This window comes from Glycine soja, chromosome 13 (assembly GCF_004193775.1).
Source record: "Glycine soja cultivar W05 chromosome 13, ASM419377v2, whole genome shotgun sequence".
Lineage (NCBI taxonomy): Eukaryota > Viridiplantae > Streptophyta > Magnoliopsida > Fabales > Fabaceae > Glycine > Glycine soja.
In genome coordinates this window covers 16,052,488-16,196,666 of record NC_041014.1, presented here as the reverse complement: position 1 = coordinate 16,196,666, position 144,179 = coordinate 16,052,488, and the positions used below count along the sequence as shown (strand labels likewise).

The window sequence follows — 144,179 nt, the reverse complement described above, 5'->3', positions numbered from 1 at the left end:
CGGTGTATAACAACATCGATTTCTCCCAAAATCGATGTTATTTTTGCAGTTTTTACTTTTATTTGTATATTTCTTACTATATAACATCAATTTTCGTAAAAAATCGATGTATAATGAATTTCAACATCAATTTTTATAACTGACAGTAATGTTGATACTTTTAACGTCAGTGAATTCAATATTGATTTAAAATTGATGTTGAATGTCCAAAATAACTGATGTTAAATGTTAATTTTGTAGTAATAAAATAACACAATTTATGCATTTCAATAATTTTTTTAATTTCTTAAATAATGTCCAAAAAATAGTGATTAGCATTTGACTTTCAAATTTAGTAGAGACTCCTTAATTGCTAAGTGCCAAGCCATAATGGGCATGGTTAGCAATTTTATGCCATGTGATTTAAGCATGTCATCAATTACCGTGTACAATTCGTTTGGAATTATTACAAATAACATCAACAATAATCTTAGTAAAAGTGAAAACAAATATAATATTTTCTCAATCAAACCAAATGAAATCTAACGTAGACAAATTTTTGTTAGAATTGTTTTTAAAGGATTGATTATAAATGACAATCAAATTAAGATTCAAGGAGCACCTACAAAAATTACTTGCAATATCCATCAAATAAGTCCTAGTCTAGACATAAGTAATGACTTATAAATTTTTTAAATTGTAACTGCAGACACGTGATTACTAATTTACTATACTACCTAACTTCACACTCATATGGATCTCTGCTATTTCTTTCTCAGCTATTCTGGTGTTGTCTCTTGAAAATCACATAGTTTTAAATTGAATCATAAAATTAAATATTAACACAAACTAAGTGGACAACACTGGACAGCTGAAAAAATGACAACAGAGAAACCAATTTCCAGTCATACTTATATACCATAAATAAAAGTATATAATTAAATCTTTATTATGTTTTATTGTTAGAATTCCAAAAAAACCTTTCAACTTTTATAATTGAGTTTGAAGTCATAATTTTAATTAATATTTTGCTGTCATTAATTTTTTAATTTCGTTTTAATATTCAAATAATATTTTTATTAATTTGTAAAAAAGACACATTAATATATTACATTTAATGAAACCGTGGATATAATAGGTTCAAATATTCTTATAAGCTAATCAAAAGTAACTTATAAAACTTATATGATTGATATAATAGTATAAGATTTTGCTATATTTACACATGAGAGAATTTATAGTTGATTTTTCCGTGTAAAAATAAAAACTTATATGTTTCTATAAGATTACTCTAACATCATACTATCACTTCAAGGTCAACTAGTTGTACTTACTCGAATACTCTGTTTCCAAGCAGGTTAAATCGGAACTCCCTCTCAATCAAGAGTGTATGGCCTAGCCTATTGGATTAATTATTTTTAAGGCTAATATTTTTAGAAGTACCGAAACTGATGACAGGTCACTTGTTCATAATTTGTCACGGGATATGAGGAATATAAGACTGAAAAGTTTGGCATATAAAAGGGAATGTTACAATCCAAGAATTAGTAAAAAAATGACAAAAAAATTGTCTTATAAGGTCCCTCAGAAGAATTAGGCAGAGAATTTTTCATACCGAAAGCAACATTAAGAATATTATGTAGTTCATAAAAAAACAATTCAAAATAGAATTAATTTATCTGTTAGAAAAAAATAATTACGTTAGAAGCTTGCCTTGTCATTTTGTGCTTGTCTTTGATTTGTTGAAGATAAAAGGAAATGTTGTGAGCATCATCAGCAATGAAAATGAAATAATGACACACATTCACAATATAAAAAATACTCCTTAAAGCTTCTAATTCTGCGGTCTCTTCTTCTGATCCTTATTTTTTGGTCATTCATTCACATAACAAAGTATATTAGGGGTTTTACTTTTTCTTGACTTAGAGACATCTTCCTTGCCAAGAACCTTAAATAGCTTATAAACACAACCTCTTTCTAAACACCAAAGTCATCGTGATTTTCATCCAAATTCACAACACACTTTCTCATTATAGAAAATCCTAAAAGGGCGGCAGAAGCTTTGGGAACAGAAACCTTCTCGGGAGGCACATAACATGGCCTTGAACTAAGCAAATTTGCCCACACTGTGAGTTAGCATTTAGCAATACTTGAAACTTCTTACTAAGTGCTTTTAACTTCTACTTTGTCATTATTCATAATTGAGAACAGCACATTAATAACGATGGGTTTTGTTTTGTTTTTCAAAACTTGAAAACTACAAACAACATGCTTGATGCTTGTGTTTCCATGTATGCAAATATGATAGTACTAACCATGAGTATTATAATAATATCTTATAGTAATAAATTGCCACTTGCTAGGCTGAAGCTTCTTACAGATACTAGAACAACATAACAATTGCTGACATCTTGAGAAGCTTCTCTAAATATTTGGATTTGGTTCTTCTCGGACAAAGAAATTCAGAGAGGGAGAGAGAGAACATGGAGAGGAATGAGATGGAAAGGATTGATGATGTGATGCCAGGATTTCGTTTTCACCCCACTGATGAAGAGCTTGTTGATTTTTATCTCAAGAGAAAAATTCAGCAGAAGTCTCTTCCTATTGAACTCATTAAGCAAGTGGATATTTACAAATATGATCCATGGGATCTTCCAAGTAAGAACTCTTATTACTCACACTCATTGTTTCTTAGCTTTCTCTTCTTTTGTTGTTTTGCTTTATGCCACATAGACAAATGTTACTTACAGGATCAGACTAATTTGCAACCAAGTCTTCCTATTTCACTTTAGTTTTGGTACTCATTTTTTAAATGTGGTAGATTTTGTCCTGGATTAAGTCAAAATAAAGTATAGGATTAAGGACAAAATTCATCATATTTAAAAAATACAAGAACCAAAACCACCATTTTTAAAATAAAGGGACTAAAATTAATATTAACCAAATCTTAAGGGACCTAAAATATATTTTATCCTTTTCTTTTTCTAGAGTGAGTATCAAAGGTTCAAAACTTCACAAATCTTTTCCAAGTTTAACTTGGTTTCAATTTTGTTTTTATGCACACGAAGAGCTGGCAGGTACTGGGGAGAAAGAGTGGTATTTCTACTGTCCAAGGGACAGAAAATACAGGAACAGTGCACGTCCAAATAGAGTCACAAGAGCTGGGTTTTGGAAGGCCACTGGAACTGACAGGCCTATATATTCCTCTGAAGGAAAGTGCATTGGTCTGAAAAAGTCTCTTGTGTTCTATAGAGGCAGAGCTGCCAAGGGGATGAAAACTGACTGGATGATGCATGAGTTTAGGCTTCCATGCATCTCAGACTCATCCCCTCCCAAAAAACTCTCAGACAGAAGCCTCCCTCCAAATGTATGTATTGCACCAAGTCCTTGTACATGTATTTATTTGATCCATAGGAATCAAACTGAGGTACCAGAGTGTTTATAATAATCCAAGTACATTGCTCAACCAATTGAGCTAGACTTCTTGGTTCCTTATACATATATACATACATACATATGTCCATGAACATAGGACATTTCAAGTGGCAATATGAAAGATTTAGAGGGACTAATCTTGACCATTCCATATTACATGCATGGTAAAAATTGAATACAAGTTAAGAGTAAATAGTCTATACAATAATGTAAAATTTGTCAAAAGTTTTTTCTGCATCATCCAATCATAAACTATTATATTATGTATGATGTTTGTTGACTTCTATATTAAGTACATAAAAATCCATATTAATGATGATTTCTGATAGGTGAAAAGCAAAAATATTTTTACACTAATAATATATAGAAATTAAATTAGGAAGTTAAACTAATTTTTACTATCCGTGTAAAAATGAACTATTGAGATTTATTGTTTTTATCCTTCAGACTCTCCCACTCACCTAATTGTACATAGAAAGAGTGAGAATGTGAGAAGGGTTGATTGACAAACACATAGATAGATAAACATATAGACAGAGACAGATAGATAGATTATGGATTTTTATCCTTCAATTGTGATTATTCATATAGTGCTTTGTGGGTTTTCAGGATTCATGGGCAATTTGTAGGATATTCAAGAAAACCAACTCCCTCTCCCTGGCACAGAAAGCCTTATCTCTCCCTTTGATCTCTCAGTTACCTGGAGGCATAGTATCTGACATGTTCACACAAGGTTTAAAATGCCATAACATAGGATCACCAGCCATTCAATTTTGTGGTGACAAGCAAGATGAGTTACACCAAGTCTCCAACAATGCCATCAACAACAACTTCTCAGCCTCTGATATTCCCACTTACAAGCTCATAAACAACAGCACAGTTTCAAAGCCATCACCACAAAGTCCTGTTTCAGATGGAGACCTTGCTGACAACTTCATATTCTACTCATCATGGCCCACCAAGTGCTGCACACTTGATCCCACTTCCATGCTTTCTCCCAACCCTGACTATATAGAATTTGAAGACCCAAACCAACAACACTATAGTGGCTTCTCAATCAATCTACCTCAAGATATGAAACAAAACATGAGCACAGAAACAGGAACAAAAGAACAAGATCATCAGTGGGAAACAACAATTGGGATGAGAACCACTGGATATCCCTTCAGTTTGAGTCCTCCTTATGATGCTTGGAAGGCTTCTTCTGTGGCATGGGAGTCACGTCCTTGCCCTAGTGATATGTCCACTACCTATTCCACCAACAAATGCTACACTTAATTAACCAAATTAGGGGCATTCATGGTGTGATCAAGTACTGGAAAAAGAAGGCATTGGCTTGTTAGTAGTTACCATTTTTACAATTTTAGTATATTTACTTGTAAATGTACAAGTGCTATCACTTTTTCCTTGTTCATATTTATATGTACGTGAATGTAACTACCAGTACCACCTAGAAACATAGAAAAGAGCCACAGATTTTGTGAACCATGTGCTGGGAAAATAGATCTTCTCATGTTAGTTTCTCAGGAGTCATGTGAAGAAAAAAAAATATAGACACAAAGATTTCAAGGTCTTACGAAAATTTGTGGGATCAGTGTCTATGTGTCTGTCTTTTTTCATTCACGTCATTTTTGTCATTTGAAAAACTCTCTTGGAATGATTCGTTTTTGGTGGGGGGGGGGAGACACTTTGTAGTTTCGAGGCTATACGTCTCATGTATTTCATACATTCACCTAGTTGTACATATAGTTTCATATCTCCGTGTATGGTTTTAATTTTATTTTAATCTTTTGGTTTAATGGTTTATTTATCTATATCCTTGTTCAGATATTAGAATCTAACATACACAGGTAAATTTAGACTATACAATTATATATAAGTGATGAAAATTTAATATAATGTGATCACTTACAAAATATGACTTAAAAAAAAAAAACTCACAATTTAGTTATTTTAATCTTAACCACTTATGAGAAGATCTAATGGTCAATTATATTCCTCTCACTTTCACATAAAAAAAATTCTGTCCATCACATATGCTCCCTTATATACTATTATACCATTAATTAAGCATCTAACATGTTTCAATATTAGGTAGAAAATTTGATATAAAAAAAACCAAGTAATCAGAAAGTATCTAAAAATTGGAAAGAGGTTCTTGGAATCTTAATTCTTCGTTATTTAGAGTATAGCGGAAAAGGCTAAAAGTTAAAACATAGCACAAATAGATTTCTGTCAAGAGAATATAGACTTTAATTTTGGCTTATGTACAAAAGACTTTGATGATTAAAAAATATAAATAAAATTTAGATTTAACTGTTTTGGATAAGAAATACTATCGGCACATGAATTCACATGATGAGAGGATATATAGTGGAGGAAGGTGGCGTGCACGAATGAATTTGATAAGTCAATGGGGACATTTTTTGTTCACTTTCCCCGGAGGGTGCCAATAATAAGGAAATTCAGATATGATCTTATGCATCAGGGGACGTGAAAAAAAACACGGATTAAGCAGATATAACGTCATTAACGTCTATTGAAAATTGGCTTAAATATAAATTTGTCCATGTTTTTGGTCTTGTAAGTTACCATTTTTACATTTTTAGTCCACGTAAGTTTTTTATTTATTTTAGTCTTCATAATTTATATTTTTTTTAATTTTGAATCCTATAAAATATTCTATTTATTTTTAGTTTATGTAAATTTTTATTTTTCTTATTTTTGTTCCTGTAAACACGAATTTATGGGAATTACAAATGAATAAATTAAAATCTTAAAAAAACTAAAATTAAAAAAAGTAAACTTATACGGTCTAAAAATAAACAAAACATTTTATAAGAACCAAAATTCAAAAAAAAAAAAAAACTTAGGGGGTGTATTGGATTGAGATTTTGAGAGAATATTTTGACAAAAACAATCTTGAAGATTTTAAAAGATTATGTGGGATTGTATTGATTTTGTGGGATTTTAAAAGATTTTTTTTAAAAGACTTTTTACAATCAGGATTCTTAACCCAAGATTTTAATGGATTTCTAACACAGATTTTTAAGATTTCAAAGTACTTTATGGATTTTTAAGATTTTGAAAGATTAATACATTTTAAACAAAAAAATAACGGAAGTTACAAAAGTGAATGAAAAAGATGATAAATAAATTATAATGTTTGAATAAAGAAAATAAAAACGATAGAAATTTTAAACCTTTTAATAACAAAGTCATTATTGCCTAAAAAAATAATAACAAAGTGATTCTCACTTCATGTTCGCCTAATTATTAGCATTTCTCCACATATCTGAACCTATATTAGTCCTCCATATATTAGCATCTTCTCGTGGGTTCATGATCATTGTCTTCGTAATTTGGTAACACTGAAAATGAAGATGAAGACTCGTCAGTAGGTTCCACTGGATAATTAGAAAAAAATTAACTTAAAAAAACTAAAATTAAAAAAATAAAATTATGAAGACAAATAATAAAAAAAATCTTAACTTACCGAAACCAAAAACATATTTAAAAAAAATATATGGATAATTAGATAACCTTAGGTACAATGAAGAAATCAAATTTACATAATTCTTTGGGTAAAAAAGAGTGTGTGTGTTGAGTTGATTTTTTTTTTTTTGAAAGATTTGTTTTAATTGTGTGACAAAGAGTCATTAAGGTGTTGGACCTTGAAACGATATTGAATTTTAAGAAAACAGCGGAGAGAATCACTTAAAATATTGGACCCTGAAGCAATCTCGAATAATGTGCAAATTTTGTGAAAAAAATAGAAGAATTTGGTGATTATTTGTTTGTGGAGAAAAGGGAGAATCTTTTTTGTAAAGTTAAGCAAGTTAGAGACAGCAAGTCGTAGACGCAGCATAGAATGCACAAAATGTAAAAAAAGATTTCAGGTTTGCGGTAAACTTTGCAAAGCCAAGCAAGTCGGAGACCAAACATGACATTCACTAAATTTACTCACACATTTATTGAAACGCCACCAAGCAAGTCGGAAACCCAACATGGAGTGCATGAACTATGAAAAAGATTTCGGGTTTGCGGTAAACTTTGAGACATCAAGCAAGTCAGAGACCCAACATGACATTCGTTAAATTTCCCACATGTTTATTAAAACACCACCAAACAAGTCGGAGACCCAGCATGGAGTGCACAAAATGTAAGCGTGTACTAAAGAGTACTAACATAGAATTTCAAAATGATTGACGTAGCTTTTAGTAATCCATAGACAAGACACGCACAAATAAATCAAATGAGAATAAAAAAGGATAGAATAGAAGCGAGGAATACACTTAGTAATTAAGGGTGCAAGATTAAAACATGGGAAAATAAATAAGTGACGAAATATTTATAATACACTATGAACTAACCAAACAATGATAAATAAAAAAAAGATTTATAGAGTCAAACTAGAAAAAAGGTGGTATGAATAACAATTTTGACTTCATTTGGGCTATGCCCAAAAGGCGTAAGGGTGTGCATGTAAATGGAGGTGTGTCTAGTAGTATTTATTTTATGTAAAATTATTTTTTTTGAAAAAAAAATGAGTCAAGCCCAAAATGAAAGAAAAACTATACATGTGAAAAAGGTTGTGTTAATAGCAATTTTTATTTTTTTTTAATTTTTTTTTGTTTTATTATTTTTTGCCTTTTATTATAAGAAAAAAAAAAGATGGACAACAAATATTTACAAAAAAAAAATAAAAATTCTAAGAGTCTGACCAGCGGCCAGGGATTCATCGACGAGTTGAAACGAATCAAGTAAGAGACCAAAAGAAAGAGAACAAGGGAGAGAAAGAAGAGAAAAAGAAAAGAGAAGGAAATAAGGAGATGGGATGAAAGGAATAAAGGAGTACTAGGTGGTTCCTCCATCTTTTCTGACTGTAGTGTCAAACGACGTTATGCAGTGGACTTCTTTCGCCTCCTCATGATTTGTGCCTCTCCTCCTTTATTTTCTGCTTGTTCTCTTTGTTTTTGTCTAATTCTTTTCTTCTATGTGATTGTGTGTGTTTGTGATGCCTAGACCTTCTCCTTTTATCGTGTTCTTTCTCTTTTCGTCCTTTATAATCCTTCCCCTTTTATTATTATTTTTTCCTATTTTATTTTTATTCTTCCTTTCCTTTTTTCCCTTAATTTCTTTCTTTCCTTTTTTTTTCTTTTCCTGATCTTTCTGTCATTTTTCCCTTATTTTCTTTCTTTCGTTTTTTTATTTTTTGTTTTTCCATTTTCTTTTCTTTTCCTTTTTTTCTTTTTTTTCTTTTTCAATTTCTTTCTTTCCTTTTTTTCTTTTTTTTCTTTTTTTTTTGTTTTGTCTTCTTTCTTACCTTTTTTTCCTTTTTCTTCTTTGTTCTGTCTTTCCCTTTTTTCTTTTTTTGTTCTTTCTTTCCTTTTTTATTTTCTTCCTTTTTTCTTTTTTTTTTAAATATTATTTTTGTTTTTTTGTTTTTATCTTTTTTTTTCATTTTTATATTTTTTTTGTATTTTTGTGTTTTTTTATTTTTTTTGTTTTTCGAAACTTGTCTGAACAGAATTAGAGTCTTACACTCAAGTATGTACAAGGCCTGACATTGTTTTTGCATTTGGAATGTTGGGAAGATATCAGAGTAATCCAGATATTGACTATTAGAGAGTTGCAAAAAAAGTGATGAGGTACCTTCAAGGAACCAAAGATTACATGCATATGTATAGACAGATGGACAATCTAGATGTGATTGGTTATTTAGACTCAAATTTTGTTGGTTATGTTGATTCTCGCAAATCAACATCTGGGTACATTTTCTTGATGACTGGTGGAACTATTTCATTAAGGAGTGTTAAGTAAACTTTGACTGCTACTTCTATCATGGAAGTTGAGTTTGTCTCTTGTTTTGAGGCTACATTACATGGTCTATGACTTAAGAGTTTCGTTTCTGGGCTGAAGATAGTTGATACTATTTGAAGGCCTTTGAGAATTTTCGGCGATAAATAAGTTGTTGTCTTTATGGCTAAGAATAACAAAAGTGGAAGTCAAAGTAAGCACATCAACATTAAATACTTAGCCATTAAAGAAAGAGTAAAAGATAAGAAAGTGTTCATTGAGCGTATAAACATTGAGTTGATGATGGTTGATCCTTTGACTAAGGGCATGCCACCGTTTAAGTTCAAGGATCATGTAGAGAGAATGAAACTTGGTTTCACTTTATGATTGTATATATACAGGTTAGAGTTGAAACTCTTATATTGTGATATTTTCTCATATTCAGTTGCATATTAATTTATTTGAGAAAAAATTATGTTTTTGGATCAAGAATAAACATTGGATTTATTTATTAAGTTTTATTACCACATTGAGTATACTACTTGAGAAATTGAACATGTCGTAATACATGGATGATATTACTCATTATAAGAGGAACTATTGCTATGATTCGCATGTTCATTTCTTAAGGAAATTGTACATTGACTTATTTTAGTCAATGAGTCAAGACGTTTGGACCAAGTGAGAGAATGTAATAAGTTCTTATTATTAAAAGTTGTGATTAACTTCTTATTAGTGGTCTATATGTTTTTGGACTTGGAAGATCATCTTTGGTTGAAGTGTCCCAACAATTTTGGAGTTGAAAGGTCAAATATTAAATGACATCAATGGTTGATAATAGCTTCTATTTGCATTCTTGATGGTAGAATATCTATAATTAGCACATGTGTTTGGTCCCTGAGCTCATATCTTCATTTTCGTCTGATACACCATCTACAAAGAGAGTGTGAGATCTTGAAAGAACCAAAACAAAACAGCTCTTTCATGACAATGATAGGGGGTATATTCTGATTCTGTTTTTCGCATTTATTAATGACTTGTGTTTCGTTTTGTTGTTTGTAATATCACATGTTTGTTATTTTAGTCTTACATTAGATATCATAATACACATTAATAAGTGGTTTCAAGTTTAAAATTTGGATATATATAAACTCAAAAAGAAAGTTGTGTTAATCATAATAATTCTATCAAATTTAAACATGATTGTCTGTGAAGAATATTTTTGGACGGGAAAAAATAAACTTCTAACTTTGTGCTATATAATATTAAGTTTCATCCGACATAATTTTAGGTCTAAATTGATTTTTGGGTTAAGGACTTTTAAAAGTAAATAATAATATTTTATTATATGGAGATGTAACATTATTTACATTTCTTTCTTAATTGATAATTTTCATTTAGCTGTTGTTGATCCAATTTAGGAAAATATCCCAAACCATAGAATAGAAGTTGGTTACCATATTAGTGTTTGGCATGTCTTATACCATGTTTATTATTACTCAAAAATCAGTTATCCAATTATCATCATGTTGGATGCGTGTCCCAAGCGAAATGTCACACATCCAGCATGACTAACTTCTCGGTTTGGTCATGAAGGTTGTTACTTTGAGCCGAATATGATAAGGTTGGATGCTCAACTTTTACATCCCAAGTTACATGCATATCTCGATTCACATGATGTGGAGATTCCATTTCCAAGATAATCAAGTTAATCTATTTAATCTTTATTAGGGGGAACTAGCATTTAGATCAAATTGGATTAAAGTTTAACAAAAATTTACCAAAAATCTTCATTAGTTTTTATAAGTAAGCTTAAGGGAACTTCAACATTACCTAGGAGTTTAATGTTTTACAAATATTCATTATAAGAGTAGCTAATTTACTTAATTTTCTGCTGAGAATTTTTATCATGAGAAAAAGAAGTCCATTGTGAACATGGTAAAAGTCAAGTTATAATAATCCAAGTACAACGCTATCACAAATGGTAGTTAAGAACCCAATTGTCAAGATTAAATTGCCATATTTTACTTTGAACTTAAAATTGTTTATGACCAATGACGATATTTACTACGTATACCTTGAAAGTAGTATATTTGTCATCACCTTAATTCCACCCTCAGTATGTCTCATTCAAGTTTCAATTTGATCAGATTATCATATATAAAACTGCTTCTCAAAAAAATTATATATAAAACCAAATCATATATATCTTGTCCGGCCATGATAATAAGACGAAGCTAGCTCAACTTGAAACCTTGCTCCATGACTGGGTCCTGGCTTCACATAATAATGCTCCAATGGGAAAAAACATCACCGGTGACTTCAAAGCCTATTATACAAATTAACCCACCGCAACGATAATTTGACAAAGTTGGAATATTCTATCTAATAAAACCTTTCACTATAGCACAATCGTTGATTAGAAAATTAACTAATAAAAATTGTGATAAAATTAAATATATATATATATATATATATATAATAAAATATAAAATTAATCATAATTTTAATTTATATTTTTTTAATTAATAATGATTATACTAATAGAGATTGAGTCTATCAGAAAGATTAGTTTTTACAACATAACAAATCAATGTTTGAATTTTTGCTGAAAGGAGTATTTATATTCAGTGTTCAATCGTATTTCAAACATAATTATGTTCGCAGTTATTATTGTAGTTTATCCACTAAAATGTATTTTCTCCACATTAGAGGAACAAAATTCAAACAAATTACTTGTGTTTAGATATGTCTATAACTCTATATCATAGTGTGTACTGTATCTTACGGGTCAACCTTTTTCTCACCTTTTAGCTATATATTTTCCCTCATCATTATCTCGAGTTTATACAACAATTTGACGATTGAAGCTTCTTCATATTATTTTTTGTATTTTGGGTACAAAATTTCCATTTCTTTTGTTTTCTGGTTTTCGTGTGCTCTTGGGGGAAACTATTACACCAATTTAAAACCAAACACCACCATGAATCTCCACCAAATTTGATGGAAATCAGAAGTATCTTTCTTAGTAGGGTTTATCTAAATCACATTTTAAAGTCAAATTGCTTAAAGGCACATCACAATTCACAAGTCACTGGCTGAAAACAGTCGTAACTACTTTTGGCCTTTCAAGTCCAACATATGGAGCAAAAGGTGGCAAAAGTCCTGCATAAGTCATTCTAACAAAGGGGAAAAGAAAACTAATCTGATGACCCATATACCCCATTTGTAGAAGGCAAAAGACTATAAAATATTCATTATTCACCTGAAATGGGCAAACTAAAGACATGGGCAAATTTTTATTCGTTACGATAAGTATAACAATTTTTACTTTAGTGAGTACATGGGTCAACAATCAATGTAAGCATGAGAGCCTTGCAAATTCTTATGCAATTTTTTCATTCTTTTCAATATAACAATTTTTTTTTTCAATATAATGACACCTTAACTAATACATGGTTGGTTTACTTTTATATGTTATTTGAATCTGAAATTTTTAGGTGTACTATATTACTTTACATATATTATATGCAAGATAAAATAGTCTTGGGCTAATATTTTTACGGGCTTAGTCTAGTGATGCGAAGTGGGTTATAGATCGAAATCAAGCTAAAACTTGCTGCACCTACAAAAATTACTTCCCGCACTCCATTACATTTTGGAAAGCCCAATCTGGAATGTATTATTACATTTTGGAAAGAAGCAACTATTGGAGGTGCAGAAAGCATATGGAAATCAGGAGCCCTATGAAGGTTGTCAAAATAATTGGGCAGCCTAATTAGCCCAGGCAATTTATCCATTTAACTAAAAAAGGTAGTTGCTAAGTGTATCTTCCTAATGTATTTATTTTCTCTCTCTAAATTGTCCATTTTAGGGGGGGAACTCGTTCAACCTGCCATCCTTTTTTTTCCTTCTAAAACTACATTTAACACTTGCTTTTTTTATATCATCTCTTAAGTATTTTCTTCATTTAGTAGTTTATAACATTTTTTTTAATTATATTTGATTATAAATTTAGAAAAATTAAATCAAACAAAATAATTATTTTTTTAAAAAAGTAGGTTGACGTGCATCCAATCCAACTCGTAGCTTGTCACAAGTTAGGTTAGGTTGGGATTTCAATCCAATACAGAAATGGGTTTCAAACCAGTTTGATCCTTTTTCAGAGAGCTGAGGGTGGATTGGATTGACTTGTTTGGCACCCTAATTAGGAATGAAGGCTTAGGATCTACACCCTTTTTCTTTTAGTTTTATTTGTATATTTAATTCAAATATTTGGATTAGATTTTGCATTCAATTTGAATATTTACGTGGGCAAAATGCACACGTGCGCATGTATGCATATACAAACATACATGTAATATGCTAAATGTGTTTTATATTAAATGTTTATTTAAGTTTGATGAATTTTAAAGGATTTTTGGCATAACCTATTTGCTGCATTCGGAATCATACTAGTAATTGTTCCCAATGTAGTGTAATTTTGTGCAGAATGATAAATCAGGAAAATTGTTAAAAAGTAGAAGATCTGTTAGTAATTCTAACATATAAAACGCTAAAAAAATACCTTAATTATCAATTATGAAAACTAAAAGAAAATCTTAAAAGTTTTAACAAAAGTTGCCTCTAAATATTCAGAGGTAAAATTTTATTGTTTATAACAGTCCTACAATGGATAAAACAATAATTCCACTCATTTCAAACAAAATTATATAAAGAAATATTTTGATCTCTAAAAAAATGATTGTAGCTAAGAAAGGACTATCCTTTCCTCCTTTCATAACTATTCACCGATAACTCTTCAGAAAATTATGCTATTCTATTCTATTATAGCAATAAGAAAATACTTTTTTTTTAAATGATGTAATGCAAATTAATTTTTAGGGTATTTGTGTGTAACTGTTATATATGTTCATTTATTTTAATGATTTGTAAACGCTCACAACCGCTAAGATGTGAATATTTTAACCACTACAAAAGACCTTTTTCATTGACTTATACTAAGGGCTAATTTTAATTTAAAACAAAATGTCACTCCTCAAGCAACAAAATCACGTTTTCATTCCTCAAACATGAGTTTTATAAACTAAAGCTGTTTTTTTCTCCTTCTTTCAAACAAATTTCTTCTCTTGTCTTATATTATGATTATGTTCGATAAGACATTTTAGTTAGCTTTTATTTTTTTTACTAATTGAAAAACTTGTTTAATTGTTCGGTAAATAACTTTTTTAGTAACTCTTAACGTTTTTCGAAACGCTATTTGAAGTAGCATTTTAAAATGCTGATTTTTAGTTTCTAGTTTTTTATATTTTCTTTCAATTTTATCCTCAATAAATTTATCTAATTTTCTTATTACTTTTTTAAATAAATTATGTTTTAATAATTTTCTATCATTTTAGACTTTTAGCGTTACTTTTACCAAACACTTATAATTTAATAAATTATCTTTTAATCTTCTAAGAGGTTTTAATTAAATTGTTAATTAGTTTTGTCGAACATAAACTATATTTTTTTGGGTGTTTTCTCTATTTCAAAATATTTGTTACTTTAAAAAAATATTTTTGCTAATTATACTCTCATTTATTAGTACCCACTTAAATACATAAATCAATTTACAACAACATTATATTTTTTAATAAAAACATTTTTTTATCGTAATATCTTATATATGTAACTAATATTTATTTTAAAAAAAAATCTACGTTACCTTTCAAAGAACATAATGAGATGTAAAGAATAACATAGAAGGCAGACAAGTTCCAACACCCTTAATGGCCAGAGTGAGCTGAGGGTGACAAAGCAGGAGGAAAAGAGGACAACAAAGACTTGAAATATACCCAATTCTGGCCTCTAATTACTACCAATTAATTGGTTCTCGTTGTTGGGGTGGCACAAGAACATTGTGAGAAATCCTCATATCCAATCCTTGCCAATTGCCATAGGTCTTCCCATTGCACATGGCATAATTTCAAATCCACGAAGTACGTCATGTGTATGTAGTATATTCGAATATATTTCCATTTTTTTACACTGTTATTGTCTAATTAATATATACACATATATATAAAGAAGTAAAATTTTATAATAACTATTTTAAGAGTCGTCTCTATATGATTTTTAATTAGTTGATAGTTTATATCTATTTACAAATTGAATAAAGTTGCAGATTCTTCTGAAAATGATATTAATCAATCAATTTAATTTAAAAAATATTGAGAAACTCATAAATTTATCTATCTTCTTGATGCTTATATAATTTTTATAGAATTTATTTGTTATTGATAATTAATTCAATTCATGATGACAATTTGCGAAAGAAAATTATTTTCTCTAAAAATTCTCAAGTCAGATAATTGGACGACATAGTAAAATTTGAAGAACATAGATTAAATTAATATTTTTTTACAAAATTAATTTGAATTTAAAGAAACAAAGAAGAAATTGATCAAATAATAACAATGGAAAAATTAAATATGATAAGTTCATGCTTCGTTGATATCAAGTAATTAACCTTACAGTTTTAGACATACTGTAAAATCTCAAGAAAAATTAAATTATACATGTATAATAGTACATATTAATATTTATAAACAAACATAGATAACTAGTAGCATAGGATTTGAACTCCTATGTGGTTATAAATAATAGCTAATGTCAAATAAGTTTTTATTGGACTTATTTAAATTGTTGGCTTCTAACAATTGATCAAGTAACACAACTCGAAACAACACCATATATGCATGCAACGCCCTTGTTAGCTCCCATGAAAACCTCCTGTTATTAATATTATTGAAATATTAATATTAGTTTCTCAAATTGGTCTTGAATGATAATTTTCTTAAGATCATGTCGTCCAACATCCCTTTGAAGACAAATTAATGTGCTAAACATTCACATATTATATTTAATTGAAAAGTTGTTTCATAGTTGGAAAAAATCAAATTACACCATCTAATTTTAATAATTATTATATTATTTTATAACTTTTAAGTGAATAATATTCTCTTAAAATTCATTCTTTAATTGAAAGTTATTTTTACATTGATTATTTATATAAAATTTTATATTAATCTAAAATTATTTGTTACTTAATTCGTTTACATAAATTAAAATAATGTAATATAAATATTTTAAAATATACTAATATATTAATCATTTGATTACCTTTTTATTGTTATTTGATTTTGATAAAATTTGATACAAATAATCTTGATAATATATAAATATAATTCAACAGAGGAATCAATAAAAATAATATTTTATATTAAGTTATAAAAATCCTCTCTCTATATATATGTATTAAATTGTTAACAAATAATATTTTCAAATTGTTAAAAATATATATTCACACTCATGAATATTAATGTACTTTCACTATTTTAGAAGAGCATATATATATATATATATATATATATATATATATATATATATATATATATATAAACAAATTACAATTTTAAATTGTTACAATATTCCTAAAATTATAACTAATCAACATATTTATTATTATAAAAAAAGTAGAACTATATATATTAACTTTTAGTGTGCATTAAAACTTAATTAAAATAACTGATCGGGGACAAAGCAAACTCAAAAAATATCTGTAACAACTAAAATAAATTCCTTTCAAATGCTATACTTAAAATATTGTTTTCCTGAAATTCATATATACTTACTATTCAACCAAGATTTTTTTCTTTCTGGCGGGCAACTTAACTTTGTTTCTTTCAACTTGCAAGGAAAAGTCACCCTTAAAATGTATGAGTTGCATTTCAGTTCATAGTTGTTCTAATTAATTAATAATGATATTAAATATATTATTTTTTTCGACTATCAATTTTGACATTGAACTCTAACTAATTATTGACAAAGATGCAAATACCTCTAATCCAAGAAATTAAATTCAACTTCATTTCAACTAGAGAGACTGCTATCTAAATAAAATAATAATAATCTGAATAACAAAAAAAAAAAAAAAACTAGAGAGACTGCTAACCATAAAACTTCTCTACGGTTTGATAGGCCAAAAGTAATATCATATTCATAATTTGTTGATCTTTTCCATTATCTACTCTTTCAAATTATGTCGACATCACATTTATTGTGCATCAACGTTATCTTGAGCATTGCTCTCAATCTTACTAATAAAAATCTAATGATTTAAAACCCTTCACGTTTATAGATACTAGTAAAGAATACTTGTTGCATCCCAACATTATTTTTAATTAACTTATAGCTTTGGTTGTTAATTTGTCTTGTCACTAGTTATGTAATTTCTAAATCAACTAATTAATGCTTGTCATGTCCTTACAAATAGATCGTTTCGATTCTTTTATTCATAAACAACATATATAAGTTGTGATGAGATAATCAACATTTATATTAATATATTATTGGTATGAGTAGAATTAGATTCAAATATGTTAAGTAGGTCTTGAGTTTTTCTTAACATAAACTCTTCATTCAAGAGGAAAGGATCAAAGGCCTTACATCATTAGTCACTATGGACAAAATGAAGGAAGGAATTTGCTCAATCCAACACTTTTTCAACACTTGGAAAGCAATACCCTTCCAAGCCAGGACCAATGTGAGGCGGTCAGTTTTGGTAAGGATAGGAGAAAAGGAGAGGTAAATTGACCTAGATGAGTTAGTTTTACAAACTATTTCCCAAACTAGGTCTGTTTTAGAAGTATTTATCAAGGAGGTCTCTTTTTTACGTAGACAACCATGCAAATCGCCACTGCCATTGGCGATACAACCCTGGGTGCAACACGTGGCTTTTCGCCACTGCCACTGGCGAAATAGCCAGTGGTTTCGCCACTGGAGTTGGCGACATAGCCATGCAGTGGTTTTCGCCACTTTGACTAGCGAATTACGTGCAGGCGTACGTAGGTGCAGAAGGCAGCAGGATTAGGTGCTAGGGCTTAGGTGAGGCGCGCAGTGCAGGTGGCAGGGTGGGTTTCGCAAGGTGTGTTGGCGAAACAGGCTTTGGGTTTTGCCATTCCCACTGGCGAAACAGCCTATGCTATGTTGGTTTTCCTATTTAACACGTCCTTGGTGATCTGCATGATGAAAAAATTTCCTCCTTCCTTCCTTGCTTGTTTTGCCAAAAGTTATAGCGAAATCGTTGAGGCTGCTGGAACCCTCTTCCTTCAAGTGGTGGTGGGTAAACACTTCTAGGGCTGTTGTTATTTAAATTTATTTTGTATTAACACTTCTAGGGTTGTTATTATTTAAATTTATTTTGTATTATTATTATGTATGATAGCTGAATACTCTTCATATTAGCCATGCAATTTGTATATGTACATGAAATAATGAAATGTGTTAACGGTTGATAATGTATATATATATATATATAGAGAGAGAGAGAGAGAAAGTGTTGGTGTTGTTATGCGTGTGGTGGTGGCGGAAAAGCTTGTGCAAGTGGCAAATCGCTTGTAGTGTTACATTGTGGTGGTCATTCTAGTCCAGTGATTTGGTTATCAAATTCTGGTACGTTAGTTAATATTTTTGGTGTTCTATTTGTAGTGTTCTTGATATTTAAATTATTTATTTTAGGTTAATATTGTGCTAATTATTTGTGTCACATAGCTTAGGTTAATTATTTGTGTTAATATTGTGTTAATATTACACACGTTAGGTTAATTATTTGTGTCAAATAGCTTCTAAGTTATTATTCAAATATATATATATATATATATATATATTGTGTTAATTTTATACATATATTGTTTAAGTTTGTCTTTGCATATTAATTTGTGTTATTGAAATATATATATTGTGTTATTTATTTAAATTTTTCTTTGTATGTATTTTAATTTATTTGTAGAATATATTTATTTTGTTATTTGTATAATATATTTTGTTATTCAAATATATAAATTGAAATATATATTTTTTGTACAGGTTGTTGTTATTTTTATTAGATAATTTATTTTGTTTGGTTGTTTGCTTGTTTGCTTGTTTTTTTTATCTTATTTTATATAATATATTTATGGTGTAATTAATAATTTTTAGATGTATTTAATTTAATTTTTGTAACTGTTCTTAATTTATAAAATATTTTGTCAGTTGTATTATAGAATTTTTTAAGTGTACTTAATTTTGCAGTATAAATCATATCTTGTTCATCATCTTCGTCAAATATGCAAATTAAATCTGGTCCAATTGATGGTGACATGTCAAGATAAACATGTTTCACAACATATTTGGAATAGGGGAGAAGATAGAAAATATATTTGGAATAGGGGAGAAGATAGAAAATTACATATTAGATGAGTTGTCTCCACGTATCAAGGTCAAGAAGAAATACTAGAAGAAATTATTCCTCTACTTAGGCAATTTGTTTTTTACTAGATTATGAAGATGGGATATTTAAAAATAAATGCGACATTAAGTAGTGCCTTGATAGAAAGACGGAGGCCGGAAACACATACTTTTCACATGAGATGCGGAGAGTGTACTATTACTCTTCAAGATGTCTCTGTTTTATTAGGTCTCCGTGTGGATGACTCACCATTAATTGGTCCAACAAACCTTAATTGGGCTAATTTATGTGAAGAATTGTTAGGAGTAAGATCACAAGACGGTGAACATCAAGGGAATATGATTAAATTAATTTGGTTGGCTCACCATTTTTCCCAATTAAATAACCATGACGGTAACCTACAACAAGTAGAAAGATTTACTCGTGCATGGATATTAAGATTCATTGGAGGTGTCTTGTTTGTTGACAAAGGCAGTATAACAAAGTTTTCCTAAGGTACCTGCAATTTTTACGTGACTTTAGAGAGTGCAACACGTATGCATGGGGACTTGTCGTTCTTGCTTATTTATATAGAGAGATGTGCAGAGCCACCAATTATAAAATTAAATCAATCGGAGGTATGTGCATCTTAATTACAAATGTGGGCATGAGAACGATGTACAACTATGGCTCCAAAGAGGACTCCTCCCCCAGTCGAAAATAAACCACTCGAGCACAGGTTAGTCGTTTAAAAAATTAGATTTAATTTCAAAATAATTAATAATGTAACGTATATTAATTTATAATTTTTTAAGGTGCCTACGATGTGGAAATCAACATATCGGCAATCAAGATTTGATAGTTTTTCGTCGCAAATTAGATATCATGAAACGACATGAGGTAAGAACATGTCAATGTATTTGTTACATAATAAATAATATATCATATTTCACTAAAAAATAAACCACTGTGTTGTTATATGCAGTTTCTGTGGGAGCCTTACACAATAAATGTTATGCCAGTGTTGTCTCCAATTTGTTTAGTTGGAAGTGTAGCATGGTGCACGGTGCTGCCACTAATTTGTTTCCAAGTTATTGACTGGCACCAACCCGATAGAGTAGAAAGACAAACATGATGAAAATTGGGGGCAACTGTTCACCCAGTGATAAATCAATGAAATAATCGAGCTGATTTTAGGGTCGACGGTTATCCTGGACAAGAGGGCCAACTAAACTTTAACTCGAATGATATGGTCTGGCATAGGCGAAAAACAAAGATGTTTGTTGACCCAAAAAATACAAATACAGCTACATTAATATTTTTTTTGTTTTTTGAAGATTTAACTTAAAATTATTTTTGAAATCATCGCCATTAATTTGCTGACCCTAATAATTGCAGGCTGAAGTTGCAGAGACCCTACAGTACATGGTGTCTCTACAAGGAAAGAATACATGGACAGTTGATGATCTCGTGCCGTATGTCGAGAAAATCATCATTTTATTCGAAGAGCAAGAGAATCACTGAGCTTGTGTCACATGGTCCAGCAACAGAGCATCAATTTGTAGCCCAACAGTTTCATATTCTCTCGTCAAGTGTTGAAACTCAAGGCATAGGCAGACGAAGGGAGGCTGTTGAAGTGGAACCATATGTCTACCCACAGATGGAAGAGCGTGGCCATGGAATGTATTACACACCACCAACATTTTCTCAGTATCCTACACAGATGTATCAGTATTCTTTTAAAGGTCATCAAAGTGATATGTCTGCAAGCTCTTCAACATTGGGTGGTGTTGCGGAAACATATGCCAATTTTTCATGGCCTGCTATGACCCCTTCACAACAACATGATGCCTCAATTCCAACACCTAATGCCCCATTAGGTACTCAATGGAATGTACCTGGAATAATACTTGATATGAGTGACTTATTAGGTGTTGATTTACGTCACCAATTTTCTGTTGAGGCTGACCAAGTTGAAGCGGGGAGACATCAGGGCAGAAGAAATCCTGGTAAGCAACCATGAAGATGGGAATGACCATGTGGCACATCCTCACGTCATCACGGACATCATAATGAATGATTTTCATGTCTCTGTTTAAATATGTTGTTGTATGTTTCTCATTTCAATTTGACACTTAACCTATCATTTATTTTATGAAGGCTTACTAATGGATACAGTTTATGTCACGCACCAAAATATAATAAAAAATAATGTTAAAAACAAACTAAAGAACACAAACCAAAATAACTAATGTTATTAACGATTTCATTGAAGAACACAAACTAAATACATTCAAGAGAACTTCAAGCAATACAAGTTACTTGTGTCAAATATCTGAGGTCACTCGTCTAACATACATAAATCAATTAAATGAACAACTTCCACGTTCAAATTGCATTGGACATCGACGCCTGTTGTGCCCTTCTACTCCACATCTACTATATTTTTGTCAGTGCTCAGATGGTTCGAGCCAATCCATCTCATTCCTTATCCTTGTTGATTTTGGCTGACCTTTCGCACGAATTGTAGTTAGATTAGGGATAAGTGTTTATGCGTCATCAGAAGGAGGAATTGCCGCTTCATTCCCAAGAGGCCACCATTGTGCGGAATAAGCTTTTAAGATGTGTTCATTTGTATAAACAACATCTATATATTGGAAGTAGTTCATGCTCACGTAACCACAAGCTACAATAATGTGTGAACATGGATAGTGAAGTGCAAAATAATTTCCGCATTGACAATAATGACTATTCAAGTTAACTGTCCACTTTTGTCCGCCACGAACATGGATAGTGTGTGCAATATTTGTATTGCATTTTGGATTGATCTCTATAAAAAATAAAGTTTGGACTAGTTGGAAATAAACATGATTAAGATCACATTGTATGTAATTTCCATGCCGTTTTTCCATATTTGATCTATGTCATCGAGTATGAGTAACCGTGGTGAACATTGTGGCTTAGTCACACTGAATTGTGATGAAAACTACAGTGGTTTCCTATTGCTATATGAGATGGGCCAGATTATATAAAAGGATTCTAAAAGTAAATAACATACGGTTGCACGCCTAAAGAATTTTGTGATATAAATGTCTAAGGTTAATATGAAGCCCAAGTGCGAGATTGTTAGGAATTTTATAATTTCTAATCAATTAATATGGGCTACATATTATATTATAACATTTATATATTTGTTATTTATATTTAGATGAGTTCAATATAAAGTGATTTAATTCAATGAGTCCATTAGACTACCAACAGAAAATTGATATGGGCTTAATGAGCAGAAACCAGTTTGGCCCATTATGAGATAATGAGAACTCTAATAGGTTAAAACCTAAGACATGATTATGGTCCCCAAGACACTAAATCAAGAAACAGTTTCTCGTCTCCTCATCTGAAGAGAAAATGAAGGACCCATAAGGAAAAATGTGATTTGGTTGAGGAAGGTCATTAAACCAATTGTTCATGACCGCTGTAAGATTTCCGTGCATGTTGATCTAGTTCTATGGATCCAGGTATTTCCTAAAACCTCTTGATAATCTGACGTAATGTGTTTTAGTGCTCATTTGATATTTTATAAGATTTATTAAAAATTCTAACATTAATAAATTTTTATGACAAAGATTTATTTATGAATTAATAAAACAATTACATATCAAATAATTCATTTCATTAACTAATGATGTTTTATATTTAACCTTTTAGCGATAACTCTACAAGTATAGACGTACAATATAACTCGAGTAGAATATTTGTATTAGAATATCATAGACTATTGTGTTATATATATATAACTTTATTTGAATTACTGTAAATTGAAGGCTATTTATGTAACTTTTATTTATGCATTTTTTGAAATGCAAATATTTTAAAAATCCCGATTTCTCTCCCCACGAAATCCACACATCCACATTCCACTCGCTCCTTGAAGGTTCAGGGTATCCTTTTGTATAATCTCAAAATTGTAATTTTCTTCTAAAAGCTTGATTTGCCAATTATCAGCACGTCATGGAACTTCTGCATGCAGTATGCCTTTATCTTGCTTTTATCTTCATAAACTTTAGGACAAAAAACATAACATCAATTTCATGTAATTAAATTTAATTGCTCACAAATATTTGCTATTGAACTCGTACGAAACTCTACTTATAAACTTTCCTCTATGCACTAAATGTCATATCGCAGGCTAAACCACTCTCTTTGGGGCTTAGGACATGACGGTGGTGATTATCAAAAGGTTTTCAAATTCAAATCTTTAATTTCATAGTTGACTTAATATCTTTTTCACATACTATATTAGAAATCAGAAAACATAAAGCATATTCAAATAGTTAGAAAGATAAATCAAAGAAAGGATATTAGGTGCACACACATGCATGCCCATACAAATATGAGCTACAGTTTAAGTGTATTTAAAGATAATCATATTTATAACTTGAAAATACACATCTTAGATGTATTTTAATATAATCGTAGTTATAACTTGAAAACAAACATACACACAAGTTATACTTTAGATGTATTTTTAAATATAATCATAAATAATTATAACTTGAAAATACACACACCTACAACTTATTAGGTGTACTTTAAAATAATCATATATAGTCATAACTTAAAAAAATATTCCTTCTAAAAAAAAGTGTATGTTAATAAATATCACAAAAATTTGTTACCATTTACTTGTTTTTAAAAAGAGTACACTAGTAAGCTACAATAGATGTATTTCAAAATAATTAGTTATTACTTATTAACATATTCGTTTTAAAAATTAAATAGGTATAAAGTGAGTACATAATAAAAAAAAAAGATAGCAGACATGAGAGAGAGATTGCTTAAGTTTGATTAAGTCCAAAACAATCACAATTAGTTATAACTTATTAAGTTTTAAAAATTAAATGGGTATAAAGTGAGTACACAATTAAAAAAAAAAGATAGCAGACAACAGAGAGAGAATCAGAGAAAGAGCTTGCTTAAGCTTGATTAAGTCCAAAACAATCATCACAATGAATTCTTATTGTGATGTATTGTTGAGATTAGACACCTGATTTAAGAGCTTGGACTTATGTCTGCTATAATACAAAAGACCTTGCACTCGTTTTGTCCAATACGATCACAAAGAATTCTTATGGTTAGGCTTATTCTTTAAGAGCTTGGACTCAAGTTTGTCATCGTAGGGGGCACATGCCTAACCTCTTTAATATTCTGATGACACTTTCAGAGTTTAAAGTCAAAATCAAACCGCTTGGTTAGCTGTAGTCCCTTTAAAATCACCCACAGATAGTACATTTATTAACCTAGGTTGACTCTTGAATTAATCTTGATGATATATGCAAGTTGTTTTATTTCAAAAATATCTTTGAAAGGCGTAACCGACAAATCACACCAATGTACAAACATATACATGTTGACATTAAGAGTAGATTTCTTTCAATAGCTTGAAACAAATAAGGTAGATTCTTCATTAAAAATATAAATAAGGTAGACTAATTCTTCGATAATTCTTCACTAAAATATTAAATGGAATCGAACTAAGGAATTTTTAAAAAATATTCTGAGACACCAGATCTAGACAGTAGGAGGTTAGGTTTCCTTCTTTTTCATGCTTAACACACCAAAGTGATATTTATTATAAATATATATATATATATATATATATATATATATATATATATATATATATATATATATATAAACTTAATACTCAATTTAATCCTCTAATTATATTAACGTATTTAGATCAGGTCCCGATATTAAAAAAACTCCAATTAGATCCTATTATTTTTCAAGTTAATGCATCTAGTCATTTCTGTGCAATTGGAGCCAACATTGTTAACTTGCAAGTTTTGATAAGTTCAATTTCTGAACAGTGACAGTTTTTAACAGTCACTTTTATTAAAAATTAAAATAAAAAATCAAGTTTTAAGAAACAGTGACGGCTAAAAACCGTCACTTTCTGGTTTGCTCATCATTCTTCTCCCACCATCGTAAATCTCCACCCAATGGCTCTCAAACTACAGCTACCGAGAAAACCATCACCACTACCAACAGTAACATCAAAACCACAAACATATGGTTCAGTAAGATTATGTGCGTCATGGATCTGGGTTTATGGGTATTGGTCGTGGAGTTTGGCTATGGTTTTGGTGCTCTTTCTCTTTCTCCCCTACCGCGCGTGAATTTGGCCGGGGTTCGGTGCTATGATGTTTTGGTGGTGTGGTGTGTTGGAGATATGGGTTTCGGTGATGGCGTTTGGGGTTTCGGAAGAGATGGTGTTGGGCAAGTCGATCTCCGTGATGAGCCGACGACGGTGAGGGCGAAGACGATGACGTCAACCATGGCATCAAAGGGACCAAAGTGCGTTGGTGTCACTGCGAAGTTGTTCTTCAGTGGTGTTTTTGTTTGGGAGAGTGCAGTCGCGACTATGACAATGCATGTGAGTTTGACTAGAGGTGAAAGAAGGGGATTTAGGGTTTGGAGCACTAATGCTTTCAAGATAAGCATATTTGGCCATGGACAGATTGTCGGAGAACCAAAACAGATATGTAGTTTTTCTTATAATTTTTAATTTTTAAATAATAATAAATGTAATGGCGGTTAAAAACTACCTCTATTCGTAAAGGAAAACTGATGCAATTTGCAATTCTAGGGACGCTGACTTAATTGGATGAAAGCCAAATGGAATCCAATAGAGACATTTTTTAAAATTAAAGGACTTGCTTGAAGTTTTTAAAAATATCATGACCTAATTAAACATTTTAATATAATTAGAGGATCAAATTAAGTATTAAGCCAAACAAAAATACATGCATTTTTTTATAGATATTTTTTTTAACACTCAACTAAACACAAAACAAGCTTCAAGTTGGTAAAATGGATACAAATGTAGTAAAATATTGCCCCAAAATATCATAATAAAAACATAACAGTATGGCCCGTTTGTTTAAGTTTATTAAAATCACATTTTGCTAATAAAATAAGTAATTTAAAAAAATTATGTGTTTGTCTAAATTAATTTGTTTACTATTTTTAATCCCTACTTAAAAAAAATACTTTTTTTAAAAAACATTTTTTTAAAAAAATCAAACAAATTGGCCCTAACGTAACATATATGTTAATGCCACACACTCCTACAACTTAAATGCACCTGGCTATGGCAATTTCAATTACCTTTACATGCACTTGTCATATCAAAGGGTTACTAACATACTATTCCAACAGCAATACACATCAAATTTCCCAATTTTGCTTTAAACCAAACCAAGCTATATGAGAGAGATTTAATGGAGTCCAATAACAAACACAAACATTATTTCTTATTTTTTGCCCGATCATATTTTTCTTTTCATTAACTAGCTAGGCAAGGAAGAAATGAAGTAAAATAAAATTTTATTATTACAGTCTATACTAATGAATTCTTTGTTGCTGATAAAAAAAATAATAAAAATTTATTAAACTCAAATTGAATTGTTTTTTACATATATAAAAAATTAAATTATTATCATTATAACAACTAATCTGTGGACACGATCATTTCCACACTGCTTGCTTAGCCCTAGCAATTAGTGTGGTACTGTGTAATCCAAGCCAAACAGCGATTTCCATGAGTCTTGTCGTTTGACCCTTTCATGAAAGAAAACTCCCTGCCGACTTCACATGGAAATGCAAACTAATATTGACTTGTATTCTTTGTAAGCAAAACCTTATTAAGGTTGCAAGGAAGCTTCTATATTAATTAGCATGATCTTTGAAATTTAATTCAACACATCATGAAAATTACCCACAGCATGTGTCTTATGTAAGCAGCTTCGTAATTAACCTAGTGTTTTAAATGCACTTAGACATATTCATGTGCACCCTTGTATACAAAGACAAACACTAACAATATACTAGTATACTACCTATTTTTGAAGCACACATTTTTGTCATTGGTTTATTTTATTCTTTAAAAACTTAATACTACCTTACAACTAAATTGGCTTTTTAAAGATGAATTAAAAAAATAGAGTATGAAAAAGCATGTTATCAATGTTACTAATTTTGTGGAAATAAAATAATATATTAGTTGTTATTTAATACACAAAGAAAACACAAAAAGGACACGTACGCTACTACTAATTTACTAGTATGTACAGATGAGTATCACCAGTTATGACACATACGTTCAAAGGCTGTGGGGCAAGGTATGGTTGCCTACTCTTTCAAATGCCATTCATGGAATTTATTATGAATGCCACAAAGTAAAACCAGTTTGAGATGGATTTGGTTTTCCATCACGAAATTGCTTGAAACAATTGCTCACAATCGCCATTTATGGCCATGCATTATATTCATGGCCCGGGGCAGGATCCACGTACGAAGGTCAGATTGATTGGCCAAGCACCAACTCGATCTTGACTCTTGAGTACCGATCATATATATTCATTCATCATGCACAATTGTTTAATATTCTGAACACCTATCATAATAAATGAACTTATACAGAACTTCGGCATTTGAAAATTGTGCACAAATAAAATTTCATAAATATAAATGAACTAATTCCGTGAACAAGGTAATATATAGTTACAATACCTAACAAACAACAAAAAGTTATAATTATACTATTAGTGTTGGCCTGAGGACCATCGAGGTGGACGAGCCCTCAGGATCTCATTTTTAGAGGAGCACCAAATTTTTTACTTACTCTATATAAATATTAAAACATCTTTTTATATATGACGTTACAATGTAGCAATGGTAATGTGGGCTGAAGAAATGCTTTTGTTCAGTTGGTTGTAAAATGTAAAGGGATTAAGTTCAGAACATTAGAAAATAATAAAAGTTGAAACTTCTCTATAATATAATAATTTATGATCTTTATGGTGAAATTTTATTTAAAGAATTAAAAGTCATTAGAGAAGTTTTAATAATTAAATCAAAATCAAGCTTTATAATATTTGGTTCTTTTAAAATATTTAATTCTTTCCTAATGCATATTTAACTTATAAAATAATATTAATTATTTATGTTATCGTTGCATCTACTAAAATAAGTTTATCTAAATTAAAAATGTTAATATCCAATTTGCAATCTATGCCACAAGATAGATTAAAAAAATTTACTATCAAAAGTGATTTTTTAAATTGATTATGAACAGATTATTAATAATTTTTTACAAAAAGAAGAACAATATATTAATACTTATAAGGGCATAATTTTTTCAACAGGACACTAAAAATCTCGAGGCCAACACTGTATATTATTGTCCCAAAAAAAAAAACCCTTCACATTAAGCACATACAGAGAAGAAAAAAATTATGATTAATGTCAAAGACTTAGAAATATATATCGAATTGAACGTATCAACACAATTAATTGATGAACTTATTGATAAGTATTTTGAAAGAGAAAGGGGTGATTCATTCAGATGGATCACATTTGACTACTGTTCACAAGCATACAAAGAAGGGCATAATGATAATAGTAGTAGTATGTGAAAGCTTTGGGTTTGCTAGAGTCACCAACAGCTTTATCTAATTAACATTAATGTTTGCTGAGGTTAGAGACTTTAAACTATAAGCAGTAGATCATAATAGAGGTTTCCCAGTCCATCCACATTGAATGCCCCCACGCGGTTTTGAGAAGCACGAAGAGAGATAATAGAGTGTTGGCTCCGAAGCTGATGAGCTGACTTTGGCCTTCAAGAGAAGTTAATGCTTTTGCTGTCAACTTTTGACTATTTGCCTTCCCTCTCTCTTCCTTCAGTCAGCGACCCTTCACACACTCTCTTGCTTTTTTTGCCCTATTTATACACCCTTCATTTTGACTCTTTGCCTTAGAGCAAAATTGCAATTAGTAAGAGGAAAACCAAAAGAGATAAAAGAAGAGAGGGAGATAGATATTATAGCTAGCTAGATAGAGATTAGAAGCTATATAATATACATAAAATTGTATTATAGTGAACTAAAAGAAAAGGGTACAAGGGAAGATGGGAAGGCCACCATGTTGTGATAAAGAAGGTGTAAAGAAAGGACCTTGGACTCCTGAAGAAGACATCATTTTGGTGTCTTATATTCAGGAACATGGTCCTAGCAATTGGAAAGCTGTTCCTGCCAATACTGGTAATTAGTGAATCTTCTTCCACTCATGTTTTGTCTTGTTTTTAGCTAGTTAGGGAAGAAAATTCTGAATTATTGTTTCAGCTGTGATCTGATATTAATAGTACTCTCTTTTTGGTTTGATTTTCAGGGTTGTCAAGGTGCAGTAAGAGTTGTAGACTTAGATGGACTAATTACCTGAGACCAGGAATCAAAAGGGGTAACTTCACAGACCAAGAGGAGAAGATGATAATCCATCTTCAAGCACTTTTAGGGAACAGGTAAATTCATCTTATAGCTTCTTAAACTTCTTTGTTTGCCATAAACACCTAGTTATTGAATTTGGTACCATATATATAATACTAATAATATATTTATTTATAATAATTTTTGAGTTTTTTGTGGGAATTTAATTAAGTTCTTTGGTTTTTATTTTTGGACTCACATGCTAAACTGAAGCACATTGATTATGGTGCAGATGGGCTGCAATAGCTGCTTACCTACCACAAAGAACAGATAATGACATAAAAAACTATTGGAACACCTATTTGAAAAAGAAGCTGAACAAATTGGAAGCAGGTTCTGATCAGGGACATAATATTGGGGTTTCAGTTTCTCAGCCAATGTCAAGAGGCCAGTGGGAAAGAAGGCTTCAAACAGATATCCGCATGGCTAAAAGAGCACTTATTGAAGCACTCTCATCAAACAAGGCATCATCATCATCTACCTTGTTATTAGCTGAATCAAATTCAAACCTCTCCAGTGAAAATAGCATCTTCTATAATAGTAACACTAATAAACCCACAGCACAATCTATGTGCTATGCTTCAAGTGCTGACAACATAGCTCGTTTGTTGAAAGGGTGGATGAAAAATACACCAAAATTAGCCTCATGTGCTGCCTCAGCTGTGACTCAAAATTCCTTTAACAACTTGGCTGGTGCTGACACTGCTTTTAGTGAAGGAATTACAACAACAAAGGGAAGCACAAGCACTAGTACTGTTGAGTTGTCTGAGACTTTTGACTCCTTGTTTGGTTATGAGTCTTTGGATTATTCTTCAAATTCTGAGTTCTCACCATCTCTTTCTCCCGAGGCTACTCCTTTCCAAGATGAGAGCAAGCCAGATATAACTGCAGATGGAATAGACATGCCTTTCTCTTTGCTTGAGAAATGGCTTCTAGATGATGCTGCTTGTCAAGAGAAACTTGGCTTCTAGATTATTAGTTCAATTTGATATGCTTTTTCTCAGTTATAGGAGACTAAGTTGAATCTCTGACTTTGGCCTTCAACCCCCTTTTGGTTTCTAGAAGTGTATATTCCAATCCAATGTTAACATTATTATATTATAATACTACTATCCTATATTAAATGCCTCACTGGGAAAGTTTGTTTCTCTTTATGATAAAGTTCAATGGAGTTAGATTTTGCTTTTGAATTGGTTTGTTTCATTCTTTAATTTGATCAGGAAGTAAAAGTTTAAGTTGACTAATTCTTCCTTATTTTAATTGAGTGTGAGCCAGTAGATTATTGTTTAATTAAGCTATTAATTGATCAGATGAAAAAGAATGAAATGTTCCCTGAATGCTTTACGGCAAAATCAGATAAGTCAACCTAATAAGTCAACCTAATAATCCAAACTTAAAAGTATAACTAATTAACAATAAATTTAATTAGTTTATGATGCGACTTGAGAGTGTTCGTTCTCTATTCATCCCAATAAGACAAATAGTATTTTTTTTTTTCATATCTACTTAGCAGAAAATATTCGAATTTTGTTTGTTTTTGCTTATAAGAAGAGTTTGTTTCGTAAATCAAATGGGATTGGAGTAAATCGTTTCATGTTAGCTTCTTTAATTTTTAAGGTTAAATTGCAGATTTTTTTAAATAAGAGAGTCAAATATCTTTATTTTAAAATAAAGAAAATAAAATTGTAGATTGAATAAAATAGAAAGACAAAAATTACATATAAGTCAAATTGTAATTTTGTATAATTCTTTTTTTTGAAAATTTGGTCTCCTTTAAATTTTTAATCCGTTATTTTGTTCACCTTCGTATTAAGAATTTTTTTTTAATTTTCGATTTTACCTACATTTTATTTTTTTTATTTGGATCTAATTAAACCCTAGACCTAATACATTTAAAGTATCATAAAAATAATTTAATTAATTAAAATATAAAAATAAAATAAATAAACATATACAAATTGAGGATTAAATCAAAATTATATTTTTTTTCTAAAATAAGAGGAAAAAACAAATAAAAAGACTAAAATCACAAATAAGAAATTAAAGGTGGACCAAAATATGAATTTGCCTTTTTTTTTTATAAGTAAAATAAGATTATAAGGGTATCTTAGTCTTGATACATGTCAAACTAAAGGAAAGTGTCGTCACATGCAAAATTCTATAACAAACTGTAAAGTTTGTTTTGTTCATCCACAAACCAATCAAGTTGTTCATAATTTAGCTAGGGTAGTTAGATTTTATGTTGGTCTTCATTGATTTTCATCATTTATCATCTTGTATTGCTGAACAAGTTTCTTTGAAAATAATATGAGCTCATTCTTTTCGGAAAAGAACATCTTAATTAACTGAATTAAATCCCATTTATATAAGAAAAAAAACATTGAACATTATTTATTTGGATTTATATCTTGTCCACGAATTAATTTGATCGAGTTTAAAACACCATTAAAGTTCGAAGAAAACTCTTTAAAATACAATTTTGTTACACATAATGCAAGTAGACCATATCATAGCATGCCAAAAATAATGTTAAACAGACACAACTTTTTCCTTCTTAAAAGATAGCTAAATTATCCATTTGTTGTTAAAAAAAAAATAGCTAAATTGAATATAATGAGTAGAATATCATTACCCAAGTCATGCATAAACTGCATACCAAAATTTGGATTGTCATCAAGCAAGATAGCAATTAGTGACTATTAGCTTCCTCAACGAAAAATAACATATGTTTTTGCTTGAGATAAAAAATTTCTTTTACCTAAGTTAACTTGAGTATCTAAAATAACCCGCTAATATATCATTAATTAGCACTTTAATTTGAGAGGTACAAAACTCTTCCAAAAGTTTTTAAAAATAATATGGAAAAATTCCTAATAGTAGCTGAGTTTGTAAAAAAGAATAAGTTGATTTAATGGTAAAAAAAGTTGGAAAAATCCTCCTTCCGCACCCATTGATTTGGCAAGTCGCTACATAAAGAAAAAAGAACCCAAGACATTTACTAGATCTACCAACAATAACTCTTCTTCCTACAATCCTACACATAAAATCTCCCCTTCACCTCCAAATTCAACTCTAGTAATTATAATACCACTCTCTCATTTCAACAACATATATATACAACCTATCAAGTGAGACTTGATAAAAGTGAGAAAAAGGAATGTTTCAGGCTAGAATTGTCAATTCAAATGTGTTGCCAAAATGAAGCCTCTTCCCCATTTATGACCTTTCTTGTTACGCTTTATATAAACCATGAAGTTTGAACATGATCAATTAGCAATATATTCTCTATTGAGCACAAATTCCTCTACCGAACCGAACTTATAGAAGAATCTTATTAAGAATTCCCTACATGCTAAATTCCTATGTTACCATACTTATGAACTAAAATTGGATACCCAACAATGACAAAATCTACTACAAGTTGCTACCTCCATTTAGCTAATAAACATAGGTTAACAAGTTTTAATCAAGTCCTTTCCTATTAAATCACTACAATATTTTAAATAAGAAATTTTGCCCCATCTAATTCCCATGCAATTTCAGGACGACCATCTCCATGGACCACAAGAAAGTTCTATGTAACTCTTTTAAAACACTCAAGACATCTTTTAACATTTTGTAAAATGAAAGACAAAATAAAGGTAAAATAGATAATATAAAATTTACTAGTACAATGAGGTCACCTAAAGACAATTTCTTTCATTTCCATTGTATCGAAGCTTCATTTACTCTATAATCGATGACAAAATACAATCTTTTTTGGATTTGCACCTATCGGTAATCCAAGAAACTTAAAAGGAAGGTTTTCTTTTTGTACCGTAGTAAAGAAATTAGCGTTGCTTCCAGAAAAAACACTCAAATAAACTATATTTTAAGCATAAAATATGTTTTTAATTTTTTAAAAATTTGAAAGTTCAATTTTAGTCTTTCTAAAAAAATTTATCCATTTTTTATCGTTTTAATTTTAAAATATATCACTTTTTATCTTTCAAGTACTATTTAAATCATTTTCGTCTATTTATAAAAAAAATACTATTTAAATTAGTTTGAAGATCAAAAGAGGTGTATTTCAAAATTAGTGGAACAAAAAGTAACAATTTTTTTATAGAAAGTAAAACTGAACTTCAAAAACTTTAGAGAAGTTAAAAATATATTTTACCAAAAAAATTCTTTAGCCCAGAATAAGTTTAAATCCTTGAAAAATAGCCTTTAAGCCCTTAAATTTTCCATTGGTGGCTCTTCAACCAACAATGTATCATCTTCATACAGTGACAATGAAATTAATATTGACCGCCCCATTAATCGAGAATCTAGAAACAGTAGGAAAAAAAGGTGGGTAAGGATCCTCTTACCTTAATTAAGCCCCTAAACATAATTATTTTCTTCATTGAACAACCATTAACGAGCATAAAAAAAGTGCCACATGGAACACACATGTTCATATATATTCAAGTTCTCCATCTCTCACAAAGGTCTAGCTAGCCTCCATAAGTTTTATACAATTTGTTATATGAATATTTTGGGACAATTTTTTTAATATATATAAAATCTTACAGATTTTATTCAAAACACAATTATTTAATGTCTACAGAAAAAAGATATAAATTTTTCTCATGACTACAATGTAAAAATCTCACATGGAAATGTCCATTTTTAATATATACAGGATGGTTAAGCCAACGCCACACCTTAAACTTCTTGTAGTTGATTTTATCTTTGGTTGTAGCTAGTGTTCAACTTTGCATTAGCGTAGAAAACTATCAGAAGCATACCAACTATTTTCTTATAATAGTGTGTCGTATGCAACTTTCAGGATCAAATTGGTGTATTTTAAAAAAGAATTATAGACCAAAATGAATTTTTTAAAATTTTAGACACCAAATCAAATGTTTTAAAATAACTTAGGAATTAAATTGATAATTAAGTCTTTAATAAACTTTTCACATATGGCCTGATCTTTATTAATTAGGGTCTAATTTTGTCATATACGTGCATGTTGAGTTTTAATGAGTTTAAATTTCATTACCACCTGACCCCTGTGTGTCTTTTTTCAGTCATTATTTCCAGTAACAATGATTTAAAAGTATAGTTACTTTCTAAATAATTGATATTGATGAAAATTACAAGCTCATTTAACTCTGTAAAGGCCAAAACAACTTATCAGCTCTATCAATAGTCATAACCAACACCAATTATTATCAAACCACTCTTGCATATCAGTCATATAAGCACCCTATTAAGTGAGACTTGGTATATACGCAACGAAAAGAAAGTTCTCATCTAGCATTGTTGATTGTGACAAAATCAAACATGTTCTCGTTTTTTACATTTTTAGACACACGTTGGGAAAACCAAAAGCAGTACCACATGATTAATATCATCCACCAAGTTGAAGTAGAAGAAGTTTCAATCAGACTCTACATTCTTATATTACAGTATTTTTAGGATAAAAGTGAAAGTAAAAAAAAAAACCATTAGAATCTACGAGAATTAACCACCTACATTTAATTAATAAGCTCAAATAATTTTTTTTTAAAAAACCTTTTATCTCTAAACCACCACAAGAATTTGGTTCACCAATTTTGTCCCACTCAACACATGCAATTTTAGGAGAATCATCTCCACCAGATCATGGAAATTTTGTTAAAACTCTTAAAAATAATAAAAACATTTTGAACATTATGCAAAATAAGCTAAGATAATATAGAATATATAATATCTATAAATAACTATTAACACAAGTAATAACGACTTATATCTCATAATCAAATCATTTAGGATTCGAATCCTAATTAACCCTTAGGTGACAATTTCATATCAATACTATGATCATAAAAAAATATATACAAATGTTGAATACCTTTGTAAGAAATTAATAGACAACAAATCCTTATTTCTATATTTATAGATAAAAAATTGGTGTTGCCTATCTATTTATAGTAAATAATAGATGAACAAATGTTCTCAAAAGATTTAAAAGCTATTCTATAACTGTTAAAGTATATCATAAACAACAACAAAATTAAAAGTGAGCACCTAAGTATCCGCATACTCTTTATTAGATATTTTCAATATTTTTTTTATCTTTTTTAAATATGCATTTTACACTTTCTACAACTATTTAAAATCTTTTTCTTAATCGTCTCAAATTACATTTCTTTTATCCTTCTCAATATATCCGATTGTACATTTTAACGGATTATACCTTTCAATCTCCTATCTTCAATTTCTATCTCAAATTAAATTTTTATATTTTTAAAATGATAAATAATTAAAAATAACATTATATCACAATTTTATTGTCCAGTTAAATCTAAAATCTAAAATATATGAATGTACCCGCATTTGCGTGCATGTAATAAATGTAAAAAAAAAATACAAGAGATATTTTTTATGTTGATTTAATTATGCTTGCAACCATTTACACCACGATCTCATATAAACATTTATCAATTTTACAACCGTGTCAACAAAACACATCTATCAAAGAAAAAAAAACCACAAATAAAATGCAAATATAACACCATCCATTTCACTCTCTCACCTTCTTTAACTTCTAACTATCTATATTCATATAATATTTCACTAGTCCACTCAATTTTGTGGATAACATTGTAAGAATTGATTTGTCACAAATAGTCACGCGTGGTGTATTTCCTCTATGATTTTTTTGCCCGTGCAATTAGCATTCATGCTGTAATGGGATAAGAAAAAATCTTAATTCCCTCTTCTTCATTCCTTAAGACTCATGTGCACGGTTAAGGGAAGGAAAAAAAAATAGAAATTGAATGTGTCTTTTTTACTATAGTACATATTATGTCTTTTTTCCAGTCCTACCATCCTACCCCTATGATGCCAAGACCTATTCAAGATGAAGAGCATTACCAAGTAAAAGAAAAGAAATTTTCTTGTATTTTAACACATGATCATGTAACAATATTAACATTAAATATACATATGTATAATGTCTCTTGGCATACACCTTGCTTCTTGCATAGGAACAGAAAAACCTAGAATTATTGTTTGTAACTTTTGATTTTTCATTCACCTAATGTTACTTAGTAATTACACAAAAATAGCAAGCTAGAGAGCTAGGAAGTTTCTTTTCCATCTTATATATATATATATATCTAGGTATTTTTCAATAAAAAATTATAGACTAATTCTATAAAATATTATTTTTTTTAACTGCAACAACTCCTCTCCCCCCTTCTACACCACCCAAAGTTTCCTTGTTATCAATTTCCCGATTTGTCCCTCCTTCACGTCTCTCCCACACTCAATCTCCTTTAAGGACATATCAATCTTTTCACATCCAAACCACAACACATGGAGTGACGGACACACTGCAATGCTCGCAAGGTGACATGTGAAGTGGGACTTCAATTTATCAAACCCATTCTTTCCTTTGTTCACACCCTCATCAACGATCATCGTTACTTGCCTCGTCCTTCACCAATGCTTGTCAATTGATTTCATTTTCTCTTTCTTGTTATTTTTTTTATCTTCTGTATGTATGGATCATTTTACATTTCTTACAACTATTTAAAATCTTTTACTAAATCCTCTCAAATTACATTTCATTTATCTTTATCAATACATGTGATAGTCTTAATTATACCTTTCAATATACTTTCTATCTCAAATTAAATTTTAACAATTTTTAAAATGATCAATAATTAAAAATAACATTATATCAATTTTAATTTTCTAGTTTAAATCTATAATAATATACATATGTATGTGTAAGTGTGCATGTGCGTGCGCACTCATGCATGTGTAATAAAAATATTTTTTAATGTTGTTTTCATTATGCTTGTAACTATTTTACACCATGATCTCATATAAAAATTGATCAATTTCACAATCTTTCCATCAAAACACATCGATAATAGAAAAACAAAACTAGAAATGAAATGCAAACATAACACTGTCAATTTCAGTCTCTCACCTGTTGTAACTCCTAACAATACTCCTAACAATATTCATATAATATTCCTTCCGTCCACTCAATTTTGTGGATAACATTGTAAGAATTGATTTGTCATAAATGTTCATGTGTGGTGCATTTTCTCTATTGTTTTTCTTTTTTCAAGTTAATTGTTTAATTTTAGAAGAAATTGAAGGTGTCTTTCTTACACGGACCATTTTATACTAGAGTACATATTATGTCTTTTTTTCCAACCCCACCTTCCTACTCATTTGATTTCAATGCCCTATTCAGGATAAATAAAATTACCAAGTAAAAAAATTGAAATTTCTCATATTCAAACACATCATTGCATGTCATTATTAACATGAAATATAAATTTATTGCAAAGGAGCAAATAATTCAAGAATTATTGTTAGTAACTTTTGATTTTTTAGTCACCTAATGTTACTTAGTTACGCAAAAATAGCTAGCTAGAGAGAGCTAGGAAGTTTCTTTTCCAATTTTTTTTATAAATCCAGGTATTTTTCTTAAAATAAAATTATAGACTAATTCTATAACATATTAAAATATATTTTTTTGACTGCGACAACTCTCCCCCTCCACGCCACCCAAAGCTTCTTTGTTACATCAATTCCCTGATTCTCCCCTCCCTCTATCACCCCTTTCCCACACTCAATCTCCTTCAAGGGCAGACCCCATTTTTTCACATCCAGATCACAACACATATAGCAGAGGATACACTGCAACTCTCACAAGGTCGTGTGTGAAGTGGGGTTACAAGTTTATCGAGACTCATTGGCCCTTCCATATCGATGGTCATCCTTCACCAATGTCCGTCGGTTGGTTCCATTTTGTCTTTCTCAATATTTTATTTAACAATGAGGGCAAAAAAATAGTTATAATTCAGTTTTAAAAAAAGGATTAAATATGTTTTTGGTCCTTGATAAATTAATGAATCTTGTTGGGGGTACTTAATATATTTTTTGTATTGAATCTCTAATAAAATAAAATAATTATTTTTAGCCCTTGTTATTTTATTTTAGTTCTTCTAATATATCTATTTTTTTCATTTTTGTTCTTATAAAATTTTGTTCATTTTATATTAGTCCCTTTGAAAAATATATTATAGTGACAAAAATGAAAAATTAGATATATTAGGAGGACTAAAACAAAATAACAAGATCAAAAATAAATTTTTTGTTTTTTATAGACTCACTGCAAAAAATAAATTTATTAGGGACCCAAAATAAAAATTTATTAATTTATCAAGTACCAAAAGCATATTTAAGCCCACTATAAAAGTTCTAATTTGGTTGATAAATTTTCCTTAATTTATTTATTAGGTTCAATTTGGTCAATTTATTTTTAATTTTTCTAATTAGATCCTTTTTTTAAATGGATTAAATTTTGTGTCATCTAAAATCAATTTTGGTCTCATTTTTCCCAAAGAAAAATGGAATGAAATTGAACTAATTTTAAAAAATAAATTATCTAATTGAACCTTTTCAAAAATAAAGAGATCAAATTGAACCTAAAAAATAAATTAGATAACCAAAATAATAATTAAACCTAAAAATTAAAAGGATAAAGTATCAATTCATTTTCTCTTTTTTATTTTTTAAATTCATTTTTAAAAAAATTACCTTATGGGGACAATACCTACTTTTTAATGGGGGAAAATAATTTTTTTTACACATATACAAATAAAAAAAAATCTTGTGGAACACACTCACACATCATCCCCCTATTTGTATATGCATTTTACACTTAGAACTATTTAAAATCTTTTACCTAATTGTCTCAAATTATATTTCATTTATAATCTTTATCCATCTATGTGATGGTCTTAACTGTTTATACCTTTCAATCTACTCTCTTCAATTTCTATCTCAAATAGATTTTAATATTTTTTTAAATGATAAATAATTAAAAATAACATTATATCATAATTTTAATTTGCTACTTTAAATCTAAAATAATATACATATGTGTGTGTGCGTGTACATGCAATAACATGCATGCGCCCATGTGCACGCATGTGTAATAAACATATTTTTTTTCAAGAGATGTTTTTAATGTTATTTTCATCTTGCTTGCAATTATTTTGCACCATAATCTCATATAAAAATTAATCAATTTCACAACCTTATTAACAAAACACATCTATAAGAGAAAAACAAAACTACAAATGAAATGCAAATATAACACCATCAATTTCACCATTCCACCTTTTGTAACTTCTAACAATATTCATATAATATTTTCCCAATCCTCTCAATTTTGTGGATAACATTGTAAGAATTGATTTGTCATATATGCTCATGTGTAGTTAGTGACAGATTCATAAATTTTTTTTAGTGGGAACAAGAAATAATTTCTAATATTTTTACAAAAAGTAAAATATCACAAGGTACTGCAAAATATGTAATATCATGATAAAAGAAATCTAAAGTACTTAAGCTTTTACATATTATAATTGTGGTCTATGTATTTTCATACTTGAAAAATGTTCTGAGTTTTTCATTGTAAATACTAATTTAGTATGTGAAATGTCACACTCTTCATTAAAATAACCAACGCTAGAACACCATTAATCCGAATTTCTTTATATCAAGAACACAATAAAAGAAAAATGCTCATAGAAGATTATACCATAGAAGTTTTTAAAAAGTACGTGTTTTACTCACCCCTTAAAGCAAGTAACTCGAGTTCCTTATTTTTGCCTCAGCAAAATTTATTCGCTTTCCTTCCTCTCAATCATTGAGCAACCCACTAATGTCAAGAAAGATTTATTTGTATGATTTTAAGAAAATGAATTGTCTATTCTTATATCAACGTTATACGTAATTTGAAATTATATTTTTTGATATTTGTTTAACTAATCTTTCTTAATTTATCTCTTATTTTTATTTAATCAAATATATTATTATTCTAATATCTTTTCAAAAAATATAATAATCTAATATATTAAAATAATTTAATCTATCTTTTCTTTCACTAAAAGATATATTTAGATAATCTTTATCTAAATAATTATTGGATTATTTTTGTGATGTTACATGAAACGTGTGCTCTATACAATGTGTAGTATTTTTTTATTTTTTTTGTGTTACTATAACAATTATGAGAATTGGGCTAAATGATTTAGACATGTAAGTTTTGTATTGAATGTGTTACGTTTGTTTGGACTTTGGGTTAAAAAAATCTTATGGGGACAATATATAATTTTTTTTATGGAGGCTATTTTCTTTAACAAATAAGGTGCATCCACCACTGTGTGTGGTGCATTTTCTCGATTGTTTTTCTTTTTTTAAGTTAATTATTTAATTTTATAGTTTCATCTTGACAATGGAAGTAACATCCTTGTTGTAAAGGGATAAGAAAAACATTGAGTTCATCTTCCTCATTCCTCAAGACTAGTGCATTATTATGGGCTCATGCATTATTATGGGAAGAAAAATTAGAAATTGAATGTGTATGTCTTTCTTACACATGATCATTTTTAACTATAGTACATAATGTCTTTTTTCCAACCCTACCTTCGTACCCCTATTATGTCTTTTTTCCAACCCTACTTTCCTACTCCTATAATGCCAAGAACCTATTCGGGATGAAGAGCATTAAAAGAAATGAAATTCTCTTGTATTCAAACACATCATTTTGTGCAATTATTAATATGAAATATAAATTTATACAAAGTCTTTTGGAGTGTACCTTGTTTCTTGTAAAGGAGTACAAAAATCTAGAATTATTGTTAGAAACTTTTATTTTTCAGTTACCTATTGTTACTTAATAATTATTCAAAAAATAGCTAGCTTGGAAGACTAATTCTATGAAATATTAAAATTTATTTATAAAATCAACATCTCTTAACAAATATTCTTTCATATAAATAGACTTAGCTTGAAAATTAAAGTTTTTACCATATATGTAAAAGATATAATTATCTGTCTATTTTGTTATAAGGAAGTTTCCATTGCAGTCCTTAAATTAGGTGAATACCAGATTTGGTTACCTTTGGCCCCCACTAAAATGACTTGAACTTTAATTACATTGGAGGTATGGCATTCTGCAAAATAATAAAGTTCCACCTAGCATTATTGGTTTTGACCATTATTGGTTTTAAGTGAGATGAGGTTTTCCTATACACATATATTGTGTATATTGTACCCTTTGAACCATAGAATATGTACAACTACTTATATATCCGTGGCTAGTAGAAATAGAAAAAGAAGAAAAAAAATGTTTATATATCATGAGAAATCCTTGAGCATCTTTTTCAAGTTGCCAGCAAGAGCTAACTTGTTAACGACAGAATCATGTGCCTCTCAAGCATGACCTTTCTGAGCCCAACGATCATTTTGCATTTAGTGCACCATGTGGATGCATGCTGCTTTGACAGCTTGCATTGCCACTCACCTAACTATAGAAGAAAAAGACACATAGTATACACAATTAAATGAAATAATCGTTCCACATAAATTCTCTGGGCATTAAGAATTGAAATATTAAGTAGAAAATGTGTTAATCTTGTAATTATTCCATGTTCAATTAATTGCTTAGGTACCCGCAATTGTGTGAACCTTTCTTCATAATTTTTAAGTTGTTATTAGCTTATTGTTTGTGGTCTGTTTTAATTTGCTTTTCTAAATAATTCCTTGAAGCATGTGCAACAACACAAGGACCAAGTCTTATTGTTAGATGTAAGATCATTAATAAATATTCATTAATAAGTTTGATCATATTAGGATAATTGTACGTACTTTGATATGGTATTAATGCTTCTATCTATAAGTAAGTCGGAGTTCGATTCTTACTACATATTTTTCTTATAAGTAAAACAACATTAAGAAACATGGTACGCATTCTATTCTAATATTCATAAATAAAAGTCTACAATATCAAATTAAAAAGATAAAAGAGCACTACTCATCTTGACTTTAAAACACGTCTACAATCTATCCTCAACTATACAGTAGAGAATTGACGACTAAAACTTAATTATTATATTAATTCTATTAAGTTTAACACAAATTAAATTTCTCACATATTTTTCACCGGATTTTGGAAACCACGATTAGAGAGATTGCAATGGGCCAAGCCTGGACATGCAAATGCCATTGCCTACCCTTCATTTGGGCATTGCTACGCCCACCCAGAAAAGTTTTTGGTACACCCAGCAATTGCGAGATTTTCCCATTTTATCCTTCAGATAAAGATTAGCTAATCCGTAAGTTTTTTTTTAATTTTATTCAAAAATATGCTTTACAAATTAATTTAAAATTAATGACTCAAGTAGGAGTTGAACCAATGACTTTTGCATTATTAGTATGACGCTCTAACCAATTGAGCTAATAAGTCAATTATATTATAAAGTAAATAATATTACTATATATAATACTAAAATTTATAATGTATATTTACTATACATGTGAATTTGAATAATAAATTTTTTGACAATTAATATATTATCCCAATCCATAAGGCTCATACGAATTACAAATTAGTCAATCTGTATCCCTTTTACGAAAGGGCAAAACAGGAAAATCACATAATTGCTAGATGTACCAATAATTTTGTTGGGTGCACATAACAACGCTCCCTTCTTTTACATTATCAATGCATCCCCAACTACTTTTGTCTTCTTGAATAATCACATAGGCACAACATCAATTTTATTTGTTTAAATATTTTTTAGACTCATGATAAATGATTGATTTTTATTATGAATTTATAATAATTTTTTTGTTACATTAAATTTTTTATATATTTAAATTTTTGTTTTGAATACTTATAATTAATTAAGTAATGGTGTAATAATATCTCATATGCTTATTATATTAGAAAGATATGTTCATGGCGTGTCATATCATCATTTAACTAAAATCTAAAATTGAATGCAACAAAAAAATTATTAAAAATCTAAAATAAGAATTTATCATTTATCAAAGAACTAAAATATATTTTAATCTATTTTATTTAACAATAAATACATAAGTTTCGCTATCACTAGTCAAGTCATGCATTAACTTCGTTCCTTAGCAAGTGCAACCATTAGAGTTCTCTCTGTTCCTCCTTTTGCTGCTTCTAGATACTGATATAACAACTATAAGGCATGAAATTCCAACACATGGCTGCATTTTGAAAAGAAAAAAAAAACGATTCAAAACAGACATGCGTGGTTGTACTTTCTTTTGTGCCTAGCCTGAACCAAATTAGTCTGTCTTGCGGTGTCGTTCTAGTCAAAAAGCCAATCTGTCATTACAAATATACATAAAGGGTCGATTATTATGCTTAAATTATAGTATTTCTTTTGCTTTTATTTTAATGAAATACTATTTTAACTCTATATATATGTGGTTATTATGAAAAATCAGAATTATCAACCCTACAACATCTTTGCAAAATGGTCAATTTGTGTTGGCCTCGACATTGATCACTAATGCAAATTAAGTAACACCAATCGTGATTTTTTTTTATAAAAGAAATTATATATTTCAACTTGCGACAACTAAGCTGATGCTACCTAATTTTTCCTTTTTTTTTCAGAATAAATCTAAAAGTGTCAACCTAGGCAACGCTACTTCATAAGCTTGAGAAATTGGATGCGAAGATTGTTTTCCTATGGTGAACTTGAGGAGAACATGTGTAATAGAAAGGCTCTGAGGTATTAGGTAAAAAAGATTATGTGTACTTGTTGAAACTATGTCCAAAGCAATGGTGAAAGAGATATTTGACTCATTTATAATTTCTTACAATTCTAAGAAATGCAACTATGATAGTTACATTTACTTCTTAAATTAGTGTGTTGATGTGTCATTTATTTATCACTTTTATATGTTGAATGCAATCCAGGATAAAGAAGAAATATAAAGTGTCAAAACTCATCTCTGTATACATTGTGGTCTACAATTGCACTACCCACTATTAACACTAACCTTGTGTTTGGATTAGGAATTTTAAGGAATTTGAAATGTCTAGAATTTGAATTACTTTGATTTTAATTTCTTTCATTTTTCAAATGCTTTGTTTGGATAAATCAATTCAAATTTCTTTCATTTTAAATTCTTTGTTTGGATAGGACAATTCAATTTCCTCCATATGCAAAATTTCAATTTTATATTTTAAATAGATGAAATTTTAATATTAAACTTTATAGAAAATAAACACAATCTAATTTTGAAATATTAATTAAAATAATTTAAATTTTTAATAATTTATAAATATAAAATATTGATAATTTTAACTAGGATTGTTTTGTCTGACCACAAACAGTGATATTTTTAAACCGACATCAACAAAGGCTATTTTTCGGTCGACATCAAATAAGATTTTTTTTTTGTCAAAGTATGCCGGGAATATTTGTCAGCTGACGTAAGCAGAAGTCATTTTTTGGCTAACGTTGGTTGAGTCTATTTTTCAGCCGATGTTGCTAAATTTTTTTTACCAACGTTGACTAGGGTTTTTTTGGCCGACACCGGCTAGGGTCTTTTCGAACGACATTGACCAAGGCTATTTTTAGTCAATGATTTCTTGGTTGTCTAAATTATGTAGGAGAATTTGTCCCATATTTAAACAACATTATCAAACCATTGCATGATAGGCTAAAGAAAAATTCGTCTTCTTGGTCTGACCTCCATACTCAAACTGTGAAAAATGTCAAACTCAAAGTCCAATCTATAAAATGTTTGTATCTCCCTATCCCATAGGCATTCAAAATTGTTGAAATTGATGTATCTGACATAGGTTATGGTGGTATCCTTAAACAAAGAGTCCATGACCAAGAACATGTCATTGCATACACATCAAAGCATTGGAATTCTACACAATTATAATATTCAACTGTTAAAAAAGAAGTTTTAGCATTTGTTTTGTGCATTTCCAAATTTCAATCAGATTTGTTAAATCAAATTTTTTTAATCCCGATTAATTGTAAGTCGGCTAAAGATATTTTATAGAAAGATGTCAAAAACCCTGCCTCAAAACAAATTTTTGCAAGATGGAAAGCAATCTTAAGTGTCTTTGATTTTGAGATAGAATATATCAAGGGCACCTCAAACTCTCTACCTGACTACCTTACCCGTGAATTCTTACAGAAAAATGGCGATGCCTCCTAAGGCAACAGGAACCTCCTAGAGAGGAGGTCGGAGTACAGGCAAAGGTTTCAAATTGGCTCTACCAGAGCCAAAAAATATCAAGAAAAGTTCTTCAATATCCTCTAGGTCACCAACCCAGGCTGGGTCTTCCATCCAGAAAATTAAAATTGAAGGGTCATTGACCCAAATCATCTCCATCAAACCTGAGTCATCCACTCAGGATTCTCCCAAACCGACAACCGCCAAACAGACATTGGTCGACTATGCTTGGTCAATTCAAACACTTCAGTCCCTTCAAGAAATGGGTCTGACCAAAGTTCCTAAATTAAACAAAAAGACCTGGGCAGAGATCGCCTCAAAATCCGATGATGATTCTTAAACAAACTTACAAGACACTATTCAAAATGCAAAAATTTCCAAAACGACCATCAGTTCCAAAGGGAAACAAGCCTTAACCCAAACCCAAACACCATCTACCAAACACACTAATAGTTACATTTATAAAAACAAATTTTCAACTGTTTTGCAGATGGAACCTGAATTTTGGGACAAAAACCCATTCAAGGCGACAGCCAAGGCTTTTCCGTCAGGATTTTATTTCAAACCAACCGCAATCAATAAGACAAGAACCTTTTATGAACTTATACTAGTAGACTCAAATTAAGTGTCTATCAAACACTTCAAGGACTCAAAGGACCAATCGTTGAATACTCACTCAACGATCCAAATCTTTAAAGTTCTTCAACCAAGGCATTTTGGCCCAGACCTAAACAAAGGCAAAAAAAATTCAGTACCATTTGATCCTGTAGGATATACCTACTGGGATTATGTTGATGCTTGGACCAAGGTATTTTGGCACCAGAATAATCGCTACAAGCACTTATGGCTGATATACTTCATGACTAACGTAGTCTACAACTTCCCAAACTGGTTTTTTCAATGGAGGGATTTCTTTGGCCCAATACCAGAGATCTTCCCAGAGCAGGTTCAACAAGGATTTGCTCAATTCAAAAAACAATACAATTCTCAAGAATCACGCATTCCAACAGATCTTAAGTATTTGTCCAATTTTGCTCTGTCATGGATTTTTTCATGGTAATATCGATATAGTAAAACTGAAAGAACAAATCAATTTCCATCGCTATAGAGGCATACCTTTGTGAAATGGTGGACACAGTTTGATTCATCCAAGGCTTACCCAAAACAAGTCAAGCTTTGGTTCCAATCTCATCCGAAACTTCTCAAGGCAGCCGATCCAGAAACTTCTGTATTTCTCAACCAGAAGTCTCAACTTGCTACGTTCCTAACTGGCTCAAGGTCTAAAGAAAGCTTGGCCAAGAACCTTAAAGAAGTTCTCCAAATGTTATAGCAGGAAGATGAAGGCTCTTCCTCAAAGAAGGAAGAAACCAGTTCGTCAGGAGAAGAAGGAGAAGACCCCTTCTACCAAAACGAAGATGATTGTTTTGGTATTTCTCTGGATGATGATTAAGATTGTTAATTGTACTATCGGTCAAGTAACCGGTTGTATGTTTTAATATTTCCGGTCAAGTTACCGGAACTGTAGCAAATAGTGAAATTTTTTACTATAAAAGGAGTCCTCGTCATTAATGTGAGGCACCTTTTCAGATAGCTATTTCCCAAGTCTTTAGAGAGAGGTGCTCTGCATAGGAAAACTTTGTAAGCTCTTCTTTTGGTTTCAATAAATTTAATATTTTTACCATTTCTCTTCTCCCTCTTTGTCGATCCTGTGCGGCTCTACCGTCGCTTTGGTTTCTTTATTTCTGAAAACCTAGGATTTGTAAGCCTGCAAAGGTGTGCCCTTGATATTTGTTTTTGATATATATATATATATATATATATATATATATATATATATATATATATAATATGCGTACATTATCTTAAACCGCATACATTATCTTAATCCACGAACATTATCCTCACGTGTACATTATCTTAATGCGTACATTGTCTTTACACGTGTATTATCTTATCTTAATCCATTTACAATAATATGCATTCCATAGGGGCTCTTCCCTCGCACCCCCAACTCGCTTCATAACCCAAAACAAGTACCCTTACGCCTCACTCCAACTTTGTCCTACCCATAAAATGAGTCATGCCTAACAATCTCCACCCTAGCAAATACTCAGCCTTGTGGAAGATAAACGACAGATCCACTCCATAGTGCTCTGGGTTGGGGGTTCCATCACATCTAGAATTAAGCAACATTCAACAAGTTTGAATAATGGTTGAACTTATCGATTGTGACTGCCTTCGTTAATGTATCAACTGCATTATTTGAATCGTGAACCTTTTTAAGCAAAACCTAACCATATGTCATCAATTCCCTGATTTTGTGGAACCTCACATCAATATGTTTGGTTGTAGCATGATACACCTGATTCTTTGCCAAATCGATAGCACTTTGACTATCATAATGCAGCTGGACTCCACCTTGCTCAATGCTTAGCTCCTTCACTAGCCCTATTAACCACACAACTTCCTTGATAGCCTCTACTACTGCCATGTTCTTCGCTTCAGTTGTTGACATTGTAAAAAAAGAATGAATTATGGACTTCCAACAGACAGGACCACCTCCAAAAGTAAAGACATACCCTGTTGTAGACCTTCTGACATCTACATCACCAGCATAGTCAAAATCCACATATCCCACAATTGAAGGATCACCTGTTGACTGCCAAAGATAATATCATGACCTATTGAACCCTTTAGGTACCTTAAGATCCACTTCACTACTTCCCAATGTCACTTTCTTAAGTCAGACATAAACTTGTAGACTTGGCTTACAGCATGTGCCAAATTCGGTCTAGTGCACACCATAACATACATCAAGAAACCAATTGCACTGGAATGGGGAACCTTTGACTTGTATTTTGCCTTAGCATATGTCTTCGAACCTTAATCTATAGAAAGCTTAAAGTGTTTTGCCAATAGAGTACTCATGCTTCACATTGCTCATGTTGAACTTGTCTAGCACCTTTTTAACATAGCCCTGTTGTTAAAGCCACAATTGTCTTGATTTCTTGTCCCTGTGAATCTCTATCCCAAGAATCTTCTTGGCAGGACTTAAGTCCTTTATGTCAAACTCTTTGCTCAACAGTGATTTCAACTCATTCACATCATGCAAATTGTTATCAACAATTAACATATCATCAACATACAATAGCAGAAAAATAAATGAGCCATCATCAAGGATCCTCACGTAAACACAATAATCATACTCACATCACCTGTAGCCAATCTGAAGCATGTAAGGATCAAATCGCTTGTACCACTGCCTTGGAGACTACTTCAATCCATACATATACCTCTTCAACTTACAAAGCAGCTGACCCGGTCCACCTTTACTGAACCTTTCTGTCTACTCCATGTAAATTTGCTCCTCTAGGTCACCATGAAAAAAAATTTTCTTCACATCCATTTGCTCCAAGTGTGTGTCACAACTGGCTACCAAGGCTAGCACCACCCTGATAGAAATGTGTCTTATGACTAGGAGAAAATCTCAATATTGTCAACTCCCTTTTGTTGTGCATACCCTTGGTCTCCATCAAGTTCCTTAAATCTTTTAAATATGGTTTTCATCTCTTCCTTGATGGTTACTTCGGCCTCACATAACCCTTGGTCTGAAAAACTAGTCTCCTCCAAAACATATGGATTGAATCGAGTGGGATGCTACCAATAACATACTTAGATAGCTCACATGCACAAGGAAGACCATGCGTGGTTCTCATCACACAACCACAAGAAGAAGGATTCTTGCTAGCATAATGTACTCAGCAGCAATCTCATTTAAAGCGTACCTTGAAATCATTCCAAGAAGCCTCTTATATAAAGTTTTTTTAAATACATGTCCAACCACATGTGTACTTGTTTCAAAGGATGCTTTAATTTGAGTGTGCTGCAGTGTGATCATGTTATTCATGGCATCCCAAACACTACACTGGTCTCCAAGGCTATTATGTAATACTCTTTTTAAAGCCCAATGAGCAAATTCAACCCTACATTTGAAATACACAAAAAACAATAAACATATACAACAATTAAATTTCATGAAATAATAAACATTACTAGAAAAAATTTAACATTTTAATACCTGTTTGTTGTTGTGTTGCCTAAGTGCATCACCTTATTCATCCAGACTGTAATAAATTTTTCCTTGTGTGGGACTATCCATGTTTCGTTAACATAGTCAACGAACATTGGTCAAGGTGAACAAGTCATTTGAAACTTCTGAAGGCACTCAGTGAATTGTTGTTCAGAAGGACAATCAACCAGACTACCCCAAGCATCCATGACATACTCTCAAGCATTTTTTTGACCAATTAAGGATTTGCATTTGGCCTTGACATTCTTGTCGATGTGAAACCTGCACAACAAGTTTGTACACTCCAGGAATACAGTTTTCACTGCATTCATCAATGCTAGGTCTCTATCAGTCACAATAACTATAGGGAGGCAATCGCGTCTTAAAAATAGACCTCGAAACTGTTCTAAAGCCTATACAACATTATTAACACGTTCACCCTCCAGATATGTAAACCCAACAGAGAATGTCATACTCGTTGGTGTCACCCCAACAAAGTCAAGTAGTGAGAGTTTGTACCTGTTTATTTTATAGGTATTGTCTATCAAAAACATCAAATGACATGCATTGCATAACTTCACTGCATCAAGGTGACACCAAAATAGATCACGTAGAATTCCACAGATCAACTTCACCATCCAACCTTGCCCTCCAATCACTGGTTTCCCACGAAGCTTGAAGGAACAACCACATTTCCTACTCCTAGTGGCTCTTCTAACATTCTTTCTTCCTACACTTATATTGACCACTCATTTCACAACCAATTAACACAAATGAACTTCTTCCTCTACTACCAATATGTGTGTCAGACCTCATATCAACATGTGCAACCAATCAAGCCCACTGCAAAACATCATCTCGGGTACCAAAGACCTACAATGTAACCCAAACAATTTATTTTTTCTACAAAACATACATTCAATCAAATGATTCAAAATAATGAACATTATTACCTGGGAAGTATTAAAAACATCCGAACAATCAACATGTGGTTCATTCACACCACATTCTTGTTCATTTTCATAATCCATATCAACTTCTTCAGACATTGTATTGTCATACGTCCATTAATCTTCATCCATCTTAACAACAAATCAAAAAATTGTAAATCATACACAAGTCTACATAATCTTTTAGTGCACACCATATTAGCAAAACTAAAATTCATAGTCATACATATCAATAAACAAAAATCATATATTAGTCCCTCGTAGTACTTTATATTTAGTCCTTAACATCAAATTTTGATAAATATCATCAAAATATGTTAACTACATACATATTATCAACTAATACAACTACATTCAAAATTTAGAACTAAATAATTTACTTAAACTAAATAAATATTTTGCACCTAAATAATTCCACCTTTTACTTATACTATATTTAATTTGTAATAACTAAATAATTTATAATTTCTACAAAAAATTACACGATAAGGACTACAAAAACACAATAATAAAATTTTTTAGGAAACATCTAATTTAACATAAAAATACTTCAAATAAATACAAATTTTGAACCTTCATAATATCATTTTTTACTTACACTATATTTAACTTGCAATAACTTAATAATTCCTAATTAACAAAAAAATTTCACTATAGGGACTATAAAAAAAATATAAAATAACTAACAACTAAATTAACATTTTACTAATTCAAATAAATACAATTATTGTACCTAAATAATTTAATATTTTACTTACACTATATATAATTTGTAATAAATAAATAATTCACAATTTCAAAAATATGTTATAAAAAATATAACATATTATTAATAATATTATTAAATCTAAATTATTCACAAATTAAAAAATAATCTTAAAAAAATTAAAAAACAAAATTTACAGATGAAGTACATCCGTATAAAGCAACATCCGTATGCTTTATACGGATGAAGTTCATCCGTATGCTTTATACGGATGTAGTTCATCTGTAAGCTTTTATACGGATGAACTTCATACGTAAGCTTCAAATTACAACATATGGATGAAGTACATCCGTATAAAACTTACGGATGAACTACATTTGTATTCTTTATACGGATGAACTACATCTGTAGGTTCAAATTGAAACTTACGGATGTAGTTCATCCGTATAAATCATACGGATGAACTGTATCTGTAAGCTTTATACAGATATACTTCATTCGTATGTTGTAATTCTTACTTACAAATGTATTTCACCCGTATACAATTTACATATTTAGTTTATCCATATGTTAATAATACCAGATCTACTAGAATACCAATTACTTAGAAAAGCCAGAAAAATGTGTACTTCCGTCGAAATAAAACCACCAACGGTAAGACTTTCACCTCCACTGAACCGCTACCTCTCCCAACACTTACAAAATGACCACCAACAAAAGAAACCGGACCACAATGACAAAAACCAAACTTTCAAACATAAAAGAAACACAGCAACTAGTGCCAATTTAAAGAAAAACAACGAGGGGCATTATTGGCATTTTCAAAATGTGCTGGGTGCACCAGCAATAGTGCTAGGTGCACCTAGCAACACATTTCTTTTTGGACTTTTGGAATGGCCAATCAAAAGATTAAAAAATTATTCTGAAAAGAGTGCACGAAGCAACAATCCAAAAATTTTGTCCAAGCCCAACCCAAGATTCTGAATTAAATTTAAAAGATGTTATAACAAAACATTTTTTAATTTTATTTATAAAAACCTTCATATTAAAAGATATAATACGTATGTTATGATGGGTTGGCCACTTTTATCATCTTTATTTATATCTATTTATTTTCCACTTTGCCTATATATTTATTATTTCTTTTTAATATTTGATAACGTATTTTTAATAGCTATATGTCAAGAGTGGGGATGTGATTCGAGAATGTGAACTTTTTTTATATTATAAATAAATTTTGGTTGAAATAACAATTAATTTTTCGCTGTATCACTTAGAATATTTTAGTTACAAGCAAGGAGGCAGTACATATTCAATCGTATAAAACAAATAATTTACTAGAATTCTATTTCCAATCCCATATTACCAAACATCATCATTTCCATTTACGGATACCTAAAAATTATGTGAATTTTTTTTCGGTGAGTACAAATTATGTGAATTTGAAGCCAAAGATATCGAACGAAAAAAGAAAACAGAAGTCAAAGATCACCATAACGGGGGCTGGTCTTTTATCTCTGGCTATGTTGGGTGTTGGCCGATGCATTTCCCCTCAAAAGAAAATTACCATAATCAACATTGTCATTTGTACTTAATCATTTACTAATTTAATATAAAATTTCCATTTAAGGCTTCAAAACAAAAGAAACACACTTTACAATACACATAATTTCTTTCACTTTTTTTCCTAACAAGTTAACAAAAGATATAACAACAGCGATGTAAACAAATTATTTCCTACTAGAATAGGTGTAATTGTGTCTAAGCCAAAACAATCATTTCCTATAACAAGATCAACTCGTTCTTCAAGGTTGTGCCCACATTGTTCAATATTGTATAGTCCATAATTTTTTTAAAAATTATGGTAAAGATTCCAATCATCATATATTTCAGAATATAAACAAATGAGCTACATTGCATAAATTTACTAGAATAAGAACAGCATGACGGATATTGTATAGTTTAAGTCAAAAGATAAGGTTGACTTTTGTAAATGAAACTGAGTGGACTAAGATTCAAAGAAGGGTTGTGAGCATGATTCAGTTAACCCTTGCTCCCGAGATAAAACACAATGTGTTGGAGGAGATAACATTGAAGGCCTAGTGGGAGAAGCTCTAGAATATCTGAGTCAAAGTCTCTAACCAATTGCCTTTGTTTGAAGATGGAGTTGTATCAACTCAAAATGAAGATGGGAGGAGATCTCCATGATCACATCAACAAGTTCAATCGGCTAGTAAGTCAACTGTTGAATTCAAATGATAAACTCTCTGATGAGGAGCAAGCGTTGTTGTTGTTGGCCCCACTACCAAGGTCCTTCAAAGCTTTGGTTCAAACGTTACTTGTGGGGAAATTAACTTTGAATTTGGATGAGGTGACTACTACTCTTAGAGAAAATGAGAGAATGATGAGAACTGAAAATGTTAATGATGAATACAATGCAATAGTTGTGGTGGAGTCTAAGCGAGGGAGGAATCATTCAAGGAGACATGATGGTTCAAGAGGAAGATCAAAATCGCAATCACGTCCGCAACGAGATATGAGTAACATACAATGTTACTATTAAGGTGAGAATGGTCATGTGCAAGTGAAGTGCAAACAAATGAAGGAGGACTTGAAGAAATTAAGAGATATGAACAAAGATGGTGCCAACTCCCAAGCTAATGTAGTAAAAAGTGTTGAATATGAAGATGATGTGTTTTTGGCAACAAATGATGAGGTTGCTAAAACAAAATGACTGATGGATTTTGTTGTCTCAAAGCATATTTGCAGAGATCGAGAGATGTTTGATACTTTGAAAACTGATGGAGAATTCAGCCATTTCAAGTTAGGGAATGATGGAAAAATAAAGGTTGAAGGCATAGGGTGCGTGAGGATGAAGCTCCATGATGGTGCTATTCGAACTTTCTCAAATGTGAGGTTTGTACCTTTTGCTGTTGTCAATATGATTTCTATGGGGAGATGACATTACAAGGGTACAAATATGTTGGTTCAAAGTGGGGATGCAAAGTGTACAAGGGGAGACACTTGGTGTTGCGAGGACAGAAAAATAAAAGTAACCTTTGCTATTTGGATGATCAAGTCTTGAAGAGGAACCATGATAGCAAATTGAAGAAGAAAGTGAAGTTTTCTAATGTTGTGAAAGTGTTGGAAAATACTTTCGTTGGAGGGGAAATTTGTTTACTTTCAAATTAATTGAAGGATATTTTTCTTTTGGCTTGAGGGGGAGAATTGTAGAGTTTCAAGCCAAAGATAAGGTGCATGTATATTGGGAATTGAATTTTCATCACTAAGATTTAGGTGGCTTAAATACAAAATGAAATATTGCATTTTACTATATGAACCTTAGTTGAATAGATGCATTGGAAATTATTTTTGTTTCAACTTCCAAAAGAGTTTATTCATTATAGTTGGTGACAATCTTCGCAATAAATAGGAAGAGAATTAGTAGAGAAACACAAAACATGAAGAGAGAGTGTGTGAGAAAAGAGATTATGAAACAAAGTCACTTTGTTGAGAGAAAAATGTCTTTGTGTGAGAGTATTATCATATTTTGTAATCATTAAGTGAGGTTCTCAGGTTTGTAGAGTGATATACTATTTGGGGTGGGTTACAATCTTGTAATCATTTTGTGATAGTGAAATACTTTTTGAGTCGGTTCCATAGTCGTAAGCAAAAGTGTTTAACCACGTTAAATTCTTGTATTTGTTATTATTTTTCCTACAGTATGATCTTTGTGTGTGTTCTCACGATTCTTTGTGAGTGTGAATAATTTTATTTGTAAGAGCGTTGATTACCTAACAGTGGTATCAAAGCGATGATTACCTACTAGTGGTATCAGAACGTTGATTTCCCAACATGGATGAATGAGAATTAGGTATGGCACGTGTTTATAGTTCTCACGCATAGTTAGGTTCCATAGATTAATCTCATATCTGTCACTAAGTTTGGAAAATAAATAATCTATGTATCAACTGAATTTTAATTTATCGACAATTTCCATGTGAAACATGAAACATCTATGTATTGCAGAGACAATAACAAAAGCTAAACTTAACAACACTTTTTTATAGATATTTTGACATCATTTCCACAAGCTTTTCTCCACAATCTCGTCCTAGTGTGTGTTCCTACCACATCATGGCACATGTTGAAGGTGTGACTATCTGTTATATATATTTTATTTATATATGTGCGTGTACACAGTAATAGTTAATGTTATAGATAGTAAAAGAGTGCATGCTTAGGTGAGATGAGCTAATAATCTAGGCACAATTAAAGTTCAAAAGATACTTATCATTATTCATTACTTTAATACATTCTTGTTAAGCTTGTAAGTTAGTTGTGTACCTATTATCACTCTGCATATGTGAAAATTATTCTTTGAAATTCTGAATGTGGTTTCAAAAAGGTTTCAAGGCCTTGGTGGGTATCCAAAATGTTGTATCTCTGATCGATTAGGAATCAGAATCAAGAAGCACCAAACTACAAAGGAAGCATGGGAATTGCTTCAATTGGAGTTTCATGATACTGATAGAACTAGGCTCAAGGCTTAAATTCAAGGAACTGAGTTCGAAGATGAAAGAGAGATAATTTTCAGAGTTTTCCGCAAATTATGTTTTGCATGAATTGAATCAAATAATAAGGCTTTGGAATGGAGTTGAATGATCAACGTGAAGTGGAAAAATAAAGATTGGTAATTGCATGTGAGTGTGATGATATGATAGAAAACAATTTTTATCTACTGGAAATAACCTAAAATACTACTACTAAAACTAAAGAGAGTAAGTAAAATAAGATAAATAAGATATTTCATTCATTGATAATAACAGGTAAAGGTGAACACATTTATATAGTTTTAAGTCATATCAATTAATGGATAATAATTATTCAAATGTCAACATCATATTATTTTAACACAAGTAAAATAAAAATTATAATTATAAAAATATATATTTAATTTCATCCTATCTATTTATATATTTCTTGGACCATTTAATTTTGGACTTAGTTAGAGCCCATCCTATCATGATATATACCAAAAGAGTTGTTGCTACTAAAACTCTTAATTTGAACTTTTAGAATGAGTTGAGTCATGAGTCTGTTGATTTCAAATGAGTTGTTGTGAGTGTGTTGATAACAAATTAATGAGTTGTTGCTGCTAAAACTCCTTCAGTATAAAATTTGTCCCCGATAAGTTTTCACTTAAGTAGGAGAAATAAAAGTTCTTAAGTTTGGAACAAATGATTAAAAAACATTATTTATTCCTTGCATTTTGAAAATGTGACACCACCACATTGTTGATCCCATGGCTAACTGGTTAACTATGATGAGTTGATGTCTATTAAGATGTGAAATAAAAGTTCTCTAATAGAGTGGAATTACCAAACAATACCTTATGCATGTTTTTCCATATGTTGTTGATACTTCAAAGTATGCTAAAAAGGTAAATTTGAAGTCTCAATTAGGTAAAAATCAGATAGAAAAGTAATTCTCCAAAAGAAAGATACTATTAAAGACAAAGGAGAAATTCATGAAAAATATAGTGAGGTTTTAACGATGGATTTCTCCTCTAATAGTAGTATCTCTTAATGTGAAACTTTTGTATTCCATCATATCCCAAACACTCACGCATTGTGAAATAAATAGTTTGGACTTTTTGATTGATTTAAGTAGTTTAAATTATTAATTTTAATCTAATAATTATATTTAAATGATTTCATTTCTTACTTTGATACCCTATTTATGACCTCTTTGCTTATAAATATTTTTCCTCATTGTCAATTAACACAGGCCTTTGTTCAAAAGATCTTCATGGGGCTAACATCAAATGTAACACTAGAAATGTCCACACTTAATATAAGCATATTTGGGTTTGAATCATAATTTTTTTTTATATGATAAATATTTTCCTTAATATTTATATTTTTAATTTCTTATAACAACATACCTATATCGACACAATTAAAAAAATCTTATGTTATACTGCAATTCATTAATCATTATGCTTTCATCTTATCACTATTATATTGTGTAACATTTTATATATAAAAATAAATATTGTGGTCTTTAGTTCAACTACGGGTAATTCAAAATGTCTTCGATCGTACTTTAGATGGATATGATATACATGTATTTAATTCCTACTCTTAAGATATAATTGTCTTATATTCCACCAAAAGTAGTTAATTTTCTATGTGTTTGGATCAAATAGAAGGATCTGTCATGCTTAATACAAAGAGATATTTATAACTATTTGGTGCTTTCTTTTCACTTATTAGTTACACAAAAAGGTGTAAACAGTATCGCCTCAATTTCTCTTTTTTTAAAAAAAAAATTGTTAAGAAAAAATAATAATATTGATTTGAGTACAGGATCTCTCTCTCTCCTTTCTCTTAATTAGCTGGTGAAGATAAGAGATTCGATCGATTTGAAATACCATGTTGAATCAAGTTATCTCATCAGATCATTGTCTTCCTATACTATCTAATGATTGAAAAGCAAATTGCAAAATACAAGCTGGCACAAGAAAGTTTTTAGCAATTGGAGAGAGAATAAAATTAAAAGGCATTGAATAATTAAGTTGATTAAGATGTAGTTAAAGAGTTGATGATAGGGACTTTAGCATGATGGTGTTTTGGAAAGATACAGAAAGATGAAGTTATTTGCTACTCAACAACCCAACCCATGTTGTGATATCCACCGTTTAAAGGACTAATCATTATGATTTTGGGGTCCTAAATAAATAAAGCATCTTAAGCTAGCTTCTTAATTAACCACAAATATCGTGTTTTCAAATTGTACTAGCTAGAAATTATTGATGTAAAACCATTGATAAAGATGTTCATCAATAATGCAAATCAAAATGGAATCATGGAAAATTTATGTGAAGATCCGTATAAACTACTGAAAATAAGGCCCTGAATTCATACCCCTGACACCAAAACCTTACGTGTGTCCAGACACTAAATATTGAAAGCTATTGTCAGATCCCTTCATGCAAAACAATCTTGCCTTGAATGGTGTAGGGTTCCTTTCGTACTTGGACCACATAATGGGCGTGGAGGGTCACATGTTATCCAAAAAAGCTTGTAGTATCTATATAATTCTTTCAAAGGTCTTTTTAATTTTTGGTAAGACAAAAATATATTAGATGGTATAAGGGGTATTCTTGCCCGTTATTTCAGTGTCTGTGAGCTGTTTAACTACTCCCCGGTCCATCAAATTTTCAATTAGGATCTTGATTTTTTTTCTCTTTTAATTGAGTATTAGAATTTGAATTTATTTATTAATTAGGTCTATTGAAAAAAAAAATTAGGGACCTGTTTAAAAATGATAAATAATTTAGAAACTTAATTAAAAAATTGTGAATCTCTACATATCAATATTTTCATCCCTGCACGTTCTAAACTAGTTGAAAACCCTAAGAATATTGAGTTTAGAACCTACATAAATGACACTACGTACTGGTTTTCAGAAGTAAAAATACTTACCTGTAAAGGTTGATAGTTTTGTTTTTAATTAGATCCTTAAACTTGTATTTATTTTTTAATTAAGTCCAGTAAAAATTTGATAAAAATTCAGGAATATGTTGAGTAATTAAACCTATTTAAGCAATATCAAACAAAACACATATTTTTCATTTAAAACTTTAATTCATAATTAGTTTCTCACTTTTACAACTTCCACCACCTAGGCTAATTTGTGTTCAGTTGAGAAAAGTTAAAACACATTTTATTTCTATGCATATATATTGATAAAATTATGCACATTCAAATAAGTTTTAAAAATTTGATCTCATCCCTCTTTGTTGTCATTTGAAAGAAAGATTGTCATCATTTATATATTTTTATTTTGTCCCGTAACAAATCAAATTTGGGATGCAATCTATGCATGGATGGATTGATTAGACCAAGGTCCTACTAATAACATATTTCATTATTATATCTAGTATTTAGCTTACTTCTATATATGAATGGAAAAACTATGTAATGTTTGTCATCTATTTTGTCACATTGTGGTATGGTCTACTTGAATTATGTGTAACAAAATTGTATTCCAAGATATTCCATTTGAACTTAACGATGTTTTAGACTTGATAAAGATTAGATCTTAGTTTAGTTTAAGGCAAAGAAATGTATGTAGTGTTTAATGTTCTTTTCTGACTGGTGTATCAAGCCTACAAGTTATCTTTTTCTATCCTTTTGATAGGACCTTGTGATATTTTGTATTTACGTTAGAGTACCCATTATACTTTTATTTATTAACAAACTTTTGCTTATAAAGAAATGTCATTTCTATTGTCATTTCTTGTGAAAATGAAGTTTTTAAAAACATATATATAGTGAATGATTATGATGTACTGTATATTCATTTAAATGGAACGTATTTATATACTCATACCTACAATTGTGGGTCTTTTAGCATAGATTACACAGCGGGGGAAATCATATATACACTTTTTTTTTCTTCTAGACAAACCTTCACTAAAAGGAATTTTACGCAATTTAGTAACATTATACTTCTGATTCCAAATAAAGTTCTGCATTATTTGGCAGATAACTAGAACTAAGTAATCAGTATTAGTTCCTACCGTGCATACGAAAAAGTTTAATTAGCATAGACAAATCAGCCCACTTCAACTATAACTATTAAAGATAAAAAAAACTCAGTTTGAGTTTACACTTAATGTTTTTTAAGTTGTGTGAATAAAAATTAAAATAAACTTCTAATTATTAGATCGTTTTTATAATTATTACATCATTTTTATAATTTAATATAAAATAAATTTTTTATTGATTTAACCGTTAAATTATATTTACAAATTAACAAAGATTATTTGTATTAAATTTTATCAAAATTAAAAAATAATAAGATGATAATCAAATTATTTATATTTTAGTATATTTTAAAATATTTATATTACGTTAATTTTAATTTAAATTAATATAAAATTTTATATATATTTTTCAATCTAACGGTAAGTATATATATATATATATTACTATTTGTAACTGAACCTTGATTAAGTCAAAACTTAAACAACAAAATTAAGACAGATATCATAACGTTTAAAAGAATAACTTTAGATGGAAGGGGTTAAAGTCATAATTATCATGCAATTTTCAATAACGCCTTTGTAATGGATAGGAAGACTGAAATTTGAGCATACAACGTGGTACTTTATGTACCTGTTATAATCTACATAACGAGACTTTTTTCATTAAAAAAATTGTAATAAATGTTTCCTAATTAAACATCATATAATTAAAGTTTTATAAATATATACGCGATAAATTAATAATGGCTCTAAATTAAATTATTATTATTATTATTATTCCGGTTTACTTGGACTAATTTACAAAATTAGTAATTTTGATAAATTAATAAGATAACAATTTTAGGATTGTTCTTATTATCTTATATATATAAAATTATAGTTCCGTCAATATCTTAACTAGGAAATAATTTTCTAAAATTACAAACTATCTAGAATAATTAAATTAAAATTGTCGTTTATTTTTTTCCTGAAATTTAAATCTAGGTGAATTTTATCTATAATTCCCTTATTCCATTTAAAGATCTAGCATCGTGTTTCCAAACTTTAACAAAAATTGTAAAGAGTTGCTGCTGCTAAAAATGTTTAGTTTCCTTTCATGTGATTGGTTCCAAAGCTATTTTCTTTATGCTATTTGGAGCTATAAACATTATTTGCAATCTAACAAGTAATTGACATTAATTTTATTGTGGTGTTTCATCCGCCAAACGAATTTTACTCGTGTTATAAATAATTTATTGTTGTCTCTTGTTGATCATTTTATCAGCCAAAATAAAAGTGCAAAATTGATGGCATATAAAATATTATCTTTTTTAGACTAAATTGTCCCAATTCAATCTTTAAATTGATAAATTATTAATTTATCAATTAATTGGTACCTCTCTCAATTAATAAAGTTCATGTTTCCAATATTATTAATATGTAGATATTTTATTTCATAGAGTGAAATATGTTTTTGGTTTTTATAAAAAAAAATTATATTCAATTTTAGTTTTTATTTTATTTTTTATTTTTCATCAGTTCTAATTTTGAACTGCGCTATTTTTATTCTTGGTAGGGGCATTCGCGGATTGGATTAAATCAATTTTAAAGAGAAAACCTTTCTATCTAATTTTTTTTATTTTACTCTTACTTTTATTTTTTTAGAAAAATATTAAATAAGAGATAGAATACATATATATAATAATACATATTATAAAAATAATTTAAATATCAATGTTACTATATAACTAATATTATTATATTTATCCATCTTCACTTAAATAGGTTGTAAAAATATTTTTTTACCTGAATGTATTTTTCATAAATAGGTACAAGTCATATTGTAATTTTACAAATATATAAGAAATACCAAAAAACAATATGAGTGATATTATAAATTTATGAATAAAAATATATACATGTATATAAGTCTCGTTTGGATTGGATTGGATATGTTTTTATATTTAAATATGAAATCCGATCCAATCAAATAAAAAATTTAATTTTTCAATTTTTTATCCATTTGATTTTTGGTTTATTCAATTTTTGGTTTTTGGATTGATTTTTCGGTCCACATTGGATTGAGTCGGTTTATGAACACCCTAAATCTCACAATGATTTAAGTAGTGCTTAAGGATAAAAAAAAAGTTATGCATTTTAAAATTAGGGAGATGAAAAATGGATAAAAACTTTAAAGTGAACTTTGAAAATTTTAAAGAGACCATGTTTGTACCGAACAATTAGAGAGGTTTTTCGTTTGAGAGTTGATAAATATCTCCTTCTAGCCTAATTTTTTTATTTAATTATCATTATTATTTAAATTTAAAGTTGAAATATATATCACCTAAAATAAAAGTTTAACGACCAAACTACCTTTTGCATCCTTGTGTCATCACGAAAAAGAGATGGAGTAATGGTGATGTCGGGCACTTTTGTTCAATTTAGGCATAAAAGAGCATCTTACGAGGCAGTTGAGGAACAATTTTCTCACATGGTGACCAAAAATAGATAAGGGAAAAAAGGGAGTCCTTTTACTTTAGTCTTCCATCAATATCACATACCAGCATTACCTAACCGAAGATATCAGTCAGTTAAAACATTAGGAATTTTTGTCTTACTATATTACATTGTTATTCTTTAGTTTTGAAGAAGCTAGCTATGCCTAAGAGAACATAATATCTTTTTGTTGGATGCCCCCTTTTGAATTTTTATAAATGTAATGTGCTTGGATGTTTTTCGAAAAGTTTTCAAGAGAAAAGTTAAAGTAAATCTAACATGTAATGTTTGAGATTTTTTTCAGGGGGGGAAGTGTGCATGTTTAGCTGATATTGCTGTCATACAGAAAATGTTAGGATATTGCATTATTTTATCGTACGTCTTTGCCCAATCACTTTAATCTCCAATTGATCTATCAAAAGTATCATTGCTCCTACATCCACCAATAAGTGTGTTTAGTTTCCCATTAGCATATATACCTTATTTTTCTTTCTATAAGTAAAAAAAAAAATTATTAAAAAATGTACAACGTGTACATATATAGCTACAATGTCTTTGACTAACAACATTGAAAAATACAAGTGTACGTGTAATTAAGTTCCATTTTCCATTTACGTATATATATTCCATTTTTTCTTTTCTTTTCATAAGTCAATTTATTAGAGTGTACAATGAGTATTTTAACCCATCTGCATAGCTACAATGTCATTGACTAACAAACATTGAAAAATACAATTAAGAGGAGTCATACACCACTTAAAAACCGACAACAACATTATATCTGTCTTAACATAAACCACCGTGATGTAACTTTAATAATATCCAATATTAAGCTGAGCAAATCAAATGTAACACGTGAAACAAAATGTTGTTGCACATCAACCAAATTCACCCATTTACAGTGTGTCAAAAAATGTATTGGAATGTTAAGTTCAAGCCTAATAAAACAGTATGAATTGAACTGGATCTATATCAAACACATGAATTTGTGCAAATAATTCAAAATAATTAGAGTCAATCTTTCTGTACCTATATATAGATTTGCTTGTCTTTAGGGTGTTTCTTCTTGCCCCTATAAATATTAAGTAGCATTTTCTTTACATTTCGAAAAGTAATTTTGCATTTTGGATTTGACTTTTGATAATACAGACGGGGTATTGTTTGATATTTACGGGGGTGCAGGAAATTTTTTTTATATTAAGAAGAGGGTAGAATAAGCTATATCCAACATAATACATCAATCGGGTTTTGTGAACTTAAAAAAAAAAAAAAAAAAAGACAAGGATAAAACATTTTTTTTAACGGCACAAATCTAAAACAATTTAGCATTTTTTTTAAGTTCACAAAACCCTGGAGCTAGGGTTTCCTGCACCTTGAATTATAAAGTCTCAGATTCTTATTTAAAGGAAAAAGAAATGTCACTTGTATAAATTTATGTATGTTCACATGTATTACATAGGTGAAGGCAAATATATTATAATGTTTAAGTAGAATACTATGGTGCGCTATAATTTGTATACCTTCACATTACAGACACATAATAAAAATCATTTCTGTACCTAATAGCATAAAGTAAACTGTGAGGAAAAAAAGTTATCATTACCAGACAAGCAAAAATTAAGCTGGACAAACTCCCTAAACCAACCTTATCTATATAAATATTACAGTACAGCATAAGAAAACATTACTGTACAATTCCTCCCAAAAAGATACAAAAATTTATAGTCGCTGAAAATATTTGCTAAACATATTTTTATGCACGAAATGATTTTGGTACGGAGCAGGATCGATTTTGCATATAATGCGTTATGTGTTCCTATCTAACTTTTGTCTTAGAAAACAAAGTTAGGTGGCTGAATGGTTGGTCAATATTTGGTACTAATCTAAAACTGAAGTTACTTAACTAGGTTAAAAGGTTTTAGGGCAACCATAAACGGAAGCTCTGGTTCCCAAAATGATTGTGGCATTGTATATCACAAGTGACTAATTAATTAATTTTCCCACAACGTAACATGTTATTTTGATTTGATTAATGAGTGATGATCAAAACGTGAAAGTTCAATTCCTAAACATCTAATTAAGGATGGATCCTGTATGGCTACATGTACTTGCAAACAAAGGAATCAAATATTGTGAAAAGTTTTGTTGTACAGGTTTGGCAAAGCTTACCTATCATACTCACGTTTTTAGGTCAAGCGCTATAGACAAATCTTACTGGTATCGTATCAATGCACCCCACAAAATTGCCTTTTACAATCAAGTTAGGGGCCATGGTACGTTTGAGGCTTAAATCTGGCTTCGCTGGTCATTCCAAATGAAACCCATCTTTATCGTTTTGCTAAGTAAACCCATCACTATTTAGGTGAAAAGGAAAAAGTTTTCCAAATTAAACCCATCACTATTCAGGCCTTCCCTCATATATGCGGGGAATCATTTTGCATTGCTTTGATTTTTAATGTTACCGGATAAACACGGAATGAATTAGGTGAATGGAGAAAGAAAAAAGTAAATTAATTACATCAAGGTTTATCAAAACAACCAACTGCATTCCCTTTTATTTTTTACCTTTGTTTTTATACTATTAATTAAATAAAAGGTTAAAATCAACCTACAAAGAGTGTAATTTGTGATCAAGTATGAGAAGTACTCTAATCAGTCAAACTACACAAAGTCAAATTAACTATTTCCTAACGATGTTCTTTAATAATGAATTGGCACGCCAATCTAAAAATAACATATTGGCTAAAACTATTAATTTTAGCAAAAAAATCACGGTCAAGACCTAATCTTAATAAAGTCCATTAGCCTAACTAGATCAGATGAAGCCTCCCTAAAAAATTACTTTCATTATGTAGCAAATTTGTCAAACCTATTTGACTAATTTTCCCGGTGAGTCCTTCTAGAGTAAAAAAAAAAGAAAGAAAAAAAAATGTCCTACCTGCTATCATTGAAAGTGATTCGACTTTATATATGAGTCATCATATATATAATCGTCTTCTACTTCAAGTATATTTTTCATATTACAATTAATGTAATTTCTTACTCTTAAAACTATATATAAGAATAAAATTAAATAAAAGATACACTAAAAAGTATAAAGCATTTTTAATATAGTGATCTAATCAATAATGTTTATATATAATAAATTTGTTCATTTGTATTATAATTACTTCAAAATTATTACTATTATATTTCTTAATAATTTACTGTGAAAAAAATGACATAAAAAATATATAAAAATTAAACTTATATAGAATAATACATTTTTATACTCTAAAATTATATTTAATTTCTATATCAACCAAAACCTTCATTGGTTAACTCTTACATGATTGAAAAGAAGCTAGATACACTAAAGAGAAACATATATAGGTCATTAAAACTTATGAGTGGGTCCCACTTGTTAAAATTTATTGATAGAGAAGATGAACTTCATCTTTTATAAATACACACCCTAGGGTTAGGGCTCTGCATATCCATTGCAAGTAAGTTATACTCTCACCCCTCTCTCCCTCACTCTCTCTTCCTCCTCCGATTGCTTTCTTTCAGTTTCTGATTTCAATTCACCAAGACCTCTTGGAAAATTCTCATGCTATGTAATATCTTTGCAGGGTTATTTGAAGAATCTGAAAGGTACTAGCTAGCTAGCTAGTACTTCTACACTGTGAGGTAGCATCATGAGGAAGCGCCAAGTAGTTGTGAGAAGAGAGGAGCCTCAAAGGAGCGCTAGGACGGTGAAATACGGCGAGTGCCAGAAGAATCACGCCGCGAATGTGGGAGGGTATGCTGTTGATGGCTGCAGGGAGTTCATGGCGAGTGGCGCCACCGGAGAAGGAACAAGTGCTGCTCTCACTTGTGCCGCCTGTGGTTGCCACAGGAACTTCCACAAGAGACAGGAAACCGAAGTGGTGAGTGAGTGCTCCTCGCCTACCTCCAATGGAACTTAATCAGAGCTAGCTTCGTCATAATGTTTATACCTCAACAATTATGCTGCTACACTCCATATCATATCCCTTGTAATATATTTTGTGGAATTTGCTTTTGCTTGTTATTAATTAAGAATTGGGGTTTTAATTAATTAAGCATACTACTGAACTAGTATGAATGAATATTCTAGAATTGTTATATATAGTAATTCTAGAGTGGTAATGTATGGTGATGATTTTGAGGTTGATGTGTGTAAAGAGAAAAAGGGCAATCACAAGTTGTTTTTGTGATGATGAGTGTGCAAAGTTTTGACCATCTTCTCTTCTTACATGTTTGGTTTAATTAACTTGTTTTGAAGAAATAATTGCTTGTTTTTTTTGTAAAAAGAAAAATTAATTATTTCTGAGAAATAGTGTTTCCAAACATGTAAGTAATTACTCGGTTAAACTAGGCTTTTATTGTTGCTTTGTTTATTTATGAGCTTATGTATGTAAGTTGTGTTATGGATTTTGCTTTGTAGCTACACAATGTAGCAATTGTGATCAGTTTGAAATTTGATGAGGAAAATTGGTATTGGTTTTGGTTTTGCCTTAATTAATTTTTTTGTCTTTTCGTGGCATGCTGATTTTGATTCCTTTCCAGATCATATCATTTGAGGATTCCACGCTATACCAAACCCCGCTTGTCTATGCCCACTCTTTCCATTTGCCCCCCCCTTCAATTTTGGTATTGTTTTCACTGAATTATATTTCCTTCCATGATCAAGACAGTGTTCAGGAATTCAACATCATCACTTTTACTATATATCATGCATGCCAGTTTCCCTAGTGTGCTACTATGTGTCGTGTGTAACAAAGTAGCAATTAAAGCCGTTATACAAAGAAGTTGCATTTATATGCTAAGTAAAATTTTATGATGCTAACAACAACTCGCTTACCTGTTTCACTCTCCCTTAATCCCCTAAAAGCCACTATCTGGTTTTGGTTAAGTTCTACAACAATGATCACAAATAAATCTCCAATCCACTAGCTAGTGTCGTTTGAGACCGCTTTGAATAGTTTCACGGTCCACATGTCTAATCATGTTGGTTGTTGAAACAAAAAGTTTCATTAACTACTCATTAAAAGTTGATTTAATCTAGATCAAACTAGCTAGGGTCAAAAAATATAGGGTTAAAAAGAGAGAAAAATTATTTACACAACACTTTTTCACAACTCATTTTTAATTTTACCGCTCTACGGTACACCATTCATCTTAGCTCACATTTTACTCTTTTCTATTGTTATCTCTCTCTTTTTATTGTAATAAGTATTGTAAAAAAATTAAAGACATTATAAGTATAACTTTCTACTAATTAGACATTAAAATTCATGTCAAAGACAAACACGCTGATAAGAAAAAAATTGAACACATTAAATATGATTTATAATTGAACTTTATCTCTCTACTTAGACATGTCTATGTAGACGACAATAATGCTCAATCCTAAACCATATTAAATTGAAATAAAAAATAAAAAACATTGAGATATAACTTGCCTAACCAAAAGTAAAAAAACAAAAAGAAAGAAAGAAGTTACCTAATCGTGTGTGTGTTTGTATGTTCCTATTATTGATATAACACATGAAGGAGTTCCATATGTTCCGGTAAACCCTGAATGCAAGTGTAGAAGTAAACTAATGATCATGATGAGAACAGAATCGTGCATACCTGATGATAGACAATTTCATGTAACACTACTGGAATTGAAAGTCACAAACACTACTACTCGTTTTTGCCATTCAACAAAGTGGCTGTTAACTAAAATTAACATGTAGAATGTGCAAAGGGGAAGATATTTAGAAGACACTTATTGTGCCCTATAGCTAGCTTTCATAAAAGGAGATAGCAAAGTACCACTTTGGTATGCATAGATATTATCTTCCATGTGACGTGGTGCAAGCATAAGTGGACAAGTTAGGCATTGAGCATAGAAGGAAACAAAGTTTCAGGTATACGTTAATACTGAATCAGGTACATGTCTATTCCGAATATATTCCAATCAGACCAAGTAGTCCCGAGCTAGCTACATATATGAAATAATATGGATAAAGGAGATTTTATCCATTTTCAAAAGAAAGATCTTTCCAATATCTTACTAAGATGGAGTGTTTAAATTGTTGAGCAAAGGTAGAAATTAATGTTATGTCTATTTGCTTTCATATAAATGCATGTTTGATTGCGCCAACATTCTAACTTACATAGAACAATAATTGTGTATGCACCCAATAGTACTACATTTGGTTAATAAATAAATATCTGAAGGAGAATGGCGTTGAAGTTGTGATGTTGTGACAATTCTTGGTATGAACCACTCTATCTAAAAGTTACTTTTAAGATTTATAAATATAAGTCAGTTTGAATAAATTTTCAACTAATATTTGTAAGAAACCAATAACCTAATATATTTTGCTCATAGAAACTAATAACCTTAACAAACTAAACTTTTTACTATCTTGTGGGAATTTTAAAGTTTGTTATATTTCGGCTTCTCTTTAGTCTCTTTCTCTCTTTTAGTTGTAAAATTTGTAATATGAATAATATTTCACTTACTAAATTATGGTATAGATCCCTCCATTAATTGTTGCATCAATATTTTTTCCTTAGTATATTGTTGCCTGATAGCAATTTATGCTCGATCCAAATATTATTTGACTTATTCACCAAGCAATCTAATTTCCTTTTTGGTAAATTTGTCTTACTGCAACCTAGCACCATTCCATTAACACCTTTGCCTCCTCATAGATTTTTTTTTTGTAAAGTATTCCCTTTGATCATGAAAAGTGTTAGTTTGGCTCAAGGTTTTTTTAGTTTCTCTTCTTAAAATCAAAAGTTTCAAACTATAAACTATTTGATTTTTATAGAAGAAAAGGAAATTAGATATATAACTTTTAAAATTGTTTCTCTTCTCTCTTTCTCCTCCTTCCTCTCTTCCATGTTCTCTCTCTAATTTCTATTGTCTCTACCTGTCCTCTCACATCTCTCACAATTCTGGCCCCTATCCCCTTTCTCTCTTTGCTCTCTTTTATGTTACCCTTTTAAAATTAAATTAAATGAAAACTATATATCAAATAGCTTCCAATTTACTTTTTTCTATTGGACTTCTAATTTACTTTTAAAACTTTTATTGTTAGTTTTTAACTTTAGAGTAGTTTCCAAGTAACTTTAATTTTTTAAGATATGCATTCTTAAATTAGTAACACTAACAACATAATGCTACATGACAACATATGGGGAATTGCTAAAAAAATCTATTAATCTAAACCACACGTTAACCAAGCAATCTTCACTATAAAATCCATTTTAGTGAAAGTGTCTCATAATATATATTTAATGCGCATGTAAATTTAAATAATAAATTTTGTGATAATTAATTTTAATATAACTCATACGAATTATTTAATTCGTATACTTTTTTATAAATAAAAGATATTTACTATTTAAAAATTTAATATATTAATAAATTATAAAAAAAAGTATTTTTTTAAAAAAACTTACGGATTACGTGATCCGTATGAGTCATACAAATTAACTCATACGGATTACATGATCTGTAAGTGTTTTTTTTTCAAAAATATTTTTTTTAATTTATTAATATATTAAATTTTTTAATAGTAAATATTTTTTATTTATAAAAAAAGTATACGGATTAAATAATTCTTATGAATTATATCAAAATTAATTATGACAAAATTTATTATTTAAATTTACATGCGCATTAAATATACATTAGAAAGTTTAATATTATGTATAGCAACATTATTTATTTTATAATATAATTGATTTATTAACTTAGTTGGTTAGAACATTATATTAATAACCTAAAAGTTATATGTTCGATTTTTACTTGGATCATTAATTTTAATTTAATTCGTAATAGATATTTTTTTAAAAAAAATTAATTAGGCTTACGGATCAGTTGATCCGTATCCTGCAAAATGGGAAATTTGTGAAATTGTTAGGTGTACTAACAATTTTTTTGGATGCGCTAGCCGTGCCCGAAAAATAATGTTTGGGTCCTAACCATCCTTATGGGCAACGAAGGTATCTTACTCGTTTACCCACTTTTATTTTTTGAAAGAAACTCGTTTACCCCCACTTAAAAGCTTAAAATAAGGAGTATTTATTCAGTATAGTTTTAAATTGTTTTTATCCACAATCGATGAGTTAAAATGTTTTTTTCATTTTTAAAAATTAATTGACTTTAATTTTGGCTCCTATTAAAAATTATTGGTCTAAATAAGTTTTTGATTCTTGCAGAATTTCATATTTCATGTTTTAATTTTTATAAATTCTTTTGTTTATTTTTAGTGTCACATTTATTTTTATTGCTGATAATTATTTCCAACGAGATTTATAAAAATAATTATACTATCAATCTATTAGAAATCATTATAACTATAATTTTTAATTAGTTTTTTTATAAAAAAATATCAACCAATTTATCATACATTACCACCAAACACGTGAACAGGAGTGGACAAGGAAAATTAGTTAGCGGGCAAAAATTTAACACTTTAATTAGTAGTGATCTATAGTTAAAAGTATTTTTTCTTATATAATTTTTAAAAATAAAAGTAAGAAAAAAAAGTGATTTAAACCTACACATAATTGAAAATTATACCAAAAAATTAACCAAATTAAAAACAATTAACGCATACAAGTACTAAAACTATATAACAGATGAAATAATTAGTGTTGCAATAATTAATATAAGAAAATAAATAATTTCCTTTTAAAAAATAAGATAAATAATTTATATACAATTACATTAAATACTTGAAGGAAGAGTTTTATCACTCATAATGATCTTATTCAATTCGAACAGCACTAGAAAAGATGAATTTAATGTCAATCCAGTTAACATCGACTCTAATGAAAATCGATGTTAACAAAAGCATGGTGTCATTTTTGTAAATAAAGTGTCTTTGTTAACATCAGTTTTAAAATAACCGATGTTGTGAATTTCTCTTAACATTGGTTATTTTGAACCGATGTTGTGAGTGTTAAATTAACATCGGTTTTATTAAAAACCGATATTGTTAATTTTTTAAATAATAACAATTTTCATTGTGGTGTCATTCTCGTACTTAAACGTCTCACAAGTCCAAACCTCTAGAGCCCTAGCCTCTCGTCATTGGTGTCGCTGCCTCTCATCACCAGTGTTTTCACCTTTGTTGTCGTTGTTGTTATAGAAGTCCCCATCCTCCTAAGCCTCCCTCTTCGTTGTCCTAAGTTGTGCCCTCCTGGCATCGCCTCCTTCATCGATGCCGTAGGCACATCCCCAATCTCTCTCTTCTTTCTTTGTTTAACACGAAATTATTTATAATTTTACTTATCAATTTCTAGGCTGGTGTGACTAGTACATTTCCAGCCTTGGCAACCACACGCACAGGCCTATGCTCTAGAATAAGTGTACTTATTATACCCAAGCACAATTGTTTAGCCTGAAAAGCAAAAATGAGGTAAAATTAAAGAACTTAAAAGCATAAATCTATGCCAAAGGTGACTAAGGCTAACAAGTGATATCAGACAAACTTTATTTTACTAACTAGGTTAGACCAAGGATGCAAAAAAAAAAAAAAAAAGATCAACACACAAACTTTATTTTACTTCGTTCTTAAATTTGGTCAATCCTTGTGTTGAGCTTGATGAGAGCCTCTTCACAGCAATTTCCTACCCATCTGTTAGACTTCCCTGACAATTTTCAAATTGATCATTTGAAAGAAATCAAGAATTGTTCATTTTATTCCTCAATTCTTAATGTCATAATAATCTATAAGCAAATTACCCTATATACAAGTCCAAAATCACCTTCTCCAATTTTGTTCTTGACACTGAAGTTGCTAGTGGCCGTAACTATTGTTGACAAGTCAAAAACTGATAGGTCCATATCATCCACCTGCATTCCACTATTTTGATTTGATACTGAAATCTGATCTCTTTGACACAGTATAAGTAAGTGGTTTTAGATTGTGATAAACATTTCAGCACATTTCTTTTAATTTTAGAAAGGACTATAATAAAAAGATTAAAATAAAAATTTCCTATATCCTACTCTGAGTTATTCCACTTTCCCTCCCTCAAATGCAAAGAAATAATTAAGGAAACAAGAGAGCTAGTACCTCCAAGTAGAAACTATACACAAGAAAAAATATTACAATTTTAACTAAGTTAATTTTGAGATAATCAATTAAAAGTTCGTTTTAATTTACCTTTTCCAACACATTATCCAGACAAAACTGAAAAAACAAGAGTCCTGCGCATAATATGATTAATCAATTTGTTGCAATCATAAATAGCCTCCATTGAAGGAAGAATAACTGTTTATCATGACTTTTCAATGTCCATAAAAAATTTTATCTTGTTATTTCAAACTAAATTCAACAAACTTATCATTTAACATGTAGTTATTGACTAAAGAGGGTGAACCAAATTAACTATAGTGAAACCTGTACACTATTTACTTCTATGATTTTTGTTTTCCAGATCACTATATGGTTGTCAAATAATATGCATACATCTAATACAATACTACAAACATTAATAAAGCAATACAAAGAATTTTTTCCTAATGAGAACAGGAACTAAAATGTGAATTTTACCTTTGAGAGTGCAACGTGATTTTTTTCTATAACACCAACTAAGTATTATTTTTTGAGGTCGGTTTAGCTTACCAAGTTGCCAACTATGAGCCAATAGAGACGTCCCTTCGTACAATGCATGATATGATTTATTAGCAAGCTTTTCGTGTCATCCTTGTCATGAAAGCAACTCGGGGATCATTATAAAGTATATCTTTTCACACGAATTACACTGCAACCAAAATTAACTCTCATTCCTACTCCTCTCCAAGAGCTTGCTGCTTTCTAGCTGTTGCATTGCTCAGCCATGGTAAACTATCTGCACATTGTGTGCAAAATTTCAGAGTTAGACTTTATTCATAAAAGGGTTTATAATTTGATTAATTTTATATTATTATCTGTTTATCTTTGGGGCATGCAAATAGTTTAGAAATGATCTTGCATTCCCATTGTTTACAAAACGACTAGAAATGGTTCATTCATTTGCTTAAATGTGTCTTTTTACAATGTAGGATTTGAAAGCTGAGGCTACCGTTGGAGATGTTGAGTTCCAAGCAGTGAAGATTCCGAGACAAGGAGGATATAGAGCCACATATTTTATCTTTGGTGGGTAAACTATATATGTTCCGCTCATTCACACCTACTTTTTTCTTTTAATAATTAAAACCAACCTTGATGAGAGGCTTTGATACTACCCTGTGCTTGTTTCCTAAGAATCTTACTATCAATTCTTGTTCAATTGATGTTGTTGTTCTTTCCTCTTTAATTTGCTTGAACTGCATCTTGTGATTGTATTAAAGATAATCAAATTAAATCTCGTAAAAAATGAAGTAGCTAGTCTAAAAAGCTATATAATTAAGCACTATGTTAGTATAGACATTGCATTACATTTGCTCGTAAAAAATGAAGTAATGGTAAACAGAACACAACAGTTTTACCAAATGCCAAGAAGGTATGTTAGTTTGTTGATGATCTTCAAATCATATCTTCTGAAATTGCTAATAATATTGGTTTATTAAGGTGGGGTCAATTGCTGGAAGTAAAGAGATACTGGAGTTTTCAGCTCCAAATGAAGACTTGCTCACTCTAACTTACCACCATTCTCCCAACATAAATTAATTCATTATATTATTAACATACAAATAATATGTCATATTGAAGAGTTGAAATCGAAACAAATTATCTGATAGCATCGGTTTCTCATATAGGGATTCTATGCAATACATGTTTAGAGTTCATTGTTTACATGCCAAATGGAAATTTATGATTTTTCTTATCAATTTCTGGGCTGGTGTGATGGGTGATATTAGGCCTCAACATGACTTAATAACATCATAATTTCTCGTGGTTGGGCCACGATATCCAGGTCAAAGGCACTAGATGCCAGTATACCTTTGTAGGATTTTATGATTATTGATGCTTTTTAAATTGCATTCTTGTATTTGTTACTTTCAAATTACAACCTGTAAATTGGGGTTTTTTGTGTTAACAGGGTCATATTATAAGATCATAAGTATGCTCTCAGTCTATATTGATCCCCAATCAAAGATATTCTTGTCATTTTCATTATTAACCTAGTAGAAATGGTTGTACACTTGCATTGGCAATGGTCAAATAAAAAGGAAAATTATTTGGCCTGATTATGCAACTGATGTGAGTAAGGTACAGTTGCAGAGCTAAGTTATGCTAAGCTTGCAAGAACAATCCAAGTTTAACAAAAAAAAAAAGTGTTCAATCTGATGTGAGTAAGGTATTCCTAATGAGTGCTATTTTTACTGGGACTATTTACTATCTTAAGCGGAACTTGGCATCCTAAATTGATGTTGGAAAGGATTTTTTCACCCTTTACAAGAGGGAGTCTGGTGAGCATTTCCAAAAGGTAATCTTTTTGGGGAATTTTATCACAGACCACAAATGTGATAGCCATTATTATGCTTTGAGATGTTAGAGTTTTGTCGTCTTAGTTTCTTTGTCCCACATCGTTTGGTTTGTAAAAATTTGTGTCTCATTAGTGTTATATATAGAGACACTTGTAAGCTTTAAAATGTGCAAGTAATAAGAAAGTTTTCTAAGTGTAACCATGGACGTAGGTTTAATAATCAGAGGGGCAAAATGGAGATTTTTTAATATTGCTGGGTGCACCAGCAATGTTGCTGGGTGCACCTAGCAACACCCATAATTGTGTGGTCCACTATTGACTCCATCGATCGCAATAACTGGTCCAATTTCCACAAATTTGTTGCTTTGCTTAAGTATTCTTTCTTTTTATTGATTTTTCCTTCTTTTTTTATCCCGGTTATTTTGTTGAACATATTAATTTTAAGAATGAAAAAAAAGTGCTTTCAAAGCCAAGGAGAATTGCACTTTAGATAAAGTAAAACCGAAGCCAATTAACCAAGATTGTTATTTCAGTGGCTCTAGGTAATAACATTAACATGTTAGTTTCAATATTGGTATGTGACTTACCTATATATTTACTGCTACTATAATGATGGAAATTTTGATATATTAATAAGCAAACTCATCAATCAAATGGAATGTGTTAGGTATTATAATGTTAGTGGGGTATTTGTAACGGGTACAACATCCGTTCCAGATGCGGGGACACGTGACCTTAAACTAAAGGCTTTGCTTCATAAATCGGATTTTAAAGTTGGTACCTTTTTAGGGAGCTAATTATAATTACTTGATTCATTTTCTAATGATTAAGTTAAGCAATTTTGGTAATATTAAAAAAATTGTGCAAATTAAACAGAAAACATCAATAAAAAAGTTTAATTACATGTTAATATCAAAAGTTACCCGCCAAAATATCAAATTTCACTCGAAGTAAAAAAAAATCTCATATTTTCTCTTCTTCATCCCTTAATCTTGTATCCTACAAGTTTTGTCAAATTTTATTGATTTTTCACTAAATTTGTTTAAGTTCTCAATGTATATATTATATTTATTTTATAATCCAAATCCAACATTCCAAATATTTAGATAAAAAAAAGATTTTAAATAGAAGAAAGTTCACAAAGGAACTAAATTCATTTAATTTTAAAAGATATACTTAATTAAATTAGACAACTTAAAAATAATTAAAATCACACATATATAACTCAAATTCAAATTATACAACTAAAAAAAAAAAGATGTGTAGTAATGTAGGCTTTCCGCGATTGCAGGAGCTTTCTTGAAAATGACTCCATGCCATGCTAGATAATAAAATTTACCCAACCTCACAGATGAGGTTAAAAGAGAATCAAAGCCACTAGATATAGTGCCATTCCCTTGTAAAGGACACATAGTGACACAAAGCAGAGTACTAATTAAAGAGGGACACTGACAATCCAATGAAAATGGCTATCCATATTGATATTGTGATCTAGGCCACACAGTCCTCTTATGCCCTAAAGGTTGAGATTATGATTATCATACCAATTGTGCAAATCTTTTCCTTTTAGCAAAGGTTTCCTGCGAGAACTGTAACGGTTTATTTTAGGAAAGTTGCCAACTCCTCTTAAATAGTGGCACATGGAGCATGTTCTAATGCAAACCACAGTTATAGTTCAGCCCTAATACAAGGTCATAATCTTCACCAAATGGGATTTCACTTTGGGAAAATTTGGTTAAGGAGACATATACCACACAGCACCCAAGAATTTGTTTGAACTTTTGTGGCGTGCGTGGTACATTTTAATAGAAGAAAACGCCAAATTATTAATCAAATTGATGTATATATGTATAAAAAAGTTATTAAGTTATTATTAGAAAAAATAAAATTAGCAATAGGAGACTTTGAATATAATTTTTAGAAAATTCATCAGTTAAAATTTAGCAATAAAAAAGCAATTTTTTGTCACTTAATTTAATCACAAATTTATTATTTTTATTTTAAAAAAATCATACAAATTCTTTATGATAAATAATCATATTCACGCTAAATAGGATCATTATGGTAGGAAGGTACTAAAAATATCCTTTTAAATATTTAACATGATTGTATATTTAATATTTAAATTTGAGATTATTAATTGTTAAAATAATCACTTTGATTAACACATTTCATTATATTAATTTTAATGAGAGTTATTCAATTACTTTTTTGAATGAAAGGTTATTTAACCTTCTCTTTCTTTTAAAATGTTGATCTTGGATTAGACAAATCAAATTCATATTTTAAACCCTTCATAGTTTTTCGCCCCTTTTGCATTAGGAATGAAATTTGCAGCTGCAGAACATGACGTCGATCGCAGAGTTGCAATGTATTTTCATATACAACTGCATAGGAATAGGACGAGACACGAGAGGGGAATTAGTACTTGGGGAAAGATTTAGCTAGGCGTTGTTTCTTTCACACGTCGGGTTTAGTGTTCATGCTTGGTTCTCACTAACACACTTTATGGGAAACTTTTCAAAATGTCACTCATCCTATAATTACTCTAAGTCAAGCACGCTTAATTGTGGTGTACTACCGAAAAGTAGATGCATCTTGTTGGTATATGTAATACCAATTAATTTCTTTAAGTCATCCTCAATTGTACAATCTCATACCTACAACCTCTAGATCCCTATCTTTTTGGTGTGATTCGTTGGGATGTTATAAAGTATAGAAGGCTTGGGGATTTTGTTTTGCATTGGTGCCCTTTATGATTGGGTGCATCTTTAAAGGTCAATGTAGACGGAAGTTGGAATTAGAGGCTTGGTGTTATGGGATTTGGGGGTGATGCTTGAGACTCGGTTAGGGGTGGATTATAGGGTTTGCCAACAACTCTACTTCTCAGGGTGACCCTCTACATGTGGAATTGTTAACTATAGAGAGAGGACTTCATGTTTGCTATGACCTAAGAGTCAAAGAAATGGTGTGTGAATCAGATTGAATGGATGTTATTCGTGCCACTCAAGCAACTGATGAGTTTAGTGTTCATGGTCACAAGGATATTGGTATAGTGCGTAGAATTCGGGTTTTCACACGTCGGGTTGGAGAGTCCTCTTCTTGGCAATTCCTCGTGAAGTGAATGTTGTTGCAGACCAATTGGTTTAGTGGGGCTATTTCTATCGTTGTCTCTTTGTATAGATATAGTCTTGATCATGGTTAATTCAGCTTGATCATAATGTAACTAAAGTTATCTTAGTTAGTTTAGTTAGTTGCAAGTTAGTTACTTTAGTAACCAACTCTTGTAATTTAATTCATTCTATGTTAATCATAGCTTTCACTATTCCTTTTTCTTTAGCTTTCTTTGCAAGTTTTCTTCCATCCATGGCAGACATGAATTATGTTATAGTATTAGAGCTCTTCTCTTGAAGAGCTATGCTGCACAACTCATTGTTCATGTTTCCTCTTTCGTTTATTCGATTTCTTCCTCTCATTATCCTTCATAATGAGTAGCGATCAACCACAACAAGATCAATCACTAAACATACATAGCCCATACTATCTTCATCCAAGAGAAAATCCTACAATGGCACTGGTTTCTCCATTTCTCAATTCATCAAATTGCAATTCGTAAAGTCATTCAATGCTTACTGCATTGAGTATGAAAAATAAAGTTGAATCTGTTGATGGTTTGATTCAAGGATATCCATCAAATCATGCACTTCATGCAGCTAAGAAGAGGTGTAATAACATAGTGGTTTCTTGGCTTGTTCGCTCAGTCTCACCTTCAATCAGACAGAGCGTACTTTAGATGGATGATGCACGAGACATATGGAAAGATCTAAAATCAAAATACTCACAAGGTGATTTGTTGAGAACTTCATAATTGCAACAAGACATGGCAACTATCAAACAAGGTGACAAAGCCATTACTGATTATTTTACAAGATCACGTGTTATTTGGGATGAATTGGAAAGCTATCAACCTGGTCCAATGTGTACATGTGATCAAAAATGTACATGTGATGCTCTTATTAAAATCAAGATGTACAAAATGTTGAAGTGAAGTTGACTTCTCAACAATATAAGGCTTTGATGGCACTGCTGCAACAACAAAGCTCAGTTCACAACAATTCACATGTGAATCAAATAGGTACAGTCACTAGTTCCAACAATGTAGACAAAGGTAATGTCTTATCCATTACTTGTAGTGTAAGCAAGACAAGTCCAAATGAATGGATCCTTGATTCAGGTGTTACAAATCATGTCATAGCTTTCCTTCATTTATTTTCTTTCTACAAGAAAATAAATCCCATAACTGTTAAACTTCCTACTGGCCACTCAATCACTGCAACTCATGCAGGCATAATGTAATTCTCTTAGTCTTTATACCTTGAGGATGTTCTATACATACCTAGCTTTCAGTTCAATTTGATTTCTACATCTAAGTTGCTTTCTTCTTTGCCTCGCAAGCTAATTTTCATGAATGATAAATGCTTTATCTAGGATATGCAGAACTTGCAGAGGATTGGTACAGTTGATATGGTGGAAGGTCTTTATAGACTCAAGATGCTTCCTTCCAAGCCTCCTAAGGAGTATAATTCTAGTTCTATTACAGCTTTTGTTTCTGCTAGTGTTTCAGCTCTTTCATGTAATAAAGTGCCTATAGACTTGTGGCATTTTAGGCTTGGCAACCCATCTTTTGAAAGGTTGTTATTGTTAAAACAATCTTACCCTTTTCTTACAACTGATAAAGAATTTGTATGTGATACTTGCCATCATTCAAAACAGAAAAAGTTGTCATTTCCGGGCAATGATTCTCATTCTTCCTGTGTTTTTGCTCTTATAAATGTTGATATTTGGGGTCATTGTAATGTGACTTCTTTAAATGGTTACAAATATTTTCTCACTATAGTAGATGACCATTCAAGGTTTTTTTGGATTTTTCTTATGCATTCAAAAGCTGAAACACAAATACACTTAAAGAACTTTGTTGCTATTGTTGATAAACTATTTGATACAAAAGTGAAAATGATTAGATCAGACAATGACTTAGAATTCATTATGAGACAATTTTATGATGAAACTGGAATTGTACATCAAACTTCCTGTGTTGAAACTCCCCAACAAAATGGAATTATAGAAAGCATCAACATTTGTTTAATGTTACTAGATCCTTGTTATTTCAATCTAATTTTCCCTCTATTTTTGGTCTTATGCTCTAGTTCACTCTGTTGTTCTCGTTAATTGCATACCAACTCTTTTTCTTGGTAATAAAACTCCCTATGAAAAATTATATGGAACCTCCTATGATATTGCTTCTTTAAGAGTGTTTGGTTGTTTATGCTTCTCTAGTACCTTAATTGTCAACAAAAAGAAATTTGATCCAAGAGCTACTACTTCTATTTTTCTAGGTTTCAAGCCAAATACAAAGGGGTATATCACCCTTGACCTTAAAAACAGGGCCATTTCTATTTCTAGAAATGTCATTTTATATGAAGGTTGCTTCCCTTTCACTGCACAAGATAAACCTGATCCCATTACTGTCTTGCATGTGCCAACCTCTTCTTTTGATGGTACCATTGATCAGTTTGATGACTTTCCTTCAGAACCACCAATTGATCATACCATTGTTGAACCCAATGACACTGATCTTAATCCTTCTATCTCACAAAAAGCCACTCAGGCACCTAGACAATCCATGAGACAGATACACAGGCCAAGCAAATATAAAGACTCTCACATCACATATCCATCATCAACTATTGCCAATCTCTCTACAATTGAACCTCAATCATACAATGGAGCCTCTAAAGATCCCAGTTGAATTGAAGCTATGAATGCAGAGATTAAGGCATTAGAAGTTAATAATATTTGGATTCTTATTGATTTTCCACAACATAAGACTAACATTGGATGTAAGTAGGTATATAAGATCAAGCACAAGTCTGATGGATCAATAAAAAGATATAAAGCAAGGCTGGTAGCCAGAGGCTACACTCAAATAGAAGGCCAAGACTATCTAGACACTTTTTCTCTAGTGGCCAAGTTAACCATAGTAAGACTTTTATTGGCTTTAGCTGCTATCAATCAATGGCATCTAAAGAAATTAGATGTAAACAATGCCTTATTACATGGTGATTTGAATGAAGAAGTGCATATGGCTTTTCCTCAAGGTATGCAGTTAGACAAGCCAGGACAAGTTTGTTAGCTTCAAAGGTCTTTATATGGTCTGAAACAAGCAAGTAGGCAATGGAATGTCAGACTGGATTTTTTTTTAATTTCACATTAGTACAAATAGTGTGCATCTGATTATTCCTTGTTTCTCAAGCATAGATCCAAGTCTATTACTGCTTTACTGGTTTATGTAGATGACATTGTTTTGCGTGTTAATTATTTGGCTGAGATTCAAAGTATTACATATATATTAGACAGTGCTTTCATAATAAAGGACATAGGTGATTTGAGGTTCTTTCTAGGCTTTGAAGTGGCTAGAACAACCACTAGCATCAATCTCTGCCAAAGAAAGTATGCTCTGAACATTCTCAGTGACACTGGCATGCTTTGTTCTAAGCCAGTGTTTACTCCTTCTAACTATACCACAAGGTTGCATCAACAACATTCAGGATCCTTTTTTTTCAGTTGAGGATGCATCTTCTTACAGGAGATTAATTGGAAGATTGATTGATCTAACTAACACAAGGTCAGATATCACATTGTTGTGCAACATCTGAGTCAGTTTGTTGTTGAACCTTCCTCAGCTCATTAACAAGCTGCATTCAGAATCCTTAGATACACCAAAAGGTCCCAAGTGCAGGGATTTTTCTTTCTATTTATTTTAACATTCATTTAAAAGGTTTTAGTTACTCATATTGGGTCGGTTGCATTGATACAAGAAGGTCTATTACTGGTTATGCCATATATTTTGGTAATTCATTGATTTCATGGAAATCTAAGAAATGAGCCACTGTATCCAAAAGCTCCTCAGAGGTTGAGTATAGAGCATTGGCTAATGCTACTTGTGAGCTGCAATGGCTTATTTTCTTGCTAAAAAAGTTCAAAATCGATTTTCAGCACCATGTTGCTTTGTATTGTGATAATAGATCTGCTCTCCACATAGCTATCACTCTTGTTTTTCATGAGAGAACAAAACACATTGAGATTGATTGTCGCATAGTTCGAGAGAAGATGTTGAATGGCCTTGTGAAATTACTCCTTGTTTCCTCTACAAATCAACTTGCAGACATCTACATTAAGGCTCTAATGCATGGTGCCTTTCCATTTCTGCATTCCAAGCTAGGAATGTCAACATTTATTCCTAGCTTGAGGGGGGCTCTTAGCATAGATATAGTCTTGATCATGGTTAATTCAGCTTGATCATAATGTAACTAGAGTTAGCTAAGTTAGTTTAGTTAGTTGCAAGTTAGTTACTCTTGTAACCAACTATATAACCAATTGTAATAATCAACTCTTGTAAGCTAATTCATTCTATGCTAATCATAGCTTCCTATTCCTTTTTCTTTAGCTTTCTCTGCAAGTTTTCCATCCATGGCAGACACGAATTCAGTTATTCCTGATGTGTTGTGGGAGAGTCCGTCAACTTTTGTGTATTTTGCTTTTGATTTCTTCTTGTACCAAAATAAAAAAATTAAGAGAAAAAACAACGTATAAAATGTCAAAGTAATGAATGAGGAAGATAACAAACATAATAAAAAATATATAAATAATTGTAATATAAATAAGAATATTAAATACCATTCTTAATTATTTGCATATTATTATACTGTAGTAATATTGAACCATTGAAACAAAAATAATAATATAAAATAATCTCCTGACATTTCATTTGATAATGCATTGATTGCAAAAGAAATCCTTAAGAGACTATATGATAATAAAATAATTCTCTCTCAAAAAAAAAAGAATGCATAATTATAAAACAAATCCTTAAGATTATAGGATTATAATATACTACTATACTCTACATTTATTATGAAGAAAAAAATCTAGATCCTCTTCAATCAAGATAGCATAGTCTAAGGAGGACTTTACTTGATTGAATTTCCTTGCTTTGTGTGCTGGGACTTCCCCTTAATTAAGTTGACCTTTGCAACTTAGCTTCCCCCCATACCACACACTAGATGCTCATTAAATTTTTCCCAGTAGTGGATCCAAATAACAATAGAATGCCACATTTATTGTATCCTTTGTAATGCAATAACTATGGTCCCTGAACACCCAAAGAGCCCCTACAGATATTTTCTCTGGTTACAACTACCAATAAATTATATTCTGCACTTACACAGAACCTCATCATTGTTGAAGTTGAAATTATTTGCCTCGATGTAGACCAGTAGTATTTCCAATTTTCCATCACAAAACATATCTTATTGATCTAAAATATTGTGATTGATTATCATAACAAGGTTTTTTTTTTTATGAACTCAATGAATTATTGACATAGCAAGAAATGCATGCTAGCTAGCTAGTTCTGAATAAAATTTGTACTGAAATTACTTTACGAAGTTACTACATGTGCATCGATTCAAGATGCTGACTCTGTACTTCAATTACCTGTACAGGTGAGCTTTATGCCAATAGACTTCTACGTATAATTTTTTTGTGACTTTTTCATTGTTTTTTGTCAGTGCATATATCAATCACTAGTTGTATGACAAATGTCACCTCTCATATTGGATATGTTAAAAAACAAAAACAAAAAACATTTGTCATTTTCTTCCAATTAAATTATTATATTACAAAATTACAAAGTGCTGAAGAAAAGATGGATACAGAGCTGAGGAGAAAATCTTCTGCCTGCAATCTAGAGGATTCTCCAATCAGGTAAAGTTATATATAAATATTTGATTTAGTTTTTGAATCATTACTTGAATATTATAACTTGTAAGACTAATTTTGTTTAGAACATTAAAAGTTAAAAGACTTTTAAACATAATGTTAATTTAAATTTGAATTTTTAAGTAATGTTTTGTATTCAAATTTTTATAAATGAAAAAAATATATGTAATTAAAAGAAGAGATCATTAAAGGTGATAAATTAAGTTTATCAACACAAATCTTTACTTGAATATTGTAAGACTAATTTTGTTTAGAGTTTTAAAAACTTTATCAACATTATGTTTATATGAGTGAAACTTAATTTAAATTTTTAAAATAAGATTAAGTTTGAGCTTTATGAATAAAATTAATATTTTTTATATACAGATGATTAACTAAGTTTATTGTCAAAGATTAATTACTATCAAAATTAATAGATATTTTGTATATATAACATCATAAAAAAAGACTTAAAAGCCTTTAAATTACTTATTTAATTTTGTTTATTATTAAAAAAAACTTCCTGATTCAAATATTTTTATATGAAGATATAATGTAAAATAAGTATATATAAGAAAAGTTTGGCCTTACTAGGTACGATACTGTCACATGTTTTAAATTTAAAATATGTGAATAACATAACTCCTATCGTATTATTTGATTTTATTCCTGATTTTGGATCTCTAATTCTGCCTAACGAGGTGAATTTAGCTAGCAAATGTAGGTGTTTGAACTTTGAAGCTATAAAAACAACACTGTCGGGGCACGTGTTGTTAATATGTAGCGTGCACGCACGTTAGAATACAACAAGACTGAAAGAGAGAGGGGTCTATCATCTACAGAAAGAGCCATTAGAATTAGCAGCAACTATAACCATTTATATAAAATAATGTGGTTTAAAAAGTTAGAAGATACATGAAAAGTTAATACACATATTCAAGTGATTTAGAAAGTCACATCATTTATCGCCATATGTAATTTTTAGGTAGGGACAGAAAGCTGCCTATCAACACCATGACATGTAGGGTGTTAAACTCGGTTTTGTTGGCACCCCAAAATAAAGTTAACCTCCATATTAAATAAAATTGCATTATTAAGATAACTGTATTGCACCATATATGCATTATTTTCTTAATCAACTATCATCAATCATAAAGCAATGTGTATGGAATTAACGCATGATGATGAGGGTGTTTCTATATGAGGAATTTAACATATTGGCAAATCAATTTTCAGTTAGTATGATTTTGAATTAATTTATTTTGGCTTTATAATTTCCTGAAAAACGTTATTGAAAAAAATATATGTTTCTAAGCATTATATTTACCTGAAGTACAATTGTATACTTTGATAGACCGTGAATGGGGTTGAAATGACAGCCTTTGTGCATTTAATTATCAGAGAATGTTAATTGTTTTATTGAGGCACATGAAAATGCTAAGATAACTATTGATAAAGACAGGAGAATAGGGAAAGAATCTTTTTGTACTACCATCCTTATCATTAGTGTTACGGTAGAATTTTGGGTAAAAACCATATTTACATCTAATTATCCATTTATAAGATATAGTAGTTGTATCGTATACAAATCAAATAGTACAATTGAAAGAATATTTATATAGTTAAAACCAATAACATCAGAGTCATAAACAAAATTAAAATTTTATGTAAATTTGGATCAATTTTTTTAAAAAAATATTTATAATTTTGTAAAGGATTTTTAAAAACAAACAAATGTTTTTTTAAATATATCAAAACGCACGCGCACACACATTGTTAAAAATTAAAAAGATATTATGATGCCCTGATAATTAAATATAATACCTTAAATAAGTTACTAAATCTTCACTGAACACCAATTTTTAGATTATGATTAAAATTAAGAAAAGATAAATTGTGTAATTTTTAATTAAAAAGAAGTGATACTTTCTAGTTTCTCCCTTCATTGATTCTCCCTAAGATTATAGCTTCACATGGAAACATAACTGATTATGCAGATTTTTTCTTTTGAATATGATCTGGCTATTCATATTTTTTTATCTGGTTTTGCAAAGTAAAAGGAAAAAATTCAACATCCTTAAACATATGTGATTTAAGATTTAATTTCTAAATTTGTGTAATAATGCAAACTCAAATGCGACTTTGGTTCCTGTTGTCTTATTGACAAATCATATATAAACAAATATTAAAGCTTTCACTAACAATCTCCTCTTTTCTAAACCTTTTTCTTTTATCAACTGAAAATATGAAAAGAAATAGCATGTACATTTTTTCTAACAATTTATTTGTTTAAATTTCAACAAGCTCTGCTCATCAAAATCTTTTTTCTCAGTGTTTTTCTCCTTGATCCATTAAATAAACGTTTCAATTTGAAATCAAAGTTCCCGGAAAAATATTAGTTATCAACCAAATCAACAAATATTTCCTGCTTAGAACATAATAACTAAAGATTCAATGAAACCAATATGATTAGTTTAGTCCCGTAGCTCCAATAAAGAAACCCAATTTACTCAAGTATTACAGTTTACAACTCATGCTGTTAGACACCAGAATGTCCATGGGAGGTGGTGAGGTGTATGTGGGAGGAAAGTGAGCTAATGAAAGCACCATTGTCAAGTAAGGGAAAAGCTATTCTCCCATTACTCCTAATTCTACAAATAATAGAGATAAGGATAACATTTCTGATGGTTCATTGATATCCTTCAATTGGGATTACATAATATATATAGAGAAATATTTTAAATCCCATCTAACAATTATAATAGATTCCTTCTAGAATCTACCTAAATGAAATACTATTATCCATATTTATCTATTATTGTTAAAAGACAAATAAGAGATATTAATGATGGACCTAAGAGGGCACAACACTATTAATACTCTATTGGGTCACATAACAGTATATTATACTATTCATTTCACATGCATAATGTTGAACCAACTAAATTAAACTTCCATTATATAAATCCACACATACAAATGCACCTTAATTACGAAGAAAACCAGACCCAAAAATTTCAAGTACATGTCTATTGTCAACAGTAGTACAGCGCAAATGCACTCTCCTAATAGAACTTTATTATAAAGTAAACAGAAAATGCAGATATGATTCGAATTTCTAAGTGTACTATGCATTTGGAATCAATTGTGGGCAAAGAAGACCACTTTCACACAGTGGATTACTGTTTCATTTAGTGGGGGAGGGGGAATTGGTTTGATAAAATTCCTCATCAAACTGCACAAAATATCCCAGTTTTTAAGGGGCAATTAAGGGCATAGGACCAGCCCATGCCTTGGTAGTTAGGAGCACCATGGCCACTTCCTATGGACCCCAACACCAAAACAAAAGATTAGTGACTTCATCAATAAACCAAACCAAAATCCAAAACAAAAACCACCGATCACCATAGCGGACCCATAACCAAAGTAATAAATTAAAATAATAAGGGGTTACCAAAAACAAAACGCACCCATAATGTGAGGGGTGCTAGACACAATACCCTGTGACCTGTCCCTCTCTCTCTCTAATCTTTATCTTTCTCTTTATTATTTAAATATTCATTATTAATTATTAATAAAGTGATCTTCATCTACTTGCCTTAAAAGGAAAGAGCCTACAAACATTTCCAAGATCACATGCAGTGTGATTATTGCATAAAATATGGCTATTTAGTTACAAACTATTAAATAGCATTATCTTTATAAAGTAGGATTAAGATTCTCCCAAAACCAGAACTCTAACAAGGAAACTAGCCTCTCATTTTTAACATAAAGGATAAAAAAGGATATTTGTAGGTTGACTGAAAGACTTGATTAAAGAGAATAATTAAAAGGATAACAAGGTTTCTCTTCTTATAATCATTGGCCACATCATCTTCATCATCCCCCAAGTACATTTTCCATTTTCCTCCTCTCATACGTAACACACTTGGATTACCAAAACCTTATTACACTCCCCTAATATAATATAATTTGTTCATGCTTCCTTGATTAACTTTCTTCTTAGAAGAATATAGAATAACAACAACATTACCAATTAAGAACCGCCCTTAACACTTCCTGCCTCTATCTCTCGGACACAAGATATGAAGAAAACAATAATTACTTATTCCATGTCAGAGCATAAAAAGGGCACAATGCTTAACAATCATCATCATCTTCGCAACCAAAAAGAAGAGTATAATAAAAATAATACACTCCCAAGCCAGAGTTTTTCGTAGAGCAAATCCAATCCCAAAGACCAAAAGTGAGAGAGCAAGAAGAAGAAAAGCCAAGCCAGCTGCTAGCTGATATGCCAAAAGAGAGAAAAAGAACAAACAAAGAATAGAACAGCATACACACTCAAGAAATGAGATTGGGGTAACAGAAGCACTAATTAATTAATTAACACTAAACATTTAACTATAATTAAGCAGCTGAATCAAACAAGAACTCTACATTCCCTGCGGATATCAATATCATCAAAATCAAATCTCTCTCCCATGTTAAGAAGGTGATCACATCATCGTCATCTCATCTCATCTCATTAATTAACAAAAACTAAACAATTAAATCAAAATAAAAAAGAAAGAAGAAGAAAACGACTAATTAAGTAATTAACGGGTACCACCTCTTAATTACTCTATCATCTAAACACATCATTATTCTCTCTCATATTTTTTTTTTCAAGAAGAAGAAGAAGACCCATTAGTACCGCCGCCGCCGTTAGTCCCACTATCATTCTCGTACTCGTTCACATCCCGGGAACCGAGGGGGTTGTGGTTGTTGTCGCCGCTACCGTTACCGTTAATTCCTCCGTGTTCATGTTCGTGGACATGAACGCTGCTTCTAACGGTAGCGCTGCCAACGGCGCCAATGGGAGCAACTCCGTTGGCACTGACAATGGCAACGTTACCGATACTGTTGCCGTTAAGGTTGTCTTTTTTCGCGAAAGTGTTCTTGTTGTTGTGCATCCACACTTTGAGAACTCCTCTGTCGACACCAATCTCGTTGCAGAACTCCATAACCATTTCCTCGTCGCGCCTCTGCATCTTCCAACCAACTTTGTCCGCGAACTCGTGCATCTTCTCCTTTTGTTCTTGGGTGAACTTCGTCCGGAAGCGTTTACGCGAGTGGTGCGGCGGCGCCGGCGCGGCGGTGTTTTCCGGCGCGACGGAGAGGCCGGCCCCGCCGGAGAGGGCGAGGAGCATGTGGGGCGCCGAGGGGTAGGATGAGATCGGCGGCGGGGAGGCGGAGTTGGGACTCCGGTGAGGCGGCGGAGGGTGGTGGCGGTGGTGTGGCCTGTACTCGAGGACGTGATGTGTCGCCGGAGAAATGGGTGACTCCTCCGGTTCGCGGCGGTGGAAGTTCCGGTGGCAGCCGCAGGCGGCGCATTTGATGGAGCTGGGGTCGTCGGCGGTGGCCGCCGGCGACGGCATGAACTCGCCGCAGCCGTCCAAAGCGTGGCCACCCAAGCTCGCCACGTGGTTCTTCAGGCATTCCTTGTAAACCACCGCGGCGCGGTGGTTTACATGGTGGCGCTTCAAGACGCCGTTGGAGAAAGACACCGGCTTTGGATTCGGGTTCGGGTTTTGATGGATCCGGGTCATCGTCTCTATGTCGGGTTCTGGCGATTTTGCGGTTGCGTTTGTGGCGGTTGCTGTGGGTGTTATTATCTCCATCCTTGTAATAATAATAACAACAATAATACTAATAATTAAGCCAAAACCGTTGCTTTTTGTGACGACTTCATCAAACTGTTGCTAAAACTGAGAGAGAAATGTGTGAGTGAGTGAATGGTTAGGTGTTTGTTGTTGTAGTTTATGTTGTGTGTAGGGCTAAAATTGAAGAAGAGAAAAAATTGAGGGGGAAAAGAAGAAGGAATTGTTCAAGTGAAGGAGAGGGAGGAGAGAGGAATAGAGGAATTGAAGAATTGAAGAGATGTTGATGATGGTTTTTGAGTGAGGGACTGTTGATAATGAAAAATCCGGGTTATGTGGTTGTCCCTTCTTAACCACTTGTTTTTTTAACCCTGGTTCTAATCTATGGTTAAGTTGTTGACCCTACTTCGGGGCTAGATGTGAGTAATAAATATACCCTCCCTTCTCCTACGCTACTATTTATTACTTCTACTTATTATTCAGTCAACGTAATAATATTAATATATTTATTGTATGAATTACAGAATTAGTGATAACAATAAAAAAAATTATCAGAAGTTACGTTAGAAATACATTCATTAAATTTCACAATATATATATATATATATATATATATATATTAAGTTAATTAGTATAAAATTAATTTTATATAATATAAAATAATGATGATTAAGATTTGATAGTGTAAATTGTGAAGAATTAGTTGTGTTTGTTGTTATTAAAACAATAGTTAAAGTGATAACTAGTGTAAAAATTGTTAATATTATGATAATGGTTAAGATTATTCTTATTTAAAATTAAAAAAATATTTTGATTTTATATGTAAAAATAGTAAATATTTCCTAAAAATATATTATTTATTAAAATTTACATATTTAAAAAATTACAAAGGAAGAAAAAAAATTCAACCCTTCTAATAGATTTGTGGATTCATGCCTCTATATAACTTAAATAGATGCTTTTGGTATCATCCTCTTATTAGAATTGGAGTTTTATTTCAATGATATATGTAATAAAATTTAATTAAAAACTAACATAGACTATAAATACAACTAAATGCATAAATCAATTAATATAAGATTGTTTCAATTTAAATATTAGTTCAAGTCCTACTTAACTCAAGTGGATTTTTTACCCACCTACATACTCTCCTCCTCAATATTTTCAAAATACACTTCTTTTTATTTTATTACCCAAAGTACATTAGTTTTCAATGTATTGAGAAGTCACGATTGGTCACCCCGACTTTTGGGCATTGACGCTTTTTAAATAATAAAAATATTATATTATATAAAAATATTTTTAATTGATTTTAAAAATATTTTTTATTAAAATAATTTTTATTTGTTTAAGAAAATAATGTTATTATGTATAATTATTTTTCTTATATTATTTAATTTATACCAGACTTAATTGATTATAGACTTTGTTTGATAATATTTAATTTATATAAGACTTTTGACGAAATTAAAACTCTCAAATAACAATTAAAAATAATAAAATGAATTTGAAAAATAATAAACGAAACATAATAAAACGAAAATAATGCAATGTAATAACAATAACAATTTCAACATGAAAATGACAAAAATAATCTTAGTTTGAAAGGTGTTGTGTTTTGAAAGGTGTTGTCCAGTGGACATGTCTTTTTGCAATAATTGGATTATTGGTTTGTTAAAAATAGCAAAAATTTCTATTAGACAAAAACGCTTCCAGTAGTTGAATTCTATTAGCACCTTTAACACGTCTTCATTGGTTATCAACTCTATTATTTGATACTCGATTAATTTTTCTGAATATTTTGTATGTCCTGGTTGTCGAAAGAACAATTGTCTGACCAATTGTGATTCGTGAATTCCATAAGGGAAACCCCTATAGGTGCAACTTGCTTGATGACATCCTTGAGTTTTTCATGCTACATCTCAAAAGAATTTAAAATCTTATTGGGTTTGTTCCAATGAAGGAGTAACCCAAAATCACCTTGTCGTGGTATGTTCCACTTGCCTTTGTAATACAACATTGCATCATGAGCAGGAGTGATGGTGGATCGAAGTAGGTTGATGGTACATTGTGCGAACATCATCATCATTTTTCAATTGCTGAGAATGAGTCAAAGATTGTTGACCTGCATCTATGGATGGGATGGTTGTCAGCTTGGTTGTGAATGATTGATCTATTTAGGAAAATGAATGCTAATCTCGAGTTAGAAATGGTCTGAGTTCGTGTGTCTCCTAAGAAAGTCATAGTATTGAGATTGAATATGGTTTGTGAAGGTATGTTGTGCGGAAGTGTGTGACTATATTGAGGGTGTTTTGTGTTATTTATAGTTGTTTGAAGCTTCACCCCGTTGATGTTTATCGACACATGTCATTATTGTAATTTTGCTTTTATCGTTATAGTGCATAGTATTATGAATTTTCGACTGTGATTTTATCCTATTACTTGGTGCACCAGACCGTCCATTATCACTTTGAGAATTGAATGCAAATTGTGAGTTGTCAAATCAATGTCAGTTTTGTTGGTGAAGCATCTATTGTTTTTTCAGAGACTTGGGTAAATTATAAAGCATTGTCAATTTCGACGATGATATTACTCAACTACTTGGTACATCAGACCACCCATTATCACTTTGAGAATTGAATGCAATTTGTGAGTTGTCAAATCAATGTCAATTTTGTTGGTGAAACATCTATTGTTTTTCAGGGACTTGGGTAAATTGCAAAGTGTTGTCGATTTCGATTGTGAATTTACCATGTTGTCTGATGCACCAGGCGTTCATTATTATTACTTTTATACTTAAATTTAAATTGTGAGTTGGCAATTCAATGTCTGTTTTGTTGTTGGTGAAGCATATATTATTTTTTCAGAGATGTGTGTAAAATTGTAAAGTGTTGTCAATTTTGAATTTGATTTTACTCTGCTACATTGTGCTTCAAACATCCATTAATATCATTTTGAAACTTAAATTTAAATTGTGAGTTATCAATTCAATGTCATATTTTTTTGTTGTGAATAATAGATAATTGTTTAAACGTGTCTTTTGGTCAGTTGGTCTATGCATCATTAATGAGTTTGCATATTGCAAACTCATAGTACAAGTAGATGGTGCATGACTTGATGGAAAGTATACTGACACATTATTGATAGTAGCACAAGATGGAACTAATCATATCTTCCTGATTGCCGCCTACGCACGCCATTATAAAAGCAGAGACAAATTTAGGCATGGGATTTTTTCCTAAAGGATTTGAGAAGGCATGTTACTCCGCAAATTAACATTTCTCTCCTTTCAGATAGGCACCCCTCGATTATAAGTGCCTACAACAACCCAACTAACTTATGGGTTCAGGACACATCCCATTTCTCTGCTTGCGTCACATTGCACAAAATTTCCTTCACGGTAACTCAAACTGCAAACATTTGAAGAAACCATTCATGGCGGGTGAGAATCTATTTTTTTCTTCGTTAAACTTTACTTTGAATCAAATTTCATAACGTAATAGATTGATTAAATATTTACAGATTACGCATACATGGAGAAGATGCATTAGCGACATCTTGGGGATATTTGTGCGAATAAGCCAAGCCAAGTGCAGCTTAATGGCTTCAGTTACCCCCACAAAATATTGGGTATAATGCTTTGATGAGGGGAAACATTGGGGACATATGACTACAAATTTGTCTGAGTCGGTAAACACAAGACATTTGTTGGTGTCATAGTTGGTTAGAGAGACGTACTTTAAGACCGCAAAACTCTTTGCTATTAGAGACTGACAAACTCAAATAATGATCAACTCCGACTTGCAGTATTCCAAAGTCATCTCCGAGGCAATGAATAGTGGTTAACAAAAATCAAATACACACATTGTTAACGAATTAACAATTTGACAAACATAATCACACATTTATTGTAAAGACAATTCTACTGCCACATGAATCAATGTGGCAAGAATATGGAGATCAGTGGGGTCCTAATCCGAGAAGAAGAAAGATTGCAAAAGGTCATTCGATTTCAACTCACATTTCTACTGAGATGGACCAAGAAGAAAATGAACGGCATATTAGAAAAAATTGTGGAATTTGTCGACAACAAAGTCATAATAGAAACAATTGTTTCAACATGTCTTCATCTTTAGTTTTTCCTTACACAAGTGTCATTGTTTAAGTATTTTATTTATAATGTAATGTTCTTATATAAATAAATTGTTAAACAAAAAGTATTATCATTTTTTAAAAAAATCTAATGACATAAACAAACAAATTATATTTAGTAAAATAATAATATTAAAATTTTTAATTTTGTATTAAAACAAAAATATTATTAGAAAAAATTTAGATTTAAAAAAAAATTAAAATGTTAACTTAAAAAAGTCTTGTATAAATTAAATAATATAAGAAAAATAATTATACTTAATAACATCATTTTCTTAAATAAATAAAAATTATTTTAATAAAAAATTGTTTTTAAAATCAATTAAAAATATTTTTATATAATATAATATTTTATTATTTTAATAATTTAAATTAAAACATAAATTTAAAAATAAAATAAAAATTTTTAGAAAAAGAAGGCGCCAACTTCCAGAAGTCAGGTGGTCAATCCCGACTTCTCAAAACACTTGAAAACTAATGTATTTTGGGTAATAAAATAGAAAGAGGTGTATTTTGGAAATATTGAGGAGAGAGGATGTGTAGGGGGCTAAAAAATCCTAACTCAAATAATATTGTCTTCAATAAAAACTGTGGTTTATATAAAAAAAAATATAAATTAATTTTTGAAGTAAAATTCTAATTTTATTTGAAAATCATATTAAAATTATCAATGAAATTGTATCTAAACTGTGACTTTATTGTGAAAAAAATACTACTATGATAATTTATTATTAGATAACTTTATAAAAACTTTTTAATTTAGATAATTTACTCTAATTTAAGAAAAATTGTGGTTAATATTTGACATTATTATTATTGGTTGTTAGTTGTTACAATATTATATTATTATATTATATAATGTCATTTAAATGAATAATTACTATTTTAGAAGAATTGATTGGTGAGAAGGAAGGTTTGTGGAAGGAGGGAGGATATGAAATGATGAATGATGAGTGGAAGAAACAATGATGAGTTGGCACGGACCTTAAGATGTTCCTTTTTCAATTGTTCATGAGTTGTCCCTTGAAAATCATATAATTTTAAAATTAAATCATAAAATTAAATATTAACACAATTACATGAAGAATAAAAAAGAGCTAAAAGAAAATAACAGAAAAACCAATTTCTTCAAATTGTGCTAAAGTTAGAGCCCACTGGCTGTAACCCATGTAAAATTTGTCAAGCTGGCAAGAAAGGGCAGGCTCCGCAGTTAATTCATTATTGTGCTGGTTTTAGGGAAGCCAATGCAAATATGTTGTAAATGTAAAGGCTATATACTTATTTTTTATTTTTGAAATTATGAGAAGAAATAAATTCATCTCTTAAAAATTTAAGATGAAAAATTTAAATTTTATTTTAGAATGTAAAAATATAATAGATTAATTTTATAGATAATTTATTAATAAATTAATTTTTAAATTTTTTAATTTAATATCAAATTGATCATTGAAAAAACTTACATTTAAATATTACAATTTGATGGTAAAATAATCTAATAAATTTAATAATAGGATCACACTTTTTATATATTCCTTATCTAGATTTAATTTTTTTTATTTTTCATAAACTAATTAATTACCGTCTCATACTACTAAAGAACAAAATGAATATTTATCGTAATGTAAATCTAAATGCACATTCATTTATTTACTACTACTACTTTTCTTTTCTCTTTGTAAGAACTGAACTCCACTTTGGTTAATGCAAACGCATGTAATCCACATTTTCTTTTCTCAACCTTCTCACTCTTCAATGAAGAGACATAGTAAAAAGGGTAGTGACATGCTCGGTAATTTCAAGCAAAAAGAGGTGGATGCACCACATTACCTTTACTCTAAAAATTGAAAGGTGACAATATTCCGGACACCGTGCAATGTGAAACGGGGTGCGTCCACCACCGTGACAATATTATACTAGAATATTGAACCATAAATAAAACTAAATAATATAATCATATTTTTATTTGCTTATTTAATAAAGTCAAAAGCATCTTCTTCAATCAAGATATTTTCAGTTATCAATAAGTTGGTTTGACTAATCTTGAGTTTGATTCACTTAAATAGATTTTGAGTTTGAATTTTATAAATAAAAAAAAAATTATTCGAATGAAAAATCCTATTAAAAATGATCAATCATATTTTATAATAAAAATTAGTCATTAGTCAAAGTAATAAATACCATGTATCAATTATGATGATAAAAAAAAATTTATTGAAAAAATTCAATCTTTAATAAAAAAAATACTAACAGGTTCTTCTTAATACACATTCTCTATGTTCAGAAGAAAAACTAAATTTACTATAGAAGATTCAAAAGTATAGACAGACTAACTCACCAACATAATTTTTGGTGTCCTCATATCATAAATAGTTTATAAAACATATTGATTGCATCTTATTTTCTTAGTTTTATTCAATTTTAATGATGTAAGCATAGTATTGTTTTGTGTACCCTGAGACCAGGAGATGTTCTTTCTATTATTTTCGGACAGAAGTGCCCTTGAGGTTGGGAAAAATTACTTTGTTGCATGAACCGGCATTGCTCGTCAACCGTAGTTACTTATAATCACAATTAGGGACGTAAGAAGGGTCCCAAATCACCCAACACGTGTTAAACGAGAGCCACATCGTGCCACGTGTGAGTCAGCCATGCAAGGATGAAAGTCAAAGTTACTAAGTACTGTAGTGGTTAAATAAAGAATAGATGGAGTTAATTACTAACATTAATGAAGTAATTAATTGAGACATAAAGAAATTATAAATAAAACTAAGAAAAAGCCAAGAGGAAAACAGGGTCCGTTATGGAGGGCACTGAGTTTGGAGCATGGGCAGGTACGGGCTGGTAGACGGCAAATCAATCACAGAAGAAAAAAGAAGTAAAAGTGTAAAACAAAACAAAGAGCATAGGTTAAAGACCGAACTTTTTTTTTCTCTTTAAAGATTTTTTTTAATACGTGTCTTTGTAAGTATATGTTTAAAAATATTAAATATGTTTTATTAGATATTTAGAATTATTTAAAAATAAATATTAAATAACTTATTATGTGATTTTTTTTTATTACTCCCTCTAATTCTTAATACTGCAAATAGTCTCCCATCTATTTTTCTTCAATAATTGTGAAATTGTTTTATAACATGTAATGTTATAAAAATTAGACTTGTAAAGACGTTTAATTTTTTTCTATCAAAGTCGCTTAGGGGAAAGACATTAAAGAATGCAATTTATATCCTTTTAGGATATCAATTAAAGTAGTCAATATCCTATAGATATGAGTCGGGGAAATTTCAACATTAGACATATACACATTTAAGGATATTAGTCGAAGTAATGTCTTATAGGCAGCATGAAGGTAAGTTGGACTTAAAGATAATTAGTTATAATTTTTTTGACATTTAAAATTCTCGCATGTATAAGTTCAACTTAAAACTATTGGGACTCATTATTTTTATTTTTTTCACTTAATTACTTTTACCTAATTAATTAATTAATTAATGTGTGGTAGTCTTTTTCTCTAATTCTTATAAAAGAAAGAATGAATTTATCTTTTTAATTAACATTTATTATAAAATAATTAAAGATATTTTGATAAAAAAAATAATTAATGCGAAAGATAATAAAATAATTTTATAAAGGGACGAAATAATAATAAAAAAATATTATACTTAAGAATGATGGTAGTAGCAGCTAAGTTTATATATCTTATAATTTACCTTCAAAATTTGTTCATTAAAACTTAAAGATTCATAAGGAGTTACACTTCAACAAAATCTTAGAAATTTTAGTGTCTTAAGATTTCTTTAATATGCTATTTGGTTCTTTTTGTTTTTTTTCACAACAAAAAGGAATTATTATTATCGCACAAGAAGTGCAGGTAAAATACAACGAACAAAACAACCGGAGTCTTAGCGTATACAATATATGCAGTGCATAAACTAAGATTCAAGCCATTACCACAATTATTATTGAATGTACCAGCTGATAATAGATAATAAGCACCCCAACCCCCATATATAAAGTCATTCCTACATCATCTGAAAAGCATCTATAGCAAGAGGGCACATGCCTATTGCATCAATGCAATATCTTCCATCCCAGGAACACACCACAAATAACAAAAAACAAAATTTCTTTCCCTTACAGTATTGTGTATCTTCCATCTTCACTAACTTGTCTTCTTGGTTTATTTGCTTAAAGTTCTTCATCCAAACAAAATTTATACATGTTCCTCATCATAAGCATACCTTGGCTAAGACTTACACATGTTCAAACAAATGTTTCTTTTTTCCAGCTTCAAAAACACATATAGTCATTATAGATGCATTTTAAGCTCGCAATGATCAAATTAGACACAAGATTAAACTCATACCATCATAGTCATTTCCGCATGAAAACACATTGTACATGGAATATCATGGAGAGACTAAATGTTCACCCATGATTCAAGCATATACATAAATAATAATTAAAAAAAAATCAACCTTTTTTACACATTTCCAAATTAAGTAAAACATTAGTTCAATTTTTTTTAAAACACTTAAATTTGATTATTAGTGTGTTAGGCATGACTACTAAATTTGAATTTGTGAATATCTGTTCAACCTCGCGTTGTCTTTTGATGATTTTTTTTGGCTTTTTTATTGAAGTTGAGTTTGAATATTCCTCAACTTGTGAAATTGGTTTCCATGCAATAATGAAATTTCTTAGCTTCATTTTGTTTATAAAAAGGAACATTAATTGGTCGTAGGAGTTTTATTATGTTTAATCAAATAAGATTAATGCATTCAATGATTGTGAACTATTTTTTGTTACTAAAAGAAAATTAATTAATACGTCCTTTTGAAGAAAAGCCAGCCTCAATGATTTTATAGATAGTCATCTCATTTACATCCCAAGAGTAATGCACGTAGACCCAACAACATATATATGATCCAAATCCATCCAATAATTGCATGATTGTTATTAGAATTTATTTATTTATTTCTTAGTTTTCTTGTAATACATAACAATAATTGAAACAACCCATGGTAGAAAAATTGAAACCCATGCTGCTTCTAGCTCAGAAATCATGGGATCGAAACTGATCATTGCATTATTTTTGGCCAGACTTGAAGTTGAAGATCCAAGGGCAAGAAGAAAAATGTACCCTAGAGCTTGGGTACGTATAGGAACGAGACACAAGGAAAAGTGGAGAGGAGCCAAATATATATCAGGGAAATATAACTAGGCGTTCAGGCGCACTATCATGACTCACTGCTCCATGATTTGCCATCACAACTAAACAAGTGAAACAACCCAAATGAATCAGAAAAATCAACCAATGAACCAAACATACCTTCTTTGGAAAAAAAATAAAGGAAAAAAACGAAGAAGAATGTTATGTCACTTTCTCCTTCAATTTCATCAATCCAAATTATTAGTAACGGATAGAACATATATATCTAGTTGAATAATAAAAATAAGGGTATGTATAAAAAGAGTTGAATAATAAAAATAAGGGAAGTTGGTGCCTTAGCGGGTCCGGGAAACCTTAAAAAACTTGGAGATGTTTATTAATAGGCGAATGTGTTTATTAATTAATAAATTATTGTGAATTAATATCTATTAATTACTAATTAAATTTTTAATCCAGATTTTAAAATATTGGAAGAAACCACAATATCAGTAAGCTTAGTACTATATCTTGACTCTAGTGAGCTTTTATGGGCTTTTTCAACATGTTTTTAACAAAAATAACTTGTTTTTAGTCAAATTTTATATATGAATACTCACTATATAAACTCGTTTACTGATATTATCATATAGGACTTTATCATAGTCTATTAAATTCCCAACTCTTGTTTTGCACTTGTTAGAGCCCGAAAATAATCAAACGTTATATTAATGAGTGAAATAGAAAAACACAATGGTAGATATCACATGTAATCTTATTCCAGTATTTTTAGCGAATAAGTGAGTGAATTTTCTCACTTATTTAATTCCTCACTAAACCCACTTCTTATCGATACATATAAAGTTTCATCAGTCATACTTAAATGTCTAACATAATCCACTTATACTTTTACATGTTAATTGGTCAATCCAAATTCACTAGAAATATATGGTTAATTAAATTTTTAAATTTATTCCTCTTTTATCTTTGAAATGTTTATTACATTTCCCTTTTTACTCTTTTTCACACAAGGTAAGATTTTAATATATATATATAAAATCATTTTTTATAAGATAAGGTTTCCTATTGTTAGCCTTTTATTACATAAGATATTGATAATGGTGGATAATAGTTTATTTTATTTTATTTTACAATTTTAGATATTTTATATTATACTATTTATTTTAACTATTATACAGTTTATAATATTTATTTCATTATTTTAACATACATTACAGTTTAACAGATAGATGATAGGTTTATTTATTTTTATTGTTTTTGAATAATTTAATATTACACTATTTATTTTAATTGTTGCATTATTCATGTTATTTTCTATTATTTTTAACATTATGCTGCAAAATATTTTAAGTATTAAATTAATTAACATAATAAAAGTATGATGTCTAGAAAATATTATCATCTCTAACTTCTAAATCCTAAAAATATCCATGCCTGCCGATACTTACTCACAAATAAAATTTATAACAAATTCAATTTGGATAGTTACACGGGTCATTTAGTTACAAGGCGGAGATGGTTATTAAGATATCCATGCTCGCAAGTGGCCACTATTATAAAGTTAATTAAAATACACTTATTTATTTACATGATATTATACAAATTTGCTTGAATTGATATATTTTAAGTATTGTGAATGAATGAAGAAAATTCGTGTAATTGTTGATTTTTTTAATAAAAAAATTAGTACATATTTTTGGATGCCCATGAGTAATTGCAATATTGATAAAATTTGTTAATATTCACTTATAACGAATACCCATACAAGTATGAGATGAGCACGAGTCAGATTTAGGCATGACAATAAAATATGTACATGTGGGTATTCGCTTGAACCCGTCTTACCTTTGATAGGGAATATCTGAGTTGATCAAATACAGGTTTGAGGATTATCCAATTTTTTTAATCGAGGTCGAGGATGAGATGTCATCACCCGTCTTGATGATGAAATTATTAAAATTTTATTAATTATTTATTAATTTTATTTTAGAATTTTTACATAATTTAAGTTTTTTTCTTGATGATTTTTGTAAACAAATGCGCTGCAATGAATTTATTGATATATAAATAGTTAAAAATAAATGTGTAACAATCAATTTATTTTTTCTAAAATCATATTTTTAATATATTTTTTTTACAAATTATTTTTTTTTCCAAATTTGAATCGAGAGTGGGGTAATAAATTTCAACTCGTAAAGTATCGGGGACGGGTATAAGGATATGTTGGGGGTCGGGGTCAGGGACTAGGGAGATAATACCCGTCCCCGCCCCGTTGTCATGTCTAGTCAAATTTTTATATAGTGATGCAATTGATAGGGTTATAGAATACTACATGTGCTCACCCCGCACCATTTTCATAACTAGTTATTATTTTGAAAAACTTAACCCCGAAGTGTCGACAATGTCTCTGAAATTGAAACACACCTCTTAAAAATGAGGATTCTATAAATTGATTTTTATTCTAATTATTCTTGTTTGTTTTTCTTCATTCACATCATTCATTGATTTCATTCTATCAAAATATATATTTTTTGATTTCATTCCATAACTTAGGGAGTTTTCTTTTTCTGTCTCATTCTTTACTTTTATTGCACTTGTCCAAATTTATTGATTGTTCTTGATCTTATAATTGTGCTACATTGAGGACAATGTGTTGTTTAAGTGTGAGGGGGGGGGGAGATTGTTCTTTAATTTTGTTGGGTATTCTAGTTTAATTTTATTAGGTTTTTTCTAGGTTAATTTTGTTATTTTTGTTTTATGTTTTGTGTACAACATTGCATGTTCCTCTTTGAATTTTGAGTTATGTATAGGTAATGAGTAATTGTTTTTGAAATAGGAATTTCTTGGCATTTTGTGAATTAGAATCCTTATTTTTCTCTGCATGTCAAGTTAGTTTTGAAAGTTTGAATTGGAAGTGATAGATTTACCCTTGGTGAGAATTTGAGCCATCATCATTGATTTTATTCGGTGTGTTTTGCCCCATTGATTGCTTGCACAATAACCTTGGCTTGACTCTTGTTGATACTTCTTGCTTCACATGCATGTTAGGAGAAGATTTAGGCATTTTGTTCTTATAAGCCTCTAGCCAAATGAGTCTACCTTGAATTAATTCATTTGATAGCCCCTTTGAGCCTATGTTCCCCTTTCTTTGTTTTGAAGCTCATTACAAGTCTAAAGTGAGAAACCATGATCTAACCCTACCCTTAAGGAATTTTGGAGCTTTGGAATTGTTTTAGAAATAAGTGTGAGAGGGGGGGGGGGTATGTTTCATTGGATGATATATTTTTATTGGCCATGCTTGATGATGTATACATATATTGCCTAATTGTTGCTTTATTTTTCAAATGCTTTCAATTGCTACTGTTCACGTTTAAAAACAATACAAAAAAAAAAAAAACAGAAAAAGAAAAAGAATGAAGTTGAATAAATGAGGTCTTGGTTTGAAGACTTGGATTAATTGAGGACTTGGTTGATTTTGTTTTGGGTTTACTTTTTAAAGCTTAATTTGTAATTTTGGTTTTGGGGTTTACTACTTTTTCTTACTTCTCACTTATTCCCCATTGCTCCTTTATTCCTTGGGGTTTTAGCTACTATCCCATTCTTTCATCTACCTTGTCCTTGGCTCCATTACAACCTTAAAAGACCTTTTGATCCTCATGTGCATGTGTTTATGATGTGGTTGTCAATTTTAGAGTCTTGCCAAGTCTATGTGATGTTTGTTTTCATGGGTGCTTTGAGAGTAAACAGTAGCCTAGACACTCGAGAGATAAAGTGCATATCTTGTGAGGCTTTATCACTTTTCATTATTGAGCTGATTGACTATCTTGCCATGTTTGAGATGCTTGGATGATTTTTATGACGACCTTGATTCTTTAACTCTTTACGTGTTGGATATTACCCATTCTTTTCATTCCTTGAGATTCATTGAGAAATATGTAATTGTTTTTGTGTCTGTTTGTTTCTCTCTAATGTCTCTAGATTTGTCCCTTGCTTTGTTTTTTTATTTTGCCCAGGAGTGCAAAAGGCTAAGTGTGAGGGGATTTGATGTGTCATAATTTTTTCCTATTTGTTAACTCTTTTTGTCATCATTTTAATTTCTGATTAGCCTTAATTGTCAAATTAATTATGCAGTTTTATCATTTGGGCCTACTGGACTAATTTTGTGTTTTTAATTTAATTTCAGGAGAATTATAAGCAATTGGGCTTGGACTTGAAGAGAGCAGACAATTTTATTATACCAAATCTCATCTTATCCAGATTTTATCTAATCTAGATATTATTTCATCTAGATTTTATCTTATCTTATCTTATCCAGATTTTATTTCATCTAAATTTTATTTTATTAAATCTTATCTTATATTGTCCAGATTTTATTTTATTAATGGGCTTGGACTTAAAACAGATTTGTAAGCTTTGGGGGCTCAGAACCTATATAACAACACCAAAGTTTTAGTTTAGGAGGCTTTTCGTTTAGGGGAGAAAGAATAATTTTAGGTTTTGCAATTCCAATTTTTACTATTCACGTAGCAATAAAATTTCGTTTTCTGCTTCAATCTGCAATTTCGTTTTCTACTGATTAATGGAAGACTAAGTCCCCAGCGTTGTTTTCCCTTGAGGATTAAGCACAACTCTATTTGAAGTTTTATTATTACTATTGAATTCTGATCAGTTTTTCCTCTTCACCAATTACTCTGTAATTGTTGCTATTAATTCATGCATGCTTAGTGCTTGATTAATTGTCTCTGCGCTTAATTTATGTTCATGTTTAATGATCAATTTTGTTCATGATTAATTGGTGTATGTGTTGCTTAATCACATAATGACTGCCTTATGTTAAATTTCGCTTAGTAATTTAATTTAGGGTTGGATTTAGTGGTTGAACTGGTAAAGGATAAATTTTCGTAACCTAGGATAAAAGACTTGCTTGTGAATCAAGGGGAAACAACATATTTTAATTATGATATTTTCCAATTAAAATTTGCTTGCTGTTTAATTTACAAAAATAAACAACCCCCCAATTTGTTACTGTTTTAATTACTATCTATTATGAACGTTTGGTTGACCATTGCTCGTTGGGAGACGACCTAGGATCACTTTCTAGATACTGCATTTTTAATGTTTATTTGATTCGGGTACGACCTCGATCACTCATCCAAACACACACTTAAGAGACCGGTTCATCGTAGAAATTGCCTAGATTAGAACTAGACATATATGAAATAATGGCTTTATCTTATAAAAGCAAAAATAGTTGTAATGAAACACCATCCAAACTAATGGACAAAATAATTTTATGTTCGTAGGACATAGTCGCCAGCCACTACCAGAAACATGCAAGGTAAGAGAAACCTTGTCGTGTAATAATAACTAATAACTCATTTTACAAATAACTAGTGCAAAATAGGCAAGCCGTGTTTGGGCTAGACATAAAAGTTGACTATGTGTGGTGGATTCTAATATGAAGTCGCAAAACACTTCCTCACCCCTGAGGAAGTGTTTCTTACTAACTATAATAGGTTCGTTATAAAAAAAAATCAAAAAACATTTTTTATTTAAAAAATGAAATCATATAAAAATTATTATAAAATATTTTTTTATGTTCTTATCTTTTTCTCTTTCGTTTCCTTTGTTTTATTTTTCTTTTTCAGATCTGAATTCTCCGGCTACACCCACCCCACCACCACGCTAACGATCTTCCCTTTGTCGTCGTCAACCATGCCTTCCGCCACCGCTGTCCTTCCTCCACCTCACCCGCATCGGAACCCTCCCAACCTCATCTATTGTGTGAAAGGGAGCATAAAAAAAATAGATCTTGTTTTATGTTTGCACCAACGACGTGCGAAAGAAAGAAAAAATGACATTTTTTTACATAAGAAAATTGTGACCTTGGTTCTGTGTTTGAATCGCCGCTTGGTTACCGACGTGTGAAAGGGAGAGAAAAAATTGAGATCTTATGTTCTGGTTGGTTGATTAGTGTTTTATGTGAAAGGGAGAAATTAAATGAGATCTTGTTGGTGAAGATAAGTAATAAAAAAAGCCATCGCTTTTTGATGTCGGTGTTTGTGTTGTTGGCGAAGGAAGGGGAAACAGGGGATAATAACGGCAATGCTACAACAGAGAGCAAACAGAAAATAAAAGCCACCGCTGAACTTCACGGTGGAGGATGGGAGGTGGTCAGTGTGGTGGCTAACTGCGATACGACAACGTTCATGAAGAGCCTGTTGGTGCATATCTTAAAAAATTCCAGATCTAAAAAACATTCAAGTGTGAAGACTCAGATGAATTTCGTGTCAAGAGAAGTGGAATTAAATTTGTAAAGATAATTTAATTATTAATAAATTTAGATTTAACAATTGTATCATTAATATAAAATAATTCAAAATTACATTTTCAAAAATAATTACTTAATCAATAATAGGTCATCAATCTTGACCGTCTATCATTTTAATAATATATCGTACGGTCTTAATCATTACTTCACCGGTGTACCTCAAAACAAACTACTTCATATTAGAATTCGCCAACTATGTGTACCTCAATCTAATTTGTTGTTATAGTTTGAAAGTGATTTTTTTAGTCCCTATAATTTATATTTTAATTCTCTTTTAGTCTTTATAGTTTTGAAATTGGTTTTTATAGTCTTTATAATTTGTATTTTAATTCTCTTTTAATCCCTATAAGTTGAAAGTGATTTTTTTAGTCCCTATACTTTATATTTTAATTCCATTTTAGTCCTTATCAATATGAGTAATATTATCCATTACAATTAACTACAAAAATATTAACAAGTAATTCGTAACTAATTTATCATAAGATAATTTGTAATGAAAAAATTGATAATTTACAATTAATTTGTAGTTAATTATTTTTATATTTTTTTTGTAATTAAAATACAAATTATATAAATTAAAAATATCACTTTCAAACTATAGAAACTAAAAGAGAATTAACATATAAACTATAAAAATTAAAAAGAATATTTTTAAACTACAAGAACTAAAAAAAATTAAAATATAAATTATACAGATTATAAATATCACTTTCAAACTATAGAAATTAAAAAGATAAGAATCATTCAAATGAATAATTTAATCTTATTTTAAAAATAATTGTGGAGGGCAAGTCAATTGACAATTTGAATACTGCAGCGAATTCATTTCCCGCCAACGCACGCCCTTTTCTCTTTTTGATTTTCTAAAATCCCAATCTCCGCTCAGTACTCAGTTACTCACTCGCTTCTCTTCCCCCTTTCACCTCCGAGTCGACTCGTCCGCGCCAATGGCCCCGCACGCCGAGTCCGCACCCGACTCAGCCACTCGCCGCCGCTCCTCCGCTCGGCCAAGGCTCTTCATAAAGGAGATGGTCATGCGCAACTTCAAATCCTACGCCGGCGAACAGCGCGTCGGTCCCTTCCACAAGGTTACTTAGGGTTTCTCTCTCTCTCTCTCTCTCTTCTCAACCTTCAATTTCTCTCTCCAATTGCAGTGCGAACTTCGATTTGGTTCAATTTCACTTTCTAGCTTTTTAATTGCTTCGGTTTCACTTTCACTTTAGAACTTCGATTTTACTTACGGACTTTTGAATTGCTTTGGTTTAACTTGCGACCTTTTGAATTGCTTCGATTTGGCTTGCGAACTTTTGAACTGCGTGGATTTATTTCACTTGCGAACTTCTAATTGCTTCGATTTCAGAGTTTCTCCGCCGTGGTGGGACCTAACGGGAGCGGGAAGAGCAACGTCATAGATGCGATGCTGTTTGTGTTCGGGAAGCGAGCCAAGCAGGTGCGATTGTAGAATGTTCTAGAAACTAATGAGTGTTTTGGAATTGGAGTGTTCTTTTTATTTTTTTTAAATGTTTTTTTTTTTAAAATTTGGAAACTGATGTGGTTGTTGCAGATGCGGCTGAACAAAGTTTCGGAGCTAATACACAATTCCACCAATCACCAGAATTTGGATAGTGCAGGGGTTTCAGTTCATTTTCAAGAGATTGTGGATTCGGTAGCTTTTCTTATTATTATTAACCTTGTTTTATGTTACATTTTGGATTGTTGTTGCTGCTGCTTAGAATATTAGATAAAACCAGGCAAAGCATAGAGCTAATCAATTTTATGTTTGATGGTTGCTGTTTTTCTATAAGACTGAAAAGTTGAGGAAGTGTTTGAGCTTTTGTTTACTTATTTTTATGTTTATTATTGTTGTCATTAAAATGACACCCTTTTTAGCTTTTCTTTTTTGTTTTCAAGAATTTACAAAGTGAAAAATGCTGCATTGAAAACATATCAACTGAAAATGAAAATAAACCACAAACCATAGGCACCAGAAATGATACAAAAGGAATTTCTAAAACAAAAAATGGCAGCAAAGAGTACCTTCCTCTTGCCAGGTTTTGGTTGGTTTTTACTTTTTCTTACTTTTCTTTGGTTTTATGAAATGACCTTTTTATTATTAATATTTCCCAATTTCATCTTTGGTTAAGGGAAAAGGAAAAAAACAACTAAAAGTATCAATGGTTACAGGATGATGGAACATATGAGGCGGTTGCAGGAAGTGATTTTGTGATTACCAGGGTGGCTTTCCGGGACAACTCCTCTAAGTATTACATTAATGACCGCACAAGTAACTTTACAGAAGTTACGAAGAAACTGAAAGGGAAAGGTGTTGACCTTGACAATAACAGGTTTCTTATTCTTCAGGTTCGGTATTTGTTATTTGATGCTTTTTAGTTTTTTCAGTAAATGTTTATATCTACCTCTTTTGATGTTTGATTTGTTTCTTATTAGGGTGAAGTTGAGCAGATTTCACTTATGAAACCAAAAGCTCAAGGGCCTCATGATGAAGGTTTTCTAGAATATCTGGAGGATATCATTGGAACCAACAAATATGTGGAAAAGATTGATGAATCACACAAACTGTTAGCACTCTTTCCATTTCAATTCTGAGATAAAGAGAACATGCAACTTTCTTAATCCATGAAACCATTTATACTTGTTGCAGTACTGGTCCATTTTTTTTTATTTGAGTATGATTAAGTATTTAGTTTGTTTTAATGAATTTAGTGTGTTTTCAAAATAGCTTATAATCAAATCCATATTAAGAAGGCTTTTGAAAAAAGACAGCAGTTATTCACAGCTTTGACTAATTTATATTTGTTTAAAACTCTCTTACCAATTTACACTAAAAGCAAATCCAAACATGCTCAATTAATGTTTCATTTACTGTACCCGTTCTTTATAGATACTGCTGCTGCTTGGATGATAATTTACATTATTTTGAGTTCATTGTTGAAGTAACTACTTTGATTTCAATTTTAGAATTTCTAATTTCTGAAACAATGTTGTTGATGTTTTAGGTTAGAATCCTTGAATGAGAAAAGATCTGGGGTGGTACAAATGGTTAAGCTATCTGAGAAAGAAAGAGACAGCTTGGAGGCATGTAAATTTGGGATTGTTTGTAGCCATTTGATGTTTATCCAACACCTGATGGTTTTTGCTGCAGGATGTGAAGAACGAAGCAGAAGCATACATGCTTAAGGAGTTGTCTCTGTTGAAATGGCAAGAGAAAGCTACAAAGTTGGCCCTTGATGATACAGGTGGAAAAATGGATGAGTTACAAGGGAATGTTGCTACTCTAGAAGAAAGTCTCAAGGCAGAAAGGTAAATTTGGATTTCAATGGGTAATTTTTTTTTCTTTATTTGGTGAATTTGAATTCTTTCCTCACGAAGAACATGGTGGTATCTTATTCCAGGGATAAAATCCAAGATAGTAAACAAACTCTCAAAGAGCTTGAAACTACGCACAACAACTATATGAAAAGACAAGAGGTTTGGATGAGACGGGTTTTCAAATTGAATCAGTTTGCATGATTATATTGCTGGTCATATTATTCTTAATGATAAGCTTTTGAGGAAGTAATCTAGTCATTGTTTTTTTCTTTCATTTTCATAAAATAGGAGTTAGATAATGATATGAGGAAGTGCAAGGAAGAGTTCAAAGAGTTTGAGAGGCAGGATGTGAAGTATCGAGAGGATTTTAAGCACGTGAATCAGAAGATCAAAAAGCTTGAGGATAAAGTAGAAAAGGTAGAGGGAAGTCATAGTTTATGGCAACTGAAAGTAAAAGTATGTGTTCATGAGACATCTTATCCTTTTGTTTATACTTTCTATTTCAGGATTCATCAAAAATTGAAGCCCTTATAAAAGAGGGTGAGGAATCAACTGTTCTGATACCAAAACTTGAGGACAATATCCCAAAATTGCAAAAGTTGTTGCTTGATGAGGAGAAGGTCTTAGAAGAAATCACAGAGAGTTCCAAAGGTGAAGTCTTTTCTTTTTTATATCCAACAATATATTAGAAGTTGCTTTTAATTAAATTTGCTTTGCTTAAGTGGTGATGCATCTCCAATCGTTATACCTTAGTCAAAACCTCTTTAAAACTTTTTTGATACTTAAGCTGTTAAGCATTCTTCCTTGGAGTTGCTACTTTTCATTTTCCATTCTATTTTACCATTGAAGTGCTTAGTCAAGTTAGGTTCCTTATTCTAATAGCAGATAATCATGACTCTCTGCTGCAAACACCATTGCTGTATTAGATACTCTTATATATATATATATATATTGGCATGATTTATTTCAAAATATGTTCTTATATTTTTTATTTTAGTCAACTGTATATAATTATCTCAAGGTCTAAATTGTTTTTTTGTTGTTATTGTCTGGGATGCATCAAGCTGGTTTTCAGTGTTTTTGGTGGTGGTAGCTGGTCTTTATTTGTTTAATATTATCTACCATGTAGACAAATGGAGCTAATATCCTATGTGCTATAGAGGGTTTTTAGCTACTTGTATTTTTTTTGCCTTTGTTAACCCTGCCATTGACTGGTAAGCAGTTGAAACTGAGAAATACCGCTCTGAGCTTGCTAAAGTTCGTGCTGAGCTTGAACCTTGGGAAAAAGATTTGATTGAGCACAATGGAAAACTTGAAGTTGCATGTACAGAGGCTAAGCTTCTAAATGATAAGGTGAGAATGACTTCTCTTACTTTCAAGTGCTATTGCTCTGTCCATGCCATCAAATTACTAATCCCCTCTGCTGTTAGCCTGTATAATTTAAATTTCATCTGTGTTATGATATTTTCCACATTTTATGTCCTTGTTATGGATTTAACAAATATAAAAAAATATAAACATAAATACCCAAAAAAAAAACAATGGCTGCCTGAAGCTAGCTTAGTCATAAGATGATATCTTAGTTTCTTCCAGATATAACAGTTCACCCTGATAAGCAACAACAAAGCCAAAAAAGGGTTAAACTCAAAAAATGGAATACATAGAAAACTAGTAACACAAAGTCACAAACCAAAGTTTCTGCTTCACTTTAATTAAGAGGGCATCTTTCTGACATGCATGCTCGAGATTCTTGGGGGATGCACTTATTTATTTAGAATGAATTACTCTATACATGTGGAGCAGAATCTCTTTATATTTTCCAGTAGGTGGATGTTTAATATAAGACTATTCTTGATTTAATTTGCAGCATGAAGGTGCTTCTCAAGCCTTTGAAGATGCTCAAAAGCAGATGAAAAGCATATCAGAAACAATTAAATCAAAAACTGCCAGCATTTCTCAAATCAACAGTGATATAGAAAAGAGGAAGCATGAAGCTTCAGAAGCTCACCAAATTGAAGAAGTAAGCAATTTTCGTTCTTATTTTTAATTCTATTCCTTTAACATTTTTTTCTTTCTGAGGCTTGTGGTGATATAATTGCTCTTTTTAAAGGAATGTATCAAAGAGCAAGATGAACTGATTCCTCTTGAACAAAGTGCTAGACAGAAAGTTGCAGAACTGAAGTCTGTTCTAGATTCTGAGAAGAGTCAGGGATCAGTTCTTAAAGCAATCCTGAAAGCCAAGGAAACAAAACAAATAGAAGGAATATATGGTCGCATGGGTGATTTAGGTGCTATTGATGGTGAGGTTTTCCAATTGCAATTTTTCTGGCTTCATGAAGTTCTTTTCCTTCCAAGTTATACCACTTGAAAAACTGTTAGTAAATGTGGTTTTGGATTGTCACGATTGTATCAAATATTAAAATTAAAATTTATGTTCACACTTAGCACTACAAAATATTAAAAAAAATATATCTTAGAATAGGTTTTGTAGGCTTGGATCAAGGCTCAATCCATATTATTGTGGAACTTTTGAACTACTGGCTAAAAGCTACGCTTGTACTTCAGCCTATTCATTATTTGGTTCTTCTTTGGATTTTTGAGAGCAAGTAAACTCGTGGTGGGGAACAGTCTCACTCAAAAATGTAAATACCTACCTTAGAAATCATATTTAATAAGCACATTCTAATATCCAGATATATTAATAGAATAATTGATAATATATCTGTAATCAATATTTGAAAATCCAAATGCAAATCCTAGAATCAATATCAAACCCATTTTGTGTCTTGTGTTTTCAGCAGCATTATTTCTAGTCTTGGGGAGTAAGATTGTATTTCTTGATGGTCTTGATCATAGCCATCAAGCAAGAACTATAATTAACAGCAAACATTATACTTACTATAAATTAGTAATTTATACTTCATGGAAAAATGGATCTGCGATTTCTTGAGTTTATTATTAATAGTTAACACAGTACCAATTTTCATAGTATAATACTGTAGTCATTTATACTTCATGGGAAAATGGATCTATGATTTCTTGAGTTTATTATTAATAGTTTACGCAATCCAAATTTTCTTAGTACAATTGTTTTTGTTTTGCTCTTAGAATGATATCTCATCAGATTAATACTAGGCTAAATTGCAATTTTGATCTCCCTTTAATTCTTGATCCGTGATTTTGGTCCTCTTATTTATTAATTTATTTATTTTTGTTGTGATTTTAGTCCCCACAATTTAGAAAATTTTCAATTTTAGTTCAATTTTCAAATCTTTACATGTTTTATTTGTTTTATTTTGGTCCAATTGAACGCTAGATCTCATATTTTTTAAGGTACTATCAAGAAATAATTTAATTAATTAAAATGTAAAAATTAAAAGAAATAAACATATGCAAAATTTAGGATTAGACAAAAATTGTGAAGTTTCTAAAATGTGGGTACTAAAATTGCTGGAAAAGAATAGGGGGGCAAAAATTGTGGATAAGGAATTAAAGGGGGTCTAAAATTGCAATTTAGCCTCAATACTATTAATTTTATCTTTATCAATACTCTACTTTGTATGTAATCAACGCATTCCATTAGTTTAACTTCTTACAAATCTTTGCAGCAAAATATGATGTTGCAATATCAACAGCATGCCATGGACTTGATTATATTGTGGTGGAAACAACTAATGCAGCTCAAGCATGTGTTGAGTTACTTCGTAGAGAGAATCTTGGTGTTGCTACTTTCATGATATTGGTATTTTTTTTATTTTTTATATTAATCAACTTGTTTTTGTCTCTAAATGGCTGTTTAATATTTTGAATGGCATGAATTAAATATGTTCACTTTTACTTCTGGACCCTTGGATTTGTATAACTGTGACTGAGTTCATGCTCTACGATATATTTGCTAATTTAAGGACATGTTGGTATAAGAGTGTTTTCTGTTTCAATTTTTGTTTATTTTCACCTATAGTGACAAAAATGTGATAACAATTTCACCATTTTTTGTTTTTAAAGATTTTATATGAAAATGGTGAAATCACTCATTAACTTCCAACTAACAGCTTGAGTTTTTGGCATGGTTGGCCACTTGGTCGTTAATGGTTTTAAACTACTCCCTCTAGTCCTTTTTATAAGAAACAAGTTTTAGAGTAGTTTACACTGAAACTTGTTTCTTATAAAAAAGACAGGAGGTAGTACTTGAATAGTTGAATTTAAAAACACAGTGATAATAGCAATTTTATATTGGTTTTGGAGGGAGTATAGTCCTAGGAACCTTTTAAATCCTAGTTGGGGAGTAAAAGCAGACTGTAATAATACCCTTGATTGAATAATATTTGCCAATGATTGATGATCTATTTGGTTCTGTAATGTTTTTGGTGTGCTGATAATACTTAAAATGGATGTTTGCTTGATAAATATAATTAGGATATCATTTCTTTTTTCAGGAGAAGCAAGTTGATCTTCTTCCGAAGTTGAAAAAGAATGTAAGCACTCCAGAGGGGGTTCCACGCCTTTTTGATTTAGTGAAAGTTCAAGATGAAAGAATGAAGCTTGCTTTCTTTGCGGCACTTAGAAACACTGTGGTTGCTAAAGATCTTGACCAGGTCAGTTGCACTTTCGTAGCAGGATGCTTCATTCTGATGATAAATATTAAGGATCCATCATAATGGTATTTTTCAGATATGAAAATCATTATGCCTGTGATTTAGAATTGTTTGATAAGCAAATTTTGTTGGTATAGTTTTGTTTTGAACTTTTGATGTATATAACATAATGGCTATTATGTGGACTGTTTAAGAAACAAAGGCACAATAATCAAATTATGAAGCTTAACTTATTTACCATTTGCTTGCAATAATATAAATTCTAGGTTTTTTTCATTTGCAATTGTTCATATCAGTGAAGTTAAACGGTTAAATAGTAACATTTTCTTACTCCTGTAAAATTTAGGCAACACGTATAGCATATGGTGGAAACACTGAGTTTCGTCGAGTTGTTACCCTTGACGGTGCACTCTTTGAAAATTCGGGAACAATGAGTGGTGGGGGTGGTAAGCCCCGTGGTGGCAAGATGGGGACATCAATTCGAGCTACAAGCGTGTCTGTAGAAAGTGTTGCAAATGCTGAAAAAGAGTTGTCTAGGTTGACTGATAAACTGAATGACATCCGCCAAAGAATTATGGCTGCTGTGCAACGTTATCAGGCCTCAGAAAAAGCTGTTGCTGCTTTAGAAATGGAGTTAGCTAAAAGTCAGAAGGAGGTAATGCATTAGTTCTGACTCTGAGAAAGGTGAATTGTAATTTTCTAGGAGTTGTTGATGCAGGGCATTGAGGCTTTCTTTTCCCCTTCCTCTACAGGTTGACAGTTTAAATTCACAATATAATTATATTGAAAAACAACTTGATTCCCTTGAGGCAGCATCAACGCCACAGGAGGATGAGCTCGACAGATTGAAAGAGCTGAAGAAGATTGTTTCTGCAGAAGAAAGGGAGATTAATAGACTAAATAATGGATCTAAACAACTGAAGGAAAAGGTTGGCTTGGAACTTCATTATCTTTTAATTCCTTTACAAATTGAGGGTTGGCTGACAGGTCTTACATTCATTATTTATTTCTCAAGGCGGATGGATGTTGATAATAAAGGTTATATTTATATTTAACTTTGATTGTTTAATTAATGTTTGCCACTCTCAGGCTTTGGAGCTCCAGAGAAATTTAGAAAATGTTGGGGGTGAAAAGTTAAAATCTCAGAAGTCAAAGGTCCAGAAAATTCAATCTGTAAGCATCTTGTATATTAAGAACCTTCTATTATATTTGATATTGGGAATTGTGGATGTACTAATGGTTCCCCTTTTACTAGGATATTGATAGGAATAGTTCAGAAATAAACCGTCATAAGGTCCAAATAGAGACAGGACAAAAAATGGTGAAAAAATTGACTAAAGGAATTGAGGATTCAAAGAAGGAGAAAGACCGGCTTACTGAGCAAAAGGAGAAACTAACGCAAGCCTTCAAAGAAATAGAGCAGAAAGCATTTGTAGTTCAAGAGAATTATAAAAAAACCCAAAAGGTTCTTTTTATTGCCTTGTTTTGGATTATGTAAAATTTGTGCCTATGTAATGAAAAATACACTGAAAATGTATGGTGCAATGCACCCATGTAAAGTTATGTATAAAGCTTGATTGTTGTATGGTTATGTTTATTTATTTTTACTGTACAGGTGATTGACGAACATATGATTGTCTTGGAGAAAGCAAAATCCGAGTACAATAAGATGAAAAAAGTGATGGATGAATTGCGTGCATCTGAGGTACTGGTTCATTTTTGATGTCCCATAAAACTTGAACTTTTCTCATCGCAATCATTAATGTGCAGGTTGATGCTGAATTTAAATTAAAAGACATGAAGAAAGCATATAAAGAATTGGAAATGAAGGGGAAAGGTTACAAGAAAAGACTAGATGATTTGCAAACTGCTCTTCATAGGCATATTGAACAGTATGTCATCAGATTACTGTTTTTGAATAGTGTTTATCATTTTGAAGTTCTTATAAAACTGTAAATGGTGTGCAGAATTCAGGCAGATTTAGTGGATCAAGAAAAGCTACAGGCTACATTGGCTGATGAACATCTTAATGCTGCTTGTGACCTGAAAAAGGCCTGTGAAATGGTTGCTCTGCTTGAAGCACAACTAAAGGAGATGAATCCAAATCTTGATTCAATTTCAGAGTACGAGTTTTTCTAATTTGTAACCCCAGTTATCTCTATTTTTTCTGATGTTGCAGTAATACAGATTCAAAACTTATGATTATCAGATACCGAAAGAAGGTATCTTCGTACAATGAGCGAGTTGAAGAACTTAATGCAGTCACGCAGGAGCGGGATGACATAAAAAAGCAGTATGATGAATGGAGAAAGAAGAGGTGTGCATAATATTTTTTGTTTTTATTGTTGAATTTATTATATGCCTTGCTTTTTGACAAAAATGTTACCTGAATGTGTCATGGCAGATTGGACGAGTTTATGGAAGGATTTAATGCAATATCTTTAAAGTTAAAGGAAATGTATCAGGTTTGGGTATCTGATCTCTCTCTGAGTGCTCCCTTTCATTGACAGACATCGAATTGTGCTTCACTCTCCAGTATTATGTACTGATATTTTAACTGTTTACGGATTGTTACCTTACTTCCTTCAGAGTTCAGACCATCATGTTGGAAACTCGGTGTGACTATGGATGTCAAGTTGTCAAATAAAATTTTGCATTTCTGGTTATAAAATGGCACTGAACCAATATATATATATATATATATATATATATTATTTTAATATTTTTAAAGGGGGTTAATCTTGTAGTGCAGAGCCTGCTGACAGATATGTAAATTTTTTAGGACAAATTACTATATTCCTCTGAATTTATTTTCTCAAGAGTGTAAGTTTAAATATTGATGACAAAGTAGGTAGTTTGTGGCAGCAATGTACATTTGCTAGAGTCTAGCGGTAATGAAATGAATTCACACCATATAATTAGTAGAAATATTTGAAGAAAGGTGACTATTCTTAACATTGATTAAACCCTGCCATGAATCATCTGTTATTCCTGTTTTTTTTTTTTACTGCAATACCTAATTTTCTTTAGGTGCTTATCTCCATCAGTTTTTGCATAAATTGTGATACCGTTCTGTAAATGTAAATTGTAATTGGAAGTCATGGTTTGTTAAGGCCGTTCAAAGTTTTGATTTGGTTTATCTTTGACGTTTCTTTTGTTAACTGTAGTTAAAAAGGCTGGCAAAGGGTGACCGTGTTGTTGAGAAATGAGAACTTTAAATCATTTGGAAACAAACTTTTGGTTAACATAGACTTGTGTGCTCACCAAATTTTAGCAGCTGTGTTCCATAGGCTTGTGATCATTAATATGTTTAACCACTTTTATTGTTTGCAGATGATTACTCTTGGAGGTGATGCAGAACTTGAGCTTGTGGATTCTTTGGATCCTTTCTCTGAAGGTGTTGTGTTCAGTGTCAGACCACCAAAGAAAAGCTGGAAAAATATTGCAAATTTATCGGGTGGTGAAAAGGTTCTCAGCTTTTTGTTAGATTTCCTTGGCGTTGGCCTCAATTCTTGTATTCCAAATCATTGTGTATAAGCAAGAATTCTGTTTTCTGGGTGGAACTTGCATGAGCATGATGGTGCTTGTTCTTGATCATTTTCTTAAACAAGCAAAAATGTCAAAAAGCCTTCATGGAGACAATCATCTTTATGCTCTTTCAAATTCAGTGATATAATTTTGTTATTTATTTTGCAGACTCTTAGCTCGCTGGCTCTTGTATTTGCTCTTCATCATTACAAGCCTACCCCACTCTATGTAATGGATGAAATTGATGCTGCCCTGGGTACATACTATTAACTTTATACCTAAGCTCTTCTTTTGTAAATGCTATATAGGTTTGCAATAAATATTAAACTCGTGCTATATGGTTTGGCAGACTTCAAGAATGTATCTATCGTCGGGCATTATGTGAAAGACAGGACCAAGGATGCTCAATTCATAATCATTAGGTAGTTTTGGTGCCCCAATAATTTATTTGCTTTCCCGGATTATTATTAGTAGAGAAACGCTAGTAACACATTTTTTACTATTGTTGAATTCTATTGGAATTAACAAAATTGTGAGTCTTATTTAGTGAGTCTTACTCATGATTTTGTCATTTTCAATAAATTTTAACCGATAATAAAGAGGGTTAAAATGTGCTGCTAACACTTTTCATCTGTATGATTAAATCTAATACTTGCCATGGTATGTTTCTTCCTTCCGCAGTCTTAGGAACAATATGTTTGAATTGGCTGATCGACTTGTTGGGATATATAAAACTGATAATTGCACAAAGAGCATTACTATCAATCCGGGGAGTTTTGTGGTATGCGAAAAGGCTGTTTGATGGAGTTGTCAACGTTTTGTTGATGTTAATGTGAAGAATACTTTTAACAATTATTATTCTCTTGTACTAGTTTTTGCATGTAATCCTAATTGTTATTAACTTACTAGTGTTTTATATGTTGTATATAAAGTTATGGATGGCAGGATGGGGTCTAACTTTAACTTATGTTTGGAGGGAGGATTTAAATTTTTTTAGAAAATTCAAATATATAATATTTTAATTGGTTTGATTTAATTTTTTTTATTTTGTAAACATTTTATTTGGATGAAGTAATTCAATTTCTTGTATTTTAATTTTCTTATTTGGATAAAGTAATTCAATTTTAATAAAATTCAAATTTTCATTTTTAAATATTTATTTAAAAATTAAAATTTCAATATTGAATAAAAATAAGTATTAGTCATTTTTTAAATATTTAAATATTCAAAATAAATTTAATGCTAGAAAATATTTAATAATCAATTTTTTTAATATTTAATAATTAAATAATCAAAATTATTTTAATGTTAAACAATTTTGAATTTTATACAATATTCTTGTATTAAGACAAAAAACTTGGATGAAACAATATAGTAAAATTAAAGATGAATGATATGTAATTTCTTGTTTAATCTAATTTCTTGTTAAAAAAATTCAATTACCTGGTCTTGCAATAATTTTAAAAAACGTATTGAAATTAAACAATTATGTAATTTATGGACAATCATTTCATACAAAGTTCAAATATTGATATTAATTTCATTGTTCGTAAGAGAATAAAATACTTCAATTCATAGGCTTAAACTAGACAAAAGAAAGGAAAAAAATTATTTTCAAGAAATATTACTAGTTGAAATTTCAAGTTTGTTTTGACGACATAATGCATCTTACACTCAAGAATCTCCTCCAGACTCTTCCTACCCAGGTAACATATAAATAAACCTTATATTTGAATCACAAGCGACTAACACATTTGTAGAGATATTACCATTTCTATTGCGATATCTAGGTCTCTTATCAGGAGAAATTGTAATCGGAATATGTGTCCCATCAAGTGCTCCAATACATCTCTACAAACAAGACATTTTTTTAGATTCTAAGAAAATTTTATAATCAACTCATCTCTCCTAACAATTGATAAACTTACCTCAAACCATTTCCACTTTTGCTTCCGCACCTTCTAAAGTACATGGTTGAAAATTCAAATAGTTTTTGCTCACTTTCATTACCGCTCTCAAGACATCGTTGAATTGCCTATTTATGATTTCTTTAGATCTACAATAACTAAATTGCACTACCTGTACTTTAGGTTGTAAGCAAGGATATGTAAAAACATTGCCACAAATTCTACAAAGGTTAAAAAATGCACTTTTACTAAGTCTCTGTTGTTCAATGCAATCTTTCTTTGTCTCTCTATAAGGATGATTAAGGAAGCTGTGACGTTCTAGTTCCCAATTACGGGTTGATTCCTTAACAAAATAATTATTATGATACTATGTCACTACACCAATAACCATATGAACAACACAAGCAACAACGAATAAAATTATCTTCTTATACTCTTCTTTTTATGTTTTCTTGAAGTAATTGCAATGTCAACTATGCTAGGATCCATTTCTTCTCAATCCAAATTGCATAATAATGATATAAGATAATCTGTACTGTTTTGAGATTTAAAACAAATATCAAGGTAAGAGATCTAAAACAAGGTAAGAGATGTAACTAGTTTTGGCAATGCTACAATAACCTTATTACTTTTTAAACTATTGGCTTCATCAAGTAAACTTTATGTTGGTGGCTTATAATCAGAGGTGTTGTGGTGAAGATGACACCTATGATAATGGATTATAAGCAAATTAATATCCTATAATTTTTAGTTTCTATTCTCTCATTTTTCTCTTCCTTTACCTAAACTCTGTAATTTCCATAATACTGTTATGCAATCAGTCATAAGAATCTATCTATCAATCTAGTATTGTTGCCAACTATGTTGATTGACTTACTTTTGGCAATGTATGAAATCAACCAAAAGTTTTAGTTAGTTTGCAGATTCATATAATCCACTTTTATACATATATTTGTTGTCAAGTGTTGCACAAGTAGGAATACGTGCATTGTGTGCTGTGTTGAAGGTTACTTATTTATTTTCTATGCGACTATGCCCAATGGCCCAATGCATTATTTGTTTAATGCTTTCTTGTTTGAAGACTAGAAGCAGCAAAAATCAAGGATAACTATATGTACCCTAAGCATGTGGAAAATGAATAGAGCGAAAGCAACAAGACAGGTAGGAACTAGGTGATAGGTGGAGCTAAAAGTTAAAAGCAATCCTACAGACATTTGGACTTGAAATTAAACAATAACTGTTTTGGGGATTTGATTTAAAATTTGAATACAAATGCAAACAAACCACAAGGTGTCCAAGTATGGGGACAAAGACCTAGCAGGTAGAACTAATACACAGTATTCAACAATGTAAACGTAAGGAAATTGCAAAACCATTCTTAGACAATATTTAGCATAATAAGAAAAATATCATTCCAATAGGGCATGAGTGACTCGTTGTTAGCCACAATCTTTCGAGTGTGGAACAAACTTTGTACTTAAGATATTAACTACAGAGATCTGGATAAAAGAAGATTTGTGTTGGCATGATATTACTCACATAAACAGCTCACATTGGTACAATTTATACTATAGCTTCATTGAAATTTCTGCAGACCAGCATTCCAGTGCAGCCGCCATACTTGAATGCAAGTCACAAGCATTAATATTTGGTTTAAAGATGCATAGCCAATAATTTCCTATCCTAAAGCAGATAAAGGAGACAGTCTCTGATTCATGTATTAGAGAACCATATTTATGTATTTCAATTAGTTGTCCCTTTCTTTTTTGTGCAGCTAACTGTGGGCAAAACGATAACTAACAAACTATTATATGAAATACAATAAAAACGGTTCTCTAATATATGAATCACTTGACTGTATATAAATAGGACTTGTTATATTCTTTGGCTTTTAGACTAGTGAATTCAAATTCTGAATGTCACAAGATTCAATCTCTCTATTCATGGTTTTTTTTTTTTTTTTTTTTTTATCTAAGCATGTGATTCTTGATTTTTCAATTTAAAGCTCTAAATATTTTCATCTTGGTTTTATTTGATATCACTCTTCTTACACCATAATTGGTGGATTCTTCATTCTTTTCTAACCCACAATTGATAGAGCCATTTTAAGGACAAAATTGTGGTTAATAAATTATCAGTGTCTTGTCCAACTATCATGTACACACAGTTGATTTATTTATTTTTAACTAAACTTAAGTTAATCCAAATAGTAAGATATATAAGTTAACCGGATTTAGCAACAAAACCCACACTATTATTTTACCCATATAAAGACAAGAAGATTTTATTTTTAAATGAAGAACTAAACTGAAGGCCCTGCCACTGCGATCTACCATGATATTAAAAAGACAATCTAATCACTCACTATACCAGTCAACGAAAGGTGCAACACCTGGATGAAATGTTGTAGCATAAAACATCATTCAAGAATAAACACAACCACCTACAGTGCAGGGTCGTATACTACTCGAGGCCTCTTTATGATGTGTGAATGTATATATATAGGTTTTGATGATACCAAAGTATTCACTTGATGAGCTTAGATTGATTCAAGGTCAAACAAACAAGATCAAGAAAAGATAAGGCTTTAGTCAATTTGTTAAAAAAATCTCATGTTGATTGCTATAAGTTTTTGGCCTCAAAGTTTGTTTTAAAATGTTTTTATCAAAAGTTGATCAGTCCAAAGAGACTAAATAACCGATGTTAACTGACACTAACAACATCGGTTATTTTTAAATAACTGATGTTGTTAGTGCCAGTTAACATCGGTTATTTAAATAACCGATGTTGTTAGTGCCAGTTAACACCCCTAGTTTGCACAAACAATTACCATAAACTGTACTTGGATTTATCAATTAAAGACCACCATAACCAATAAATTAAGCTAAAATATGATGTTTTATAGATTATTCATGAAAAAAAGAGTGAGCAGTTTAGAAACAAATAAATTAAATGTCAAACCAATAAATTAAGATAAAATATGATGTTTTATAGATTATTCATGAAAAAAAGAGTGAGCAGTTTAGAAACAAATAAATTAAATGCCAAATGGACTAGGTAAATCTGTTATCACCTTTGGAAATTGAGCTTCAGCAAGGGCTTGAAAATGCTCCAACTCTTTTCTGTCTAGAAGAAATATAGCTCATAAGACTCTATACTAACAAGAAGAAATAAATTTTTGCAAAGCTGAAAAAAATGTACAACCAGACTCTTACATATATTTTGGGTTCTTGAAACTCAGAAACCTCTGCTTCATCAAACCAAACAAGTTTTGATAGCCATCAATTTCAGTCATATTCCCTTTATCAAGACCTTGGTTTTCTCGCATATTTTGAAGAGCTGCAAATTTGCTCTCTTCAAGCTCATGCATATTTTGAAACAAAATATATTTTGATTAGGAAATGTGAGAAAAATATCACAATCCATGAGGTATAACATAAACAGTCAAAGCCATAGGCCTAACCTGTACAAACACATGAATATAATTCTTAGCTAGCTTCCCATCAACAAGGAAAAGCTTGCCCATAGCTAGCTACCCTTGAATATAAAAAGAGGGAGCTTCCTGTTGCAAAGAAGTTGAAGGGAGCTTCCTCTAGATAGCTTGGCTAATTGCTTAAGAAACTAAGATGATCATAGAACTAATATTTGTTTATTAATTGATGTTGTATAAAGAGTGTCTAGTTTTGTTCATTTAATATTCTAGATTTTAAATTCCCATTTATCATAATTATAATAAGACTATAAGAGTCTCATGTTATGTACTCTATATACAAAGAAATTCATGAAATTCACGAAACTTTCTTAGTTTAACAAGAAGAACACAGAACAACAACAATCATCGATAACAATCATATAACTAATAACATAGCACATAGAGGCACGTGACAAATAATTTCACAAGCAAAACCATTTTTATGTTCTATTCAATCTATTGGTAGATGTATGCAAGTGCCATTGCAGCCTTCCAAACAAATAATATCTATTGTTTGGAGAAGGAAGATTCATACATCTTTGCAAGGGAATAAGCCTTTCGAAAAGAATTAGGCTGAAACATTCGAACAATCATCCGAACCTCTTGTTTTAATCCTCCTAAAAAGTAGCTAAGTTAATGCTCATAAAAAAGATCTACTCTTGATATAATTGAGTCAAACTCCTTATGATACTCTATGATGGATCCTGTCTGCCTAAGTTTCATTAAATCCGCCATAGGATCTTCACAAACATCTCCAAAATGATCAAGTAACAAGATGTGATATTCATTCCAAGAGGGTAAATTCTCCAATCCTACGGATTTTATGTAAGCATTATGCCACTGGAATGCTTTCCCTTCAAAATGAACTACTGCTAAACGTACTTTGAATTCATCAGGTGTATTATCAACAGAAAAAAAAGTTTCACATTGGATCAACCATTGTTTTATTCCTTCACCATTGAATCTTGGAAAGTCCAACCTAGCCAATCGAGTGCCACAAGAATAAGGGCTAGATCTCTCACCTCTAGGTTGATTGCTTGATGTTGGAGAGTCTTGTTGCCTCTGTTGAAACATTCCGTGTATTGTTTGTTGCATGGAAGTAGTGAGCTTGACAAATCTTGATTCCATTTTGCTGTTGAGACATTCTTTCATTTCACGAAGGAAGCTTGACTGTGCGTGTTCTCTACCATTGCTTGATCACCAAGGAAAGAACATGCTTGATGATACAATTGATATAGCAGAACAAGGAAATCAACTAAAAGAATTCGAAGTTCTTTAACAAACAAGGGAACTCAATGAAATGAATGAATTCCGATGAGCATGGTGGTCATGCTTTTCATTATTAGAGGAAGAAATTACAAGAAGGAAGATGATTACAAATCCTGGCTTGCAAATGCTTCCTAACCACCAATTGCTACTTATAGCTTCTAACAACTAATTGCCTAACAACTTGCCAATTGGGGAAAACTAACATAAAACTAACAGAATCAAATCTAACTAACTCTGGACATGTCAGCCAACTCCTAACTACCTTCCTAAGCTTGTATCAAGTTTCCACATTTTGTTTGGCCTATCCTTCATGGTGAGATAACCAATCCTTTAACCCAATAGTTTAACCACAAACCATCTTGCCATGGTGCACAAATTAAATACCATCAACCACGAAGTCAATATTAAAAAAAATCTAAGTCCCACAACTAAAAATAAAATCAAATTAGAGTATATAAGTGAGGAATAATCCTCCCCCTTGAACTAACTTTTAAGATTGAGTTAGACCTAAACTCACATTATAAAAATCTAATATCTATCACCACCATTAGTTTCATGTGATTTTCATACTTATAGACTATCTTGGCCAAATTCTCCTTTAGTAAATCAACTTATTATGTCTTGGAGGAGGCTTCTCCTTATTCTCCATTATCTTGTCACGAAATGAAACCTTGAAATGTTGCTGGTCACCTCTGCCGTCCAGAGTTTCATTACTCATGCTTGCATTGCCATTGCACTTCTAGAGAAAACAAAACCGTGAGGATGCTCCATTTTTATTTGGTTGATTGTAGAGCATTTTCTTGTTCTACTACTTTTCTTAGAAGAAAAAAAATCATATTCTTCTACAGGTTCGAATAAAAAAAATAAAAAAATCTTTTACATGTATTTTGCCAAATGTGCAAGAGGAGAAACTTATGTAAATAGTAACATATGCCATTATATTCATTTATTATAGTGAATAAATACAAGTGTAAAAGAATGAAATAATTTATCATGCCGCAAAAAATAATTAAATAATTTATCTTTCTATCACAATTGTCATATACATTTATATAATAAAATCATATAGGTTATAATTTTATTAAACAATAAAATACTTTCATCATTCTTGATAAATTTATCGATATTTATAATAATTATTTTTAAAATTATATACATTATAATTTTAGATTAATTTATAAAACAAAAATTTAGTTTAATAGTCATAACATTTTAGAATACTTTTACATTACCAATTAATTAAAAATTATTGTTAATAACTTAATATAATTTTTAAGATAATTATTATATAAGTTAATTAACTTATCATATATAATAATTTATAGGTTTAGATATATTTTTCGTCTTTATAATTTAAAAATTTAAACAGTACAAACAGAGAAAAAATGTTAAAAAAAACAAAATAAATATATTTAATAAGAATTAAAATAATTTTTTATAGAAATAAAAATAATAAAATACTAAATTATATGAAAAAATATATTTAAACCTAATTTATAAGTAAATAACAATATAAAATTCTTGTATAATGTGGGCCAATGCATCACCTATTTTCTCATAAAAATTTATAGTAAAGGTATGTAAAAATTAAACTCAATTTTTAATCCAACTCGTTTGTCATAAAAAAAAAAGTAAATCCAACTCGTTTAGCACCAAGTCAAACTCAAACCTACCCTGATTACAAAATGGAAAGTTCACAGCAGGTTAAATCCCAATTGCACAAGAACAAGACAAGTGTACAACGCTTCACTTTAAGTACCCGACAGCACGATGAAACCAGATGATCATGGACTGGTTCGTAAAATTTCACGTTTATGTTTTTTGCGACACTCACCACTCAAATAAATTAACAATGGGACCCTTTTATGTAACCAACTTGTGGTCATCTTAAGCTCTAATCCAAAAAAAAAAAACATCATTCCATGTTTTATTTTTTTATTTCCCATTTTCAGTTCCTAAACAAAAGCCTTCACCTTTTGATTACACTCACTCTTTTCTTCATTTCACTCCGACCCATTTGCATAACTTCGCTGATCTCTCGTTTTCACCATCTGGGTCTCCCCAATTTTCGCCTCGATTCTTGTTCTTCTCGATCCATTGGTGATGGCATCGATGGGTTCTTTACCGTTTCTTGTGGAAGCCAATGCCGACTCCACTTTGATGATGATGATGCTTCAGAACAGGAATCACAAGTTTTCTTCACCAAAGTTTAACACTGTGAATGCTTCATCGTTAGTAAGAGGATGGGGGCGTGGAAGAGTGAACCATAGGTGTAGTAGTAGGGGTTTGTTGTGTTTGGTGGAGAAGAATAAGCACATAAGTGCTTTAGGGAAGAGTTCTGGGACAAGTGAGGATAAGGATGAGTCAGAGGAAGTGCTTCAGGCCACAATTGAGAAGAGTAAGAAGGTTCTTGCTTTGCAAAGGGAATTGCTTCAACAGGTATTGGGTTTGGAATGTGTTTTATTATAAAGGGTCCAGGGTTCCGTCTTTATGTTGTCCCAAAAGGGTTTATCATTTATGTTGAGACCAATATTGGTGTTGATTTATTTAATTTTTTTTATACCTTTTTAGACAGCGGGTATCTTCCATGTGAGGCAATATTGTTCAAGCTGGATAGGACCTTCGATTATAGTTTCTGGTCCTTTATTGTATATCTGTATTGATTTATTGAGATTGGGGAATTAGGACTTTGTTGGAAAAATAAAGGAGATAATCTCTTTTCCTCTTGGAAAGGTGAGATTAAATAGAGTAAAGCAATGGCTAATAATAAGTATGCTTTGTTAAAGCCCCCTGGTCCCAAAGTAATTGATCATGCTGTAGCAATGGCAACTTTTCGCGGATTCACTTGTTGTGGGTCTTCCTCTTGTACAAATGTGTCATTTGGAATTACTATTTGACTGTGTCTGGTTGTGAGGTCCTGCCTGTTGTTATTGATTTAAGGACGAAGTGCTAAGGAATTGAAATTTTTTTGGCAGAGGTGATAAAGATATGATTAGAATAGTTGAGATGATAGCTCAAATTAACTGAATCACAAAATAGAACGTGAGTCTTTGAATTTTTTGTTTTTTTATAAAAGTGAAAATTCCATTAAATGCCAGATGATATTGCTACTGGCTATTGGGTATAATATATTCACTTTCTAAAAGTTAATTAGTGGAAATTCAATTGAATTTTGAATAATAGAGAGGATCTTTATGACACTTTGTCATTTGAATTGATTTAGCTGGTTATATATTCTTAGGTTGAACATGTTTCTGGTTATACACGCTTCTATGTCTCATATAGCTGTATTGGATTCTTCACCAATATGCCGGTGAAGTACTTGTATCGGTATCAGATACATATTGGATACAGACATGTGAAACAAATAAAATAATCAGTGCTTTATAGATTTTGACAATGTTATTTAAGGGTACATTTTAAACTTTATTCATGTACAAACCATTAGTCTGAACTTAGTTATAATTTATAAGATCATAATTATTAGTCAGGAAATTATGGGCAATTTCAAGGGATTTGAGGCTCTTAAGTTTCTTCACTGTGATAGTTGAGTTGATTACTTGATTATACAAGTTACAATTTTTTATTTTTTTTGTGTTTGTGTGTGTGAGCATATTTTTTTCTTTTTTATTTATTTCTTCTTATATGCTTTATTAATCCTACATGTTACTATAAGCATTCATGTGGTGATATTATTTAGCTTTATTGTCTATTGTAGATTTCTGAAAGAAGGAAACTGGTTTCTTCAATAAATAGTGAAAGCACTCCTGAAATAGAAGGAGACAGCATTTCTTATGAGCACAGTGACGAATCCTTGTCAAGTGACTCAATTCCGCAGAAAGGTTCAGCCAAAAGAGGCAGTGCTGTTGAGAACGAAAATGGTGTTCTTGTTTCAAGCAATTATGTCCAATCTATTGAGAAGGAAATACCAGATGTCTCATTTGTAGGCATTGATCTCGGTTTGGACAAAGGTGAAGAGGAAGATGATAATCTGTCTCCTGTTGAAAAGGCTTCACCTAGGCTATATTTTGATGAACAGTTGAATAGCAAGAGATATGAGACAATAACACCTGATACCCTGACAAGTGAAATCCCACGTAGCACTGAAACCTCTAATCGAAAGATTGAAATACTTGAAGCTTTGAGTGAATCAAGTACAAAGGAGGTTGCTAATGAAGGCGACAATGTGGAGAGTAAAGGTGAAAACCCCCCACCGTTGGCTGGGGCCAATGTCATGAATGTCATATTGGTTGCAGCAGAATGTGCTCCCTTCGTCAAAACAGGTAACTAACATTATTTCTATGGAATGTGTTCTTTAATGAATGTATGCTGCTGGGTTGCTTTGTGACAAGCCCAGATAGTTACTATTGACAATTTGAAAGAAATTTGACAAGTGGCTGATTCTGTTGGCAACTTGTTCACCAGCCTGATGATTCACCATTCGAAATAAATTTGCATTTAGAAGATACCTTACCATACTTATACCAATTTTGGTGTAACTTGTATCTTAGACACCAAAGGAGGCATGTAAAGGGAGGGAGGGGCGGTGTAATTTTTGTTTTTTGAGTTTTAGATTTATCATTCCAAGCCTTGTTCTTGAATTATGGCACTAACAAGTTATCACTCTAACGGGGTATATATTCCCATTCGTAAGCATTCTTCTGATGCAACTACTTACTTGAAGCAAGTTCATGGAACTGTCCCACTTTTCCAATTCTTCAATATTTGGTTGTCATTCTGTGCATGCTGCTTTGTTTTTATGTAACTTACAGACTTATACCTGAACTAATAGGTGGTCTTGGAGATGTTGCTGGATCATTACCTAAGGCTTTGGCTAGGCGTGGACACAGAGTTATGGTAACATGCTATTCCTTTAATGAACTGACAGAGTATCACTATCACATATTTGGGAAGAGAACTTGCTCTTTAGATATACTCCTTACTTGACAAAGAACCACTTAGATGAGTCTGATCATTGTTTCCTTCGTTCTCATTGCTTATTAAATCTTCTTTCCATAGTGTAAGAGGAATAATACTATAGATAGAGTTGATGACAACTTGAAGATAAAATTATTAGATTTTAGAAAGATAGATGAGAGATACAGAAATAACTGCACTGAAATATAGAGACCAAAGAAAATAATCCTCTTTCCAAGGGTTTCTCCTTTTACAGTCAAGTCATTGGTCGGTTTCCCAAAATGGACAAATCTGAATACCCCTTAAATTGTTCCACCTCTTGTTGTTCAATCCAAGTCCCTACTCTCAACATATATTTTCTTTGATAAACCCTCTCTTAGCAATTTTAATTTCCCAATCAATACTATAACTACTCTAACTAACTAATCTTTTTTGGTGCCATGACTCCCATCAATGCCATGCTCATGAAGTTCAACCTTGTTCTCAAGGCTGAAATTGGGGAAATGAGTTGCCATAGTGGTAGCATCCTTTTCCCTATGCTTATCCCTTTTGGGATTCCATCTTAACAATCTCCTTGTCCTCATCCTTGTCATCTTTGGAGAAAATCGTAATGCTCATTTTTTTTGGCCACTTGCCCATCCAGTTCAGGAGTAGTAAGCACCTCTCAAATTATCCAAATGCTTTGTGATATTTTGAAATTTCAAAAACAATAAAGATCTTTTGAAATCTTAAAATAATAATCCAAAAACCTGCTCTTAGCCTCATTGTTCTTCTGACAAGAACCTTGGGAGAACCACATCATAAAAGCTAGTTATTGTTGTTGGAGAGCTTTTAAGGAAGGGTTCCCCAAGTGCTTGGGTGCTTATCATCTTCAGATCAGAAAATGTTTCAAAGAAATAAATAATAGAGAGATCTTTTATAAAGGCATCACAATTTACAGAATATCTTATTATAGTGTTAATCTAATCAATGACTGTAAGCCAGATCATATGTCTGATGACTGTAGTAGAGACTACAAACAACTATTTACTTTTATAAGCTGCTGATTATGTCTAACCAATTTCAGCATATCTTAATCTAGCACATAATCTATCCTGATTCCTGATGAGTTACTGCAAATTATTTTTAAATTTGCTTGGTTCTGCTCTTCAAGTGTTGTTCTTTGTCTTTTTTTGTACTTCCCACAGAAATTCCAGATATGGCTATGGGGGACTCTCTAGGCCTATATTTCATAGCTTTGGGAAGTATCTGAACTTCCCTTCAAATAAATTTTTATCTGTCTTTCCCTTATGTACACTAAATGAGAATTGCAATGACAGCTTGACGTCTCATCAGATAATTATTAGATACTTAAATGAATTTCATGTTCCTTTTTTATTTCTATTTCCATTTTCTTTTTTTCTTTCTTTTCATTTTCTTTGTAGGTTGTAGTACCTCGGTATAGTCATTATGCTGACGCACAAGATATAGGAGTATGGAAACGATACAAAGTAGATGGTCAGGTTTGGAGCAGCCAGTCTATTCTTAATCAATTATAATTCATTGGATTGCTACTACCTTGGTGTTGTAACACACCAATGTTTTTCCTTTACAGGACATGGAAGTAACATATTTCCACTCTTATATTGATGGTGTTGACTTCGTTTTTATTGACAGTCCAAACTTTCGCCATTTACAGGATAACATATATGGGGGAAACCGAGAGGTAGTAATCTATTTTTGTTGAGTTGAAGATTTCCATTAAGTACTTCCATTGTCATAAACTGTAACATTCTTCTTTTCAAGGGGGTAAATAGAGGAAAAAAGGGAGGGGGGGGGGGGGGAGTGAACTGTCTTATTTTGTGAATTATTTGTTTCCTGCCTTAGCAAAATGATTATGACTTATGAGATGAATGACCAAAATCCTGTGCTGTTTTGATTTAAGGTATTCTACAAACTCATCCTGCATTGCCATATATTCAAGACTGCTCAGTTACCTATAACTATTTCTCTGCTCTTATTTATTTCTTTTTGACTCAGTTCATGTTCTTTAATGGAACAGGATATTCTAAAACGCATGGTGTTGTTTTGCAAGGCAGCTGCTGAGGTACACGAACTAAATGATTTTAGTGACTAAATCAACTATGGGGGATACTCAGTTGTGACAATTATCTACCTGAAATATCATTTTATCAAAATACATATGCTAATTTTTTTTTATAAAAAGGATTGAAACTAAATGTATCATTATACCCAATTTTAGATGTAAATAGTCGGTTTCAAGCAACTTGAAATACATTAATCTGCATTACACTGGGCTAAAATGGTGAAAATAGGAAATGACTAGTAGATTTGTTGTTCCAGCCAATTTGACTAGCATAAGTTCTACTTTCGTGATCAAACAAAGATCCTTGCCATACCAGGCTTCCAATATGACATCATGGGGCTTCTCCATCTTCATTTGTCAGAGATTACTACTTTTGAATCTCTCCTAATAATATCTCTTTATAATCATTTTTATGTATCCTTTCATGGATTGCTGTTTAATAGACAGGACTGCCACAGGAAATATGCAAATATACACCTTTTGACTTAACCCTAGGTCCCGAAGAAATTTCTGTGAAGTTTTACCACATGGAAATGACAAGGTCTATAAAGTAGGATGCATTTTCAGTAACATTTGATAGTATTATTCTCAAATAACAGAGTAGTTGACATGGTTTATCCAAATCATTTTTTATCAACAGTCAAAAATCAATCTGCAGATGTGTTTTTTATGAAATCCTTATATCTGTCTAATTTCAATGGATAAACGAAGTTAATGATTTTCAGGTTCCTTGGCATGTTCCTTGTGGTGGAGTTTGCTATGGAGATGGAAATTTGGCCTTCATCGCAAATGATTGGCATACTGCTTTGCTGCCAGTGTATCTGAAAGCATATTATCGTGACCATGGTTTAATGAAGTACACAAGATCTGTTCTTGTGATTCATAACATAGCACACCAGGTTCATTCTCTATCTAGATATATAGTCAGTTCATTTTTGTGAAAAGAAAGAATATATTAATAGACATATCTATTGAGTGTGAGAGGTGTTAAGCTTGACCATACAACCATGTACGGATTGTCTAGATTATTTTACCTAAATTTATTCTTAACCATCCATTTTAATTAAAAGGTCAAGATTTACTCCTCTCATGTTCTCATCTCTCATTTGACTATATATATGTTGAAACTCTAGAGAAGAGAAAAGGGATTTGTATATTGACTTTAGAAAATATTACAAAAGCCACTGAGATCTCTTACAAGAGCAGTATTTATACTGATGAGATTCAGTAAGACTAACTAGAGCTAACTGTCAACGGACTACAGTTATAAATTAACCAGAGTTAGTTACTCATATACACTTACCCCCCCTCCCCCTGCAAACTCAATGAGGCTGAGAAACCAAAGGTAGCTCATTGAGTTTGGAACACTAAGGAGACAAAGGCTTAGTAAGAAGATCTGCCTACTGGTCTGTCCCAGGGATATGCTGAACCACTAGCTGCTTGGCGAGAACCTTTTCTCTTACAAAAAAATATCTAACTCTGTGTTTGGTTCTAGCATGTAAAACTGGGTTATGAGCTAGCTGCACTGCACTTGAATTGTCACAAAGCACTAGAGGTGTAGTATGAGGAACTGCAAGTTCTTGGAGGAGAGTCTGAATCCAGAGGATATCAGCTGTCGCAGCAGCTAAACTCCTATATTCTGCTTCAGTTCTGGACTTGGAGACCACTTTCTGCTTTCTGGACCACTAAGATACCAAGTTAGGGCCAACATACACTGCTGCACCAGAAGTAGATTTTCTGTCATCTGGGTGTGAAGCCCAGTCAGAGTCACAAAAGCCCCTAATGGAAAGGTGTTGATGAGGAGAAGCAGGGCACAGAATAAGACCAGAATAGAGAGCACCTTTAAGGTAAGGTGAGGCCATGAATTGGCAAACCTTGTTAACAGCAAAACTGAGTTCAGGATGAGTGACAGTCACATACTGCAGGGGTCCAATAACAGACCTGTAAAAAGAAGGATCCTGCAGTAAATGGGCTTTGCCTCCAAGATATTTTTCCTTTGCAACAGATCTCGAATGTACTTGGATTGAGTCATTAAGAGTGCTCCACTGGACAATGAATGAACTTCAATCCCCAAAAAATAGTCTAGAGAACCCAGCTGTTTGAGACAGAATGAGGCATTGAGTTGCTGAATTAACTTGTGAACCAAAGAAGGTGAATTACCAGTGATAATAATATCATCAACAACACTAAAATATGGCTAATAGTGGAAGAAGTCTTGTAAATGAATAAAGATGGGTCACATTTGCTGTCAGTAAACCCAAACTGCAGCAAAGTAGTTTTGAGCCCATAAATTGCTCTATCCAAAGGGACTTATCTGAGGACTCAAGACTTGGAGGTTGAGTCATGTAAACTTCTTCCTCTAACAGCCCATTAAGAAAGGAATTATTTACATCACCACTTGTGAGTGATAGCAAGAGTTAAAATCACCCGAATTTTTACTGTTTTAATCGCAGGAGAGAATGTCTCATGAAAATCAAACCTAAACTTTTGCTTAAAACCTTTAGCCACCAATCTGGCTTTTTACCTATTTATACTGCCATCAGAGTTCTCCTTGACTCTGAATACTCACTTACATCCAATTGCATTTCTGTGGGGAGGAAGAGGAACTCGGGTCCAAGTATTGTTCCTTTTAAGAGCCTGAAACTCATCAGTCATAGCAGAAAACCATTTGGAGTCTTGAAGTGCTTGTTTCACTGACTTGGGTTCAGTATGAACAAGAAGCAAGGAAGGATGAATCCTTGGCTGTACTATTCCAGCTTTAGCTCTTGTAACCATAGGATGCACACTTTCTGGTCTGACAAGAGAAGTTGGTGGGGAATTCTGAGGTTTAGTTGGAGACAACTGAGGATGAGCATTGTGACACCATCTACCCCGACATACATATAAACAAATAAAACATATAAAAATATTGATCAACAAATTTACGTGGGTAAAAGGTTCACATTTACTTCACTATTACCAAATAAGACTTATTAAAAACATATTCGGCTCAAAACAAGGCCATCAAAGTTTACAAAAAAATATTTTGTTAAATCAGTGAGGTAAAATAAAATAAAATAACATCATGCAATTAAAATAAAAACTCATCCTCAATGTCACATCCTATCAGAGCATTGTGTCCCAACTGCCTCTTGCACGACATTCTTTAAAGTCATCCACCTAGTCATCTGTTCCCACGAACACAAGATTCGAGATCATCATAGGATCCAAACACAAATAGCACACAGGGAGTGAGTTATCACACAAAAAATAACAAAACAAATAAACAAGACGTAATTAAAATAAATTATGGAAATATTTATAACATAACTCAACTTAATACAACTCATGTTATTTCACCACTTTATCTTTAAAATTCATTTTTTTTCAATCACTAATCACATTACACATGAATCACACACTCGAGTCAAGACGCAATGACACTCATCAATTTCATAATAAACAATTAGCAAGCGTTATGCAACAATTATATTAAGACTCAAGTCTACATGCAATGTGGTACCATGTCAGTGAAAAATCACCTTGGGGTGTTTAGGAGTACATAACCAGACACACCACACAATGGGTATGTCAGGTCACTATCACTAAGTAAAATCATAAGGTGACCCGTCAGGGTCACTCCGTTTTGCGAGAATGTTCCAATCATATGGGATCAACATAGACTTAAAGGAGCACTCAAACCGAGTGTCTTTACCCCTAATGCCTAGACTCCGAAGAATCCGTTAGCGGTTCACCTTCCTGATTCAGCTCCAACCCCTAAAACAATTTTTGCAAGCAGACACTGCTCATGAATTATATAATACCCATGACTTCACACTCGTGTTTCAAACACGTTTAACACATTGTACTACAATTTAACACTGGTTCCTAACTAGGAACCTACACTTTCTCTTTAACACTGCGCATAAACATTGGTCAGATTATTATATAGTTCACAGCTCACAACACAATTATTGTCGCATCAAGTGTTAAACACACACATTTATTCACAACCAAATATCATGCCCACAATTTAACATCTCATAATGTCACAATCCACCATCATAGGTTTACATGTATCTCACAAATTAACACATGTTCAACTTTGTATTTATACTCGATTTCAACAATAATATTATAAGCAGGCACTGCTCATGAATTATGCAATACCCACAACCTCTCGCTAGTGTTTCAAACACGTTTAACACATTGCGCTACAATTTAACATTGGTTCCTAACTAGAAAACCTACATTTTCCCTTTAACATTACACATCAACTTTTTTCTCAAGATAAACACTGATCTGATTATTGTATAATTCACAATTCACAACACAGGTAATGTCACATCAAGTGTTAACCACGCACTTATTCACAACTAAAATTCATGTTCACAATTTCACATCTCATTATGTCACAATCAATCATCTCATGTTTACGTGTATCTTGCAATTTAACACATTCAACTTTGCACTTATACTCAATCTCCATAACAATATTATAATCTCAAAGTAATATATTATTCTACAATTCATCATATATTCAATTTATCACTTATATATAATTTCAATCACAATTTCATAATCCCAATATAACTATTTATTATGCTAATCTTATTCAAAGCACAAACAAATTATACAAAAATATTTCTCAATTCACGGGGAGTAAAATCCCTCAAACAATTTCACATAATCATACAAGAAGAATTTCAATACAATGAGCGCATCAATGAGCGCATCAATGATAATGGTAAGGGCGCATCAATGAGCGCTTTGATTTGAGAGAGGAAATAAAAAACTTGACGATTATCCAGTGTCGTGTGACAGAGCTCTGATCGGAACTGTTGCACCTTTGTTTGCATCTGGTGATGAAAATATGCATGAATCTTGTCCCACACTTGATATGAGTGTGTCGATCCAAGAACTTAAGCGAGCATGGAGCTCGAGTGTAGACTGAAGCCAAACAGGGAGAAACTGATCTTATTTCTGCCAGATCGAGAAGAGAGGATTAATGCGATCAGGATCGTGATCTTCATCAGAAAGATATCGTGGAGGGATTTGAGGACTCGCAACGAAGCGATTGAGTCCAAGTGCAGTGATTGCTGGCTTGATTTGCTGTTGCCATAACAAGAAGTTCTTATCATCTAACTTCTTTGTGATTTGAATCAGAAAATTTGTCATAGGAAACAAGGAAGGAACATCTTGATTCATCAGAAACGCATTGAGCGGAGTCGCACCGGAGTTGTTTACCGGAGTCAGGCCACCATTGTTGGCCGAAGTTGCACCACTGTTTGTGGAAGCCATGAAAAAGGATCAAAGAGATCAGATACCATGTAGAAACTCTAGAAAAGAGAAAAGGGATTTGTATATTGACTTTAGAAGATATTACAAAAGCCACTGAGATCTCTTACAAGAGCAGTATATATATTGCTGGGATTCAGTTGTAACTGAAGACTAACTAGAGCTAACTGTCAACTGACTACAGTTATAAACTAACTCTGGTATATATAGGATTGCTAATGCACTAACTCTTTTTTTTTATTATTATGAGTGCATTAACAGTCAACACCAAAACTTTTAGGCAAAAAAATCCCTATCTCATTGGTTTTAGTTACTTTATTTTAAGGATAATATAGTAATTTAAAGTTTGATTTAAGAAAATAAAACTAATTTCTCTCTCCTCTGTCCATCTTTCACGTATCTGTTTCCTTCCCTCTTTCTCTTCATCTTCTCCAATCTCCACCCACCACTGTGAAGACATCACTGTTTGTAACAGCAGCCCTTAAAATATAATACAATTTGTCGGAATTGAATTTATAACACCCAAGTTCATGAGGTTTCAATTTTATGATTCCGTACCATCAACAGAAAAGGATAAAAAATTTCTCAGTCTTCTATCACAAAAACCAAAACCCAAATTTTCCTTTTTTTATTGGGGGAGGCAAGGGTTGTTTATGTTGTGGTTGAGGCAATGGATCAGCATTGGAGAAGAACCTAGTGTTGAGGAGAGGTTGAAAAACTATGATCGGCGAATGGAGACGCGATTATGATTTCGAAGATCAATGATTGGCAAAAAATAAAACCTCTTTCCATTTTTCTCTTTCCGCAGTTTCCAAATTTCTATTCAACACGTTCTTAAGGAAAGATTCAAAGGCATCGTCAACGAATTTCATGGGTGGTTTGAATGACTGAGATAAATGTGGGTGGTTGGTGAGATGTGCCAGTGGCATGGTGAGAGATCAGAGAGTGCGGAAATGGTAGAGAGAGAAGAATGGGAAGAAATCTTATATTTTAATTTTTAAAATAAAACATAAATTACTATAATGATCTTGAAATGAAATAATTAAATAAAAGAAATGATGGGTTTTTGGCCTCAATGTTTTGGTGTTGGCTGCTAATGCACTCATACTAAAAAAAGAGTGAGTGCATTAGCAATCCCATATATATATATATATCATTCATTGCAACTGGTCCAATTGTTTTTTGCAATAAGAATAAAATATTGATGGACATTGTGATTTTCGCACAACCACATACCCAGATTAAACAGCTCATATTATTGATATTTCTGCAAAGGTATACATGAATTTCCTTCTGTAGAATATATTGAGGAAAATAATGGATAACAGAAGCAAACAATTATTGTTTTTGATATATCACCATGACAATGATTAGCATTCCATGATCACCTTTTATCCAAAGGTTAAATACAAGGGTTTTTAATTACAAAAGTAAAAGAGGAAAGGATGTAGGCCTTTGGATTAGTACCTTTGTATGTCTGTCTGGTACTGTTATGTTTGGTTCATCTATGCTCCTATATTTGCACTCCAATCTCAAATTGTTTAAATATTCTGTCGATATATGCCGGATAGTAAAGATCCCACCATTACATTAAGCATGTAAAAATGTCTTGATGATTAATTTCATTGCACGAGTTTAAAACATGGTCCCAGCATCTTGCCGGTGATAAACGGATTTTGGTAATAAACTAGCATTCTGAAACCCATAGAGGATGCTGCAAAATGTCCGTATATCTTTCCAGATAGCTAGAGAAATTTAGTAAGGAATCAAGAAAATATTTCCTTATCAGATGAATCTATGTTTGCTTTGCTTATGGCTGTGGGTTGTATCTAAATGCAATTCTTTTATCTTTGAACAAGAAAAACTACTGAAAAGGCAAATTATTGAAGCTGATTTCATTTTCATATGGTTGGGTTTTATATTCCATTTTTTCTTATATAGAGAAGGAATATTCACATACTTACTTTACATGCAGGGACGGGGCCCCATTGATGATTTCCGCTACACAGATTTACCTGAACACTACATAGACCTTTTCAAATTATATGACCCGGTTGGAGGTGAGCACTTCAATATCTTTTCGGCTGGTTTAAAGGCAGCTGACCGGATTGTCACTGTGAGTCATGGATATGCATGGGAGATTAAAACTTCTGAAGGTGGTTGGGGTTTGCATGGGATCATAAATGAGAATGACTGGAAATTGAGAGGAATTGTGAATGGAATTGACACCAAAGATTGGAACCCCAAGATTGATGTTCACTTGAAATCAGATGGATACACTAACTACACCCTTGAGACCCTGCAAAGTGGCAAGCGTCAGTGCAAAGCCGCCTTGCAAAAGGAGCTCGGTTTGCCTGTCCGTGAGGATGTTCCGTTACTTGGATTCATTGGAAGGCTGGATCAACAGAAAGGCATTGATCTCATAGCCGAAGCAATTCCTTGGATAGTGGGCCAGGATGTGCAGCTAGTCATGTTGGGAACTGGAAGGCCGGACTTAGAAGATATGCTTAGGCAGTTTGAGTCCCAACACCGTGACAAAGTCAGAGGATGGGTTGGCTTTTCGGTCAAGATGGCTCACCGGATAACAGCAGGTGCAGACATATTGCTGATGCCATCAAGATTTGAGCCATGTGGATTGAATCAACTCTATGCCATGAATTACGGAACAATTCCAGTTGTACATGCTGTCGGTGGATTGAGGGATACAGTGAAGCCTTTTAATCCATTTGAAGAGTCGGGCCTTGGGTGGACATTTGACAGTGCAGAAACTAACAAGTTAATAAATGCATTAGGGAACTGCTTGTTGACCTTCAGGCAGTATAAGCAGAGCTGGGAAGGGCTCCAACGGCGAGGGATGACGCAGGATCTTAGTTGGGACAATGCTGCTCAGCAGTATGAGGAGGTTCTTGTTGCTGCTAAGTACCAATGGTAAATTCTTGGCTTCTACTCTACCTAAGCAGACTGATCAATATGGAGTGCTCTCATGCTGAGTGATATCAAGGTCTGTGCAGGGAAAGGACTTGGTCAAGTTGTTAAAACCTTCATGTTGCAGGTCCTGGAGGAACATTTTTGCCCCTAAACTAAGGATTATGTAATAATACACTTGTTATATATGTCATGTCTGGCACATACCTATGTAGCTAAAACATCAATCCAGCAATATATAAAATAAGGTTAGAAACTTTATTGTCCTTTTTGGCTTAATAAAGTAGAGTATTACCCCTTCAGAAAGAAAAACTGTTTTTTGTCACTGCCCCCTCCTCCCTTCAAAGTTTCTAACCTTTCAATGCTGAAATGGTGTGTCTAACTATGTTCCACCAAGCATCAACAACAGCAAAGTAATGGAAACTAGATATGTACGGCGTGTTACAATTGTTAACGAAGATGCAAATTAAAATTTTATTCTAGTAATATTTTTAAATTAAATGTGTCTTTTAACATGTTTTTTCTTCTGTACAACACAGATACATTTGTTGTCCTAATAAAAATATGGATATACAATGATTTGATCTAATCAATTCTAACAAATTTTACTACTCATTTTTTACCTTTTGTAGTTTGGAACACAAGTAGACAATGAAGGATTCTAATTCTAGTTGTTGACTATCGGCTAGGAAAAGAAAATGTTGATGTAGTAAGATATATGCTAATTCTCTTATAAAAAAGATATGTTAATTAAGTGGTTAAGGGGTTGTTATTGGTCCCACTGTAATTATTAATTATTAACGGTAGGAGTTGACACCTATTTTTATTTTTATTTTTTTGAAAATGCCTTTTTCATGAAAATAAATATGCTTTTGTTGTATATTTCTATTATGTAATGGGAAGTCCGAAAAAAAAAATATAACGGAAACATGATTTTTCATTGTATATTTATCAATGGAATCGTGTTTCTATTGTATTAAGTGGAGGTGAAAAATTATATACATTGGAAATGTGATTCTGTCATACAATATACAATGGAATCACATTTCTGTTATATATAATAGAAGGGGGTGCATGAACCAAGGGAAGGAGTTGCGTCAGAGTGGTGGTGTTTGGACACAGTAGTGTGGATGCATGGTGGCGACTAGGTCGGTGGGGGTCGTGTGTGCGGATCTGGAGTTGGGAGCAGTGCGTGATGTTGGTGGACTTGTGGTGTGCGTTCAGATTTGGCTAATGAGGGGGTCGCGACTGTGTTGATGTATGGCGGTTTTGGATCTGGATGGAGGTGGTGGTGTGCAGCAGCGTTGGTGCAGTGGTGATGGGTTGGGTGGGTGAGAAGAAGGTGAAGGGAAAGAGGGAGGTGTAAGAATGTCTTTTCTCATGATTAAGGTACCAATAGCAAATGGAATTGGGGTCTCCATAGTTAAAATGTCACCATAATTCGTGACTCATCTTTTATGTATTATAGATAAATAGATTTAAATTGTGTACTAAGAAAAAAACATCTAACAATGTTAATTTTAATTAGGTTGTGGAATGTTTTCATATTTCCACCAAAATGGAAACAAACTAACGTTGGACAAGTCTAATCATGGGCTGAATTTAGTGGTAGCAAGATTTGTAGCTGTAGCTTCTACTTTAATATCGTGCTTATAAATATATTATATATAGATAAAGCTTTTAGTTTTTATTATTTTGGAGAGGTTCTGCAGGTTAAAATGCATTTATTCTCATAGTCCTATTCCTGTGCATAGTGCAATTACTATTATTATTCCTATCTAAAAACTACAATTTTTGGTTGGTCTTCATACAGATTAGAAAGCATCACTTTTGATATTTCATCCACCAGCTTGTTCATTTTATGGTACATTTCTTCTGTTTGGTGTGTCAGTTATTAAGGAATATAAGCTGGAAGCATTTTTAAGCCCTTCCTCTCAGTGGTCGTCTGAACAAAATGTTTCTCTTACACTCATTTGAAAATAGCTCTATCAAAATCTATATGCAAATTTCCCAACTTATATATTCTCTCATGCATTCAACATGTCAGCAATGCTGCCAACACGTTTGTTGTTGCTTTGAAAGGAGCACTTCTTATCAGTGCAACAGGTTCATCTAGTTGGCACTTTCACCCAAGATCAGCCTATAGCTAAAGCAACAAAAGCTCAAACTTTAGGTTTACAAAAAAAAAAGCTTAATTTTTTAAAGCAAAAAAAAACTACAGATGACAAAAAAGTCCACTTATAATTCTATTAAAGTGAAAAAAAGTCTATCAAATTTTTCATTTAAGTCTCACTTACTCTTGAAGTCGGCCTGTTTTCACCCTAGTAGTTCAATACAACATGCACAGTTCATTGCTCTTGATTTCATCTTGTGATTTCCACTGAGAGTGAAAAATCTTCCAACCTGTTCTTATAACCCTAAATAGATAGCTACAAGCAGATAATGTTATAGCAAAAAAAAGTGACAGTTGGGAATTGAATCATATTCCTTTGTCAAAGCATCTGTTCATACATTTCTACTGCATATCTCCTAGACCACAGTTGCCATATGCAGCAATCATTGCATTTCAAGATATAATATTTTTGCAAAAATATAACTCATAAAAGGTTTTGTCGCTTGCAATAATCATAGTTAACTTGACGTAGATGAGTTAACTATCTAACGTGAAAAAAATTTAAATTCGTCAAAGTGTTATTAAAGTTATGTTTATCTCTCCCTTGATAAACTTTAAATATATGTGAGACCTATTTAATATTTATGAGAAAACAGATACACAGAGTTTAAACATAGTAACATGTTACTATATAAGTTTAATAATATATATATATATATATATATATATATATATATATATATATATATATTTAATGAGTATATATTATTAACTAATTAAAAATAAGTTATAATATAACTTTTAAAATGATTATTATTAAAATTAATATATTTATCATATATAATAAACTTGTCACACAATGTTCACAATTAAAAACAAGTGGCACGGTCCATTTAACACCACTATGACCACAAAGAGCACACAGCCAGCCAAAATGGAATTCCACATTGCAATTGTCTTCTCTTTCATTCGGTAAATACACATTTAGGATCTTCAATGCTACCACACTTGCTATGCTTGTCATGTCAATGACTCCACATTACCTTTCTCTTTACGCAAGTGCTTTTTCTTGGGTTCAACCTCTTTGCATTATAAAAAAGTGTTTAAGAGGTTATTGATATTGTTATCGAAGAGGAAACGAAACGTGGCATGTGATCGTAATTGTAAAGAAAAGATGAGCGTTGGAAAGAGTTTGCATCAATGGTCCAGCCATTGGTAGGTTTGGTAGTTAGTTACATAGGAATATAAATTGTTGGCGTTGAATTTAGGGCACACTAAATATCAATGTTAATTAGTTGAACTTGGAGGGTCTACTGCAAGAAATTTTTCTAAAGCTTAGCATATCACAGTATTTTCAGTGACTGAAATTATTAGGTTAAAATAGAGAATTAGTTTCTACTCTTTTGTTCAATTTGAACTTCGATGTTTTTAATTTTTTTTTATTTTTTTAAAAGTAATCATAACTATCATTAATTATCTTTGAGGTGGGTAAGAGTAATATAAATAACAAAGTTATTTCTTTGAGCATTTTTTTTATACAATAATATTGGTGCGGAGTATCCACTAATTTTACTGATGACTAATCTCTGTTGGGAAACTTAACTAATCACATTTAGTAGGATCTTTCCTCCCAATCATGTTTTTTCCATCCATAAGCCTTTAATCTGAAACCTTACTTAAGGGAATCGAGTTTAAGATTACTTAGACCAGCGACTTGTTGACATTTCTTTGAACATTTAAGTAGTTGTATATTCAAAACTTGAATTTTAAATCATTGATTAAATTAAAATAACTCCACCAATTAATTTTTGCATAGGGTGGTTTTTAATTCTTGGTTTAAATGTAATTTTAGTTCACCTATTTTATTCAATCCACAACTTTAGTCCCTCTATTTTGAAATAGAGACATTTAGTCACCTTATTTTAAAAATTCCATAATTTTGATCATTCTATTTCAAAATAAAAACATTTGGTCTGTCTATTTTAGAAAATCTATAATTATGGTCATATCCACAATTTTATCTATGTTTTATAACTTATGTTTTATTTAATTAAATCATTTCATTATGGTACTTTAAAGGACTATGTTAGGTCTAGGGTTTAATTGGACCAAAATAATAGAAATAAAATGTAGGCGAAATTGAAAATAAGAACCAAAATTGTAATTTTTAAAAATATGAAGACTAAATATCTCTATTTTGAAATAGGATAAAAATTATGAATTTTTTAAAATTAAGAAATCAAATGTCTCTATTTTAAAATAATGGGACTAAAATTATGGATTGAACAAAAATAGAAAGACCAAAATTACATTTAAATCTTAATTCTTTTATATATATGGGTCTATGATATTCTACTCATTTGGAATTTGGCTCCTTTAAAACCAATACTTTAATCATTTGAAATAATAAGAATAATTTTTTTTCCTGAGAAAAAACAAGGACCATGCCTCAAATAAATAGAAACTATTGGTATTAGAACTCAAATAGGATTGATATAGTTAATTGTAGGCTTGACAAAGCCAAGACAGAGTGACAGTCAAATTTAACCGTCATGCTTATTGATGAGCTTATGAAGAAAGAGTTACATCCTAATAAATAGCTGTAGACCTTGGCATAGTGGTAGTGGCAAGTATTCGATCTTATAATTATCTTGAGGAAAGTATCAAAATCTCAAAAGTTGAACATAATAGTACCAATATCCAAATAGAAAGAAGGAAGGGCCAAATCTAAATCAATTGAAAATACGAAGTCAAGTTTTCTTTTCTTTTAAAATCTCATATGTCTAGTGTTTTGGAAGCCATTTTAGTCTAAACTAATTTATGTCTTAATAGTTTTCTTTATTCGTAATACTTACAGTTGAGAGAAACCAAACTCCATGTTAGTAAGAAAATTGACAATTGCATATGATGTATCCAAATTATCATTTAACATATGTATAAAGACTTTTAATAAATAGAGCATTTCTATCGCGGTTCCTTGAAAACGCTTTGTTTTTTCTTCTTCTAAAAAAAGGACCTTTAATAAATAGGGCATTTCTATTGCAGTTCCTTGAAAACGCTTTTACACATTTTGAATATTAATTTTAGTGTCTGTGCAATTTTAGTCTCTAAAGAATTTTTTAGTCAATCAAATCACTTTATTTATAAAATTAAGCAGATTTGATCCTACTGGCAGTTTCCTTCTTCCTAAAAACACTCGAATTCACATTTTTTTATTCAAAATCTTTATAAATTGAATCGATCAATTTGTTATAAACTTTTTGCTCAAAAAATAGTAGAGCAACACAGTATGCAAATTAAAAATCCTTTGTATGGAAAGATTTCTGTCCTTAGCATAGCTAAAAATGATATGCAAGCACGACAATTTCATATCACTCAATAGTCTTCCATCTTCCACTCCCCTTCCCTAACCCGTTAAGATGGTGATTTCTTTTTAGAAAAAGAAAACAACAAAGACTTATGTATCCTACTAAGTGAGATCATTTATATTGATCACATGATGTTATTCAGCTCTAGTAAAGACAAAAGTTATAAAAATATTATTTACCTCGAGATCCTTCTTAACAAATCTTCTTCTTAGCCTCTCTCTCCTCTTCACTAAACT

The 144,179-nt window shown here is 31.2% G+C and overlaps 6 protein-coding genes across 7 annotated transcripts; 5 read left to right on the top strand and 1 right to left on the bottom strand.

The window, feature by feature from the left end:
* Positions 1-1,834: 1,834 nt before the first annotated feature.
* Positions 1,835-5,170, top strand: LOC114382076 (protein FEZ-like). Its single transcript, XM_028341310.1, has 4 exons — positions 1,835-2,107; positions 2,343-2,637; positions 3,048-3,346; positions 4,024-5,170. The coding sequence occupies exons 2-4, from the start codon at positions 2,463-2,465 to the stop codon at positions 4,690-4,692; spliced, it is 1,143 nt and encodes a 380-aa protein (XP_028197111.1). The 5' UTR covers positions 1,835-2,107; positions 2,343-2,462; the 3' UTR covers positions 4,693-5,170.
* Positions 5,171-29,099: 23,929 nt separating this feature from the next.
* On the top strand, positions 29,100-30,951 carry LOC114381869 (myb-related protein 306-like). Its single transcript, XM_028341097.1, has 3 exons — positions 29,100-29,568; positions 29,696-29,825; positions 30,023-30,951. Exons 1-3 carry the CDS (start codon positions 29,436-29,438, stop codon positions 30,759-30,761), a joined length of 1,002 nt encoding a protein of 333 aa, XP_028196898.1. The 5' UTR covers positions 29,100-29,435; the 3' UTR covers positions 30,762-30,951.
* A 35,156-nt stretch (positions 30,952-66,107) lies between these two features.
* On the top strand, positions 66,108-67,123 carry LOC114381391 (mini zinc finger protein 2-like). Its single transcript, XM_028340633.1, has one exon. It carries the CDS (start codon positions 66,293-66,295, stop codon positions 66,560-66,562), a length of 270 nt encoding a protein of 89 aa, XP_028196434.1. The 5' UTR covers positions 66,108-66,292; the 3' UTR covers positions 66,563-67,123.
* Positions 67,124-88,213: 21,090 nt separating this feature from the next.
* Positions 88,214-89,828, bottom strand: LOC114380907 (zinc-finger homeodomain protein 9-like). The gene has a single exon (XM_028340023.1). The coding sequence runs from the start codon at positions 89,522-89,524 to the stop codon at positions 88,529-88,531; it is 996 nt and encodes a 331-aa protein (XP_028195824.1). The 5' UTR covers positions 89,525-89,828; the 3' UTR covers positions 88,214-88,528.
* Positions 89,829-106,027: 16,199 nt separating this feature from the next.
* On the top strand, positions 106,028-117,645 carry LOC114382756 (structural maintenance of chromosomes protein 4-like). Of its 2 annotated transcripts, XM_028342356.1 has the most exons (28): positions 106,028-106,244; positions 106,517-106,606; positions 106,721-106,822; positions 107,341-107,517; positions 107,605-107,735; positions 108,174-108,252; positions 108,320-108,477; positions 108,570-108,645; positions 108,775-108,903; positions 108,993-109,137; positions 109,709-109,839; positions 110,354-110,506; positions 110,597-110,786; positions 112,095-112,228; positions 112,923-113,081; positions 113,428-113,736; positions 113,834-114,010; positions 114,171-114,254; positions 114,337-114,546; positions 114,697-114,786; positions 114,852-114,973; positions 115,049-115,204; positions 115,291-115,398; positions 115,486-115,546; positions 116,415-116,549; positions 116,778-116,865; positions 116,959-117,031; positions 117,291-117,645. In XM_028342356.1, exons 1-28 carry the CDS (start codon positions 106,104-106,106, stop codon positions 117,409-117,411), a joined length of 3,729 nt encoding a protein of 1,242 aa, XP_028198157.1. In that variant the 5' UTR covers positions 106,028-106,103; the 3' UTR covers positions 117,412-117,645. The 2 variants fall into 2 exon arrangements, with proteins under 2 accessions (XP_028198157.1, XP_028198158.1); XM_028342357.1 differs by lacking the exons at positions 109,709-109,839; positions 110,354-110,506; positions 110,597-110,786.
* A 7,403-nt stretch (positions 117,646-125,048) lies between these two features.
* On the top strand, positions 125,049-138,729 carry LOC114380740 (granule-bound starch synthase 2, chloroplastic/amyloplastic-like). Its single transcript, XM_028339774.1, has 8 exons — positions 125,049-125,696; positions 126,976-127,540; positions 128,050-128,114; positions 129,599-129,676; positions 129,769-129,879; positions 130,216-130,260; positions 130,986-131,159; positions 137,513-138,729. Exons 1-8 carry the CDS (start codon positions 125,361-125,363, stop codon positions 138,467-138,469), a joined length of 2,331 nt encoding a protein of 776 aa, XP_028195575.1. The 5' UTR covers positions 125,049-125,360; the 3' UTR covers positions 138,470-138,729.
* Positions 138,730-144,179: the final 5,450 nt, after the last annotated feature.

Excerpts from the sequence above, each read along its gene's own strand:
- LOC114380740 (XM_028339774.1), top strand. The coding sequence starts at position 125,361 with ATGGCATCGATGGGTTCTTTACCGTTTCTTGTGGAAGCCAATGCCGAC. Across the intron at positions 130,261-130,985 it reads TTTGCAAGGCAGCTGCTGAG|GTTCCTTGGCATGTTCCTTG; the intron begins GTACACGAACTA and ends AATGATTTTCAG. Across the intron at positions 131,160-137,512 it reads TTCATAACATAGCACACCAG|GGACGGGGCCCCATTGATGA; the intron begins GTTCATTCTCTA and ends CTTTACATGCAG.
- LOC114382756 (XM_028342356.1), top strand. The coding sequence starts at position 106,104 with ATGGCCCCGCACGCCGAGTCCGCACCCGACTCAGCCACTCGCCGCCGC. Across the intron at positions 107,518-107,604 it reads ACAGGTTTCTTATTCTTCAG|GGTGAAGTTGAGCAGATTTC; the intron begins GTTCGGTATTTG and ends GTTTCTTATTAG. Across the intron at positions 115,205-115,290 it reads AATCTTGATTCAATTTCAGA|ATACCGAAAGAAGGTATCTT; the intron begins GTACGAGTTTTT and ends TATGATTATCAG.
- LOC114380907 (XM_028340023.1), bottom strand. The coding sequence starts at position 89,524 with ATGGAGATAATAACACCCACAGCAACCGCCACAAACGCAACCGCAAAA.
- LOC114382076 (XM_028341310.1), top strand. The coding sequence starts at position 2,463 with ATGGAGAGGAATGAGATGGAAAGGATTGATGATGTGATGCCAGGATTT. Across the intron at positions 2,638-3,047 it reads TGATCCATGGGATCTTCCAA|AGCTGGCAGGTACTGGGGAG; the intron begins GTAAGAACTCTT and ends ATGCACACGAAG. Across the intron at positions 3,347-4,023 it reads ACAGAAGCCTCCCTCCAAAT|GATTCATGGGCAATTTGTAG; the intron begins GTATGTATTGCA and ends GTGGGTTTTCAG.
- LOC114381391 (XM_028340633.1), top strand. The coding sequence starts at position 66,293 with ATGAGGAAGCGCCAAGTAGTTGTGAGAAGAGAGGAGCCTCAAAGGAGC.
- LOC114381869 (XM_028341097.1), top strand. The coding sequence starts at position 29,436 with ATGGGAAGGCCACCATGTTGTGATAAAGAAGGTGTAAAGAAAGGACCT. Across the intron at positions 29,569-29,695 it reads AGCTGTTCCTGCCAATACTG|GGTTGTCAAGGTGCAGTAAG; the intron begins GTAATTAGTGAA and ends TTTGATTTTCAG. Across the intron at positions 29,826-30,022 it reads CAAGCACTTTTAGGGAACAG|ATGGGCTGCAATAGCTGCTT; the intron begins GTAAATTCATCT and ends ATTATGGTGCAG.